This window comes from Falco rusticolus, chromosome 15, assembly GCF_015220075.1.
Source record: "Falco rusticolus isolate bFalRus1 chromosome 15, bFalRus1.pri, whole genome shotgun sequence".
Classification (NCBI taxonomy): Eukaryota; Metazoa; Chordata; class Aves; order Falconiformes; family Falconidae; genus Falco; species Falco rusticolus.
In genome coordinates this window covers 15,417,282-15,561,460 of record NC_051201.1, presented here as the reverse complement: position 1 = coordinate 15,561,460, position 144,179 = coordinate 15,417,282, and the positions used below count along the sequence as shown (strand labels likewise).

General features: G+C 41.2%; 2 protein-coding genes and 2 long non-coding RNA genes across 4 annotated transcripts; 2 read left to right on the top strand and 2 right to left on the bottom strand.

The window, feature by feature from the left end:
* Positions 1-66,446: 66,446 nt before the first annotated feature.
* On the bottom strand, positions 66,447-67,488 carry LOC119157887. The gene is made up of 2 exons (XR_005107693.1): positions 67,383-67,488; positions 66,447-66,836 (listed from the first exon to the last, which is right to left on the bottom strand). It is a non-coding gene; the product is annotated as an uncharacterized LOC119157887 (long non-coding RNA).
* Positions 67,489-67,565: 77 nt separating this feature from the next.
* CBLN1 (cerebellin 1 precursor) lies at positions 67,566-70,599 on the top strand. Its single transcript, XM_037409565.1, has 3 exons — positions 67,566-68,206; positions 68,415-68,534; positions 69,651-70,599. The coding sequence occupies exons 1-3, from the start codon at positions 67,940-67,942 to the stop codon at positions 69,846-69,848; spliced, it is 585 nt and encodes a 194-aa protein (XP_037265462.1). The 5' UTR covers positions 67,566-67,939; the 3' UTR covers positions 69,849-70,599.
* Positions 70,600-72,568: 1,969 nt separating this feature from the next.
* On the bottom strand, positions 72,569-73,456 carry LOC119157993 (nascent polypeptide-associated complex subunit alpha, muscle-specific form-like). Its single transcript, XM_037409446.1, has one exon. The coding sequence runs from the start codon at positions 73,454-73,456 to the stop codon at positions 72,569-72,571; it is 888 nt and encodes a 295-aa protein (XP_037265343.1).
* Positions 73,457-74,149: 693 nt separating this feature from the next.
* LOC119158059 lies at positions 74,150-105,033 on the top strand. The gene is made up of 3 exons (XR_005107745.1): positions 74,150-74,301; positions 97,028-97,126; positions 102,825-105,033. It is a non-coding gene; the product is annotated as an uncharacterized LOC119158059 (long non-coding RNA).
* The last annotated feature ends 39,146 nt before the right edge of the window (positions 105,034-144,179 follow it).

Here is a 144,179-nt window from a genome sequence, read left to right as displayed (position 1 = left end):
ACCCTGCTTCAGGGCAGAGATCACCTATCGTCCTTAATTCTGTGTGCCGGTTAGGAGGACATGGTACAGCTAGGGACAGTGCTGAAGCTGCTGCGCCTGCGATCCTAGGGTAGAGATGCAGGCTGCTTTCAGAGTGAAGAATTGGCATTCATAGTTCTAGCAGGAAATGAGAACAAATGCAGCATTTTCCCTGGCCCCTCTTCTAGATGCACTTCCTTGCAAAAGATTTAGAGTTGTCAAATCTTCAAGTGTGATGTTAGTATATACTACCTAAACCAGTAGGGAACTTAGTACATACTATAAGTCTTACAATGCAGCGTGTCAAAGTTATGATTTTCTCATTTTAAAAAACCATATCTAAAAGACAGACTGTTTACAATATATTTTTTATGTAATGAACTTTATCTATAATTGATGTACATTTTTGCTTACACTTTCTAAATTCTGAATCAAAGAGCCACCTTTTCACTAAGAATTCAATACAGATATTGAGTTTTGTACTTATGGTTAATGGCATGTTTAATTAGCAGGTATTACATTGTTGCACAGTGTATTTTGTTGGTAGATGTGTGGATGCATTTTTCTGATTTGCAGATATAGTTCATTTATCTTTCAACAAGATCAGCAATAGAAGAATTTGAAACTGCCTCCTTCTCCATATGCTGACACTGCTCTGTGGATGCCCCATCCCTGGAAGGTTCAAGGCCAGGCTGGATGGGGCTTTGAGCAACCTGGTCTAGTGGAAGGTGTCCCTGCCCATGGCAGGGGGGCTGGAACCAGTTGATCTTTTAAAGATCCCTTCCAACCCAAACCATTCTATGATTCTATGACTCCGGCTGCTGGCACTGTAAAAAACTTTGCTTAATATGATTTCACACTCTTTCCTATGAAATTCAAAGCTTTGCTTTACAGTTCTCAGGCCTGGAGGCTGCTGTCATTCAGGAAAATATGAGCATCTGTTGAATTTCTTGGAATCTGTCAACTTGGGTGATGGTATTTTTAAGAATTTGTACTCGCTCATATTTCAGCTTTGAGTGTTTCAAATCCTTTTATGCACAGCCTGATTCAAATGATTTAAAACTTGTACTGTATTGATTCAACAGAAGTTTTGTGACAGGATAAACAAAGAAAAGGATTGCATCTTTAATTGGCATGGTGAAGAATACTGTTTCCATGACCTGCACGTTGTGATGATGATTTGACTTTCTTGGAGCCTAGCTCTTCAGAATTTCTCGGAGTTTGAGTGATACAAGCAAAGTTTGCAACTTGACTGTTGTAAGGTTGAGCCTTGTCAAGTCCAGTGTGAAATGAACTGTAGCTGGCCTTGTGTTTCTGTTTTGATAAATGAAAAAGCGTTTGCCAACTTTTTCATTGCAACTGCATAAATTACTGAAGTAGTAATTAGGCTGAGGTTGGATTCCGTTCTGACTTGTAGCATTGCCTCACAGAGAAGGCAGCAAGGGAATTATTTACCTTTTAATTGTAGTTCTCTGAAGGTGGGAGTCTCTATGGATTGATGCTCAGGGGGTCTCAGCTGTTGTGACCTTGGGTACTGAATGACTAGATTAAATGGTAAAGTTTAGAACTGGTCATAATGAGTTAGTACAAAAAGATGCCTTGAGGGGTCTATATGGCATATCATAGCCCCTAACTCCCAAATCCTTTTCAGACTAATTATAATAATTAGAACTTAAATAGGAATAAAACCCCAGCTCTCAGGGGGAGGTGGGAGGATGAGTGTGGCTCTAATAGCGGACACCATGCTCAGAGAACTCAATTATAAGCAAGTAATTTCCTTCTCTCCAAAAGGTAATTGGCCTTTTCCACATCTCTCTTCTTGCAGATGATGGGGGAGAATTATGTGGAGAGGGTGCTCCACTGCCAATAGGAGCCGGGATTGCTGGATAATGTGTGGAAATGAAAACCAGCAACGGCCTTAATATTCTGCTGGTCTAAAAAGGAAATGTCCTGAGCACTACGAAATGTCTGGTAGGATACATATGGAAAAAAACATGGAAGTACAGTAGGTGGCTATATTGATAGCATGTAATCTTCATTTAATCATGTAATCATGGAGTTGGATGGCTTTCATACAGACTTGGAACAGAAGCAATTTTTAAAGCTTGCTGTTGCATGTCAGTATCCCATTGTTGAAACAAATAAGTGTTATAATTTGGCTTTAGCTATTCCTCTGAGACTGCCAGTAGTGGCCAGGTAGTTCAACTGTGGCGTCAAACTTGTTATAAACAATGTATCTTAGGCTTTGCATTTTTAACATGTACCTTTTAAATTCCACTTTTTTTTTTTTTTATTTTTTTTATTTACAGTTGTAGTTGAGGATCTTCACTGTAAGGTGTTGTCAGGGAAAGAAGCCCTAGAGGTAAATCTGTACATCCCTGTCCCCCTCTGGTTCTTCCTCCCCATGCCAGGCCACCCCAAACAGCTCTCCAGCCTGGCAGACAATACAACTCCTGGAGGATCTGAGTTGAGATTTGCTGCTGCAAAATGAAAAAACACTCTGCTGATATTCAGACAAGTTTAAGAGCGGGTTCTGACTGGATTGTGTTTATACCCCTTTTAATTCAGGAAATTTGATTTACTGGGAATGTTAACTGCAAGCCTCTGCTATATTGGCTGGGGACAAAATCAGCTGAACAAATCTGTGATTAAAGTTAGGAAATTCTCTCATGTCATGAAGAGGGCAGGTTACTGGCCAGGTTGCTATCTTTAATTTGACAACATTCTAAGGCCTCTTAGATTTGCTTGCAGTTAGTAAAATGCATAAAGTTCTGGGACAGAAACACATTGCTTTAAGTTTTAAAACATTTTGTAACTGACAGATTTCATCTCACAGTAGTCTCAGCACAGACAGCAATTGCTTACAAAACCAGATGCTTTTATCTCATATTCTATAATTCTTTGCAGTGAGGGCAAGGGAATCCACTCCTTTTCCAAAGACATGTCTTCATATAATACTGGACTATCTCCACAGTCTGTGTGGTCTCTGCTCTGAGGGTATTAAAACTCTAGATCCCCAAATCTCTACATTTTTAAGGACTCTTTTAGATGAGGCAGCAGTCCTTTTCTTCCAGCAGCCCCCAAATCATGAAGTTAGTGTTCAGGCTGATTTCTAGCTGCAGTGGCATTTAAGGACATATCTGAAAGTGCAATTATCCCAGGAACTCCTTGGCTGGAAGATAAAACTGATTGTTCTCAGCTTCCCAATAATGTGTAGAGAACTGCACAATGCTGGGCATCGGCAGCAGACTCCTTGTTGCTTCTTGCATCAAATGTTGGCAAACTTTTAACTAGCAAATCTCCAAATGGTGGTTTGAACCTCACTGGCATTCGGCATCTGTAAAAGCTGTGGTTGCCATAGTAGCAAGTTGTTGCCTGAGTGACAGAGTTCTTGTGATGTCATCAGCAAACAGACTGTTCCCAGGAATACCTTGAACTCCGTATATAAAAGCGCTGCCCTTGATGTAGTTCAGTATGGAAACAATTAGAAATGCATGTTTTTATATCGTTATGAAATACCTTTTTTCTATGTGCTGGCACATCTTGACATCTGCAGTGGAATTTTTAAAGAAAACAGGAGAATTACTTTGAACTTGTTGAAAAAAGGGTTATTATGTAAAATGTGTATCTGACAGTGAGTGTTTGTTACATTACCCGAATCATTACGTGCCTATCTGCTATAGAATGGCTGTTGTTTAACTGTAACATTTTATTCTTATGTTGCAAGGTTCATACAAGTTTCTTAGCTCCATTCCTTAAAGAACCACAAGTTTAAAGCTTAATGATGGTTTATTCTTCTCTGTTCTCAATACTTGACAAAGAGTGCCCTTTCCCTTGACATACATTTCTATATGGAAATAATGGGCACTTTGTGAATTCTGCCTTTTTACTAGCCTGGATTCATATGTGATAAGTAACGGCATGGAGGTGGGGGGTCTGAGATGGCACACGCTGGTGTGGGAGTGGCAGCGGCAGCAGGGAAATTACTCTACTGTGGTCCTTTATACTGTACAGTGGGTTTCTGCATGTCCTTGTCTTATACTATGAAGCTTTGAGTAGAAAGGGTCATGTGACCACTCTTCCAACTTTTCCAGTGCATTGCCATACCTCCAGGAACCTTTACAAGGCACACATATGCAGTGTGACCAAGTGTCTCATCTGGAACATGAGAGTGTTGGCTGACACTGTTGCTTTCTGGCTAGCTGTACCAGTGCTGGCCATGATAACGGGGCTTGCTGTACTGTTAACCCGGTAGGTCAGACTGTTCTAGTGGAGGCCAGAGCTCTCCAGGGGTCCAGCCCACTGTGCCTAGGCTGGGGGACAGAGCATGACCCAGCAGATTCTTAGTCTTTCTGAAAGTGCTGATACCATGCCACACAATCAGTGCCCCTCCTAATCTAGGTGTCTGCCCTTATTTCATTTCATGCCATCAAATGGACACAGTTACCCTCTCATCTCGTTTGCCTTGGTTTTGAACGAGATTCACAGCACTGGCAGAAGGTGGCCTGCCTACTACCAACCGTACTGTGCGTTCTCCTTGCTCTAATTTTGCTTTTTTCCTATCACCTTTTAAAACAGAATGTGCTACCTAAGTTATGTTACAATCTTATTACTTCCCCTGGTATATGCCCCAAAGATGTTGCAGCTTATTTTAAAATGCACTTAAAATGGAGAGTTTTGAAGCCAGCAGATATGGAGAAATGTAGTGTTTGTAAGGAAACGATTGCACTGTGTATCTTTTACTCACTTTAAGTCAAATGCAATATTTTGCAGAATCTTGTATTTATTCTCAGTCTCCCTGCCCCTTATAAAATACAAAGGATTATTTTCTACAATTAAAGATTAATGTTTTTCAAAAAAATTGTCTAGCTGATAAAATTGTGTGCTGATGCTGAAGGATAAAAATATTCTTCCAGCCTCTTCTTTCTTGCAGAAAAAAATGTTAATTGGCCTGATCTGCTTTTTAATAACAGCATTTATTACCTATTGAGGCAAATAAGTTTGTTTAATTCCCACTTACTTTTATTCCCTTGGAAGAATAAATCATTTATATTTCATTTCATGTAGGACACTCTGGACTTGAGCTGTCTAGCAGCAGAGAGAGCTGGAGAATGGAGCAACAACTGTATTATTGAAGAGCTCCATAGCCACAGACTGGGAAAAGCATGATCGGATGTGATTTTCAGAACAGATGCCCAAGCAGAGTTGGCAGTTAATTAAAAGCACTATGTACTTAATGATTAACTAATCACAGCATGATGGCATTCAACGGAGATGCAAGAAACTTCTCTGCTGGATTCAACAGAGAAACTCCTAATGTCTGCCTTCAGGGTACCGTACTTACAGCCGTTTGCTTTTGCATTACCAGCAGAGACAACATGAGCAGTTAGTCTAGCAAATTTCATTAAACATTGCTTAGTTAAAACTTTAAAAACAGAAAAGATGAGCTTAGTCAATACTGTATCAGCTATAAATATTGCAGTTTGTCTTTAGCAATAGTATTCCACGGCCAGATTACCAAAGAAATGATTGCAAAGCACTATGAACATTTAATCATGCTTCCTGAGGAAGCTATATTAAGTATTATTTCCATTCTACCAATGAGTAAATAAGGGACAGAGAGGTTACATGACATAAATGACATGTCTGTAAATAACAGTCTGGAAACTTCTGGATTTTTACCAACAGATGATAATTTCTTTGCAGTAGAATTACAGACTCATGCTTACAGAGCAACATCTATTAATTTCAAGGTTATTTTCTTGACCCTTTTTCCAGTATTTTTTTAAAAATTTTACCCTCAAGTATTCATTTCTTTTGCACAGGAACTGACTATCTTTTTGCCTAAATTTATGTCCAGCACCTAGCACCATAAGATCCTGTGGTGTGGCAACCCAATTAAATAATTAGAGTGTTGCATTTCTGCATTTCATGGATTGTGCTCATAGAAAACCCAGTTATGTGCAAAATGTGATGCGGAAGCTGAGGCATTTTCAACCCAATTAGAAAGCAAATTTCTGGCAAATCTCTAGGGTGATTGCTTTCTTGTCACAATTCTGCTTTGTGGTGTGGATGCAATCCAGATAATTAGAGCTAGAAAGGAGAATGGCAGTGGATTAAAAAAAAAGAAAGTACAGTTTGAATTCAGTGGTGATACTGAAGAGAACATTTAAAATTATTGTTAGAGATTGTCAAAGATAATTGCTCCAGTGTGAGCATGTTTGGCAAAATAAAATGGCTACTTTTTCTGGTAGTGAAGTACTGTGCCTGGCTGTAAGGATGGCTGAGTCCTGCTCCTCACTCATGTAGGCTGCGGGTGCAGGGTACTAAGCCTCAACCTTCTTGCTTCTCAAATTCATGGGTAGCAGTATCTAACATGGGAAGAGATGCTTGGAGTAATTAAATGCATTCACTATGCACAAGAGATTCTTGGCTAAAGAAGGCTATTGCACCTGACACCAAGGCAAACTGAGGCTTGTTCTCTTGGTACAGTTTGAATATGGTTTACTTGCTTGCAGTTAGGTCTGATTCAGGAAAAAAATAGCATTTATTACCTCCATTGTCCCTATTGCCATGGCCAGCTGGTCTGCACATACTGTGCTTCATTGTGAAATCAGTTTTTCCCAAAGCAGAGCTTTCAGAGGGATAAACAGTCAACTTTTTCAGGAAATAGATGGAACAACAAGACTGGCCAGTGTCTCTGCGGTGGCAGCAGCCATGCAGCATGTGTTCCTGTTGAGCCAGGTCTGTGCCCCCTGATCACCCTGATAATCCCCTCTGCTGTCTTTGCCCAGTCTTGCTGCACTGACTGCCCACTCTCCTGCAAAACAGATGAGCAGTGAGCTGCCAGTGAGGCGCAGAAGATAAAGGTGTCAAGCAGAGGTCCAGTCTCTGGTGTCTGCCTAAAGCCAGGATGTCCTCTGCATCCACATGGCACTGCTGCAGTTTTCTGATGCTGCCACAGGCAGGACAAATTTATTCTGCTCTGCGTGCCACCTCGTGGCTGTTGGCATGTAACTCTGCAGAGCTGAGACCTTGTCCCAGGGATTTTCATGTGCTGAGTGGAAGACATGGACAGGGCATCCCAAGGGTTGTTGATCACTGTCCAGATGCCTTAAAAGGTGAAGCGCTTGTAAAATCACGTGATTTTTTTTGGTTTCAGGGCCCTGGATGCACTATGGAGAAGCCAATGCAGAGTCCCTAAAATAATGATGTTTACAGGATAGTCGTTGCTACAGTGAAGTTATTTCCAGCCCCTTCTCAGAAGAGGAAAGGCCCTAGGACTGCAAAGGCCATGGCGCAGCTATGGGGCTTAGGAGTGGGAATGCTGCTGGACTTCTATTGCAGCGTGTGGTGAGTGCCTGAATCTCCAGATTGTGTCACCTCTTTTCAAAAGGGGTACCAGCCTGTTCCTGTTACTTTTTAGCTGCTTTCCCCCTCCAAGTAGTTATTTTTCTATGAGGAAAGACTTTAATGGAGGTGCACCGGTCAATAAGCTTGCCACGAGTGGTTGTCTGTCAATTAAGGAAGCAAAATAACAGTTTTAGTCAGTGACTGACAAAGTTAGAGGCAAGAAGGAAATTGAGTACTAGCACAAACTGATCTGACAGTAGATCTTCTTTGCTGCTCTGAACAGAAAAAAAGAGTAAACAAAAGTGATGCTGAAGCGAATGTGCTTGGTGCTTTCCACATATATAGAAGAATATAGTGTCCTTGTTTTCAAGGTAGAAAAACAAAGGTAAGAAGTGCAACGTGAGCAAAGCGGGAAGTGGCTCCTCTCCATGGTAACATGTTGCATGAGTAACATCTTTTTGGTGGTAAGGCATATAGGACGCTCTTGAGCCCCACAGGAAAAAAGCATCTTGACTAGCTCTCTGTGTGTATTCTGGGATAAACAACCAAGCACACTGCGGATGAGAGACACTTCAGATTGTATTTGGGTTGTGGGGTGTTAGCATCATAACGGAATTGTGCCACCATATCAGAACTTTCCATTGTTATCAGAGGTGCTTTTGACTTTCTTCCCTTTTTTTTTTTTTTTTTAACTGACTCACAAAACCAAGATTACTTTTAAAAAGTATCTGGGCAGCTCATTGAGAAGGCCATAGTTTTAATGGGAAATTACAGTGTTGAAGTCCCTGTTACAGTATCCTGAGTGTAGAGGAGGCTGACCTTTCTCACAGGATGGTAATATAAAGCTGAGAGCAGTGGGAAAAGCCAAGAAAGGAAAACATTTCTCTTGTTTCGGGTTTCTCTGTACACTTATACTAGGATTGTCCTCTAAAATTTCAGTCACTTCAGTACAAAACTCCAGCAAAACAGATGCCAAGAAACAGCAAGACCAGAAACCATCAGTTGTGGTGCCTGGAGCACTGAGTTGCTCTGTGGAAGCCAGCCCCAGTCACATGAGCTCAGCCCTGATGTCTGCTGGCATGGCAGTCATGGACCATCAGAGGGGGAGCAATGTACAACCAAGCAGTGATGGTGTTTTCTGACACGTTCCCTTGGTAGCTACTTGACGTTGCCCCTTCAAAGAAGAACATCCTAGCAGGAGGTGGGGATCAGAGTGAGTGAGTGAGTGGTGTTCCTGCTGATAGTTCAGTGTTTGTATGTGTGTCCATCTGAGGGTGAGCTCTCCTCTTTTCCTGTAACTTCATGAGACATGGCAGCTGGTTCATGCTCTGACAGGAGCATTAATGACAAATCAATGCTTGCCAAATGGAGAAAGAAAAAAATCCACCAAAACAACAAAAGAATGCTGAAGTTGAAATCTTCAAATAATGGAGAATAAGCAAACTTGCAAAAAGTATTTGAATATCTTTTTTGAGATGGCAGAGACTTAGAGGAAAAGATTGCTTGCAGTTAAAGCACTGACCTGGGATGCAGATAGCTGATTTCCACCATTGCTGAAGAAAGGCAGTTTTGGATAATTGTAAGAATGCGTAAAATCATTGAGATCTGAGCTTTAACCTACATCTTTTACTCGGTAAATTGTTTTTTCATGCTATGGACCATCAATGCCATTTATTGAGTGACAAAAATAATTTTTCATTATGTTTGTCTCATTTTTATGTACTCTGAGTTTATAAAAATGTCTGTTATTTCTTTTAACATAGCAAGAATTTCTAGGTAAAACTACATATCAGGACTGATGCATTTTCTGTAAAGGAAGATGATAACAATGTGTAAAGATACTGGATACCACATTTCATATTGAGCAGGTATTGTCCTTCTGTGAAAATTAGTGAAAGTACTAACTAAATAAATTTTCAAAGCCAAATCCTGTATTATTTCTGTTTGCTTCAAGGATTATCCACCCTTTGTTACTAGCCCATAACTTGCAAAGCACCATAGTGGAGTAAATCTTGTGTGAAGAGATACGTGTACTTTTTCCTTTGTCATGTGGGTGCATTGTAGTTTTTCTACCTTCCTTACAAAAGAAAAGAGATCATATTTTAGAATAGGTATGTGTTAACTAATGAAAAGTTTCAGAAAACATGTCTCAGAGCAATACAATAGCGCTTCCTGCTATTTTTATACGATAAAAAATGATTTAAAAAGAAAGTCATGCTACTTGAAAAACAAACCCTGAGATTGATGAGTTGGTTCTGCTTGTTGCCATGTAAACTTCTTGTTTAATTTGCAGCATACAGAAGCTTAGAGGATGAATCGACCTTGTACAAACTTAGCCAACCTCAGCAATCTCCTGCCAGATGTGTGCTTCATTATTTAGGTGATACCGCACTGTCAGACTCCTTCTGAAATGAAGTGGACATGCCAATGCAGCGTCTGGTCCTCAGATCCTTAGCTCTTGTAAGTAGGAAACATTATACAGACAGAGAGCTGATTCCATGTACTCCGGAGAGACTCATGTGGATTTGAAATGTTAATCAATGCAGTTCAGAGCTCTCTGAAAAAGTTCTGTCCTGAAGGCGGTAGAACTTCAAAACTTCTGCGTTACTTCATGTCTCCAGTCTAAATGCGTGTTTATAATAGGTTTCAAAGTTCAGGATTTCAAGTATTTTCTTAGATTTGATAACAGATAGCATTAATTATTTCCATTTATATACTACGCTTCAAATGGATTTGATTTTAGGCAAAAACGGGCTCTGCACATTTGTAATTAGAAAAAAATAGTTTGCTGTCATATTATAAATTAAACTTCTACCCCTTTCCTTCTGTGAGTTGTTTGGGTTGGGTTTTTTGTTGGTTTCTTTTTTTTTTTGGCAGGGTTGTGTGTGTGTTTTGGTTTTGTTTCAAAGAATTGGCATCACTGTAATGCTGAACACCTATAAGATGCAATCTCAGTGTGGAGAACTGAGCAAGCGAGTGCTCAGGACACTTAGCGCTTGCTCTTTTGATCAGCAGGCTGTAGGGAGGGAAGACATTGCAGAGCTGAGGTCCCCTCTGTAAATGTTCTGGTTAGGACGCAGCTGCTGCCCAGTTGCAGGGGAAGCATATAAAGAGGTCCACTGATAACTACTGAAAGGAACTGGATGGAGTGAACTGTAAAATTTGACACTTTCTATTTCCGGAGTGGGCAATGTAAATGATACAGCAGGCTCTGAGAGATCCCCAAAGCAGAAGTCAGCAGAGGCACCTTGGAGAACAGCCTGCTCAAGGAAGACGACAAACAGAAATAGCTCAGCTGAATTGGTGCAAGCCATGTAATGAGTGGATTTCAAAAGAACAGTAAAAAATGTCCAGTGACTTGCAGAGAGCAGAAGGGATTTGTAACAATATTATTTTCTGCCTAACGATGATTGTCGGTGAGTTTTCCTTTCTAAACAAACATGTGCTTTGAGGCAACAGGATGGCAGCCACTATCTGACCCCGATGTCTCCTTTTTTAGGAGACAGCTTAAAAATTTCACACCTCACTTAATGCCAAATTTAATTTACTAATTTTTTTAATAAAGATTACTTGCACACTGTGGAGGCATTTGGTTTTAGCAGGACCTGAAAGATGTTGAACGTTTAGAAGTATGCAGCAGAGCATGCCAAATTAAGCTGGTTTTCGAAGCACAGGCAGTTTCTTTGATTTTCATTAATTTATTGCATGCAAAATTATTTGAAGAATTACACATGGAGCTGAAAGAAAATTCTCTGAATTCAAGGGGAAAAAAATATTTAAGCTTAACAAGGATATATAGTACTGTGACAGCTGAATGAGAGCTCTTCTAATGATGAGGGATATTTTATTCCCTCTATGCATTACTTTTGGAGAGGGAGGAATTTACTCTGTTAACTCATGATATTTAAAGCTTTTGGCATTTCTTTAGGCATTCAGTAATCCATTCAGCCTTCACATCAAGCAGCTCCTATTGTAGCTTCCACTCCTGTACATTTTTGTATATCTGAAGTGGGTCTTCAGGTTCCAGATAAAAGGTTCACAGTGCAAGGTACTATGCTGGATAAAAAAATTCTTGCTTCATGGATCTGCAATCTAAATAGACAAATGAGGAAAGGAAGAAAGAAGTAGATAGTGAGACATTTGCTCAACACGACTTTGGAAATGAGAGCAGGGAAATGAATCAAAATTAATGACTCAGTACAGCCTTCCACCCAGTACCAATAGTATCTGCGCTCATGGTGCAAGGCCCTCTTGGTTTTGGAGGAACTTATCTCCAACCTGTCATCAAAATCTACCACTTTAAGCAAGTAATCTTATAAATAGACAATACTAAGATATTATTGTGCATATTTGTGAATCTATTTTCAAGGTTATGGACAAATTAAACTCGAGGTAAAAAATGGAGCTGGTGTAATATCTTACTACAATTGAGATCCTAAACGGAGAGAGAGGGTTTTGTAATTAGCTTTTTTCCTGTGTATCTTAGTCCCAAGTACCACATGCCACAGGCTGTAGTTGGTTTCAAAGTGAGTGATCGAATGGTGTGTGTGCACTAAAAGAGATGCAGGTGATTTGGGTTTTCCTTGGCCCTGGAGAAAGCAGTCGGGAGCCTCTCCTTGGAGGAGACTAGAGACGGTGGAAGGGCGGTGGCCTGAGCTTACTGCTTTCTTCTAGTTTCTTTTTCAGGCAAGAAACTCTATACAGGCTGACAGTAACAGAATGAAAGAGAAATTATCAGCAATGTTCAGTTTAGTCTCCACTGCTGTTACTGAAGAAATGCATGGTATTGCTTGTGATACTGAAGAGCAGTCTGGAAATACAGGAGAGCACGGAGGCACTGTGGTCAATTGAAGTGACTGGTTGAGAGCTTTCCCAAGGGTTTCCTGTGTCACCTGGGTCAGTCTTTGAATTTGACGTACTTTTCTTCCCAGTTGTAAAATGGGGAGTCCTTCCTTACCACTTTGTAAAGGCAAAATGCATTACTTGTATATAGGTATGTCTGAAAGGCCTCGAGCCAAATCTCACTAAAGTAAAATCTGCCTATGACTTTTCTAGGCCTGCAAAAAACATGTAGCCGTGGTCAACTTGCCTAGCTTAATACCCTGCTCTCCCAACTGGTTGTATTAGGACTGGTTTAAGATTACACTAACACAGCTGTGTTGCTTCTGTTTGTAGCAGACGGTGGACAGACCTGGTGTGTGTCAGCTGTGAAGGTCAAATAGATGTATCTGTGAGGATATGGCTGGAGGTACTTCAAGGAGAGAACAGCAAAACCAATTCTTTCTGTGTATAGATATATATCCAGAGGTGAGTCAGGCTACTGGCATGAGAAGGGAGTGGGAAACACTACTGACTTGCCTTAATAGCACTGTCAGGAACTTTTAGTTTTCTTTATTCAAAAGCATTTGAGAAGCAGAGGGGGACAGCTTAAGAGGAAAGTTGCTTTAATGGAGAGAGATGTGGAGGCAGGTCATCCCGAAACTGCATTTTAACTGTATCGCTATGGATTAGCCCCCATCTGACACACACTCTGAGCTCTTTAAAAATCCAAGCGCAAGATGTTTAGCTTAAAATTATTTAACAATATTTTTCTTGTGTTAAGATCCTTTATTTCTGCAGTGTTAGTAAGGCTGGTCCCCAGCCTGTGCTGCTGGTACACTGGTACTGGAATGCAGAGAGTAACTCTCTCTTTTTTTTTTTAGGAGAACCTGTTTGACACATGAGCTAAAAACTGGAAATTTAGAGAGTATGTTTTGTCCTAGAAAGCTTTTTTTGTGGTTAATTATGTTGCAGACCTGTTAAAAACCAGTTCTTTAATACTTATGAAAGCAAAACTCATGTTTTGAACTGGTCAGTGGAGAATGATTTCAGCAACAGATTTTCTCTAGCAGTAGGGACTGAAAGCATCCTCATGCTTGTTTACTAGTTTGGAGGAGAAGCCACCTGGCACAGAAAAGGAATTGTTTTGTGTTTGTTTGTTCGGGTTTTTTAAACTGTCTGAAACAGTGCCAAAGTTTTATCTCTAGAAATGCCATTTATTCCGTATTGCAAGTACCCAGTTTCCAGGGCTGATCAGCCTGGAGCAGCATCAACAAAGGGTGGAATTCATCCATTAAGAAATGTATCACTTAATACCTCAACAAAGTAGTGTTTAATAGTTCCTAGACCATGCATGGGCTATTCCCCAGAGCATTAAATTTCACCCTAAATGCATTGCAGTTGTAAGTATACTTTGAATAACAAGGTAATTGTGCATGAAACCTGTTAGTTATGTATGCAAATAGCTTGCTGCTCTCTGGATCAGAGTTGTCTGGGCTGCTTCTGTGAAGAAAAAAAAAAAAAAAAAAAAAGTCTCCCAGTGGTTAATTGTCCTTATTGCCTCTTTTAAAATTCCTTTAATAAAATATCCCCAAATTCCAACAGTTTTTCTTTGTAAATTATGTCCACTTATCAGGCTATTCTAAAGCTTTGGTTTCAGTCGAGGTGTTTTTAGAGCATTGTTTTATTTGCCTGGATTAAGCTGCCCACAGTTCTTAATCATCTTTGACAACTAATTGTCTCACACTGCATTCAGTCTTCTCAGCTTATGCGTGGCTTGTACACTGATGCAGCAGCTGTGCTGTTTTCATCAGCTGTGTTAGAAATAGATGTTACCTGCTAAACGCACAACACTGGTGAGGAAAAGATGCAAGTGAAAAGCAGAAAGGGGATTGAGAATAGCACAAGCAGCTCCACAGTAAATTTGTCTTATATTGTAAATATAGGATCTTTATTTGAAGAAAGTTTTAGTCCTAGTTAAAAGTGACATTTCTCTGAAATGTCTCATTTAAAGATGGAAGAAAATTAGTTCAGTGTGTGCCGAAGGGCTCTGCTCATCTCAGTAGTGCATAGTTGAGTGATTTCTGTTGGTGAAGAGAAACTTTGGGCCGGTGCTGAGAGTCTAGCCTGATCTCCGAGTGCCTCTCCTGCAGTGCAGAGACAAACCCCTTTACAGTCCTGGTGCAGAGAGCCCATTTGAAATGTTTTTCCTGAGAAGTCTGTGAACTCGAGATTTCTCACTTCCAGGAGCCCCCTGCTGCTGAGAGGGATGAAGAGCTCGTGTGTTACTGAGTCACGACAGGAATTTTGCAAGTTAAAACGACCTTTTCTTTCTTCCAGTGTAAAACGGGGACTTACAGAAGTCCCGCAATGTTATTTCGCACAAGACAACTCTAAAGCCAATATGCAGTTAGGAACGTTAGAAGTAGATGGTGACGGGATGTTGTTTTGTGAGTCTTCTTAAGTACATTACCTTTCTTGATGCTCTTAGATGCATGTGATAACAGTCATGGTTGCCACAACTGAATCCTCACATCTGCAAACTTAAAATCAGAGCTTCAAAATTTTGTTTGCCCTGAAATATATTAAGGAAGATAATTTAGCAGTCTTCTGTGGTCACTGAAAGTCAAGTAGCAAACTTTTTCTTCTAAGACTTTCTGCTATGACAATATTTGTCTGCTTTTTGAGGAGACTGGATTGATTTTGGAGTCATTAAAATGTGATCTCATCTTTCAGAAACCAGAGAGAAAGGATAATCTTATGTATAAGCTCTGCCCGTTGCTGCTCCCAGGTAATTCCATTGGTATAATTATGCCATGGAAATAGATGGTACAAGACTACAGAAAGCTGGAACAGAACTAAACAAGAAAGAAGAATGACTGAAGTGCATTATTGTCTGCAAAGCAGGGTTTCCAACCTGTGTGTCTTTATCTTGTGTGACAGTGGGAGGGATTGGTTGTCTGGGTAAAGGAAAATGTAAAAAGCCACTACAAGAAAAACTTAGATCATTGTATTTGCAGGACATCATCACCTCTGTGTATGTGTATATAAAAAGATTCCTTCTGTATTTGATGTTTTTACAGTTCTCATTAGAATAAGGGAGAAAAAAAAGCATTAATATAGGAAAAAAAGGAGAAGATAAAACCTGAAATTCAATTAAATGCATGCCACTGTTTATTTTAATGAATTGGTCTTTTCTGAGATATTTTATCAGGTGGTCTTTGGCTACTTCCTATTGCATCAGTAAGGTTTTAACAATCAAGGGAAAATATAATGTTGTGTTCTGCTCTGTATGTGCCCTTCCTCTGCAGTCCCCTTGTTCCTGGATTCCCTTGGGTGGCAGTACCTGCAGTGCTCAGAAGCATTAGCCACATAACCAGGTACAAGTCTAACACAAAGTAAACTTGAGCTGTGCTTGCCATTGGATGATCTCTGCTGTGATTTGAGAAGGGGTGATAGGCGCTTTGCTTTCCTGTGAGTGCAGGGTTCAACTTCATGTGAGAAATGTTTAAGTGCAAAAGCTACAGGTGCGTTTGATGAACATGAACTAACACATGACAGAATGATCTCTTGTTGCATCTTTCATAGTTTTGGGTGGTTTTTTTTCATTTTCTGGTGGGTTTAGCAGAAAAAAATGGATCAGGAGATTTACATTATTCCTATTACGGTTCCATAGCCTTTGAAATTATTTCTGCTTTAATTCAGTGTATATTTATTGTTTCTTCTCAAAAATATTTTACTGCTTTTAATGTATAGAAGTTGCAGCACACCATCCTGTGATTTTAATTTTTTAAAATGTATTTATTTCCCACCCCTACCACCTACCACCCCCCTGTAAAGATGCTGGAGCCACTTTTTTAGTACCAATAGTTTCATCAGATGAGCAGTTAACAGAAATTATCTTTCTAATATTTTGCCTATTCCATTTGTTATGATGGAGACGTAAAACACGAATACAGTTGCAAACAGGAAACAGTGTGATTTAAGTATTTTTTTATTATTTAGGTATTTAAACTATTTAAGTGGGTTTTAAGAGTTATTAAAGTGTAATTTGTAAAAAATGTCCAGTAGTCCTTTGTCCAGCATTTCATCCACCTGACAGATCACTGGAGTAGTTACTCTCTTCTTTTGAGTGATGACTCCATTGGCCTCATTCTGCTACACTGTCGATCACTGAGTAGTGCTTTCGTTGGCCTGTCATTCTGCAGATATCAAAAGCAGTGGAAATCAAGCCTTTTGTTAGCACACGAAAGCTTTACCACCCAGAAAAGCATGTCAGCTTTTTTGATGTATTTGTTCAGAATTTTTCACTTATTGCCTTCTGGGTCAAATGACAAGTATTTGCAGGCAGAGTGTAGCTTCAAAGTCCTCTTTTTTAAGGAACCTAATTATGTAGCTTGTCTTAGTAGAAAAATATTCCTGATCAAGAAAGTTTACTGCATCATGTTTCTCAAAGGGTGAACCTACTGAATCTCTAAGCTGTTTTTCTTCACTAGTCTGATTCATCTGGTGAAAATGGGGGGAAGGCAAGTACAGTTACCAGGGCCCAAAGGCAGAGGATGAAAGCAGAGAAATTGGCTTCTCCTGTTCCTGGCCCTCTCTTTGGGAAACTGCTTTTGCTTATCTCAAGGAAAAAAAAAAGTTATTTTTTTTATTAACTTCCAAGTAAGTATGTAACTCAACACACAGACTTATAGTCAGTGACATGTTTTCTTCCTAGCTTTGCTCTGACAATCCCTGTTAAGGCAAATATATATAATGTTTTCTTCTAGAAGTCATCTGCAGTAGCAGTTGGCCTGGGCTACTACTTTAAGAAAACACAGATATTTTAAATTTCTTGTGTTTTTCCTTAGAAATATTGTAATAGATGGAGAAATAGAGAAGTGGAAATTTTCCTTATATGAGCATATGCCAGACCTGCTTGCTTTTGAAGAGCTGTGATTGTCAGAGGTCCAAAATGGGCCAAGTCAAATTAGCACTAATTAGCACTCCAGCATCATTTGTGCTGTAAATACTGTATTCACCACAACTTACTACTGCCTCATTGTGGTAGCCTGTGAACAAATCCTCAAGTACCTAGCAGATGCTCAGATGTTTAGAGGACATAAACCATGCCGCTAACTAGATAGCATGATAGTCACGTTTATGAGAACCTGATGTGTTCAAAAAGATAGAAATTATACTTCTTCCTGTTAACAGGGTGAGAGATGGATGCATGAGACGGTGTCTTTGTATACTACAGGATTAGTTACCTTATTTTTGTAAAGCATTGTTCAATATTTCTCTAAATTCTATCCAGTAGTTGCATTATTAATCTAGTTTGTAAACTAAAATCTGGAAGATTTATTTATAAGAAAGGGCTTTTTTGCATAGGCATCTGCCTGCCTGCTTGCCTAATTCCCCTCTGCCATTTAGAAATCTGAGAGCGAAGGTGGCTGCCTCTGAAACAAATAATGCAGAGGGTTTCTTGACAAAGCAAGGGGCTGCACTTGCTCTTCTCTTGCAAAATTCAGTGGCACTGCTCCTTGGCTGTATGAACAGCTGTGGCAACAGCCTCATGCAGGCGGAAAAAGAGTGGGTACAGTGGCAGATGAGATGGAGCAGGAGAGAGAAGGCAGCATTTGGTTGAGCAGTTGGGTAGAGATGAATTTAAAGCAAGGGAGGGTTGGCAAGAGGGTTTTGAAAATGGTCAAAATATGGAACAGAGCTAGTAGTGTGTCCCATGATGCTGACAAGATCTCTCAGAGCCTGGCTGAAAAGAGTTGCATAAGGACTCTTAAATACATTTGATCTGAGCAGTGTTTCTAATGCTGATGAGACTGGACATGCTTTATAGGACTACTTGAAGCTTGGTTTTATATTTTAATCATACTAAAGTTTTTGACAGCAAGAAAACAAACAAACTGCCTCTGCTTCCCCCAAAAAACATGACTCGGAGAGAAACTTTGGTTTTCTCTGGTTTAGAAACCTGGTAATGCCTAAATGTGTTTAAAAACAACAACAACAACAAAACCCCTAAACCTTGTTTAATGCATCATCATGAAGAACTGCCTGAACCTTTTTTTTAACTGAGCGCCTTATCCAAGGGGATGAAACCTTTCAGTAGTAGGGAAGAAAATTGCCTTGGAACGGATGATTTCATCACTCATCCATCTATTGCTCTTCAACATAGTAAATGGTCTTTCTGACGTCTTTTCTCCCAAAGTATCAGTTCTCATTTTCAGAGTCTCTGTCTGGCAGTTGTGTACATTAGGGGATGCTGCTTAGAAGTAATAAAACATGCTATGAATGTGATGTAATAAAATTAATCTATAATGCCACAGAAGAAGCATATGTTGAATGCTTCTCCCAGGGCTAAGGGGGGTATTTAATCACCAAAGTTTTGGTCTTTGGCCTTTTAAAATGCTTGATTACATACATTCAGGAGTCTTGGCCCCCAGAGCATTACACAGAAGTTTGGAAAGGCTGGGGTTTGATCATGGAACACTGCTGGTATTGATTTCTTCTGTTATTCACTAAAACTTAGAAAAAAATTAAACAATACATTTCTGTTTTTATCTTATGATAAGCACAGAAAAAGGGCATTTCCTTCTGAATTTTAACTGTGAAAATGATATTATGAGAGATTATGACTCAGGATTATATTTTCACTTATCTGGACTGTTATGAGTAGTGACATATCTGCCATAGAGTTCGAATTTAAAAAGACATTGCTGTCTGGTTTATTATTATTATTGCTCCTAAATTCTCATGCAAGCCATTAAATCATTTTAGTATAAATTCCTTACATAAGTGCTATTTTTAAGTGCTATCAGGTTTGAACACCAGTCATTAAATCCTTCTGAGCGGTAGCAACTGGAAGAGTTTAATGTAGCCATCATCAAAGATGAACATGGAGGAAGATGGAGAGATGCTTCTGTGCATGCTGCCTGCAGCCCGGAGGGGAACAGCGCAAGGAGAACCTCTATACTTCACTGCGCTTCTCTGTTGTAGAGGAAAAAAGAATTAAAACACATAACCTAAACCAAAGCCCAGTAAAGCCTGTAGGAGGCTTTCTGTTAACTTCAATGTGCAGTAGATCTGGCTGATGGATTTTTAAAATATAAAGCATAACACATGGCGTGTTGAAGAGATTTTTCCATGCAATGGACACATATAATGAGATCTTTCATTCTCTTTCTTTCCTAGATGTGGCCTTGAAGAAACCCTAAAGCTGAATGTTGCTAAATTTTGGACAAAGTTAGATTCTGACCTGAACACTGAGGACAGAGTCGTTGTCTATTTTTGTTTGTTGCTACACGTAAGTTCTTTCTCATTTGCTGCTCTGTTCTTGGTTATCTGCAGGGTAAAGGGTTCTGAACCAGAAACAGATTAGCACATGGAGGTCTGGGCTATGGGGGCAATAGGTCTTCTCTCTACCCCATCAACAGGACTTGCTGCTTCCCTTCTGAAGCATGTCTTGAAGTCACAGGTGTGGGGAGGGTTACCTTTACAGATAGATGCTGGCAAGTGTCTGTTTTGCTCAGCAAGAATGCACAAGATAGAATACCTTGTAAAAAGTTATAATTTGCTTTTCAAGTAGTTAGATATGAGCACACCAGCATGCATGCCATTGTATCCTTCAAGTTGATTTGGTCACCTGTTACTTAGTTTCTTGAGTGGATCTTAGTACCAGCCACTCAAGTATTAGATTATTTTTTTTTTTTTGAAGCATTGGTTTCCTTTTCTCTGTGACTCTTGACAACATGATTTGTGTGAGCAATGAGGGATTTTTTTTCTGTACAAAATAATTCATCTAAGAGTGAAAGAAAAGTGTATTTCCCTCTTTCTATCTGGGAAAGAGATATTGCAGGAAAGTTATCCTTGTTTCTCACCTGGCACATGGACAATGGCTCCAAAAGTATTGCAGGTGCTTTTTGGACTGGACATCTGTTTTCCAGGATTTGGAGTGCTGCAGACTCCAAGGCCATCTCCTGTTTTTCTCTTTTGTGTACTACTGCATGTTTTCCCAGAAACACGATCATCTTTAGCTGGCTGTTAAAGTCACTAAGACTTGAGAATCGAGGAGATGAGGCACCAGCTGAGAAACAGTTCTTCATCTTTTCTGTTCCTTTTCATCAGAAGATTGGAATGGAGGTGCTGCGTGCTATTTCGGAAGGCTATGTGCTTCCTTTGAGAACAGGAGTGAGAGGACTCTCCCACGTGGGCAGCCTGGGACAGGAAACATCTTTGCTGGAGAGGCATCATTCACATTACTTTCTCAGCAGTGTTTGACCAAGGCATTCATTTTATTGTCCCCAGCCACACTTTCCATTCAGTACCTACAGATTGCTACTGTCCCCAGGGAGTCAACAGGAGAGCCAGAGCAAACCTCAGCTAGAGGGCCAGGACCTGCAGCAGGCTGCCTTCTGTGAAGTATCTCCAACTCTAGGGTTGGCTCCTTTAATTTTCTGACAGCTATTTTTCATTTTGCTTATTTTAGGACTTCACTGCCAATCTAGTCTCTGCCTTGGGTGTTTGTAGAGGAGCTGGCATGAAAGCCATGGGGCAAGCAAAGGAGGGTGACTTTGCTGGTATTTTAAGTTAACTTTATTATTTTCTATAAATTAGCCCAAGAGGTCCAGCAACAGAAATAGGGTGAAGGAAGGAAATTCCTGTGTTACCAAAGTGTGCATTTATGTAAGGTTTGTCTGAAGGTTTCCCTTGGCAATTGAAATAATGACCCAGCAAAGCTGCTGTTTCCAGTTGCTTGTTGCCTGTAACAGCTTCATGTTGCTGTGGTTTATCCTGAGATCACGTGGATGCCTCCTAGTCAGTACATGCCAGCACACAGGGCAAAGGAAGAGCACCTGCCCATGCTTGGTTTAATTCCATTGAGTGCTGCCATAGCTGACAAACTATAAGCAGTACAGTAGAGACTATAACTGTTTGCATTGTGGAGCCCTTTTTAATGTTCAATATCCCAAATTATTTTAGTGAGTAGGTGTCAGAAGAGTTGATAGAGCTTTATAGAACTGCAAACAGTGCATGAAGCTAATACCCTGGGACAGCTCATTTGCCTAACACAGAGCATATGAAATACTCAACTGGTATAACAGTACAAATATTTACTAAACCCAGGTTTTAGTGTTTACCTTTGAGTGAGAGAGCACATTTTGTACAATTAATGCTGTTGTGCCCAGCTATGCAATGCAGAACATGTTCAGCAGAATCCTGTTGTCAAGCCATGAATGCACGTATAGATGTTTTAGACTGTGAACTAGTTAAAGTGCATCCTGCTGTGTTGTGCTGAGCACAGGAGAAATAAAAGCTGTAACTAGGCCCAGGATTCTGTATCAGAAATGACATGTTTAAACACAATGATGACTCATATATTCAGCCATATTTAGCGAGAGTCAGCTCAGAAAGGCCCTTGAAGAGTTTGCTGTGGCACTTCCAGCATCTTGCCTAAAGAGCGAAGCTGATGTCTTTGGCAAGTGCTTATCAGCAGCTGGTAGCCATGAATATTTTTGTTGTACAGAAAAAGAGCAAGCTGTTCCCTCATGGTGCTCAAAACCGTGGGCTCCTGGGCAGTGCTGTCAGGGTCTCTCACAGGAAAAGTGTTTGTGCTTTTGTACCCCACACAAGGCTGTCGGTGCCATCACAGCTTTGGCAGTGCACTCTGCTGTCACCAAAGCAAATCCATATGTTCACAGAAACAAAGGACTACGTGATGTGATTCCTGTTAAGTGTGTTGCAGTGGTAAAGTGGTCACATTCTGCTTTTCACCTACTCATTTAAGTAGTTCTTCAGTTTCTTTATTTCTTGACAATTGAGAGAGATGAGTTTAGGAGGATGCAGATGAAAATGGTGCATGGAAAGTAATTTTCAGTGAGGTCACTTTGCAGTTTCATCAGATGAGGAGGAGCTTAAGGACAGCCATTCAGGCTTGTGGAGAATGCAGATCTCTAGTAAAAGGTAGAGATCCTCAGATATTCATCAGACAGTTTATACCAAGAATGTAATTTTTTCAAATGCATTATTTGCCAACTGTTCTTTTTTTTCTCTTTTCTCCCACATTTCAACAGATTATTTTTTTTTTAAAAAAAAAGTCTGTTTATAGGGAGAGTTTTCTTCTGCTTTTTGTGCAGGTATTTACACTGACACAGAGTGTAACAGTACTAACATGTCATCGTTCTGATCCTTTTCTGTTTTTCCCTGATGTGAATGACTATGCAATGTTTAGGACAGTAGAAACTGCCTCTATTTGTGTGTATGCGTGTGTTACATGCTTTTAAAAAGTCCTGTGTGTAGGCTCGCCTGCCCATATGGTGTATTACCAGAACAGAGCTTTGAAATTTGCAAAGTGCATTTAGAAGAATCCTGGGGCTGAGCCACTTTGCTGTCCAAGTTCTTACTCTGCTATTAATGATCAGTTTAAACACCTGAAATACTTTGTTTTGCCATGGATATGATTCATCTTTCAGAGGACATGGGATTGACTGATGCTTTTTGTTACTGTGCCGTTGAGTTCTGCCTTTCCACCTTAGCAAGAACTGCATTGCGGTGTCTGAGCAAGTTGAAGACCGCAGAGATGTTCAGCCTTCCCTGAGTGGCACTTTGGTTACCACTTAAAGTTGTCGTGGGTGCCTGAAGTCATTTGTTGTGGAATAACTGTGCACAAAATCTAAAGAAGGGTGTCCCAAAGAGGGAAGAGACCAGTGGGTTGAGGAGGCCATGCAAATGAAGTCAATGAGACTTCAAAGAATCAACAATTCACCTTGCTTCTCTGGGTCTCCTAACAAATGTCACCACCTGAGCTCTGGTCCTGTGTTGTGATATGTGCCTTGCATATATTCTTTTTTTTTTTTCAGAAGTCTGAGTGTATATGTGGATAATTTCTATCAAAATAATTTGACAATCCAGGTATATTTTAATTGTTCCTTCACCCATGGCTGTTCATCTTTACAAGGCTGAGAAGGCACCATGCTGGGGTGAGCACAGCTGCAGAGTGAAACCAAAAAACACAATGTGTTCGAGATGGATGGAAAGCACCATTCGTGAAAACTCTTCTGATTAAAATTAGAACTGGTAACAGCAAGGTCTTTAAAAAAGGAAAGGAAAAAGAAGATGAGGAAAAAAGGAGAGAGAGTTTAAAGCCTCCTGCAGAGTGGGCAGGAGAGGGAGACAGTTAGAGTGTTTCCAAAACTCTTTAATAACCAGGGACAGTGAAAGGAGGTGAGAGATGTGGAAAATCCTGCTCCACTAACAGGACCTACAACATCCCAGCAGCAGCCTGCAGGGGACTGGTAACACTACACAAAGGCATTTGCAAATTCCCTATAATACTTTTTGCTCCTGAAATACATAATCTAAGAATGAAGCTTTTCCTATATTTGACTGCCATGTAGCAGTACCGAGTTTTTTTGTTGTAGGTGTGAGTCATAAATTGAAGCCAGGTAAGCCTTAACAGTTAATGTATAGACTAATTGGACAGAGGATAGATCTGCAGTGTCACAAAGTTCTAATGGGGTCAGCACTGAAATACTACAAGAAATGCTTTTTTTTCTTCTTCTTCTATGCCTGGGAGCCATTATCTATTTTAATTCTTCTTTATTGAAATATTAATCATGTGAGTCCTACCTTTGATTTGTTCCTTTAACTCTGCTTCATTGACTTCATAGGTTATACAAAACACAGCAGGGGAGAGCCATGAGACTATGTATCACGCATTATAGTGCATTAGAGTAATCACTTTTCTCTCTAACACATCAGATGTTGTCATCAAGTTTTATGAGTATAGGTGTTATTTTTCTCAGAATCCCCTGAAACTATTCATCTTAATTAGTAGTAGTATAGCCTTCTTCATAAAGTTGGAATACATTTCATTATAAAGAAATTCTGTGGTAAATGCACCTGCTTAGTATTTCTAAACAAAGTGATGCAAAAAATTTTTTTATGGCTCAGAAAGCTTTCTTTATAAAATTAGTTTGAAATTGTTGCTGTAAGGTTAGAAGTTGCAGCATTTTCCCCTTAAGGGACCAGATAGTGAACTCTGGTTTGTGATTCACAGGTTAACTGCTCCGAGGGCTCCTGAGCTCCCTCTTAGCTCCAGGCAGACTCCAGTAACTGCTGGTGTGGTGGCAGCATCCCAGGTATGCAGGCAGTTGTTCCCTTAGTTCTCCTTCCTGTGATGTGATGTGTTTTCTTGTCACCCAGTGTGAATATGTAGGTATTTCTTGTCATTCGACCCTGAACCAAAAAAGCTTTTTAATCAGGGGGCAGCAAATGCAAAATGGATTGCATTATAAAATACCACAGTTCCAAAAGACAAAGAATCCAAAGAGATAATGCAGCTGTTGATGGACAACCCCGTGAACAGGTTTCTTAAATATGAGCTTGGCTGTTGCTCACCAAACTTTAAAGGTAAAAGAAAACATGGTCTAAATAGTCCCTGTTCCCTGAGCTGTGCATGGTGGTAAGCTGGCGTACCAGTTCACGAGCAGCAGCTCCCCAGTAAGCTGGCACTGGTGTTGGGAGCATTGGTCCACACCATTGGTCTCTAGTCCCAGTCTTTTTCTCCTGTTTTTTTTTAAAGGGTTGATGAATAGAAGACCCTGAATGAAGTGGTTTGGCATTTGTTTTCCGATGTGGCAAACAGCAAACATTGCACTCTCATAGCTGTGTTCAAGGCCTCCTTATTCATAAGCAGCCTTAAAGTAGCTGTGCCCTGTCATTATGAAACACTGTACATATTTTTTTCATCACTCCCAAAGTAGAATTTGACAAAAGAAGTGCTCAGAGAGCAACAAACAATAAGAGACATCTTGTACATATGTATAGGGCATTTATAGGTTATTTTTATTATCAGCTGCTTTGCCATGGGGTGGTTCACCCTTTAAAACTCTCAGCACTATTCCAAACAGCAATGTTATCCTTGCAAGGTTTGCCTTTGGGTGAGCATATCCCCTTCACCCTCAAATTCTTTAAGACCTCGTGCTGGGTACTGCATGGCTTCTTGTGTTTAAGAGTAAAGGCATCCTAGGATGCTGATTGTCTGAAGACCAGGAGCTGGGTTGACACTGTGAGGCCTAGAATATCATCTGCCCTGCTCTCAATCGGGCTGGGCAGGAGTTAGCTGAGCTTGGTCTCCCATTCAGTGATTGTGTCATGCTGGGGGTAGCTCACATGCAGTGTGACTCTTGACTGTGCAGGGCTGCTTCATGGTTGTTCTCTAAGCACCCAGCACTTCAATTTTCTGTTTAAGTGGGGATCCAGTTGAACTAGCATGTTTTTACATATGTATTGCAGTCTTACTGTACGAACAGATTATTTGAACTCTGAGGGCTGTGCACATTGAGTTATTTTTCCGCCACTGATGTTTTGTTTTCTAGTGTTGGGTTGAGTGTGTGAATTTGGGAGTCAAAACATTTATCTCAAGTTCTGTAAAGGTGAGAAAATGTGTCTGTGTATATGCAGTAAGCATTGCAGCTTTGTGCAGATTGTGATTACTCCATGTAAAGCCTGAGTAAGAGAGGTTATAGTGCTGGCATTTATGGAGAAGCAGTTTGTCCATTCACGTCACTCAGTGTAACAGCTACATCTTAAATTTGTTTCCCTTTGCTTATATACTGATCCTGGGATGTGAAATACTTTGAGTGCTTCACTGTTCAGGTGTCCAAAATTTGAAACAAAATCAATTATAACTGCTATAGGCAGGGAGGTTTATGGTCATAATGTTCCAATGACAGTGTCAGGGGAAAGCATCAGGAACTTTCAGCTAATGTTTATTTGCAGACATTTCTACACAGTCTTAAAATAACAGTAATTGGTGCAGAAAAAGCAAGTACAGCATGATCTCTGCCCCTACAGGAAAGTAACTATATAGATAGGTAATATAATGTTAGGAATAGAAAAAAAAAAAAGGTGTGATACAAAAATGCAAGTCATGTTTTAGATGGAAGATAGTTGGTTTCACTGCACTGGCTTCTAATGGCAATCTCTTTGCAGAGTACTTCAAAAGTGATGGATTGAGGCACACACATAATGACCTGTTCCAGTCAGAAACTGAGACAGCCTCAAAGGGAGTTGCTGACGAGATCTGTAGAATGAGACGTGTGAGTGTATACAAGAGCAGTGTTGGTACAATTTTGCATGTATATCTTCTTGCCAAAAAGTTTTTTTTAAAAAAAGTCAAACCCATACATTTTTGAGGATTAATAATCTGAGGTTTTTCTTCAATTTATCACCAACAGGAATAATGGTCACTTCGTTTCTGTTTTACAGGAACACCCACATAGCCTTTAAAAAATGTAATTAAAATGAAGTCCACACAGGATGTGGGTCTGTGCAGCAGCTGTTCACATGACACTATATTTTATCTGCATACATTTAATCATTTTTTCCTGAGCAACCATCTCAATCTGTCAAAATATTTGTAAGTGGATTTAGTTTCCAGTGAAATTTGCTTTCACTAGCACAACAGAGAGACAGGGAAGACTTATACTCAGAGGGAAGAAAAAAACCAAAATTGTTTTCTATTGCAGGTCGAACAGCTCAGTCCTAAGGCGTTTGCCTTGATGACTGTGTGAAGCCGTACTCTCACTTAGTAGCTACCTCATTTCTGGGAGAAGATGTTTCATTTCATCAGACAGATTTCTCCACGACTGAACAAGCACAAACAAAATGGTAGGTGACAGAGGATGGCTCTGCATTTCAGTAGAGGAGGAACTCACTTGGAGAGGAACTATATTTGGGAATTGTTCCTGTTTTTACCCCTGACTTGCTGTGTCCTTCTCTTGTTTTCTGTGTAATGGGTTAATGCTTCCTTCCTGTGTCGTGGAAATCTCCATAGTCTGAGGGTGCACAGGGGCTGTGTGACAATTTACTACAGTAATTAAACAGATGAGCTGGTAGCCACTTCCCATCAGTTTTCCAGCAAATTCAGTGTCTGTATTGGCCCCGCTGCCTTGTAGCTGACCTTCTGAGTGCACAGGTGTGGGAAAATCACTTCAGCCTCTGGGCTTTCCAAATCCACCACTGCCCTTTTTGTGAGATGACAGATCCCTGCCTTAGACTTATCTATCAGTCAGGGAGGAGTGATGCATCCTGAGAAAATGGTGATGAGAACAGGTATCATCATGATGCATAATGGCTTTCCAGAACTATCCTGGAGGAAGATAGTTAAGCACAGGCTGTGGGAAGCGAGAACACACAGATGTGACAGCATTGCCCACCAACATGGTCTCACAGGCTAGTCTATCAACTGCCTGAGGGCTACCGCAGCAGCTTCTGTACCTGCAGACATACCAAAGCTGTGCACTTGCAGCTGTAGAAATCCATGTGCTTTGATCGTACCCTGAAGGAAATAAGCCTTACAGCTCATATCAAGATACTGAACTTTAACTCTGTAGTATTAACCAGAAAATCCAGATGTCAAGTCTATTTTTAAGTCCTAATCTGTAGCAATGAAAGTGAGAGTTTGATGTTTGCTAAAGCAGAGGGATTTCTACGTGCACAGGACTACCTCAGACCTTACAGAAGGGTTTGCAGGGTGAAGGAGCTGGCTGGGTTAGTTGTGTAACTTCGTGGATGTTTCAGTCTGGGCAGGAGCTGTTTGTTGGGAAACTAGAGCAAAGAATGTCATTGCCTTACAGACAGGCAGCACCAGAAGCAATGACCACACTGTCTGCTTTGGCATAGTCTTAAGCCCATCCTTTATGCCTCTGAATTAGGTTACAGGTAACCCTTGTTACAAAGTAGAACAGTTGACAGCCACCCTGTCTTGGCTAAGACTGTTGTGTATGCTTCCCAGCTGGGACCACTCATGCTCTTGGTGTGTCCAGCTGTGGCTTAAAGCAGGCACTGGGGCTTGGTGCCAGCCAGCAGGCACTGCTCCTGCTGGCAGAGGGGCAGGGACTTTCATAGTGCCTCCGCACTGAGATCAGAGCTTCCAGTCAGATTAATTTAGCTTCGACCACTGATGGAAAGGAGAAGTGGGGAAGCGCTCTCAAAGGCAGGGACTTGTTTCAGCTGCAAGACAAGGCCCTACCATCTCCTAGCTGAGATAAAGGCATTTCTGCATTTCCCAGACTTATGCCCAACTGCATAAGCTGTATGACCTAGCCTAGAAAACATGCGGTTCTTCAGATGTGATTGTCATTCCATCAAGACTCTTTGTCACATTGTGACAGCTCCCAGGAATGTTAAAATCTCATGCATTTTACACCAAAATCATGCAGTCTGTTGATGTCGGAGCTGTGTGCAGGGTCTTCAGTACAAAAGAGAATTAGACCACTGATTATTTTGCTTATGGGTCCTTTGGCATTCTGGACTTCATACTCATTGGTTAAGTGGCCAGATGTCCTGAAGTTGTTGCATACAGCTGGACAATAAACTGCCTGCTACAGAGAAATAGCAAAGGCATTCCTGCTTTATTAGGGTAAAACTGACAGTTTTATTGACTGGCTTTTTGCCTTGATCATATTTAGTGTTACACTCGACCTATTTAAATCATTTCAGTAGCAAGCTGGGTACTCTCTGAAAGCAGTTCTGATTCCAGCCTGAAGAATAGGTAGCTGTTTAATGGATACAATGAACTGTCATATAGCCATATTTTAATATGAAAAATAATTATTCCTCTGTAACAGCTGACAGTTTGTTTTGCTGCAGGCAAAATAAAGCTTTGATAAAGTGCATTGCCAAAATGAACCCAACTAGTTTGAGAAACACACCACACTAGCAAATCAGTGCTTTTACTACCTGTGTACAAGACATGATTTAATGTTTTTATACATAAAAGAATCTACTACAGATGTTGTTATAAACACAAGTTAAATTAAAAAACAACAACAACAACAACAAAAACCAACAAAGAGCAAAGCCAAAAGCAAGTATCAGCCCACATCAAATGAGTCAAGTAGTTGATAAATGAAGGATCCCTGCAGCTCCATCTGCGGGGCTGTTTCTCAGGCTGTGGTCTTGTGGGTTACTGCTGCTATGTAAGACATCAGAAGGTCTTCTGTCAAACAGTGGTGAAGAGGAAAAAAACCCTTCTCTTAAAAAAGCCTATGTGCGGTCCCACAAACACAAGCAAGCAAAGTATGTGTGTACATGAAATTAACAGTGTACATATCTTAATTGATTATAAATTAAACTGTTGTGGCAGCTTGACACATGATCTGAGGAAGATGAGATATTCCTTTACTCTGAGGACATGATTTAGAAATGTTATTCTAGGAAATGCAGCTACATTCTTCTTAATATGCTGTCCTGATCTGCTGCCACATACATACCTCAACTCTACCAGCCCCTCGAGATGCTCCAGCAGAGGTGCTGGGTGTGTTGCTCGGGAGCAACTTGACAACCTCCCACTTTAGTGTTTACATTAATAGCTGCACTTAATCATAATCATATCGGAGTTTGTTCCTTTGTTGGTTTATTCCTTTTCACTAATGCAGAGAAAGTCAAGATTTTAGAACTGCTCTGCTGGAAAATGTCATGTAAATATTACGAACCTGTGAAACCAGCGGGAGCTTTGCAGAGCGCACTGCCGGATCAGTCTGTTTGACCAGACTGCGGGTACGGGCAACGCAAGGCTGGCAGGAAAGGTCTTGGGTGAAGTCCAAACACGAAGTTAGCGAAGAGCTTTGCGGCGCAGGGCTGCGGGGCCGGTGTGCTGGCGGCTGCTATGCCGGCGCGGGGCAGCAGATGGGGATGGTGCTGCAGGAACAGGTGCTGCCAGCCCGCGGGTTGTTTAGCACTTGGAAGGCTGCGTGTTGTATTGATTTGATGGGGCGGGGGGAGAAAAGGAGAGTATTTCCAGGGACTCATCTCTCTGGTTATAAATGCCGTTTAGGGAAAAAGGAAGTAGTAAATATTATGAACTTCCACTCAGAAATGTATTAAATCGCAGACTGTGTGCCTAACAATTTGATTAAGCGCACCATAATGCTATGGTCAAAATGCATTGCTCTTTGATTTCAAATGACTTATTTAACTAAGTAAAAAAACCCAACAAAACAAACAAACCCCAACAATAACAGCAAAAAACACAAAACAAGCCCCCAAATCTAAGAAGGTCTGCAATGAGCAAGCTGAAAGACCCAAGAATGTCTCCATCCACCCCTGACTGTGAGAGCACTGGAGCAATGTGTGTGCATACATGATGATGAGTACAGCCAAAGAAGGATATAAATGAAATAGTTTCAGAAAATAAGGTAAGTTTGGAAAAAAAAAATATTGTGACATATTTGAGTACTTAGACTATGCCAGCAAGCTAAAGGGAAGTGTGTAGGTATTGTACAGCAAAGTTTATTTCCAAGTCTCTCTCCTGTACTAAAAATATAACACGATCCAGTTATATCAGTCTGTTATCTCATCCTATCTATTAGGTTTGCACAGCCAAGTCCTTAACTATAATGCAAGTTGGATCTCAGCTGACTTCAGTAAGTAATGGCAATGTACACCAGCTGTCTCTACCTATGCATCCCCCTCTATCCCTGCCAACTCTGATCTTTTCTGGGAAGCCCTTCTTTGTTGGAGTAATTCCTCTGTCTTTCAATGCTGAATCTTAGGATGATTTAACATCCTTTTCAGTCTCATGAAGTTTGCGCTGTTCTTAGCTGTCATGGTTACTTCCTAACAGTCAGCATTCCAGTTTTTTCCTTATGATCTTTTACCTGCCTTTCATGTTTCTACTCAGGTACTTAAGCATCTCCCTCTAATTCTCTGTTTAGGTAGGTAAATTAAAATAACTTAAAATAGGTTATTTAAAAGGAATATGACTGTTTATAAATAAGCATTGTATGTAACTCCTTTGTTGCGTACAGCACATTCCTCAAAGGACTCCTGTGAAATCTAGAGAAAATTCCACATGATAATCTCTTTGATTTTTCTTTCTGGCTAGGATAAATACTTGCTTAGCTGCCACAAACTTCTTAGAACATATTGGAGCTTACAAATGGAGTATGATATATATATGTATCTACTTTTTTGTCATGTCGAAGGTGCTATATTTCTTGATGAGAATAAAAGAAGTATTGTGGTTTAGCTATTTAAGCATTGAAGTTAACCAGATTTTCAGAAGAGCTCTGTTGCCATTTGGGCACCTCAGTAAGAAAACTACTGGGCCCTGAAAATGTGGGTGAAAATAAGGGGGACCGCCATGTTCTTTGCTGATCTAAGGATGTCACAATGTTATTTACTATCTCAAAAGTCTGGATCCAAGTAGATTTGTAGTTTTTTCTAAGTAAAAGCCAGTAGCTGTTGCTGCTAAATAAAATAAAACACTGTAAACTAGTGTCTCTGGGGAACTGCACGGGATGAATGTGTTAACTGTCTAAGCTGCTATGTATTAGCATGAATCCATGGGTTAAATCATTGTAATTTGAAGTTTGCTGAAAACATTCTAAAGAGAGACCAGGAAGAAGCTGCACAATTATTTTTGTTTTGCCTAATGAGCCTGGCTAAGTAGAAGGTCACCTCAAAGTAGAATTTTTTGAGGATATGAACACTTCCTCATCCTATACTGTGTCTGATAAAATAGCTGGATCTCAAGATGTGTGCTTCACTAATTGAAGGTCATATTAGCATGAATGGGTCCAACCTTGGCTGATAACTACCATTTCAGTTTAACATTGATTTTCTTATAAAGCAGAGATATGTTTTTCCTGCAAGAGTTACTGTTCATAATGCAATCTCATAAAATCAAATGTAGAATGATATATTCACATCTATCAAAAATTTAAACTTCCCCCCATTTTAAACAATTAGAATTAATAAACAGAAATAAAATCCATGTGTGATAGCAAAGATGTAGTAATGCCATATGTGTGTATATATTTGAAACACCATATGACACTGTTTCTACAGCAAATTAAGGCTTTGTTGATCTTAAGTGATAAAAAATTTGATTGGATTATAACATATAGCTTCAGTGAAGGTTTCCAGGATCTTAGAAATGAATGCAGCATTCATGAATATGGAAAAGGTTTCCTTGTGGGATTCAGAAACGAGGTGACAGTGCAGCAGCTGGCCAACAAGTCCATATGACTATTGCTACAAGGGTATAAATATCCACTGCTGCAAGCACAAGTTAAAGACATGGCATATACAATCATTTGTTGTCTCCTGTGCAGAAGAACTGTTACTCAACCAGGAAACACAGTAAAGAAAACCTCCTAGTGTTTAGGTTTTATTGTGGGGTGGGAGCGTTCCTTTGAAGCTTCTGGCACCGGCTGCTGTCAGAAGCAGGATACTTGCCTCAATGATCTATTGCTCTTCATCAGGTCAGTTGTTTCTTGTGAACCTAAAACTAGCACTTAGTAGGTACTTATGTCTTATTTTAGCATTGAGAAGTGTTCTGAGAAAGGGGTATGACTGAGGTTCATAGCAGTTTTAGATTCAATTCAAGTAGCAAGAAGTTAGGTGCACGTTTAGAGTGTTTGGAGCTAATGGAAAACAAAGTATTTTGAAATGAATCTCAACTGATAAACCCATTATCCTAAATCAAAGTTCTCTCTAAATGTGCAAATGCTGTCCAGCACAATGGGCTAGACTTGTCATCTAGATGTTAAAGATATTAATCACCACAGATGAGTAGTTATCAGGTATGTAAATTAGTTTTCATATAAAATAGCTCTTGACAGGTCCCAAAATCAAAACTGCCGGGTTCCATGTGGCTGTATATACTCTTACTTCACCAGAGACCCCCATGTGAAAGTTGTTCCCTTACTGATTGGGGACGTAATAGAGAATGAGATTAATGATAGCTGGGATAGTAGCATAGTATAGGATCTTAGGAAGGAGAGAAATTATAGCCGCCTTTGAGCATCAGTAAATGTCTCTGGGAGAGTTTTGTGCACAAGCTGGGTTTCTTGTAAGGACTATAAAAACTTACCAGGTCAATTTGCATTAACAATGATTTTTTTTCTGCATTTGAATGAAATTATAATAGTATAGTTAGAATTTGTTTAGAGAGAAGAATTTGTGGCCATACTGGAGAGTGCTGAGCAAGGACACAACTCTGAAGGGATGATTCTTTGTTTCTGTGTAATTGGGCAGCAGGATCCCAATGCAATTTATTCATTATAGACTCTTCCTCACAAAACCCTTTGCTGAAATATGTGGATTCCTGAGATGTGTCACCCTGAAAAAAATCAGTGTAGGGTTTCCTGCAATTTAATTTTGTACACGTCAACACATTTCTCGATTACTCTTCAAGCTTTAAAAAAAGATGTCAGTGTTTTCCTGCAGTAAAATTAGGACTTAAATCTTCATCCAGTTGTTTTTACTCACAGTACTGATCTCTGTGGACAGAAGCAGACAATCTACACATACTTTGTTCTCTGCCCACAGCCCTGACGTATGTTCAGTGATACTGTATAGACCAAGACATTAGTGCAAGCTCTGGTTTCCCAAATGCTGTCAGATCAGAAAAATGGTTGACCAAGCTGAGGTGATTTATTTTTCATAGTTGTTGGGTTTTGTTTTGTTTTGTTTTTTATAATAGGTCAGAGGAAGAAAAGCCTCATTACAATCACAATATATGCCATGCATAAACTCTAATTTACAGCTGCAGGGGAACACTGTATTCTGGATTACCTGTCAATTGTAGACAGCGCCTATCACTTCAGAGTTACAACGAGGGAGAAATGGAAGGCTGCCTTTCTCTGCTCCCAGGTACTGTTCTGTTCTGCAGTGCCATGGTGAAATATTAATCACATTTATCAGAACAGGATTAAACGTGGAATGAATGATTAATTATTTGGCACTGGGATAGATTAAAGTTCTGTACAGGGTTTATGCATTCATTAATTACTTGTTAAATCAAAGCGACACTACTTTGGAGGAGGAGCAGTCTTTTCAGCTGCGTTGGTGCAGTGGTTTGTACAATGATTTGGCATTTGAAGGTGCTTTCTGTAACAAAATAATTATCATGATAACATATTCTACTTCTTAAGCAAGATGAAGAAACCCAAGCATGTATTGCGCCGTTTGCTTCCTTGAAGGTTTACCCTTTTATTTTCTGACTGGTATGATGCTTTGGAAGGTCATTGGCATAGGATTTAATGTAACACATCCTTGATAAATTTTTACTACGGCAGCAGAAGGGACAAGCTGGAGTGGATTTACTCATGCTCCTCAGCAGAGGACGCTGCTATTAAGAATGCATTTAAGTGTGACCCTTCCTAGGGATATGGTTACCTGCCCAGTGCTTCCACCAGTATGGTCATACCATGCCAGAAGCAATGTTAAACAGTTCATGTGTATTCTTTACCTGGATATATCAGCAAATGTTCATATTCATGATTGTGTCTAAAATATGTATCTTAGAGTTTTTCTGAGCTGATGAGATTTTTCAAGAATTTTTGGAAGACTCCACTTTTGTGCTGATGGTGTCGTGTATGTGGAGATCGTGCGTTGTGGCATTTTCATTTAATTTTTGTGGGGTTGATGTCAAGACTGACTAGTTACTGTAGTGATTGCTTGGATCTGGTCGCACATTAGGTATATAGTGGCACAGATTGAACAGGTTCAGTGGCTGCTGAAAAGTTTCAGCTTTGCCCTGTTCTGCCTCTCTTAACGCCTTCATTTTTTTACTGGTGGCCATGCTGTTCTTCATCATTGCTTGTATTAAATAGCTGCTGTGTTGCCCTGGATGTGAGAGTAGAGGGCCTTGCAGTCATACGTGCCATTTAACTCTTAGCTGATATTTTGTGAGTGATAAAAGCTGTCATGTACATGCATTTGTTTTCTTTGCATGAAGAATTCCTGTTTCTTCTCAAAAGACATATGCTCGTGATGTTTGGTATTTAACAGAGGGAATCAGGACATGGTTTGCCACTATGTGACTAAAGGTTTACTAACAGCCAAGTAAATATCACTCAGCTTTTTGCTTTCTCTGTTGGTATCATTATACTGCAACCTCTTGCTGGTCCTGACTATGAACTTTATTGATACAGGAACACTTTAATTTCTTTTGAAAGCAGTGCATAGTATTGAGAGTGCAGAATAACAAGCTGTAGGTTTTTAGTGTTTATAAGAAGTGCAGGGGTTGATTAAAAACAGATTCTGTCCAGGTCTACGTCAGTGTCACAGTGTGAAGAGAGAATAACAGAACTGGTCAGAAGTCCAGGTACTTCTAGAAATTAAAAATGGAGAAAAAGGGTCAAAGTGTGTGAACACGTCTGAAAAGATTAGCCTTGCCCAAACACCCACCTCCCACCCCCACCCCACCACCCCACCCCTGAGAGCTCAGCTGTTTTGGGCAGCAACTATGAGTCAGTCATCATTTTAGGAAAGCCCTGAAATTACAGGGCTTGAGAAACAATATTATGAATGTAGCACTGCTGAGAGATGCTAAAGAACTGTCACACTGAAGATGTGAAATACCACACTGAATCAATAAATAAGCCTCTGACTAACTGGAAACAGTGGTGCAGATTCTCATTTCTGCCTCATTTAAATAAATCTGTGAGTATCAGGGATCAAGTTGTGTGTCCCAGTGGTGCTGTGTCATGAAAGGATATTTGCTAACCTAAGTGTAGGGGACATTGTGGGGGAACGTGCTTTTTCTGCAAAGCATTTCCCAGGTTTTAGAGGCTGCTGGGTTTATGAGTTGTCACATTTATTAGTCAATTCCCACGGCTCGCCATCATTATTAAAAATGACAACACCAGGTTTTGTATCCGGGACTGACTGTGTTGTATTGGTCTGAGTAATAATATTCTTTATTTTTAAGTCAAGAGCATTTTGTTTATGTACTCTATCCACAAGGGAAAATATACTTCTGCTATTGCTGCAATGCACAAGGGACAGTTAAATCTAATAAGTTAATCTAGACTTCTAGAAACAAAATTAAATTTTCAAATAAAGGCACACTGACAGCTAAGGCATAAATCTTTTATTTAAAATAGAAAATAACCCCATTCAAATGCAATCAGAGAAGACAGATGTAGGTAAAAAACAAGTAGAGATAGGATATATGGTGCATAAATTTGCTATGTCTGTGTGATAGATCAAACAGGGTGACCTTAAAAATGTTCCTAAAACATCAGCTAAAATATGAAATTTGCATATATTTAAATACTGCTTGTTAATGTAAGATGGACCAGAAAGAATGTTAACACTGAAAGTAAAATACAGCACAGGTGTAAAATGTACAACAGAAAGGTCACATTAGCTATCAGAGTGGCTGAAATGTAAATATTTACTACCTTGGAGTTGGCAGGAAGTTCTATAAATGAGAAATATTATCTTCTACTGTTTAACATATCTTCTTAGGTGAAATACTTGCCTGGAAAAAAGACCTTGATTCAGCGAAGTTCCTAATTAACTAAATGTTTAACTTCAGATATCTTCTTGGATCCAAATTACCTTAATGGGATTACTCGCAGTTTTACTAGAGGCAAGGGCAGGTCCCTCTGATGAACCTGTTATCAAGACCACAGAGGATGCTGTGGAATTTTACCTGCCTTTGGAGCGGTAAAAAGAGCTGCTTATACTCAGATTTCTCAAGTATTTTTCATTCTCTTTTTCTGGGTTCAAATCTGTGGTAGATTGTTGGGTTTGCGTGTGCGATCAGATTGATACTTGGAAGGTGGCATTTATTTCCTATTCCATAGAGAAAATGTAACTTTTCAAGAGGACCTGATATTAAATCACAAGGAGCTCTTTTTTGTAAATACTCTTTTTGGACAAAAAGCTGCCTGGGGTTTCTTGATGCCTGCTCTGTTATTCTCTTCTGGACACCTTTTCCTCTGTCGCCCTGTCCTCACAGCAGTGTGGAAGTATCCTGCTCCCTGGGACAGGACGCATTTAGATTCAGTCCCCCCAAGTATCTGCAGCAAATCTCGGGCTTTTTCGTCATGTCCTCAGAATGGGAATTTCTCCAGCTACGTAGGCAATGACATAGGGACCTCTTACTCAGCACCACTGCCCTTAAAGAGTTTAAGACTTTCTTGTCCATCTGGTTGTCCCTAGAAGTACATTGTAATTATCTCCTGGTTCTTCATAAATCTGGGTTTTCTAGAGATTTCCACTGTAATTGGATCAGTCATTAATGTAGCCCAGATTTCTCACAGTATTCTGCTGAGATTACATCTGTTCCAATACAGTGACCCAGTTAGAGCCAAGATACCTGTGTGACTAGGAAAAAGGAAATCCATTTGTAAAATGTCGTAAATATTTTGATGTAAAATATCACAATGAAAGAAATGTAGTTCGTGCTGATAGCATCGTCCAGCCCCTAAGAACAGCAGGTGGATGTGCAAATGGCTTTCCAGCACTCCAGACATGGACGTAGCCACTGATAGGCATAAAGGGATTTATCTTCTCAATTTTCTTGATTGATGTTTTCTTCTGTTGTTTTGTTAGCTCATTAATGTTCTTTTATATGTGTTTTATGAATGATTTGCTTTTAAAGTGGTATAATTCTGAAAGGTCTTTTTTGTACTCATTTCTAGGAAGAGTGTAAGTTATTCAAGTCATTGATTAGTGACAAATGCCATCTTTTGAGAAGTTCTCTTAATCTTTGGGATGTCTGTTTTGAAGGTCACTTCCATTTATTAAAGGATTGCAACTGTACACCTGAATATTTCATGAATTGTCAGTTTTGTTTCTAGCTTTTGCAATACTCCTCCATAGGAAAAAAGTCAGGTAACAGAAAGATTTTTAAAATGTTACCAAGAAAGCTACATAGTGACCTAATACTATGTTGTCATAGGTCAAGTTGGATTGTTTCTGTCACATCTGTACTACAAAACACAGGACAAATCAAATTTCAAAGCCTCATATATGTGCATTATGGGAATAGAGTCTTCACACTGAGTGTCAGCCCTGTGTGGTTGTTCAAGTCGTATGTATAGACCTCTGGTAACAGCTGCAGCATATGCGGTGAAAACGCAAAACCAAAGAGCAATAGAAAATAGCCAGAGTGACTTACAGTAGAATTGTGTGGATTAATCACTGGATTCCCTTAAATGAGTGGCATGCTACAGATCTGGGGCCCCTTTCTTTGGCCTCAGTTGCTGAGGAGTGTCGTCCTCTGCGTAAGGCAGGATTTGGTGCGTCACAGAAAGCACAAGACTCTCACTGTTCTTGCTGAGGCCTCTCCCTGCATGTGGCAGGGGTATGTCGTTCAATAACAAAGGTCTTAGATTCAGTCTCTGCTGATGATCTGTGTTTAGGTGTGTTAGGTTTGCACTGTCGCGCCTCCTGGGAATGGACTCTTGAAGAGAAGGTCCTTCACACCGTGGGACCATTAAATCCAGGTCATCTATAAAAGATTTGGTCTGTGACAGAAACTTTTCTATATGTTATAATAAAACACGCCTTGGTAGGAGACATTTTTGAAATGCTGCTTGGGAGAATATATTAGACTAAAATTTAAAATTTGCCCTGTACTGCCAGCACTCTGAAAACTGAACTCTGCTTGCAGGAGTACATGAACTTCATTCCCATACTATTTTCTTTAAACACTGACCTGAAACATTTGGCTACTTTGTAGACTGATTGGGGTTATAGAATCATTAGACTTTGCTAATTTAGGGAAATTAGGTTCATTTATTTACAAGAGGCCTGTTAAAAAAATGACATGCTGTTCCAGTGTGGTCTTCCCTATAGATTAGCCACAGTAGAGTATGTGTATTGGGGCAGCCAAAATACAAGTAGACAATTAGCTTTTCTACCAGAGACTAGTTTTGTTAACATTCCCTTGATTTGACAGCTGGAATAGATGAATGTCATTACTGACCTTTTCAATTTTACAGCTTCTTCACTTTCATAATTCCGATTCCTGCAGCTGCAGCATGGAAATGAACTTTAATAATGTTCCCCAACTCTTGAAAATGCATTACTTAACAGTTACATTTTACAATACTCTAAACAATATGAATGTTTCATATCACTGCTTTTAAATGCAATTAGCATTAGCAATTATGTGGTGGACATTTCTTGACTGCTTTTGTGGAGCAGATCTGAATAATCAGACATTAGGTATCCACATTTCATTGTGATTTATGACAATGGCAAAAATTATTCTGCCCTGAGTTTTAATTATTGCTGGAAGATATTCTCTAGGTTCTGCTATTAATGCCTTTCATTTAATGTTATAGGGTCACATACTGTTCACTATATTGATGTGAATAAGTCTACTGAAGCTAATGTAAGTAAATGTAAAGAGCAGGAACCAGTTATACAATGTAAATTCCAGAGGTATGATTGTTTAAGCTGTGGTATTCCACTGAAGTCAAAGTAATGACATGATGTTCTAGTGGGGACACTGCTGCTGTTCTTAATTTAGTTAATCACAGTCTACATTTATGGTAATTAAATTCAAGGTAAAAAAAGAAAGGGTTAGAGAGTACACCATCGCTATGGAGAATGTGAGGTTAAGTAACTTGAATTTAAAACTATTATTTATGGTGGGGGTTTTGTCTTATATACAAAGTAGGACTAATCCAGGTCAGGTAAAGCAATAGGATTCAAAATTGGGGACCACGGTGAAATTGCACAGAATAGCAAAGCTAACCTTAGAAATAGGAGGAATCCAAACTGTTAGTGGTGTTACTCCATGAGCCCTAAGGCTGACTGGGGCCCTTTAGCTGCCACAGCTGCAGGGCTTGTGGAGAATCTCACCAGCAGTGACCTCTTGCTCCTCCTCCTGCCAGACAGCCTGGTAAAGTCCACAGTGTATTAACCACTCTTTAATATATTCTTATAGTCCTTTTGAAAGGCTCATTTCGAAGCTCTCATGTAGCTAATGGGTTGAGCCTCTTCTGAGAGTTCAAAAATCCTAATGAGATTAACTTATTAAATAACTGCCCATCACATAGTTGTTGATACTCTGATTCGTTTGTGGCACTAGAAGAGAGAGCTGCCTGTGAAAATGTTAGCTCTGCTTGGAGATGATTTCTCTTTGAATATTTTTAGATTATTACATTTTACACCCTAGATAAGTCAAGTATCATTTCCCCTGTCACACAAATGGATTGGACTGTGCAGTTACAGGCTTTCTCCCTTCAGGTTGGTCAGGCAGAGGTGACATGTTTTGCCACCATGACATTACCTCCTTCCTTAGGAGCGAGACTTAAGCTTCCCTGTGACTAATTAGTTATCTCTCGGGGGATGGATTTGTCGGTGCTCACGCAAGCAGAATGGCACAGGTGCCCTCCAGAGAGCCAAGGAAGGAAAAAGTAAAATAACTTCACCTCAAATTTTACAAATTAACCAAAAATCACAAATAAAATACACATATAAATATTTATGAAAGAGCAAAAACCATGGCAGAAAACACGGGGTAGTGCTAAACCTGCATACTGGAGTCAAGTGAGAGGAGATGTTACCTCCCTTTAACAGAGGTGGGCTGAGCGTCACTTCTGCTGCCTTATTTGTGTTCTGGTGGTCAGGGAAAGCTTAGGAGTCAGTGGCTCTTTGGGGAAAGGCCAGGAAGGAGTTTGTTTTTAGAAAACCTCGTGCAGGGAGCAGTTGAGCCTTGGCATGGAGGTGGGTGGCAGAGGTGCCAGGACAAAGTCCAGCCAGCGCAACCTGGTTTGACTGCTGAGTTATGCTGGTTGCTCCAGTTTCAAGAAACAAATGTTCTGTCCCTGGACAATGGATACAAGTAATGCCAAGCCTGGGAGATTCCTTTGAAGAGCTGGCTGCCCACTTGGGTTGCTGGCATGCTTTATCTTCCAGGGGCCTAGGAGTTTCCAAGCGAGCTTGCTCACAGAAGCACTCAAAAGAAACAAGTAGCTGTTTCTGTGACCTGGCATGCATACATGGGTAGTGGCTTACAGAAGCAACCTTTGGAAAAGAACAAGGAGCCCCATATGCAAAGATCTAATTTGAGAAGTCCCCACATACGCAACCAGCACATAGCCATGTCGCTTTAAGGCACAATTTGAACGGTCTGGACAAGTTGGGATCCTCCTGTTTGGTTAGTGAAGCCACACTTGAAAGTTAGACACACACTGTTACGATGACTGATTAAGACCATGCTGGTATTGTGATGATACTAGTGTATAATCAGCAACTTCATTTATAGCTCTTAAGGATATAAAACAGTATTAGATGTAGTGCTTAAGAGATATGAGATGTTATTTTTCTTATAGGCAATGCTTCTCAAGTGCTTGTCTACACACAGTTTTCTTCTAAAGAGAGCTCTGGTTTCTTTATAGTCAGCTGTCCAAGAAACTTGAAGTGTGCTCTTTAGCACTTCTAAGTGGCATGAGTCTGTCCTGCTTTTCAGTATTTTTTGGTGAGAAAAGCTTAATTTAAATTAAACAAAATTTAAAAATTTTGGTTTAGAAAATGTGCAAGTTTCGACTGTTGGTGGAGAAAAAAATATAAACAGTATCTCCATTACATTTTTTTTCCCTTGCTTTTAAACAATTCCAATATTGGTTAAACTATAACATTTGATTTTTGAATGTTGACTTAGGATAGAAGGTAAGAAAAAAGAGAAAGGCTTTGATTTTGTGTTTTTGGAGCCCTGGTCTCTGATTAACCATCAGCAATAGAGGGACGCAGAAAATTCCTTAATTATCTGCACAAGGACCCAGTACATGTTCATCTCTAAGGTGAGAAACATTCAAACCATTGAACCTACCAAAATAAATCCTTGTTAGGTTTGGGGGTTTGGTGGCTTTTTTGTTGTTGGGTTTGGGTTTTTTCAGTTAGTTGAATATCTAATTTGAAAACAAATAGAGCAATGCATTTTGGGCCTAGCCCTATGGTTTGCTTAGTCAAATTGCTAGGCACGCTGTCTGCTATTCAATGAATTACTGAACAGCCTAGACTGTGACCCTAAGCACCAAATGTTGGAGCCTAAATTACACATATTTTTACTTTTTTTTTGCATTGTAGGCTAATGTGTTGTACTCCAGAACTCTCCTCCACATTCTTAGAATGTAGTGATTGCAATGCAAAAATTGGAAATGTCTCAGTTTCCTAAGGGTGGACCCTGATTGGGCCCATTCAGATGAAACTGCAGTCAATGTGTGTCCAGATGCAGAAGCACTAGTAAATAAAACAAAATAGAGAGCAGCAATATTTCATTGCTCATTTTTGCTGTAGACTTGCTTCAAAGACAGCAGAAGGAAATGAGAAAGGAGGGAAACTGCCAAAGTCACATCTGTACCTAACTGTGTCTAACATTATCTTTTATGTCAAATCATTATCATACCCAGGAAAAACCACTGGTGTTTAGTGCCAGCTGTCTGCTTATTACAGCAAAGGCACTGGGAGAAAACACCAGGAACAATACAATCATTAAAGAGATATGGTACCTCTGTATTATTGACACTTTTTGGTATTAGTAGTGTTGCTCTGGGATAGTGGGTGGGAGGCAGCATGGTGGGGAGCTAGGAAGCACAATGTAACGACTTGGCCACGCAGCAGAATTGTGACAGCAGAACTTGCTGCCAGTCCACTTTTCGGGAAGGAAAGGGCGGCAGCAGGAGCGCTTTGGAAGAGCGTCCAGCACAGTTGCTCAGGACTGGCCCTGACAGTGGGCATCCCAGTACTGCCTTCTGTTTGCTTCAGTGATGAAATTTGTTGACTCAGAGGTTTGATCAATATTTAATGTGAGGGACAGCTTGTTGATGCTGATTTGAAAAAGAAGTGAATGTATGCTGTTATCTCTGTGCTTTGTAAAGGTACAAATGATGGCAGTACATTCAGAGTTACTCTGGGAAAGGATGAGTTCAGCCCAGGATGTGGCCCATGGTGTAAGGTGTGCTCTGGAAATGCAAAATAATAACAGCTTACATTAACAGCATAAACCATTGATTATATGTGCTTTGATATGGAGAACCACACTGCCGATTGAACTTGTAGCTGTAGTCTGGGACTGATTCACCACAAGATCATTTTTAGCCAAACAGCTTCTGAATCATGTGCGTATAATTGCTTCAGATTCCTGTTATTGATCTCTTATGTCAAAATAATTGAACTTTATGGCTGACTTCTGCTGCTTATTGAGAAATGATATTATTACTTCCAACCAGCTGTGAGTCAATAGAGGTTGAGTACATACCACTACTTAGAATGCTTGATATATAAATTTCCTTCCAAATAAACACAAGACCTAAAATATATTAATAAATCTAGGAATCTGGATGCCTGGTCCTAGGTTACATATATAATTACAACACCTCATATTTGTAATACCTGGAATATCTGTTATGCATTTATATATAAAATATACACGCTTCAATCCCAACCCTACAAGCTGTGGAGACTGCTGTGCCTGCAGAGAGCCACAGCAGGGTCTGCACTGATGCAGCAGTCTGACAGCTAGAAAAGGGATCAAGGTCTTGTTGGCCAAGCAAATGCTATGAAGTGCTGGGAGCCAGCATGTTTTATTGTGCTGAGGCTGACTGGGATGTGTCCTATAAAACACCAAAACCTGTTTCCATTTGAAGTTCGCACCAGTCTAGAAAATCCAGTCCTGTATATCACTTTCTTTTTTTAGCTTTGCCTTTATTCTTTTGTTTATACCAGTGAACTGTCTGGAGCCTTACTTACAAAACTCTATCCAGGACACAGACATCCTTGTTCTCCTTCAGAGAGGGTCTTCAGAGTAGACATACACATGTAGCCTCTTCCTAAAAAGCTCATACTTCTGTTGATTCCACAAAACCCTAACTTTTTTGTAGACTACAGGATGGTGACAAACGGTTGCAATCCTTTTGAACAAGCAGGTTAAGAAAGCTCCCTGATAAGCTGAAACTTTTTTCTAGAATGACTTGTCGAGAATTTTCATACCTCACTACTGATGGGGAGTAGACTATACAGCGTATATACAGAAACACACAGCTGGCAAGGTACTTAAGTGATAAAAAGATGTTTATGTGAAGGTAATGAAGACTTTGTGTTGCCTAGTTGAATAGCTTTAGCTATCAATTTCTAGATCAAATCCCATCTGAAAAAGCACATTAGCTTTACTGTGCCTTGTTTCCCCTGTAATCACTGTGCTGCTAGTACTGGCTTTATTCACTCCTGCATTTCTTTAAATATTGTTTTAGTAATTCTGTTTCCTTAAGGGGAAGGAAACATTAATCAGCCAAAGCATTTAGTACATTAATATCTAGACAATGCAATGATTTAGAATTCTTTACACCTTTTTGCAGGTTTTTCATTATTTTTCTTAGTGTCTTGAGGATGCCTTTCCTTGTGACACTTTACAATAAACCTTTGCAAAATGAATAGCTTTCATTATGAAATCGATGATATTCCCTCTAAACTTCAGGGGCAATGTCAAAGAAAAGCTACTATAATTGCTAATGCTGAGCGGTTTTTTATGACCAAACTCTACTTCCCAGATGTCACAGCGATACAGTCATCACCTTCCTCCGCACTTTTGCCCTCCCTTGTCACTGTGGTTCTCTTTCTCAAGAAAGTGATTGTCAGCCATGTCTTTTCCTGTTCTTATGCCTTTACTCTGTTTTCTGTTCAAATTCAACCTTAAAACTACCTGTTTCAGCAGAAATGGTCTAAAGTTTACACTTGTGACTCTGCATAGCAGGAACCCCTGACCACTGCCTCTCCTAAAGCATGATTGTAAGGATGAATTTTAATTCTGATGCACAAAAAGTAGCTATTAAGAACTTGATGTGTAGATTTTAATTCCAATTTTGGTGGGGTTTTTTCAGGAAGATCTACCATGCAGACACAGAATACTGCCTGTGACCAGCCCAGTCTACACTCTAGTCTTCTGAGTACTATCTTAGATATTTTAATTTGAAGTAGGCATTTTTAAGAAGCCAAATCCAGTGTGCTTACTAGGACTAGCCCCTGGGGTGCTTGCTTCTTGCGCTGATTGAGCCCAGATGTGAGTGTACTGCTCAGTTCGATCCTGGCTGACACTGGAGCCCAGAGAGTTACGTACCTCTGGGTTGCAGAGGAAATGGCCGGACAGAGGACTTCCCAGGACTGCTGCGTTGGCTGTGGACATGCAAGTTCCTCAGAGATTAATTAGAGATTAAATTAGGCCCATTCGTTGATTCTGAATGTGGATCTTCGTTCTCAAGTGTCTCAGCAACAGAAGTCAGTGTGGACTAATAGGCTCGGTAAAAGGCTTGTAAACTAACAGGTAGAAGTAGTCAGCAGCTGTTCATTAAATGCAGATAGTGTGGCTGTTCCTGTTTTCAAGGTCTTACCAAGGTGCAAAACTGCATCAGCCTGTCTCTGTCTCGTAGACAGTTTCTTCCACTTCCATTTTTCAAGGTAGTATTTACATTAAGCTCTGGTTCACAGGAAAATGCAAATGAAATCCTAAAAGTTTGTCAGCATCTTGATCTTCTCTTGCTTAAAACCAGTTTAACTTGTTCTTCCCTTTTTTAGTACAGAAATAAGCATCTAAGTCACTAATTTGTTTGCCCTCATTTGAGGTTGTTGAAATGTAAAAGAGATGTTAGCAGCCCCTGGCAGTGGGGGCTATAATGGAGATGCTGACAGACTTATTTATAGTGTGGTCATGCTACCAGGCATTACAATTACATTTCACTCAGGGAAGTTACTTTGACTTCTTTAAGTAATAGCTGTAGTTAAACAGCTCTTTAAAGCTCATCTTAACACCGTACATGTTTAGAGGATTGAATTTTTTTCATAACCAGGGCACCATACCAGTGGTGATCCTGATGCTCTGTTTTACTTCAAAGACATGCAATTGTTTTATCTCATTCCCTGCCTTGATTACTTCAAATGTACTGACAAGCACAACTGACCAATTAATAGTACTTTTTCTCATCTTATCTCATTTGTTATCCATGATGCTCTTCCATGTTGTAATTACTTTTCAATTTTTCATGACTCAGAATAGGAGATGTACATAATGAATACAAATAGCAAATTGATTAAATGTAACATGCATTGTAGCACCAGTGAGATTGTCATTTGTTATTAATGAGAGAGATTTGTCAGGTTCTTGTGAAAAGGCTCGTGACGCACAGCAGTCCAAACCTAATAGCTGTAAGACTGTAGCTGACCTTCAGCTGTTTAATTGTCATGCAACACAAATAGGAAGGTACACATGATTTTCAAGGTAATTTCATTTTCCTCTGCTTTGGTGCCATCTTAACATTTTGAGGCTTATCAGCAAAACATGCAAGTCAGGTTAACTGGCAGTATTCCAATAAATGGTGTGTCATTGTAAGGGACCAAATTTCAAAGCCAAAGTTGTTTTGTAGGAGCCAAAATACTGATTTTTATAAGATTGAAACTAAGCAAGGCCTTTGCCTGCGCCGGTGTGGCCAGCAGCTCAGTAGTGAGGGAGCTCATGCAAGAAATGCAGGAACCTGCTGTTCGGATTTCTCCACCAGATTTAACCTAACACACAAATATATACCTTTTACATCTTTACTAAGTTACCAGCCGTCAGGCAATGGACTACTCCAGAGCCTTGTTCAATTGCTTCTGATCAAACTGGTCCATTTCACATAAATAAAGTATCCATTGAAAGCTGGTGGTCTATGTACTGGAGGGAAGTATTTGCTATCACAGTTGGCGGGTTTGAGAGCTCTATTCTATGCCAATGTCTGACAAGAAGTTTATTTGATATACAAAAACATTTGTGGAATGAGGAAAATCTTATTCATTGTGTTGCAGAGAAACAGCCAGGGAAGGCTTAAAAATGAAAACGACGATGCAGGAAATTATTTCTCAACCTTGAGCCCTGAGCCTAAAAACCCAAACAGATGAATCCTTGTCTCCTACATGCAGCTCCCTCAATTGCAGTGTGGATCAACAAAGAGTTTTCTTCCAGAATCAGAGCCTTGATAATCCTTTAGTCCTTTGTTGATGCACATTGCTTTTGCTGCATTATCTTCAAAAATACTTTGCACCAGGTGAAGGTCTACCTCCTGGTCAGTTTGGTCTAGCCATGGACCATACTCAATTAAAAACTACAAAACTCAGTTTTCCTTTCAAATTACATGTTACAGTGTGAACATCTGTATTATGTACCTGAGTTTAACAAATTAACTGAAGATTAAACTTTGTTGTTTAAATCTTCCAGCTTCTGCCTTCATAAGTGAATGTAGGGATTTTATGGGCATTATTTAAAACAAAAATTTTGATCATGAAGTCTTTGAAGAACTACATAAAAATGTTATACCGTTGTTGCGCATCTCAAGGTGAGGAAAATCTTTGAAATTTACTCTGAAATTAGATACCTTAATCTGCATAATTTATACACTGAGTATTCATAAAAAGGACTACAATTGAAACTCACCTGTCATCAAAAGTAAAAGGATGGAAACAATGGCTAAGACTGAGGCAGGGAAATGGTGTTATGGATGTTATTTCCTAAATATTTTCTGAGGAACACTTTCTACCAGTTACTGAGGAAATTAAGGAAAATGGACAAAGCAACAATCATTTTCAAATAATAGTTCTTTTTTCTTTTCATTATCTGTGCTGTCTGCCCTCAGATCTCCTGCATTGTTCAGATTTCAAAACATTTCCTGCTGTAACAGACAAGCAAGAGACTTTCTGCCCGGGCAAGGAGAAGAGCTTGGCTCCTGCAGTGCAGCTCTCACCTGGAGCAGTGCTGGGTCTGCTGCTACAAGCTGGTACCGAACAGCCAGCTCAGACATGCTCATTAATGATGGGTAATTTTACTAGGCTCAGAACCTGATTTGAATTGGGCTATAATTTCAAATAATAAGCTGGACTTGCCCCATTCTGCTTATTTTCCTGCCTCCTAACCTTCCTGGAGGGTCAGAATAGCTATTTCTCACCTTTGGAAACACTTTTGGCTCATCAGGGTTTTCCCTCTTCGCCCTGCTACTGGCAGAGGTTGTCTCAGGAGTGCCTGTTTTATCTCCAGAAGGGATCTCATTGCCAAACAAGAATCCTGGGCAGCACTTACACCGTCCCTCTGGAAACACAGGAAGCTTGTGTCAGTTCCTGCTCATTCAGACTCATGTCAGCTTGTCAGGGACTGTCATTCATTAAAAATTTAACAGAGGAAACCTGACAGGATTGGTCTCTGGGTGCTACAGTAATATAAATATTTAATAATGACACAATGATACATTTCTATTAACACAGCTGGCATTCTGCACTTAAGCACAATGGGATAATCGTTCTCTTTATGACTATGCATCCAGTAAAATACTTATGTAATAGGTGGATGGACCAAAGCTAGAGTGAACAGTGTAGGAGAGGCAGCGTCTTAGATCAAAGTGGCAGAAATCCCTAGTGATTTTCCCATAAAATATGGCTATTTGTGGACTGAAAGAATTTCAGAATTTTGGAGTCTTGAGCCGGAATTTCTGTCTATATTTGCCCACATCCATTGTGCATGAAAAGGTGCACCACAGACTGGCTGGAACAGTGATGCTGTGTCCACAGACCTTGCAGAGATTTCAGGTGCTTGTTCCAGATGTATTACAAACAGATGAAAGACTGCTGTAGCTATGCTCTTTAATAAATTATCCTTTCATGAAGAATTTGGCCAAGTTTTGAAATGTTATGCTGTTAACACCTAAGTCCGTGAGTTGTTCTACTGACTACTGTGGGAGACTTTGTGGAGCACAGTATAGATTACTTATAATCAAGGAATCATCATCTACTCTAGAAATTACTGGAGAAAGCAAAATATAAAGCTTTATCGCTCTCTCTCTCTGCCATTTATTCACTTTTTCTCATTCGTAAAGTCATGTGGTTGGGGACAGTTTGACCTGAGGGAGGAACAACGCATTTTTTACCTTTTAAAAATGTACCTGTTTGATTTACCTATCAAATCTAGTTTTCTTCAGTCTTCCAAAGTATTTCTTGAGCATAAACATTTGAAACTGCACTTAGTTCATAACTGGAAAATTGTTTAAAGATACTTTTCTTCTCTCAGCCCTTTACTCTGTATTTTAATTCATGTAAATAATGAAAGCAAGCCAACAGTCTGATCAAAAGTACTGCTTCTTTCTTCAGTAACGGCTGACACCACACAGACCATCCAATTGGAGGTAGGTTAGAGCAGAATTACTTATTTGTCCAATTTAAAAACTCCACACCCATGACTAAAGAATCTGTCAATCAGCCCCTCAGTCAGGTGGGGTGACCACTGGGCAGTGTGCAGCAAGGACAGAACTGTTCTTAGTCATGCGCTCGGTGGCACTGGACTGGTTCAACGTGAAAAAGCAGCTGGTACAGTGTATAGGTAGGTTGATACACCTGATACAAGACCTGTTATATACTCCCTCTGAGCTGTTTTCAAATCTGGGGCCCACAGGCTGAGTCTTAATCTAGCAGTGCTTCTAATATATGTGGAAACATAAAAGGAATCTTTCCCTGCCTTTCTTCTCAACTTACAGAAATATTCTAATTATTTATTTCAGGTGGGAAAAGAAGGGGAAGAAATTTGGAGCAGGGGAAACGTGTGACTATTGACTTTGCAGTAGCTCTGTCAAAAAAATGTATTCTGCTTTTAATACACACCATTTGGAAAGCAAAGCCCCTTTTAAAATGCTTCAGAACTCATGTCCTTTTTAATTGCCTGGAATTCATGGTGGCTGTGTGAGAAAGCCATAAACATATACAATCATAAAAACACATTTAGACAACCCAAACAGAATCAGCGCCATATTATTTTAGTTTATTATTCCTAGTGGAGTACAGATTGGTCTTCCTACTTTGATATTTATTTATACCAAGGAACTACAAGAACATAAATGCCACTCTTGGGATAATTCAAATGCTGGGGCCGAACAGAATACACATTGCATCTGTCTCATTTGCAGTAAAATGAAGAAGAGTTTAGGTGTAATCCTGCTAATGAAGGACAAAGTTGAAGGTCAGATGCAGTCTTCAGAATGGACATGTCGCTGTGAAGCTGTGAGAACTGTAATTCTGCATTAAAAAGTTTTCTTAAAATATCAAATAACTAAGATGGGAAAAAGGAAAATGTAGCTCTTTGGTTTTATTACTCCTTTTTCTTTGAAGCCACTCAAGGATTCTGTTGAAGACTTTAGTGCTCATATGAAAAATTAATGATAGGGTTTTGCTAGACAGAAAGCCTTCTTATTTTGCACATGATTAACAAAGAAAACTCAGTGCAGAAGTGAGAAACTCAGCAGGGGATGGTTCTCTCAGAGGCCAGCTCACAGCTTCACACCAGAACATTTATTGACATGGGAAAATACCCACTTTTATCCAAAGACGGTTAAACAGATAGGATGTGTGCAGGGCTGTACGTACTGAATAACAAGGAACAGATTCTGGACAAAGGAAAATGTCAACCAAAATAAACAAACAGCCTAGCAGCAGGCTGACCCTGCACCGTGCCTGTGGCTGTTTGCAGTCTGCTGCATAGCCAAGTGCAATGTTAGTCTTTTGCTAGTTATTGTTGGGAAGTAGATTATCAGCTGAAAGGCTAGAGGGTGACTTCAGACAGTCTGCCTGTAGCAGAAGAAAAGCCAAGGACATGTAGGCAGTATATAATACATACAAGCCAGATCTGCACTCTGCTCACATGCTATTTTGATTTGATGGTCCTCACCTACAAAGATCTCGCTTTTGGGGGCCTGGGTACTTTTTCCCACAGGTAAAATCACAGAGTACGCTCACATGAGTTTGTCCAGCTGAAGGCGTCCTGGTTTAACCCTGTCGTTCCTGAGTACACCCCTCAATCCTGAGTACACCTTCTTGTTTTGTTCTGGTCAGCCAACTCCATGCATTTTCTGGGATTCAGAAGGGCCATCTGCTACTCATAGATGGAAGAGGAAAGCCAGCAAAAAAAGGTATAATTTTTACAAGTTACAATGGAAGTAGAATGAGTTTTACTTATTTTAAGATTAAGAAAAAACAAACATCTGTTTCTAGTGTATATTTCTGGTTTGTCCCCAGGTACAGGAGGCTTTTGTTAAATATCTCTTAAATACAGCACTGCCCTACAAAATGCTGAGGGGGGGTTATAAATCTTGGGTCAGTCTTGGGGTTTCATGTGTCAAATAAGAATGAAACATATCACCCTGGACAAACCGGACCAAAAGACTTTCTTGCCTTGCCTTGTTATACTGGTAAATGGAGAATGATTCCCCCCGCCCCCAACATTGCCATTATGAACTACAAGATCTATTTGCCTGTAGGTTCAAAAAGGAGTTATGTTAGTTTTGAAAGTATTATGCATAAGTATGCATGAAAGGTGCAGAATTAATCTAGTCTCAAATAAATCTTCCATGTAGAAACTTGATTTCCTTAAAACTTCATTCCCATAGACACCAAGGATGAAGGTTTCCCACGCATCTGGAGTGCCTCTTGCTTTTGAGATAAGGAAATCTGGGGAATGTTAAGGTTGATAACAATTGGTCTTTTGCAGGACGCAAGGTAGGGGTTATAAGTTATCATTTCTAAATTATAGGGAATCAGTTGTGCTAGATATAAAAAGACATGAAGCCCCAAACAGAGCACCTGATAAAAGCACTTACGAGCTTTTCTAAAAAGTTTCATATTTTGTCTGATTTGGTTATAGTTTGTTTGCTTGAGCAATTATTTTGAAGTTATCTGCAGTGGTGGCACTGAAATGCAGTGACTAACGTAAAATTATAGAACCAGGTTGGCAGAATGATTGAACTGGCTAACTGCCATTTTCACAGCAATTATTTTTTTTTCTTGTTGATTTTTAGATCAGATCCCTGCAGGAACAGATTGAGTGGAGTTTTTATATTGTTATTATGAATGTTTTGATATTGCAGTAATGATTTTTTGATATTTGATAATAAAGCCTTGAGATGATAGCAGTGGAAGCCTCAGAGTAGCCTTCATAATCTATTGATTTTGTGTTTTTTTCATGGTGAATTTTTTTCTTTGCTGCCATAGGTTGTTTGGCTTTTTAATTATTTTTGTGGGGATTTCTGTCACTGCTTTTGCCTACCACACAGTGCTGCTACATATGAAGTATATACAAAAAAATGTGTTTACATTATCCTGTCAAGTGCTGCTAACCAAATACAAAGGAGCACAGCCCAAGTTTTGTCCTGCATCACTAAACTTAGTGAGAGCTTTGCTTTGGCTACGTTAAAAAAAGGAGCAGGCCCTGTCTGAGAACAGCTGGATGGTTTTGATAGAGTAAGATATCCAGCCTGTAACTCAAAATTTAGACAGACAGTAGGGTTTAGGAATTTATATACCTAAATTGGAATCTCTCTAGAACAAGAATGGTATTGCCATGTGTAATCTGCAAAGCACCCTGACTGTTCTGGCAGGGAAGGCAGAATTTGATGACAGAATTGTAACTACAGCTGTGAAGCACCGAACTACAGACATGCCTGCGAGGGAGAGCTGCGTGTGCCTCTGGGAGCCTCCCACTCAAAGGGGCAGCTGGGTCTCACTGTTGCACCCTCACCAGCCAAGAAGCTGTTTCTACCTTGGCTTGTCCAAACTTAGCCTCGTGCTGATGAGTGGCCAGTCTTGGTGTGCCCATCAGCTGCTGCAAGCAGATGGCACTGGCTGTATTTTCCTCACCTTTGCTCAGTGTGAGCTCTAATTTGTGTTTCCTTCTGCTCCCCAACCAAAAGTGTCCATGAAGTCTTACAGGCATGTATTTACTCTTCGACTTAAACTGCTTTTTTATTTTGGCTGAAATTGATTGACAGGCTCAAAAGTTCCTGTAAGGCAATATGAGAAGAAAAATAAGGATGGACAGACAGATAGCAATGGCGTGACCCTCATTTCCTTAGGAAACTGAGCTAAAAATGAAAACGTAACCTCAGACCCTTTGCTGAGGGGCTTCTTTGAAAGCCAGGATAAGAACAGATATATCCCAGATCAGAAGAGACAAGTGGAGATTACTATGTTCTTGTGGCTATATTAAAGGAGTCATGAAAAGAAACTAATTGTGAATAGCTTGTAAGTCCTCTTAAATCACCATTATTATTATTATTACAATTATTAATAATGATTTTATTGTATTTACTTTCCAAAGGAAAAAACTGTCCCATGGTACAGTTAAAACCAGAGAGGGATACCTGGGGGACAGAATGCAGAGGTGCTGCCCTGCCCCTGCTTTCCACTCGAGGGGCAGACTGAGGAGTGGGCTGCTGTCATGGACTGCACTGGGCTGCAACAATCCAGGCAGGTAAAAATAACTGAGAAGGGAGGCTGGCATCAGCCTGCCTTCCCTAGGTAAGGTATACATACCCCAGAGAGAGCAGAGAGGGTTTTGATTTTTGTCTCATGTAACAGAAGGGAGGTGAGGTGTGTGGAGCAAGCTCACAAGAGGAAAGCCGCATGTCCTCCCCAGGCTGTGCTCACCTATGTGCTGTAGCTGCTCACAGGCAATTTGTAACCGTTTAGGTGGGCGCTCTGTATCTGTGTGACTTGACGTTAAAGCTTTATTGAAGCTCTTCAGTCAATTCACTAGTGACCTTGAGAGATCCTATCACGTGTGCTGGCAGTTGTGTAGTTGATGCATTTTCATACGAGGCACTAAAACCTTACATATTGGAAAAGTAATTTGGTCTGTTAGAATTTGCATGGAAAAATACAAATATTTCATAAGGACAAGTGGGCAGATTGTTCTCAGGATATTGATCCCACATTTTGGTCTGCTGAAAACCCGCTGCTAAATAGACCTCCCTACTGGAGAGACGAAGCAAAATGGCCATTACAGGGAGAGGCTCTGGGGATTTATTGTTTGGACATGAGAACACTAATCATGAAATAGCAAATGTTGAGCATGTTGTTGCAACTACTATTTGCATAAAAAGGTAACAGTGTTGGGAAGCCAGGGGTTTTTTTTTCAGAACATTCACAGGAGCTGTCCCAGATCAAGTCATATCCCTTGCCACATCCACCAGGGAAGCCAGTTCCTTGGGCTTCTCATTTTCCAGCGTCTAGAGAACTGGGACAACAAACAGAATGTGTCTGCAACAAGTAAGTTAGCAAATACATTTACTACACTAGATAGCAGTTTCATTTTCAGTATCTATCTCCAGCAAGCCTACAGAATAACGTTTTCTTCAAAACAGCATCAGTTTGGGATTTTAAAATGGCTAGTTGATCTTCTATTTGATTCTGCTAATCAAGAAGTTAATTCAATTAATTTCAATCAAGTCTTGTCATTAAATTCCTGTAAGCTTTCCTTCTTCCTGACATGCTAGTTTTGTCGACTTCAAGTATTAATTACTCAGAAATGAGGAGGCCCTTAAAATTTTGAGCAAGACTAAACTGTTATGCAGTTTACTCTTTCACAACAGTGTTTGGTTCTTCCCCCCTTTACCTTTCTGGTTTGTGGTTTTTTGTGTTTTTTTAATGTTACTCATCAAAGATAAAGACTAGAAATGTGAGTAGAAACTTCGTATACTTTTTCTAAACGAAAGCTAAATGTTGTACAAATTTATATAGCTCCAAGCTTTTGACTGTAAGAAAATGCATATGAAATTACAACATTAATTATCAGACTAGAAAAAACTTAAGAAGCTGTAAATATTTGCCATAGAATTTATCTTGATGAGATACTTTGCAATTTCCACATAACATCCTTTTCTAGCTTTGCCACTACGCAGGTAGAGTTACTCATGAAAAACACCCACAGGTGCATTCGTTGAGGGTTTCACCTGAAGAACAATGTATACAGCCAGAAACCAAAACATGGTAACAGAGAATCTATGAGCCCCAAACAAAAGCTCACCATATATACAGTATTTAGGTAACCAGCTTCCAGCACCTCTGCACAGCATTCTCTGGCCCTTCGAGTGCTGCCTGGGACTTGCAGTCCAGACTGCCAGTTGTCCTCTTCCCTCACCTTTCCTCAGTCCTGTTTCTTTTGGCTGAGGACAGGGAACTGGTTCAGGGGGGTGGGCCTGGCCTGCAAGCCCCCCAAAATCTGGGGACAATAGTTACTGGGCTCTGAATTGGTCAAAAGCATATAAGGTGTTTGTCAGAGGCAGGGGAAAGTTGGTCAGAGAAAGAAACAGATGGAAGACGATAGTTCCAAATCACGTGTGGTCAGTCTTGGAGAGACTGTGTGTGTCTCCTTAGGCACCTGCTGCTTTGTCAGCATCTCCCGGGCATCTCCACTGGCAACCCTAACCGGAAGGTTGAAGGTGTCTGTAGAGGGCAGGCAGTTACACAGCTCTGAATGGGCTTGGAGGACTGAGGGCCATGCATTTAATCTTCACTGGGGCCTTTCTCCCTCGTTTTGCCACTCTTTGGCCACACCAGCCACCTTATGAATATGGGAGTCTGAGATTTAGAAAATGGGTACCCAGCTTGAAGCCTAGACCCCACAACAAAACATTTTCTACCTTTTCAGAAGCATATAGAAGGCTGAGACAAATAATAATTTAGTTTGTTTGTGCTAAGGGCTAGGCCAAATGAAAGATCTAACCCATGCTTCCACACCTTAAGTGGGTGCAAACTGCACCAATTCAATGCAGAACACAGGATTGCTGGAGTTTCCTGTGCTCCTGTACACTTACCCATATCAGAAGTGACTAGTTCTGCGTGAACGTACGAAGAGACTGCACATTACGTAGCTCCTGAAGTGCAGTATGATTTTGTTTATTAAGGTAGAATTCAGAATGGCCCAGACTGAGCTCTTCTGCCTTAGGTGCAACTCCCTCTGATTACGGGCTGGTGGTAGAGTGTACCTAGTGCCTGCAGTTCTCAGTTCCTCACAAGTGCGATTCAACGAGGTATCTGAAGCACCACTAGCTCCATGAAGTACTTTACCAAATAGGGTCCTGAAAGACATCAGTTCCTTAAATGCCAGTTTGGCCTGCTGAGGGAGCAGTGGTTTCAATCCGCATCTGATGAGAGGATTCAAATTGTCGGTTCAGTGGGAGATTCTTTCTGTTGTAGGGATGCAGAGCTCGGAGGACCTCACTCATGCTCAGTGGTCTTGTAATTCAATGTTACACACTTGATAAGCACTGCTTTGCAAGCCTCAAGGCTAATTTACATGTTACCACCAAGATATCTGATTTTTATTTTGCTCGTAAAAATACTGTACAGGCATCATTGCATGTCATTGCAAATGGTTTGTATCAGTGATGCTTGGGTGACTCTCAACATTACTAAAAGCTGTACATAATTACTGCTAAAAAGCCCCATACAGAACCAATAATACTTCCTCTACAATAGCTATTTTATGACTAAGATGGCTTTCCTGATGTGACTGACAATGCTAGGATCACAAATGAGCAGCCTGCCAGCAAATAAAGAATAGCTTTTTGGGGAAACAAAGTAGTTTGATTCAATTATGGCATTACATGTGTAATTAAAGTGTATGTCACTTTTCCAAGAGCTGCCCGTAATTCAAAAGTGTAAGACAGGGTGGGAGGAAGGAGAGAATAATGAAAGTAGATAGGAGCTCGTTCTAAGAATGGTGATAGGTATGATGCCAATATAAGGTATTTACTTGTGCATTTAAATGCTTTATGTTGTAAAAGTTGCTTTTATTGATTTGGGCCACATAACTCATGTTAGTTTTCATATGATGCATGAGTGAAAAGAGAAGAAACTTCTCAAGGGTCTGGGATCCATTTAGCACATAGACCATTATCAGTTTCTCGTTCTAAGGAGGTCATTCCACAGGTAACATTTCAGTGCAGGCATATCAGATGGACTGAACTGCCTTTTCTTACAATTCACTGTTTCTTTAATACCTATTTGACTGACTTCAAAGCAATGCTAAAGCACTGCACCATTTATTGGAATATATTAATAATAATACATTAGAGTTTCATTCACTAGATTCCAGCTCTTAGAAGAATAAACAACCTTGTGCAGATGCAGAAAAAAGAAATATTAGATGACTTACCCACAGTCTGCAGCAGGTGAGTGGAAGAATTAGAAATAGAACCTCTGGCCTCTGGCCTTTCCTCCAAATCATCTCTTCTGTGTTTGTGCCACAGTAAAATGATTTTGCATATGTCCTGTCTCAGAAATATGAAAAATATATGCAATATGCAAAGCAGCCAATTGGGCTGCCTTTTGGAATATATCATCATTTATGAAAGGTGCATCCTTAAGTCTAAACAGATTGTGTGCAATTAATTGCAAACTGTCAAAGAGACTACAGCACTTTACTGCCAATTTGTAAGTAAAACCTAGTATGCAAAAGGGCTTAGGCAAGTGAGGTGAGTTTCTGTGGATAAAGGAAAGGCAATGCGCAAATGCAGTGCAACATAATTTTTACACTCCAGCCTTTAAGAATTTTGCTGACCCTATAAGAAAGCAGTGTGGTGCAGAGTCATTGAATGCAGCCAGGCTCTTCCATAGGTAATATTTTACATAGCCCAAATGAAGAAATCCCAGCTTACTTGAAAAGCTAAAAGAATAAAGAGAGTCATCAAGTGCAAAAAGAAAAACATATTTTTAATTGAAATCTTGCTAAAACACATTAGCACTTTTGTACCCTAAAGATGTGCCGAATGATGGTGGTAACGTGTGGATTGTTCCAAATACAGGGGACTGCAAACAAAGCAGATTCCCTCTAAGTCCTGATTCTGACCCTCAAATGATCTTTGTTATAAATATGCTCATCCTGGTGGCTGGCCAATACCTGACTCGATTCCTTATCCAGTGCTGTCTAGCTCCCTTTGTATCACTGCTGTTACCAACCTATATCTCATTGTTCCCCTCCATAATATTCAATAAATACAATATGTTTGGTGCCACGGCTGATCTGCTGAAGCACTCAGTGACCGGCCCAGTGACTCAGGCTTAGTCTCAGCTTCAAAAGAAAAATGATGATGCCTGTCTTTCTAGGTTTGAACCCCTCTGGTGAAGAGCATTCTCAAATGTAATACAGACCTTCAGTAATTACTGAAACAGCAGTTTGTCACAAGCTGCTGGCGGCACTGACAGACAATCTGCTTGTGGGTATAGTTAGAGAAAGGAATATGTAAGAAAATATTTGTGACAGGCTTAACTTGGAAAATTTTGTGTGTGTATGTGGAGGCAGCGTAGATGGAGAATTAGGTACCCATATTCATCAACAGTTCGTTCCACCTCTCTGATATTTAATATATATGCAAAAATTACTCCAGTATAAATGGGAATTTGGCCCAAGTAGTAGTCACAACTACATGAAGTGCAATTTGTATCTCCGCTGAAGTTCACGCACAGCAGTTCCCAGAACAAGTAGATTTGGCCCTTGGGAAAGAGTAGAACTGCCTATACATCGCAGTCACCCTCTACACTGGTGCCACTGAGGGGGTCCTTGCGATGCTCAGTAAATAAAAAAATCCCTTCTCCATTCCCCTGAGCCTTGTAGCAGGCACAGAGCTTACTGCAACATACAGGCGCTTCCCTGTGCTCCGTGAACCTGAAAAAAATGGAAATCTGTAAGTCCACTCTTCGTGTGAAGCAGCTCTCTTTATTCTTTTTCTCCCCTTATCTTGTAGTGCAAATGCAAGTCCCAGAAATGGCATAAAACATCTGAATCCCGGGATGGTGAGGGAAATTCAAGGTTGAGAGAAGATGAAAGAAAAAAATGGACTCTCTGCCTGATAGGCTTTGGATGGAGCTTTGCAGGGAATCGGGACTCCAAAGGATGCTGTGGCAGGGGGGGACCTGCCCACACAGGGGGAATGCAGACCCAGCTTGCTGCAAAACCAGAGATCTGGCAGTGAGAGGAGGGAATGTGCTGCTTGACCCAAGCCAAAATAATAATGATGACACTTTGTTTCACAGCTTAGTACTGAAACAATTTTGCTCCAATTAGTAAACTGAAGACATTTTGTTTTCTCTGAGATACATTGTCTTCTCCCCAAACTAAATTATTATACTTCCTTTCAGGATTGTTGTTGAACTAGATTGCACTTGGCTCTAGGTACAGAAGGTTTCCTTCGGAAATCATTACCGAGTTTATGGCACAAACAGCTATGTCCTTCCAGCCTTTATAAATCCATGTGTCCACAGCCCCTCGTTTGTTATTTTGTTTGTTGCAGTGCTGGAGCCTGCTCACATTTCACCAGCAAAGGCTCTCGTCTCCAGCTATCATCCTTTCCCTCTCGTGTCACTCAAGCCCCGTGCCTTGCAGCCTGCCTGCCGCCGAGGTCAGAGCAGAGCCGCTGGCGCTGGCTCCTGCCAGGGGCCCGACACACCAGGCACCCGCTCGGCCCCCCAGGACCTACTGGTGCCAGCACAAACTGGGCTCCCCAGCGCTGCCGGCAGCCAAAGGGGATTTTGCCTGGATGAGTACTGGAGGATGGGGCTCTCATTGAGCCACAAACAACTCTAGATACCGGTAGCATTCAGAAGATGGAAATTAGCTATATTACAATTTCAGTAAGCAGCAGATGAACACCATATGTAGGGACCCCCCCTTTCTGAACAGCTAACCCATACATGGTGAGAATGTGGTGAGCCTCGGAACAGTCCAGCTTTAGCCCTTGATCATGTTCATTAGTTATTTTGATGTGATGAATGCAAGAGATGACTATATATAAAAAGTAGAGTTCAATAAGCTGTATGGAACAGTGCTTGTATGTTGGCTTACAGGTTTATCCTACAGTTACTAGGCTCATCGTTTCTAGCTGTAAGTCATGAGAATTTGGTTGGTACTCAGGGTTTTGCCCTCCCTTTCCCCTCTCTCTGCCACTGAAGTCATCATTTTCAGCTGAAAATTTTTAAGCATTATCTTTACCTGTAGTTGCCAGTGTCTGTAAGAGCTCGACTCCATTCCTCTTACCGCTGCCTCTGCAGGTGCTCCTGGAAGGCGAGGAGGAGACCTCCACCGCCTGTGCCTCTTGCCATGTGACGCTGCAATTCCCTGGCTCTGGTGAGGTACCAGCGTGCCGAGCTGAGCAGCACTGACACTATCCTGTGATACTAACATGTACGTCATGTAATGCTTGTTTGTCACAAATGTTTTGGAGGGCAGAATAGGGAGTGAGAACGGGGAGAGCCTATTGTCTTCTTTGGAGACAGCCTTCCTCCTCTGTCGTCCCTTGACATCTACCCCTCACAACAGGCTTGTGCGCTTCTCTCCCCTGCAAAGGCCCTACTCCTTTTAGAAAAGGCTTCCAGAAGGATACCAACAGCACTGAAATCCCACTCGGTCTGCTTGGTTTTTACCAGCCCTCCTCTATTGCCCTGCAAGAACAGAGAAGAATATTTTCCCTGCTCTCTGGAGTGAAGTCCTCCATTACCTTGTCATGAAAGAAGACAGGCTGTTTGGTAGCTAAGGAAAAATGCTGACTTTAAACCTGAGATAAGGCTCTATCATTTACACTAATGAGCTCACTGGTGGGGAATTTGTAAAATTTTATGATAAAAAGTAGCTGTAGTCAGTGTTTGATGGAATTTAGTATTTTACTTTTTTGCTGAAAATACACATAACTACTAATAATTTTCCCATCTAAACCTAGAGAGAAATAAATACAGCGAGAATTGTCCCAGTAGAAGTTCAAAGATCTTGTAAGTAATCCATTATTTTAAAGATTTATTCTTTAACCACAGGTTGGTCTAAATTCTGCTATAGACACATTTAACTGGTTGAATAACAAATTAGTTACTCAGAAGGAAGAGCCCTTAATGAAATATTAATATCAGGATTTTAATTGCTGGCAACTTATGGTTAAAAGTTAACCCCCTAGATCCGATATTCATCACTGCCCTGTCAGATTTTGATTTCCGATGGAAGCACGCTCTGGGATGCACGCTGGGGTGCCCTGTAATAGTTTCTGTGCCAGGTACCACATATGTCCAATATGTGGAATGAAAAAGGGGAGGTATCTGATAGCCTTTGTTATCATACAGTGTCAGAGCAGTAAATGACAAGTGTTAAGAAAATCTCCCAGGTACTGTAGATTACAAGGACCTAGACCGTTCTCTTCAGAACCAGAATAAATGAGTGTGGCTGGAAAGGGTAACCCTGCTACTATAAAACTAGAAAAAATGGAAAAAAGCAAAGGGGTGAGAGTAAGCAGAGAGGAATAGAGATGTCTCCATCTGAAAAGCTGGAAAACACTCAAGTTTGGCATCCATGCGAGACATGAATGAAATTCCAACTTGTTTTCTCTCCCACTCTGTTATTTTTGCAGCCTACCCACTCCATTTGAGGTGTTTAAACTCCACAGAGTCCCTAGTCCAATGCCTGGAAAAGCTGGCCAGAGATGCAATACAATGCATGGACTTCATTGTGTGTGACCACTCACTGCTGTGTGCAGACAAGAAATAAGCCCTTCCGAGATATTCCATGTGCTGGTCGCACGCCTGCAGCCTTGTTTTCTACCCAGGGGCAGGTGTGTTTCTGCAGGTGCCTCAGCCACCTCATCCTCCTAACAGTCATGGTTTTGACTCATCACTTTGATAGCAATTTGGGAAGGGGTGCTGGGCTGTATGGTAGGCGCAAATCCCAGAGCAGGAATAGCAGAACAGTAAGCAATGAACATGGAGACTGGGATGTGGGTTTACTGCTGCTGAAAAGAAAAGGACAGACAAAAGTAAGAAAGTCTGTAGCAGGTAGGAGAAAAATGTATGGAAGGGATACAAGAGGGACAGCTGGTTTATGGGCTGTTACTGATGTAGTTTCTAACTGCAGGCACTGGGAATACGGGAAAAAAAGACAGACCAACAAAGAGGATCAGTGTGGAAGACTGCAGAGTGGCTGGGAAACTGGTCTTGCATGCGAGTGATCACAATTACTATCATCTTTCAAGAACAAATTATATTTTTCACAAAAAATATTGTCAAATCCATAGCTCTTCTATCTTTGTCTTGATATGGCTCATCACAAGAGCTAATTTTCCTGGTACCTAAAAGTTTGTGTCTGCTCGTCTCCTTCCTGGCTAGCATCCCTCCATTCTATACCCATCGTTTCGTACCTAATACAGAAGTGCTGAAGTGTTGCTACTTCTTTTTGAGAAGAGCAGCCGCTAGAGGGAAGGATGAACACGGAGAAGTTCCCCACAGCACCTCTGGTGCTTCCTCCGTAAGTAAAAAAATTTCAGAATTTTACCTAGCATTTGTAAGGGGCCTGGTTTATCCTTTCAGAGAAAATATATTGAATGACATTATTTTTAGTATTGCAGTTTCACCGTATCTCCTGAAACACAGCCAAAATTACGGGCCAGGAAAAAAAAAATCATTGGCTAAATTACTCAGAGAAGATTGGATTACCTGTTCAAACAGAGCTCTTAATTCTGCACATAAATAGAATCCACAAATACATGAGTACTGCAGTAGAAGATAAAGCCAGCCAACAGCCCCTAATAAGCCCTAATTATTAGGAGTTTCAGTTAACATTTGGACAGCTTTGGTCTTAATTCTTTTAAGTCTGAAGAGGCAGTGTGACCGAGGTGGCCACATTTACAATTACAGCGAGCACACACGCTGTTCCAACCCATGCTGGCTTTAGCTGAGTTCTCTGGCAGCTTGGGTTGGGATTTTGCCCTGTTAAAATATAATTACCTATCTGAATGGTGACTAATTTCCAATTTGAGTTATTTATTTGTAAGAAAGCACTTGTTTTGATAAAAGTCTATAACAAGAAAACCAAATGAGGCTCCTGACCTTGGCATCATCACTCACTTAGAAATTTTTTGTATCTGAAAGAAAACCTGCTAATATCCCATCCAAGTAATGAACTAACTTGCATGTTACCAGTAAATACAACAACAGAGATCTATCTGTAAAGCAGACAGCTTTTAAGATGAGACTGAAATTCAATGTTACTTCAAAAAAAAATGAAAAAGAAAAAGAAAAAAGAAAAGCTTGACAGCACTATACTACATATGGACAATTATGGTTCTGTACACCAGAATGTTTAGTAGTTGTCTTAAGGATGGTTTTCAAATATCCTTAGCAGTGAGCTAATATTCTTTCCCAGTGTAAAAGTTACCTTATTTTATATATATATATATATATGGGAGATTAGAAGTCAAATACTGTATTGCAGGCACTCAATAAAAAGCAGCAGTCGTCATCCACATTATCTTAATAAAATGTGTTGTTCTTCAAAATACACAAACCCCAATTTCTGTGCAGCCCAATGAACCTTCAAGGTAGACAATTTTATATTCATGTACTGCTGCAATCCCCACTTTGGTTAAGATTGTGTAACAGTTTCCCCTTTGATCTTCTGTTTGCAGCTACCCATATCCATCAAAAATGCCCACTTCTAAGACTGAGATTTGCCACGACTGCAAACTGGAAAAGGTGAGGTTTTATTTCAACATTTTATCACAATCTTCTTTTTGAACAATTCAAAACACATGAAGGTACAGAGAAAACCCTAAGCTTATTTTGTTTGATATTCTCTGGCTAGAAGTGAGATTGAAAGTAAAAATCAGAACTATTTTTCTGTAGGAAGGAGTGTGTGATTAATTTTGGGAAGCAATCTGGTTTCGTTTGATCAAATAAAATTACAGAACATTTGGACGTGAACATACACAAATAATCACCTGGCAGTTATTCTCAGGTGCCCACCTTGGAGTGCATATGCACTCTTTGGGTGCCCATGCTCCTGATGAGTTTTACCCTCAGTGATGCCATCTTTCTCCTGCAAGCACAAGTGATCACAAGATCTCTTTGGATCCCTGGTGGTGTCCTCCCCTGGCACCTGAACCAGCCTGCCTGTACCATTCTCTGTCCTTTCTCTGCTGTGTATGACCTGCGCTGACAAGACTGTGGCACGAAAGTCTCTGCGGCCTTTCTTATTCTACAGGGTGTGGAACGTTACAGATAATTTCGGCTGGATGGCACCTTAACAGTTCATCTGCTCCTGCTGTGCACACTCTCACTGAACTCAGTCTGCTCTTTGAGATACCTTAATTGCTTGCTGTGGAAGCTGAAGGTGACACCATAAGCAAATCACCATAAATACATGCAAACCTCTCTTACAACAGCAAATCAGATGGTTGTAGATAGTGCACAGTGTGAATCAGCAAGAGCAGTTTTGCTCTAAATCTCATTCTCGCACATCTTCAGACTTTGTACAGAATCCCAGCAGATGCTTGGGAAGACAAGTATCTTAAGTTTATATGGGCATATATAAATCCCTGAATTGCTTTTTGCTGTTTATACTTTATAAACTAATACAGCAGTGAACAAACTGCATTTTCAGAACTGTGAACAAACTGCATTTCATATAAGTTATCCAGTTAAGGGCCAGACCTTGCATTTCTTACTCAAGAAGGATTAAATCAAAAGGCAAGTAGTCTGTGAAAAGGTGGTTTTATACACAGCTAGCTAACCTCTTGATAAATTATTCTCTCAAAGGAAAAATAAAGGTTTCCAGTAGATTTCTCAGTACTTGTTTTCAGAGCAACTTACACTGGCCCCTCTTAGAGGCTTTCTTCCTAAGTGAAGCTAAAGTTAAATGTCTAGTGAGACTGAGTTTCTAAGGATAATTTTCCTAAAATAGGATTAAGGCTCACCAACAGTGTAATGCAGGGCAGGTAATGTTGCTGCTGCTCGTGATTTAAACTGCTCTGTGGCTAAACTGTATTTTGGTTTCTACAGATAACAGTTCAATACCTCCGAGCTTCAAACTTGCTTCTGTAAGAGGTAAAAACCAGGTTATTTTGGTCTCTCCATATTTTTTTTTCTGGAACAAAATAAACAACCCTCTCATCATCTGAGCAGAATAGTAACCAGTCCTGAAGCAGTTCTTCAGAGACTTGTGAGGATCATTCCATTACATTTTTTCCCTCCAGATTATTTCCAGGTTGTTTGTTATGGTTGGGTTTTGGTTTTTTTTTTTTTTTTTTTGCTTTAAGCATGGGTGAAACATTAGGGGAGTCCTAGAAACTAATAGTCTGTGTGGTTGATCTGTCAACATCAACATCATGGCTAGTTACTGTGCAATGGACATTTTCTCCATATCCACAAAAGTATTTCTTAAAAGCAAATGTCAAACAAATGAAGAGCTCTGCTTGACAAATAACATTAATTTCAGTCTAGTATCTATGACATCTATTGCAGTTTGTTAATACCTTGAAAGCGTTCCCCTTGTATCTGAATAACAATTGCCCTGCTGTATCTCAATGACATTGATTAACAAGGCAGTTTGTAATTAGACCGGGTAATGTAATTCCTGGCCCTCTGTAAACATCTGGATTTGCAAATCTGCACTCCTAGCTTGGGAGCTTTCTGCCACACATCACTAATTATGCTGCGTTCTTATATATCAGTGCCTACATCCTCCTGCTGAGCATCTCTTCTTTGTTCCCAGTACGAGTCAGAGGCTGTTGTCAATACAGAGAAAATCAACATAACTGCCTAACGCTGCATGTGATATTTAATGAAAATGAAGTAATGTCTAATTTGCATGGCTGGTGTTAGTTCATTAAAGCCAGAACTGCTGAAGCTGAGTGCTACAGTGCTAGTCAAGTGCGCAAGACTGATTGTCCATGGCAACGATAGTGTCTGGCACAGAAAACTTTGCATCCCTCCCTGCCTGCCTGCCCGCCTCCTGTGTGAGGAAGAGGGCTTCTGGTAAAAGTGGGAGACTTGTTCGTTTTTTCAGGCCCATCTGTTCTTGTTCTTTCTGTGAGCTCTGTCCATCAGAGCCTGCGAAGCGGTCAAGGCAGCTGGGGGAGGAAGGCCCACCCTGCCTCCTCGCAGGGGGGCCACCACACAGCATCCAGGACAACTTCCAGCTCGGAAAGGAAACCCCTCCTGGATTCAAAGCTACAAATAACAAGCTCCGTAGCACAAGAGGATTGACTCCTTGTCATGCACAAGAAGTGTCTTAAAAGAGAAATATATGAGTAGTTTTTACATAAACAAGAGCCCTGTATGTTGAAGGACTACACAGTCAAGCACAGAACATACAAGGGCAGAGCTGTGCTCCTTCAGCTCCCATCTCCCCATGTCACTTCACCAATGCTGACGAGGATGCAAAATGCTCATTTTTGCCGATTTTTATTTGTTTAGCCTTACGAGCACCCCTTAGAAATACTTAGGAATATTTATTCTATTTTTTAAATAGTTTCTGATTCTGACCTTGGACCCAGTTAAGAAGGCCAGCAGTGATAATACATAATACATCATAAGCGTAAGTCTTAAAAGTAAAACCTAACACGCCTTCTAGTTGTGGCTCCACCCACTCAGTTTATCTTATTTTCTACTTCTCAGAAGTGCTGTTTTTTCTATTTTATTATCACTCCAGCTCCTTTCTGACCACTTTCCTTCCCCTTTACCCAATTTGCCACTGCACTGTTTTCCAGTCTGCTTCACTGCTGAATGTCTAAAATAAAGTGTGTGGGGGGGTGGGTGGTCCTTGCCATGTCCTGTCCCCTCACAACCAGCCAGAGCCAAGCCACTGGCAACCGCCGATCCTTCACCTGCTGCTGCCCCAGCAACTTAACAGACACGCATTTAACTTAGCGGGGCAGTAACAGGAATAAAGTTTTATTTGTAGAAGAGAGCAGTTTGCCAGGTAAAGTCTTACGAATCACACAATCAGAACAGCACAGTAACATAAAGCCTTTACCAAAATTCATAATTATTTGCACCGGAGCCCAGTTTTGGATGGTAGTCAATTTTCCAGAGAAGATGCTACAAACTCCGTATAAGTTTTTCTCTCTGAATATAAGTTTAGTTTTGCAAACAAGAGCTGCCAGTTAGAGAAGTATTTTGCTCCAGTGCTTTGTTTCTAACGGTTTATCGGTAAAGCTCTTCTCTTGCAATCCCGGGTTATGATTTTTTGATAGCACATCCAGAAGGAACACGGGTCCGATGTCCACCAAGAGAAAGCCATCAGCACCCTGGGAAGTGCCAGCGGCCTTAGAATTCTAAGCGCGCTGCGGGCCGCAGCCACCGGGGCAGGGCGCGGAGCACCGGCCGGGCAGACGCCGGGGGCGTGACCGGCCGCACCGGCCGCGGGCCCCGGGGAAGGCTCGCTGCGCTTTGAAAGTTTCCTGCCCCGTGAGCCCGGCCGGAGCCGCAGCGCTCGGTTCCTCCCCCGGGGCGCGAGCGAGGCGGCGGAGGAGACTCGGCCACGCCGGCAAGGGAGCGACCTGCGGCGGGGAGGGCCGGGGCCGGGCCCGCCCCTGCTCGGAGCGCACCCGGTGGCGCCCCTCCCGCCCGCGGCCGGCGGCCGGTCCCCGTCGCGCCGCGCGGCCGCCCGCGCCCTTCCAGCCTTCCCCGCCCAGGCGCGAAGCGGGGCCGCAGCGGCGGGCCGCCCCCCGGGCCCCCGGCCGGGTTTCGCCGCTCCCGGCCGCCCGGCCTGCCGCGGGCCTCGCCGCTCCGCTCCCCGTCCCCGCCGCGCCGTCCCGGCCCCGCGCGGTGCCGCCGCGCCCCGGCGCTCCTACCTGCGCGGTGCGGTGCGGTGCGGTGCGGGCGGCTGTTCGGCACCTGCTCCCGCGCCCGCGCCCGCGCCGCCTAACAAAAGCGGCGGCGTCAGGTGGCGGCGGGCGGACTGCGCGGCCATTGGCGGCGGCGGCGCGCGGCGGGCGCCGGTTGGGCCGGGCGCGGCGGAGGCGGGCGCGGGGCGCTGACGCCAGCGCGGGGCCGGTGGGGAGGCGGGGCCGCGCCCCGCGCCGTCTTTGTGCTCGCCGGCAGCCCCGGCAGCGCCGCCGCCTCCCGCCGCCTTCGTCAGCCCCGCGCGGCGCGGCGGGCGGCTCCGCACCGCACCGCACCGCACCGCTCCACAGCGCTCCGCTCGGCCCCGCACCGCCCTGCCCCGCCCCGCCGCGCTCCGCGCCGCGCTATGAGTGCCGGCGCTCCCGTGCCTCCTCGCCGCCGCTTCCCACCCGGCGGGGCGCTCTCGGCCCCGCTCTGAAAGCGCGGCCGGGCAGGGAGCGAGCGGAGCGGAGCCCAGACGTGCCGCCCGGCGCGGAGCGGCGCGGAGCGAAGGGAGCGCGGCGCCATGCGGGGCCCGGGGCTGGGGCTGGGGCTGGGGCTGCTGCTGGGCGCGGCGTGGCTGGCGTGCGGGCAGAACGAGACGGAGCCCATCGTGCTGGAGGGGAAGTGCCTCGTGGTGTGCGACTCCAACCCCACCTCCGACCCCACCGGCACGGCGCTCGGCATCTCCGTGCGCTCCGGCAGCGCCAAGGTCGCCTTCTCCGCCATCCGCAGCACCAACCACGAGCCCTCCGAGATGAGCAACCGCACCATGATCATCTACTTCGACCAGGTGGGGCGGGCGCAGCGGGGCTCCGGGCGCGCCGCCGCGGGAGAAGTTGCCGGGGACAGTGGCGGGGCCGGGCCGGGGACGCGCCGCCCCGCGGGGCCCGGCACGGGGGACGGGGGTGGGCGCTGGGGACCGGGGGCGGCCGCGGGGCAGCGGGGCTGGGCGGCGGCGGGGGCCCCGCCGAGGTGCTGACGGTGCCCTTCCCTTCCAGGTACTAGTGAATATCGGCAGCAACTTCGACTCGGAGCGGAGCACTTTCATCTCGCCCAGGAAAGGCATTTACAGTTTCAATTTTCACGTGGTGAAAGTGTACAACAGGCAAACCATCCAGGTCAGCCGCCAGCGCCGCGCTCCGCGGGCACGGCGGGAGGGAGCGGCCCGGGTCCGCGGCCCGGCGGGGGCGGGCGGCGGGGCGGGCACCTGCCCCCCGGCCGCCGCCGGGAGCACCGACCTCCCGGCGCTTCCCCGCCCGAGGGGACGGAGCCCAGAGGGCCGCGCAGCCCCCTGGGCCTCCGCCCGGCCCCGGCCCGCCTAAGCCGTCCCGGGACGGGAGGGCAGGGCCCGCGGGCTGCCCCGAGCCGAGCGGCGCGTCCCTGCGCGGAGCCCTGGGTGCCGCGGCCCCCGTGGGCTGGACGCCCACGCCCGGGTGGCAGAAGCCTTCCGATGGATCTGGGGGACAGGGAGGCGGCCACGGCACGGATACTGTAATGAATATAGCTCCGTGGGTATGCGGCTGCCCTATACGCGCCATTTGTCTGTGGTTCAGTGCATACGCGCCTCCAGGTAGGGACGATAAATTACCGGCCCGAAGCCAGGTAGCACGACCTAGATGGGAAATGTGTCTGCGCAGCGATGCACGTTGCAAAGGTGAATGCACAGCTGTATAGCACCCTTCTGGTGTAAGCGGCTTCACACACCTGGGTTGGGCAGGTAGTGCATTATTAATGTGGGGTATGCAGTCCCGGGATCATTAATGTGAGCCAAGCGGAGCTTATTGACTGTACCGTGGCATATTGTCTTTGCCGCCTAACAAAGGAAAACTACCTCTTGAATACACTTCAAACGCTCTGACTCTGGCGGCTGTGGCTCTGCTCCTCGCTGTCTCTGAGGTTTCGCATAAAGCCATCTTTCAATAAGTACGAGCAGACCTCTTTTCATAGCCTGAAAACACAGGCACCCTATTGAAATCTTCAAAATAGGATCAATGTCCTGTTTTATATGCACCGGGTGTTTTGATGTGTTTGTCTAAAACAGCAGTGAAAGGCTTCTTCCTTTGGAGTACATACCTTAGCTGGGTTCAGATTGATACTTCATTTTTATGGGGCTGGAGTTTCAGCTGTCAAAAGAGGCCTTTTCTTAACTAAGCGTTTCGCCTGCCAGGCGAGCCCCAGCGGTGTCGTTTTCTGACTCTAATTGACGGAGAGCTTTGTTTTATCTTGCTCTTTAGGTGAGTTTGATGCTAAATGGGTGGCCAGTGATTTCTGCCTTTGCAGGGGACCAAGATGTGACCCGAGAAGCTGCTAGCAATGGAGTCCTGATTCAGATGGAAAAAGGAGACAGAGCTTATCTAAAACTGGAGAGAGGAAACTTGATGGGTGGCTGGAAGTATTCAACATTCTCTGGATTTCTAGTGTTCCCGCTTTAAATCACTTCTCGTCCAAGGAAAGGGAGAGATCTCGTACAAATTCCTGAGTCCTAGCTGGGTTTAAAGAGTCGTGGACAGCAGACTTTTTACATTCAAATATTAAAGAAGCTAAATCCTGCTTAGGTTTGTGTACACCTGCTTTGAAGAATTACTACTTATTTTTCTTGTGTTGCAGCCAACAGGCGGGAGACACTATAATTGATCAAATCCCCATTTATATTCTTCTCTCTCCTCCCACAAAATTAGTTCCCATCTCCGTGTCACTGGTGTAATCTGCCATTGTTCCCCCATGGTTTCTGCCACAGACGAGTAGACTTTAGATATTTCCATTGTCCTTTACAGCATATTTTGTAGTTTTGTTTTTAAAACATGTTAATCTTGACTCTTTCTCTGAGTTTAACTTTTAAAAACAACAAAAAACAAAAAGCAAAGTATTTTTGAATACATGGATGCCATGATGGAAGGGAAAATGCAATTCTTGCTGTGTACTGGCTGGCAAAAGGAAAAATTTCTACATGAAGAACTATTCACAGCCAAGGCTGACCAGAGTATTTCAATATTTCTATGTAATTCTGAGTGATTGTGAAATTTAAGGCTGCTAAATGTTTTGATGCTTGTTTTGCTCTTGTACAATGTGGCCCAACTAAACGCCAGGAAGTATATTGAACTTTTACTATTACTCTGTAATATATGTGTGAATATCGAAAATTAATTTTTGCTTTAATTCAATAAAGTTTAAATGGGACTTTTATTTTTCTTAACCGGAAATAAGGTTTCTCAATAGAGGGAGGCAGGGGGAGAAGGCTCGGCGTGGCCCCGGGGCTGCGGCAGTGGGGAAGGACCGTGGCGGGGGGTCCCGGGGGCGGCCGCAGGGCCCCGCGCAGCCCCCGCCTGCCCTGCGCGGGGCCCCGCCGGTCAGCGCGGGCGCGCAACCCCCGCGGGCGGTGCCGGCAGCCCGAGCGGATCGTCGCTAGGAGGTTTCCCGCCGCCTCTTCTATCCGCTTCTTTATAGCATTTATCTGTATTATATTCTATAAACCAGATCGCATTTTATACGGCCGTCTAAAAATACCTGACAATGTATACTTTGATGCTAGTATTATTTATTTGCTAGTATTATTTTGTTTACGGTCTTTTAAAGATGTAAATGCTATAATTTTGCAGTACTCAAAAGAGATTACTACTTTTATTAAAAGGTGCGTACGAGGATTTCGATTGTATCTAAACTTTAATGTCAAACAAACCGGTGAAACGACCCCCCGGGCTGCGCGCGGCCGCCCCGCGCCCTGGCTGCGGCACCGGCCGAGTCGCACGAGCCCCCGGCTCCGGGAGGGATTTAATGAGCTCCGAGGGGGGAGGGGAGGGTTAACACGAGCACAATAAGCAGCGCTCCTCGCTTTATTCACAGGTTGTGCCCTGGGAAGGGGCCGGCAGGGCCGCCTCACGGGCCCGGCCCTCCGCGCCGCGTTGCGCGGGGGCGGCCGGCGGGGAGCGGAGCGGGGCCGGCCCGGGCTCTGCCTACGCCGGGGGCGGCCGCGGCACCGCCGGTCCAGGCGAGAGGCACCAGCCGCGCGTCAGCACCTGCCCCTCAGTCGCCTGCGGGGCCAGAACGCCCTGTCCCCCCCGCGGCTGCCGACTGGCGCACGTCGCGATTCGTGGCCGCGCAGCAGCGGGGAAGGCGCGGGCCGGCCCCGCCAGCCGCCCGCCGGGAGCCCGGCACCTGCGGCCGCGGGCCAGGAGCCGGGCGGGGAAACGGCTGAGATTCACGAAGAAGGGTTTAATAACGGGCTGCCTTCACCTGGAGTTATAACCTGCTCGAGACAGCCCGCACCTCGGGTCCTCCGGGCTGCAGGCTCCCCTCTCAGTACCAGGCACTTTAATGCGACTTTCCCCTGCAGCCTGCCCGGGCTGCCGCCCCCCGCCCGGCCCCGCCGCCCCGGCAGCGCTCCCCACGGGCCGCGGGCATGGGGAAGCCGCTCCCGCCCCCCGTGACCACGGCGAGGGGGCAAAGTGAGCCAAAAAAACCCCAAAAAACAAAACCCACCAACAAACAAACAAACAAACGCAAGGGGAAACAAAAACTACCGGGCTGCAGGAGAAACGACGGCTGCCCTGTGCCCTCAGCCGCCCCGAGCGCCGGGCTGCGGCCCCGGCCGGCCCACCGCGGGGATGCCCCGGCAAGCGCCGCAGGTGCAGGGCTGAGGGTGCTGATGCATGTCCTTGTTTGTTTTTTTCCCCCCTCCCTTAACGCGAAGCAAATAAACCCCCCACCTTTCGCTTAAAGTTTTCCCCTGGTTGTGAGTGTCTCATTAATATTGTGCAGCTGGAAATGGTATTATCCTCAGTCGCAGCAAATCGCTGCTCTGCGGCTGTTAAAAAACGCCGCCGCGGCTGCCCGAAGAAACGCCGTCTGTTCCGCGCCCGCGCAGCCAGCCCCTTCAGCCCTGCGCACCGCGCTGCTCTCGGGCGGAGCCGGGCCGCGGCCAGGGGATACCGGCCCCGCGGCCGCCTCGGGGAGGTAAAGCCGCCACAGCGCGCTCGGCCGGGCCCGGGAGTCCCCGCCCCGGCCCCGCAGCTCGCTCCCGCCCCGGCTGCCCGGGGGGGAGGGCGCGTCCCGCTGCCTGCCCGCACCGCCCGGAGCTGGCGTGGCGGCGGGGAGCGCGTCCGGGCTGCCGCCGGGTGACGGGCTTCAGCGACGGGCTGTGACTGACCCAACTCCCTCAGCCCCGTCCCTGCGCCCCGCGGCCAGAGGCGTGGGGCCGGCCCTGGGAGCGGAGGGCCGCGACGCACCCTGGCGTCCGGCGGCGGGGAGCCGTTACCGCGGCGCCTCCCGGGGGTCGGGGGAGCAGCACCGGGCCGTGCCCCCGGGCACAGAGGGAGCGCTGCCCGTGCTCGTAGCCATCTCCACGCGTGGCCGGTGCTTTCGCCCCGTGTTTAAGGTGGGAAACCGTGACACGAGCGTTTCGTTTTGGCGGGCTCGGCGATCGCCGAGGGACGGGGCCGCCCGGCGGGCGGGGCTCACGTGCTGCCGCCAGGCGAGGCGCCGCCATTTTGCTCGGCGGCTGCCGCCGGGCCTCGGGAGCCGTGGGCACCTCGGGGGTTTTGCAGGAGGAGAATGGCCTCCGAGGGGACGGGCACGCCGAAGGAAACGGGACCCGGGTGCAAGCAGCCGCCGGCGTGGTGTGGGTAAGCGTGCCAGGCCGGTTCTGCCAGCCCGCCCGTGGATGCACTCGCTTGGCTGCTGAGGCGGCCCCGCAGGCCGGGCCGCCATTTTGAGTAGGCAAAGCCAGCCACGGCCTCTGGGCCCGCAGCGGCTCTGGGCACTGCCAGCTGGGTGCTGTGGGGGCAGGAGAAGGTGAGGGACCGGCAGGGCCACGGCTGCCCTTGGCTTTGCTTGGCAGTCTCACCGTGACTGGTGAGCTGTGGGCAGTAGCCACTACAGGCGGTGGCGTGGGCCCGGTGGCCTGTCCCGCCTGCAGCACAGCGGCTCCTGCCAGGCTCCCTGCCACCGAGGGGTCCCTCGTGGGGGGACCATGTGCCCTCAGGGCTCTGGCGGCCCCGTACCCAGCCCCCGCAGCTGCGGTACTGCTGAGCCCGCTCCTGGGCATGCGCCCGAGCTTCCCCCAGATGTGAGCAGCTACTGCTCTGTATGCAGCTTTAATGTGTTTTTCAGTTGATGTAGGTAATGTCTGATTGAATTTATTGCTGATTAGCGTTGAGCATCGGTTTACACAACAAGAAATTATGTTTCGTTCAGTTCATTAGCATGACTAGTGTTTGGTTTATGAGCATATCACTAATGGTAATGACCAGAGTTGATTGATTTCTAATGTGACTATAATTACACAATGTAGGGGAATTAGAGGAAAAAAATCCACATTTTTAATTGTTGGGTTTTTAGGGAGTGCGTGTGGGGGTGATGGGGTAGGAAGGGAGAGAAGCAAGCCAACTAACTCGCTTCTGCACAAGCAATGTGAATGTAAAGATTAATAACTCCAGCAGGAGACAGCGAGTTTGGCCCTAAAGAAGGGAAAGTCAAATGCACTTAATTCTGGGAATAGCTAATGCACACTCTGCAGAACATAATTTCCCCTCTTCTAGCCCCCCGGTACGGCTCGAAGCCCAGTAAGTTCGCTTGGAAGAGCCGCTCCCGAGGAGCCAGCAGAGGCAGGGCTTCGTGCATGGCCGGGCAGCCGGCTCCCTCCAGCCCCCGGCTGCGCGGCGGGCTCGGCGCGGCGGCAGAGCCGCTGCCGGGCGGAGGGGAGGGCTGCGCGGCTGCCGGGGTCACAGCGAGCCGCTCGCTCTGCTGCGGGATCTTGGGCGGCAGCGGCTGTGCCGCCCCTGGCGGGGAGCGCCTCGCCTGACCCGCTGCCGCGATCCGTTTTGGGAGGGGGAGATGGACGCCGCAAATGCTGGCCGAGCCTGGCTGGAGCAGGGTGAAGGGCTGCGACAGGTAAGGGGGGCGAAGGGCGCGGCGTGGGCCGGCCACCTGGTGGGGTTTTAGGGGCTGGGAGAGGGGACGGTACTGTGGGGGCTGGAGGAGAGCAAGTCGGAAGCAGTTTGTGTGCATCATCTGTGTTCTGTATCCCTGAGGGCGACCTCTGGAACTGTCCTTTCTGCTTAAATGAAAAGGTGGCCTGAAGGGGAACGATCAGCGTTTTGCTGGAGGCACCTTCAGTGGCTTGTGCAGGGGGAGAGGGGGAAGGCTGAGGTTCTGTGGGAACCCCTGTAGTGCAGAAATCCCAGCAGTGGGGCTGAGCTCACAGAACTGGTTTTCTTGCCTCCCCTTGGGCAGGGTCAGTGGGGTAAGCACAGAGTGTACTCTGGCAGCTAAGGGTTGCCAAAAGGCCTCTCTTGTTGCTTGCCCGGAATAAAAAGAGGCCTTGCATTTTTTGTGGAGAGGGAAATAAGCTGTGTGCCTTGCTGTGGGAGAAGAGGGCTCAGTAAGGCTAGCAATAATCAGTCTCTGTGTCTTAGGGCATTGCTTCTCTCTGTGCTCTCAACACTCTTGCTGGAAACCCAGCATGGACTTGAGGCTGTGTTGCCTGCACCCGGGGTTATCTGAATCAGGTGCGTTTCCCCTGCCTTCCACTATCACCTCCAAGCTTCCTAGGATACAAGGCAACGGGGTCCCTCTGGTCCAGTGGTCCTGGGTCAGTGGCAATGTTCATCCCTGTGTAAACAGCTGTGCGCATCTGGGTGCAGAGCTTGCTCCATCTCCCCCATTGCAACTTTGAGCCTTCAGCTGGACAAGTGAGGAAGATGATGCCGTTTGCCCTTCTGCAGCTTTATACCTGTGTTGGTGGGAAGATGTAGTATGTTTCTCCAGTTGCATTTCGTTTCTTACAGTATGGGATTCCTAAAATGAATCTTGCTGTTCTGAGCTTAGGGCACGTCTGGGATGCTGGGAAGTCCTGTTTGGGGAATTCTCCTTTAGGAGAGAGCTGTGGAGCTATTGGAGAATGGTTCTAGCATTGTATGGGCACCTAGGCTTGTAAAAAAGTTTCCAAGGGTCTCCTGCCTCTTGTGCCTAGATTCACTAACGAAAGTGGGTTCAGTGTCATGAGTTTTCCTTGCAGAATGTTACTTGTAGCACTGTTGTTATTAGTGACCTCTTAATTTTCATTCTGATGTAGTGTAGCAAGTCATACATATTTGTATCTTATCCTCATCCTTCTCTTGTGCCTCCTTGCTGTATTTTGGAGAGTAGTTCTAGTTGGGCGAGACTGTGAAATTCTGCAAAGCTGTCAGAAGAAAGAAGACCTTGAGGAAGAGATGTTGGCGGAGTCTGAGGAAAATGAAGACAGTTGTGAATAATTGTCATTCATATTAGTAATTTGTTGTGTACAGTATGCTAGGAGAAATACCAGTGCATCAATTTCAGTTATATTTCTAATCGGAAGTGTTGAAGATTTCTTGCCAGATATCCAGCAGCAGTGCCGTTTTAATATTTTTTTTCCTTGTCTGTACAACACTTATTCAAGGACTAGAGGATCACAGGAGGGCTCCTGCTTTGTTTGCAATTAATAGTCATTCAGCTTGTAGTGGCAATTCTCATTTCATTGTTGCACTTCATGCTAATAAATTTTAATGTTCTTTCAATGTTGTGGGCTTCAGGGTCATTCAAGTCAGGGCCATCTTCTATGAGCTGCTTCTGTACTGACAGTGTTTCCCAATTTTGTCAGTACTAAACAACCCTTTTTAAAAGATAAATATTGTAGTGGAAAATAAACATAATTGCAACTTTTTCTGTTACAAAAAACCCCAAGCCACTAATTGCATGATAGTTGTTCTTGTTGGTGCTGTCACAAAAATGCTGAATCTTTAAAAAAAATAAAAATCTGAACATGTTATATTGCTCACCCTAACACATGTAAAACACTGCAGGATATGGGTCACACTGCCTTATCTGCTACCCTGGTAAATACTCTTTCCACTGAAAGAATGGAGAAGCATTTTATTTTTTCCCATGCGTGTGGTATTGTTCCTGATTTCATAATTGTTAAAATCTGGTCTACAGGACTTGAATTGTCAAGGGTCAGTTCTCCTTCCTAGTTTGATTCTCCTCAGATTCTTGGACATACATTGAGTCATCTTTTAAAATTATTGATCGGCATGGATCCATAACTCCATTCTAAATGTTTTTATAATTTCTTTACCTGGTTTTGTATTTCCCAGCTGTCAACACAGCTGAATTTCCCTATGATTCTGTCTGTTGAGGTGTGGGGAAAGAGAAGCTTCTGATGTCTTTTTTTTTTTTTTTTTTTTTTTAAATCTGGTTTTATTTTTCTTTCCCTGTGTCCTTTGAGTGATTAATCTCATTATTTTGGTCTTCGAAGAGCCTTTCCAAAGGCTTGATTGTGCTTACAACCCAGAGGATTGCAGCCTCTAGTTTTGAAATGGCAGGACTGGTTCTATCCAGAATAGTGAGATGAAGCTCAGCAGTTATTGCATACATAACAGAAATACTAATACAGGTAGCCACGCAGTTTATCATGTGGTCAACCTCTTGCAGTGATATGCTGAGCAGAGAGATATTCACTGGGTTTCCTGTAATATTCCCTGGTCCCTAATGTGGCTTGATTAACCTAATTGAGAGCCCTGCTAGGAATTCAGCACCATTAATATACATAAACTTACTAGCTTTGCATTTAGCTTATTGCATACATGAAAAATTGCACAGCTCTGACCAAACTCAGAATTAAATTGTTTTCCCAGACTGAGCTGGGACAGCACTGAGTCTTGAAGCACTGGTTTAACATAACATTTTGACCTGTGAAAGTCATATTTATTTTCCTAATGTACATAGTGGAAAGACTTCATTGGCTAGAAAGGGCTTTAGAACAGATACATTGATAGAAAAATCAGCTTCTCTCTATAATGGGAAGAGGAGGATCTTTCATTATTAAAGTAGAGGTGCCAGGGCTCAGTTTTCAAGATAGGGTTTTAAATTCCAGTGGGTAGTTAAATGAGATTTTTCTGCTGACATAAATTTGCATAGCTGTGTTGCAGTGCAGATTCCTGCAACTTATTTTTCCTGTGGGATCTTACGGCAGAAACCAGGGAACAGTGTTGTTACAGAAATACGTCCCAGTCTTTTACCTCAGTTGTTCCAGGCAGCAGGTAGACTTGCTCGAGACAAGGTTTCTTTGGACAACTAGAACTTTGCAAGCAGTGTATCCATATTTTTTCTCCCATTTTATTTTCATTTGCCCTGTGGCCTTACGTAACACAACCAAATTCTTCTGGCTGTGTTTTCAAGATCATGTAAAACTTCTGGATAACTGTGGAGGCATTTAATAGTTTCAGTGGCAAACACATGGTAGAAAGATGCCATTGTCCCAAAGTTAGGATGACTAGGATAGCTTTTTGAAAATAACTGGAATGTCACAGGGCCATAGATGTCCAGTGTTATCTGGTGATGGCCATGCTAACTTCCATCAGTCTAAGGCTTTGGGTGCATAACCTGTTTTAGTCCTGTGACAAACTTTGCATACTTAAAATATTTATATTTTATTAAAGATGCAGAAGAAGAAGAAAAACAATTGAAAGCATTGGAACTTAAGATACCAAGTAAGGTATTAGCGTGAATAACATCTGTTACTATTTTCTCTTGAAATGTTAGATGGTTTTATAAAGAAGCCATGTCCCCTCTGTCTACCAGGGGTCTTCTAGATGGTACTGTTGATTTGAATACTTGTCTTGTGTGGGAAAGGAAACAGTTGAAATGTTCTGGAGCTGTTTTTAAGACAAAACAAGTGGAGTGCATACAAAACCATGGAGAACACGGTATCAAGGACAGAAGTACAGTTTTTGTTTCAGACACGTTTGTGTCTTGATGGCTGAGATGGTCATAGTATAAAGTTGTGCTGGCTCCTCTCTGAAACCAGGCAAACTGATGCTCGGGTTTGCTAGGCCAACTAGTCAGTACCTGCAGGTTTGGTCATGACTGCTTTATGCTAATAAAGGTGGTAATGCAGCCATGTCCCTTTGGTTACACTTCAGCAGCTGGGAGGATGAATGAGTCCTGTATGACCACAGATCAACTGCAGAATGATGATTTTAGTGTAATGTTTAAGCATGTTTTTAATGGTTGCCCGTTTTGTAATGTGTTTTGGGCAAAGCTGGAAGATGTTGCAAATCCAGTGTTGGGGTGTTGTTTCCAAATTGATGCAATTAGGAGCTGGTCTCATTAATGTTGTTAATGTCAGCATGTTCCAAAGAAGGGAGGGGTGTTTATTCAGGTTGGTTTCACATATATTCACTTAATTTGAAGTTGTGTGAGTGTATTTTATATTTTCTGAATATATCTGTCACATCTTACCTTGATGGTGACAGCATATCATACCGCACTGCGTTTCTCTTAGTGTATCTACAGTAGTGTCTAATGAACACTCCTGCACAAAGGCTGTTGTACATAGTGCAGCTGAGTGAGTTCCTGTCTGACTCTGTTGCTTTTCACTCAGCCCTTTACCTTTGCAGTTTGTGGAAATTTCCCTCCTGTTACACTGTGGCCAGGTTACAGCTAACCCTATGTCTATTCTTGGGACCAGAGGAGGAATGCAAGACACTTCTTTCTGCGTCAGTACAGCAGGAAAGCATTTTTGCAAGCTTGAAGCAAAGAGACTGTTACATGGTGGGAAGCACTAAGCACTTCAGAGCAAGCAAGGTAAGGTCTGGCCGCACATGACCATTTGCAGGAGAGTTTTAAACCCTTTGCCACAGCAATTTACATTTTTGCCTGTGACATTGGTAATGTGCTGTAGAAGTACAGTCCTTTATATCTTGAGATATTTTTTGTACATTCCTTCTGATGCAGTTGCTCATCTGCTGAGTTTCCTCTGTAAGTTGTGCAGCTTTTCAGTTCTAATTGGTTTAGCCATCTTTCTTCTCATAAATCCCAATACTTCGGCCTTGCCAACCAGGAGGCGACCCTCTTGGCTGTGTTAACTCGGTTTGTGCCTGCCTCTTTGTTTATCTACTTCCTGTCGTCTCTGAGATTAACTTAAAATAATTCTTTCCTTTAGTAGCCCTTTCCAGTTTTCTGCACTACCTTTATAGGTTGTTCATGCTGTGCTTTTCCTTTTCTAACTTAATTTTTTTTCTTGTTTAGAAGAACCCTGTTGGTATACGGTATTAGGATCTCTGCTGGAAACCAGTAATATGTTAATTCTGGCTGAAGTATTGGCTCCCTACATCTCTTATTGGTTTCTCAGGAAATGATGGCGATAGATACCCATATATATAGTTACTCTGTTGAGAAACCTACATTTTTGCAAAACACTTAAGAATGTGCTTGATGTGAAAAATATGTTCACCCAGTTGAAAGCAACAAGGTGCTTCATGTTCTTAAAGTTAAAGCACTTAAGCATAAGCTTACCAGCCGTGCGTGCCTTCAGGCTAGATAATAGAAGTATGAGGGTTGTTTTGTATTTAAATCAGCAGATAAAAGTGGCCTTTTAAACATCATTTTAGAAGGAATCACAGGCAAGAGTCGGCTACTTTTAAGGTGGATCTTGACAAGATGGCAAATGTGTGTTTGTGAAGACAAGACAAATGTGGGGCTTGTTCTGTGTTTACATTTAAGCCCAAGTTAGTAAGTTTGTTTCTTTGACTAATAAGTTATTTTATTAAACATTACTTTATCGACCCTGGTTGACATACTGCTATGTTGTGAAGGGCAGTAACAAAACTGATGAAGAGAAGTTTGATCTACGTTGGAAACTTAGGCAAATAGGCGAGGTTTGGTTTCTGTGTCTGTTTTACCAAGGAGGTAAATTGTACCTGTCTTTGGCTGGCATGGTTTACTTTGTTATCTGTACAGGATAGGACAGTAACTCTCCCCATTTATGCATGGCGTAACAGCTCAAAAGAATTACCCAATTGGTAGCTCCTTAAATAAGCATCCATCCAGGTTCATGACTGACCATGAAGTTTCTCATGGTTCAGAGTTTAATGTTACAAGGGAATAAAATACCTTTCACTAAATGATAGTGAAAGCACAGTAGGAGGTATTTTGTTCAGGGAATACAAGCTATTGTCCTACCCTCGTCCAGAAGGCAACATACATCACGCAGAAGATGTCTTCCTTACATTCTAGCTAAATCAATGTTATTTCTTCCAGAATACTGCTGCTTCCGTTCCTAGAGATAAAAAAAACATAGCTCACTGTCAGTAGATAATTCTTCCTCTTGGGCTTTCTGTCCTTGACCAGTAGAAGTGTTTATGTTTCTTAGACAAGGAAGACTTTCTTTATCCCTGGAAGATTAAATTGCCTTGCTGGCAAATCTGGCTCACTAAAGAAACAGAGGAGGAAGAGCAGATAGGGAAGAAATAGAAAAGAAAATAATTTCAGTCTATCTTTACAGTGTGCTATTGTTAGGATATCAATTACTATCATATATCACTTATATCGCAAACTTGTCATAGCTTGGGATATTTCTTTTTTTTTTTTTTTTTTTTCCTCTTCAAGTAGTAGAAAATATATCAATTATCCATAGGAAGGCTTTTTATTGCTGGACTCATCATTAAGGTATAGCCATGATGCACAAAGGGATTTACTTTTTAACATCCAATTCAGAAGGATAAGTATTAAAAGATCATATTTTTTTTTTTAATCCATTTGTGCATTCCATGGGAATAATTGCAGAAAATAGTGCCCTTTTCAACTTTCTCAGTTGGCACTGCTCTGTTTTAAGTGCTGTGACCTTGCACTACAGAATGGCTAAGAGTGGTAGGTTAAGCAGTGTATTTTATAACTGTGGGCTCTGATTTAACACTGTAACACTCCTTCTGATGAGTGCAGAGTGCATTCAGTTACTGTAAACATGAGTTTTCCAGAATGGTGTGTAGAAGTAGAAAGAAGGTTAATGAACTGGGAAAAAAAATACTGCTTCTCTAATTGACAGAAAGGTCTGCAGGGAGTCAGCCGGGCTGCACACAGGTGAGGCAAGCAGGCTGTGGTCTGTGATCCTGGGTGGTGGTTAGTTATTGATGGCTGATTACCAAGAGACAGCTGCAGTGTGTTTAGCTCTTAGCAGTGTTTTTTTTGCTTCCACTGCAATCAGACATCAACTTGCAAACTTTAGATATGGATCTTCCCTTTTCTCAGTGATGCGGGAACAAGAGCTGACTTAACTTATGTTCCTTGGAGCCCAGGTATTCATCCCACCCTTAGAAGGACAATGCAGGTCCATCACTACAGTGCTTGCAGGACCTTCTGAGAGCAGCTCCTGTCCCAGAGGCTTTGCTTTCAAGCTTCAGCATTGACTGTGGCCAAAGCAAGTTTGTCAGAAGGGCTCCCAGCTCTCACTGGGAGCAGAAGACAGAGGGTGGATAATGAATAGAGCTAAAAGGTGAGAGGTGTCTTTTACTTCAGCTCTCCTTTGGTCAAGTTCTCCCTCCTTGATCTACCTAGTTCTTAACCTAGAGTCACTTCCCTATTTCCTTTCAATTAGAGCTCAGTCCTACTTTTCTGTCCCTTCCAGTTTGTGGAGTTTAATCCTCTCAATTCTTTTTCACTTGTATTTCTTCTTTTCTTTCATGACTCAGGATTTTTTTTCCCCCCTTTTCCTTCATGCTATGTCATTTCTTCTGGCTGGAACAGTGTCCTCCTTTTCTGAAAGGAAAAAATCAGTCCAGCAGGAGGATTAAAGGAGATTTTAAAATAAATTCATAGGGAGTCTCAACCCCGTGCAAAAACCGGAAGAAAATGGCAGTGAGTTTCAAATAAAGTGAGCTTTATTTTTGTACAGTGTAATCTAATTCATAATGTTATCAATATGTATAAAAGCGTAAAGAAAAGACGGCAGTAGGGGTTACAAAAAACATAATAAAATCAAAAGCCTTATAAAAGGTATAAAATTAAACTTCAAAATACTGTGGAAAAGGAGAAAGGGCCAGGGCCAGAACCATACATTGCAGGCTATTCCTGAAGAAAAAAACAGCTTTGGAAGGATCTAAAAGTGAAGCCAAAAGATGGAGGCTTGTCAAACTGGCAAAAGAGAAGCCCGTCTAAGCCAGTTCTAGCTGAATAGTTTAGGAACTGAGGAGGAAAGGAATGTTAAGCAATTTTTGTTTATGTTGTATGCGGAAAGAAAATAATCACAAACTTTCTTCTAGGTGAAGGGGATCAGAGAAGTGCTGTCAATTTGACTTTAGTGTTGAGACTTTAAAAAATAAAAAAACCCAACCTCTCGGCTTTCTCTTCAAACTTCCTCTCTGTCTTTAAATAACACCACCCCCACCACCTGCCAAATTAAAGATTTCAATAACGATCAGTCAAAAGGACAGATTCTTCTTTAAGCTTACTGTGTTAGAGGTTAGACCACAGGTTCTCTTCCCCCGTGATGAACATGATTAAAAGCATTGGGATTCCTTTTCATACCAGAGTGGAAAGCAAATAATGCAATGGAGAACCACATCAGTAATGCTCTACTCTTAACACTGCATTTCATACCAGCTGCAGCTGCTATTAGCAGGGTAAAGATCTGGATAACCTCTATCCATTTTCCCCAAAGTGGAACTGGTTCTGCCACCCGTTCAGGCCTACAACTTGTGGCATGGGCACAATGCCTTGAAGGCTTACGACCTTTTGCTTGAAATAAAAGCAGAACTGAATGAGATTTTGATGAGAGAACATCAATAAGATAATGACAAGTTGCATCAAGAGATACACCGTTTATTTTCTCTGTCATAGGCATGGTTACCATTATTTTGCCCTGAAGACTGTTTTCAGGTTATTGGACTCTACGTAAGTTGCTTTGCGAGTGTATTTTATAAAGGCAGATGATGATTTGCATCGGTTCTTGTGTAGGAATCTGCTTCGTTACATAATACAGCTGTTACCTGAACTGTTCTGCCTAGGGCCTGTGCAGCAGTATGGATCATTACATTTGAAATGAGGAATGCTTTTTTCAGTTACACGACTAAGCAAGTGGTGGAGTGGGTGAATCTTTCCTTATGACTTGTAAGGGAAAGGTTGCTGTTCCCAGTTAGCTAAACTGTTCTGACTCCAGAATGGACTCAGTTTGGGAAGTGACGAAGAAACCTTAGACAAAACCAATGGATTTATAATTTTATTAATACCTTGGGTTGTTCCCGAGTCAGAGCTGTTACTTCTACTTGGGCCTAACAATGCTTACTTTTTTCTGATGCTAGAAAAATGTTAGGCACCTAAGACTAACGCATGTTACTAGTATTAGGCTATTCAAGACTTGTCAAATAAGCAAATTCCTAGTTTGGCTTTTCATAACTCAGATGTTTAATTTTACTGTTGTGTTTTCAGAATACCATCTTAGTAAGCTGGTTCGTTTGTGTTTGAGTTACTTCTAAATCTTCTTCTGCTGAAACAAGGGAATGGAGATATCTATCCCAGGCTAGGGAAGTAAAGAACAGAATCTGTGACCATTCCCTGGCAGGCCCTGGTCAGGCCTGTGTGTCAGGCGTGGTTTTCAACCCCCCCAGACCCCCTGATGTAATTTTCAGCTCTTGTGTGATACCACCTGCTAATAGGAACTGCTCTTGCAGAGTTCTTCTAGCCATAATAACATGCACATTGTGTAAGAATAAAAACAGCTCAGCTTTATTACGTGGCTTGCATGCCTGGTAATGAATAGAAGGAAGGTGCACTCCTTCACGAACAGCAAAATTTAATATAGTCTCTTCCTGGAGTTGCACCAGTGGGACTGAAAGTTTATCTCAGCATTCCAAGGGCAATAAAAATCTAAATTTAAACTGAAACCTCTTACTGGGGCAGGAGTACCCAGAGGCTATGTACTGTTCAAACTTTGTTTAGGTCATAACTGCTTATGTAAAGTTAGTTTATACCAGCTAGTTAGGTTTTATGGTTTTGAGCAGTACCTCTGTTACTCGGAGAGACACAGCAAGTGGAGAGGATGCATCTGAAAGTTCAGCTCTGCTTTACTATTGCATTTAATTTAGCGTCTTACTGTTTATGCACAGCTATGTGAAGAAATCCATAGCTCTTAACATTCATTCTGCAGACATCTTTAAATGTACTCTAATTCATTCCCATACTTAAACATCTCAGATAGTTGGGATTTAAGGTCAGTATGAAAGGAGGAGGTGCAGAAGATACCAGGTGAAGGCTGGCTATGGCAGGTAAACTCTTTGTTAGCTATGAACACAGATTGGAAAGACTGAGTATGAAAAGTAACCAGATGCTGGCCAGTGGGCTCTCGGTTCAGAGTTTTTCTGGTCCGCTGGTGGCTTGTTCTCTTTGCATGTAGTTTTAAAGCTGGGGATAGGAAGAGGAGAAACTCAAATTCTATTTCTGTAACATGAATATGAGTAAGACAGGGTAAGGGAATCTGTTGGAGGTTTTCCTGAGGTCACATGAACAATCTGGTGGCAGGGACATCTGTGAAACACCATATGAGATTATAAATTGCCACAGCCAGTATTCCCAAACCCTTACTAGCTCTCTTCCTTCTGGAAAGGGTGTGACTCTTGGATTTAGCCACTGTGAAGGAGAAGTGGGTGTTGGAGTGCCATAGGAGGGGGGGTAGTTTTGGCGAGAAAGCTTGAGGGGAAGCATTATTCTTGCTTAGTGGCATTTTCTAGCCATTTCCCAGCCATTTTCCATCTCTGCATCTCACTTACATACATAGGAATGCAACCATGCTTCTGCAGAGCATGCAGGGAGGAAGGGATGGAGAGCAGGTTTCAGCACAGTTGAGCTTTAGGACACAAATGCTTTCTCCATTGTGGCTTGCAAAATCTGTCAGCCTGACTTAGCAGAATTGAACATTTCAACTTTTCTTGGAGCGGATATTGATGTGAGCAGCCATGGGATGTGAAAAGTGCTGGAGCTCTGACTTCTGCGAGAGAAACTGCAAATTTCCAAGCGTTTAAAATGCAGTTTCTGGGTGACTTGGCTAATGATTAAAGTTAGCAGCACATGTTTATTTACTCTCAGTTTGTTCATTCTTTGAAATAGTTGTGCTATGGGAAGCATGCCCAGTATCTTTAAGGTATTTGATATGATAATGAAGATTAGGAATTACAGTGAATCAGACTAAATTACATAAAAATACCTATTGTTATTCAAGAAAGGTGAAAAAAAAATGTTTCAGCATGTTGGAAGACTAATATGCATGTGATATAATCTCCAAAACTGACAGTCTCTAAACTTATGGATAAGTACACAAAGAAAATAGTTGAAGAGAAGTCCTTGCCTTTTATAAATGTCAAGATATATTTACAAATCACCTTATGTAGTCTCCTGATAAATGTGCCAACTTCTTTTTGTTTCTTCTGCATCTTAACTGCCAGTCCCTCTTTTCCATCAGCTCCTGTTTTATGTACCATTTGTCAGTTTTACCTGCCTTCCCAGATCTACTTAGATTTCCTTTCATCTTTTGATAATCTGCTTCACCATGACTACTGCATCCTTCTGATTTCCTACACTTTTTGCATTCACTGGCTTCCAGCCATTAGCATTGCAAATTTCTTTTCAGTCCCATAAAAGTGTTTTAATACAGTTATAGGGTCTAGTCCTTTGTTGTTTGTGCACTGAAATTCCCACTAGTCAGGTTTCTTTTGGTGGGCAGGCATGCAGGGTTTCCCCTGATGGTCTGTTGTTGTCCAGGCTAACAGAGCCACAGCTGACTCAGCTTTCCTGAAAACTGAGAATTGCAACATACTTTCTTCTTTTCCTTGTCTATCCCACCTTACACATACTACATTCAAAGTTTTCTTGTTAGTTTTATTACAGCATTTTTATAAGATCGTTTGTCCTCACCGAGGCAGCTTTCCAGGCATGAGCAAATGTTAAGCTATTCCTAAGATGCATGCATGCATGTTTCGGCAGTACTTACCACCGTGATCTTAAAAGATAAATATTGTTACTTTTAACCATGGACATGCTAGAGCCTTTTGAACGAAATGTTGCTGGATTGGATTGTGTTAAGATCGGACAAACACCTAGATGTTTCTAATCTTCCCCAAATTTATGGGGGTATTTATAAGAAAAAAGGTTTTTGCTTCTGTTAAGTATCTTCTACATGAGTAACTTTTGCTCTGACCCTAACTTTCTGGGAGCTGTAGAAAATACAAATTTTCAAAGCAAATGAAACGCAAGTTACAGCCTTATAAGCTTCTCTGGGACATGGCTGTTTCTCTTAACTCACTGGAGACATTGCTTCGGGGAAAAAAAATGTATTTGTTCTCTGTGGCACTTGTTTTTTTTGGCTTCCTTGAAACAGCCGGTTAAGGAGCTAGTTGGTTCTGATGGCAATAGCAGTTGCATTTTTGTACTTTGTTGCAACGAAGTATCTGACTGTGGTTTTAAAAAATGTGAGAGAGAAATCACAGCATGGGTAACATTTCTGTTGTATGTTAAACAACTTCTTCACTCCTTTGCTTCACAAAGGCACCTAAACAATTCCATACTGATAATTTAAAGCTGTTGGTATCATAATCAAGTACTCTTCTGTTCTTACTTGCATGGCTTGCAATAACTTTTTGGATTTCTTCATAATTATTCCATAGTCTTCATATTGCATGTTCTTCTCCATAGTCTCATGGACTGATTTTTACTCACAGGACCAACAGTTTCAGCTCCTTATCTTTTTGAAAGATTTATTACGCAAGAGAAAACACAAAGAAGAGAATTTACAAATGGGACTGTGCGCACAGGAATACATAGTGAGATTTGCAAAGGCCTAGTTAAATGTTCTAGTAGCCACATGAACATGTTACAAAGATTTTGTAATGCCTGTTGATTTTATGTGATCATGGTGCAATGTGTGCTACAAATATATTCCTCAGGGAACATGTAGAGAAGGTGCAGTTAGTTACTACTTGCTGTTAAAAATCACAGAGCTACTAGAAAAAGAAAAATAATCAGCTTTAGTATCTTTTATGTTCTCTTAAATGATATTATAGTAATTATATTTTAATACACAAGTTCTTGGTAGGTCATTAGTGGTATAACTGTGCATATATGTGCCTGCTTCAGAAAACAATTCAGTCTATAATCTCATAATGTTGAATTCTACCTAGCAGTTTTGTTTGAACTTAATTTCTTTTTCTTCTAATGCTGTTACCCTGAGAGTTATGAGACAGGCATCAGCTGACAGCACCAGAGGAAGGATAGGTATTGGCAATGGCATAAAAGCAGAAGGGGAGGAAAAAGAATAGCTATTGTAGCATTTATCAGTATTCTATTAATAGTCTGCTCAGACACAACTCTGGAATAAAATAGACATTCATACTGCAATTTCTTTCAAAGGTTGAAGCTATTCATCTGCTTGGTTACAAGACAAAAGCCTAAACCTTCCAGATATTATAGCGGTTTTATTGTATCATTATATTAAGCAGATACACCTTAAAAAAACATTGCCTTAGGTGCATATATTCGACCCCATTCCCTCTGGAGGGAATGCAGATATGGACACCCATCCCTTCTAGAGTGCTTTTTAAAATAGTGTCTTTACATGTGAAAACAAAATGGTCTATAGCCAGATATTCCAAGCAGGTAACAGGGGCAAGAAGCTTTTAGTTTAGGGCTTGTTTGACCACCCGTTGAAGTGTACAGAAGGACTGTTGTTTTTTCCAAGGAGTTTTTATTGTTTTGGTGAAGGAACGTGGTTTTGCTGTGTGTAACCATGTAGGGATATGCTCCACAAGAGCTTACTCTTTTTACTGTACAAGAGACTTGAGCAACAGGGTGGGAAAGGTGTCCAGAGACAGCAGTGAAGCCTGTGAGTTCAGAAACCCACTGGACGTACTGCTGTGTGAATGTACGTAAAATATCCATGGAGGCCTTTGTGATCCTGATTCTGGGTGGCAGCTGTGCTGTTATCCGTGCTCTCTTTCAGTGCCCTTAGTGAACATACACTTTTTAGGCTGAAATAGAAATCCTTATTCACAAAAGTGATGCACTCGGGGTTTCTAGGGGAGGATAGTCTAGATCCTGGTCTGGATTCAGACCATCTGACTTGGGTATCTAAGACATCTGGATTAGGAGCTTGGGAGCACTCTCATGTGGAGACCATCTGACTTGGCCTCTGCAGATGTCTCACTGTTTCACCTTGACATTACATTTCTAGGGCTGCTGCTTTCCTAAATTAGGGACCTCACCAACGTGCTGTCTGTTAGGGGAATGACATTGGGCTTTGTTGTGTAGTGGGTTATACTGGCAAGCTTGTCAACCCCAGGTCAGGGGGGATAAGAGAGGGGAAAAAAACCCCAACCCCCCAAAATGGGTCAGGTACTTGTTGGCTTTGCATTAGCAGACCTGTGACCTATTGCTAGTTTTCTATTGGAAGCATTGCACTTACAAACTTAAAAGTCAACATTTTCTTTGAGGTTGATGGGCTTCGGATTTTGTCCAAGGTCTTACTTAAAATAGCTCATTTCCTCCTTTGGTACAATGTGATTGTTAAGTGGGGAGAAAGGATTTTGGTGAACGATATAGGTTGTCAGAGATGGCGTTTCAGAGTATCCAAAAATGCTCCTCAAAATGTGTTACAGTTACCCAACATTTTCCTCAGGAAAAGCAGGGGATTCATTAAAAACTTAAATGCTTTTCATGTACTCTAATATTTCACTTTTCTGTTAGTGAAGTCAGTCAGTCTGGTTTGTTTCAAGTTTTAAGATGTGTAGGGAAGTTTAAAAATTAAAAAACCCCAACATTTTGGATTGCAAAAACAAGCTATTATTTTAAATTATGGTTGAGAAAATAAGCTAGAATATTTAACTCATTTAGAAAAGCTGTATTTTCTTACAAATATTTAAACTAATAAATTTGCTCTTTTGAGAAATTGTGTATTCTGAAACGAAACTGCCATTTAATTTTCAGTTGGAATAGTTTATTGTTACAGTTGTTGACCAGAGACAGTTAACTGGGATCCTTGATAAAACCTATTTAGTCAAAATATTAGAACACTGAAGTGGGTTCAGATTACATTAGAAAGCACTTGTCATGTTCAAGATTATTGACAGAGAAAGAAAGATGAAAAAATAAGTAATACCATATCAGTATTCCCATTTGTGTAGTCTGCAGTCAGTCATGTGTGTTTAGATTTATGCAAGCTAAGTGAGAACATTTAAAGAAAACACTGCTTTCAGGTGGAGTGATTTTCAACGCTTAAATTTAAGGGTGATAATTGCATTGTTTTTTTTTTAAGGACAAGCAGTATTTAGTGACTGTAATAATTACAGTAAGGTCTTCTAGTTTTTTGCTGTTCTCACTAGCCAGGCCTTGAAGGGAAATATTTTGTGTGCACGTTTCTGTTGTCTGCCTTGTGTCAGAAAATGCATGTAAAATGCTACCGAGTCTGACACCTACTTTGTCTCCAGTGTTTTCCGTGTGTAAATGACTACCCAGCTGCATGGAAATAGAAGAAATGTCTCCCGTTTCAAACAAAACTTCCAGCCTTCTGGGGGTTACTCTCCATTGAAGTTAATGGAAGGGAATGTAACTGGGCTTGTTTTGTATGAGATAAACTGGCATGAGAAAATCTGAGAGATGAACTTGGCTCTCCTTTTTTGGTGTAAGTTTCTTGCAAGTGAAATGCATAGATGCAATTAAATTAACCCCACTGCCAACCGATTCATGTATGAGGGGTTTTGCCATACAATTTTTTGGATCCAGTTTTATGGACAGCATTGAGCTTTGTACTGTCTCAAAGTCCTGAGAGCAAGCTTTTTGTCTTAGATAGCTGAAGTAAAGAGAGACACAGTTCTAACTATGAATGAAGATTTTAAGATTTAACATTAAAAAGGTAAAACAGAAACCCAGTTCCAAGAGAGTAAGCTTTGCTGGATGCACTTTTGTATTGCAATATTGTAGAAAAATCGCTCACTAGAATTTTTTTAACACAGAAGCATAAGAAGATAATTTCCTTTTTTGACATGCTTTACCTTTGGAAAGTTACTGGGCTGTTGACAGGTACAACAAGACATGTGCTATGCTTACATGCTATTAGTGCTTTAGGCTTTGAAAAATGTCTAATGCATTGGCATATCTGACAATTTAGGGTATTAGTTAACAGTAAGACTCTGTAAATAGAGTGAATTTTAGCTACAACTGCTGACTTGAGCATTCAGTCAACATTTGCAATACAGAACTGAACTATATACAACAAATAATGCCATTTTATGCTATAGAGATGGAAGTTGGCGTTACAGTATGTATGGTTCAGTCTGAGAGCAATGGTAATTGCAATATATTGAAGTTTTGCATTGTAATAAAAATAGAGACCATTAGTGGATACCATTTATGTCATTAGTATTTAGTGGCTGTGTGTTGCAGCTTTTTTAGTGCTCATAAAACTGTCTCTGCTTGCAGATATGTGACAGCAGTGGTATAAATTTAAATGTTTAGAAATCCATAAGACATAAAATATAGATAGTAAATAGGGGCATAACATTATAGACAGAACCTTAATAATTTGGCACACAAATGTTTATATATTTGCATGTCTAGTGTGGAGATTAGCATAATGGTGATCATGTTTATACTACGGAAGAACTTGATTACACAGAGAATAACAAATAAGGTAAAAGCAGCAGAGAATTCTTCCAGGTCCCCAGGAGGGAATTGGTGATATTGGAAGGTACATCCTCTACAGACATCTGGTGGGATATTGATTTTTCTCTTTATAGACTTTTTACTAGTTACAACACCTGTTCCACTAACTAGTATTACAGTTGTTCTTAAGAAGTGATTATGTTAATTAACCAATAAAGAAAAGAAAATAAGGTTGTTAGGGAACCCTAAGATAGAGATTCGCCTGCGCTTCTTTAACAGTAACGGAGCCAGCCAGCGTAGGGAAGGTCATGGAAATGTCTAGACCGAAAGAGCTACCTCTTGTCAGGAATGTGGAGGCTGTTGTGAGGTCAGTGAAGGAGCTGGCTGAGGGAAGATGTCTTTGGAGGATGGGGTGGGAAGGAGTCCAGGAATATAGCACAGGAGGATTTCCTGTGTTCCACGTGAGCCAAGCGTGCAAGCCACATTGGGCTTCCCAGTGTAAGATTGTTCAAGAAATTCAAGAAATTGGGAAGCCTATTTGATTTCTGTGTAGAAGATCTCTGGGTAAGCCGTCGTCTTCCTTTGATCTGAGGAATGTCACTTGGATTCTGCTGGCAGTTACTCTAGGATCTTCGAGGTTCCCACCAGGGCTGATTTGTCCTTAGGAAGTTCCCACCAGGGTTGATCTTCCATTAAGAGACTACCCATTGTGCTTTACTGTCCCTGGTTTCTGTGTCAGTGACAGACTTGAAGCAAGAGATTCTGAGACTTGTCTTCTGCACACCCCATCCCCATCTTCTTCAGCTCTGACCTTTACATCCTGGAAACACCCCGGAGGTTTGTCACAGAGCTCTCGGGGGATTTGGAAATCAAATTACACAACACTAAGGGAGAACACAGAAAACTATAAAAACACTTCAGTCATTATGAGTTAAGTGACGGGAAGCAGTGCTAGAGACTGAATGTTTCCAATTAATTTTCCTTTCAGAGCCCCTTTTCTCAACATTTTTAAGTCTCAGTGTGTACAAATGCTTTGGCAACGTTAGTTGTGTCTTTCAGAAGAAAAGAAAACCTTTGATAAACCTTCTGAATCTCTTGACTAAATAATGATAGTGCCCTGACTTTTTTGGATCTTTGTGGTTGGGTGGGAAAGATGATTGTGGGAATGTACATTTGCAGAAAGCTTATGGCTTACATGGGTAGTTTTTCAGGAGCTCAAGTAATAAGCAGAAGTGAAACATAAGCTTTCTGTACAGTGAATATAAATAATTCTTTCTGTGCCTCCTAGTATTTCTTACAATCTTAACGTTGAGAAGTGTTAAACTGGAAATGTTACTGTTCTTTACAAAACATATTTTTGTCTGTTTATCCATTCAAAACAGACTAAAATGTAAATCTGTAAAATGCTTTCCATCTTCAAAGCAGCTATTTATATTCATCTAAATTCTGAAATCTTTTTGAAACTTTCATTTTTATTTCTGATTGTGGGATTCAGTGTCACTTCTTAGCACTCTGAATACTGATGGCTTTGAACATTATGGTATGGCACAAAGCGATAACTTGGCAGTGCGTGCCACCCTGCTGAGAGACAATTCTGAAGAAAAGTGATTTTTATGCTGGGGTTTGGGCTGATTTTAGAATTAGGGGAAATATTAAAAGAGCATTGAAAAAACCTTTTAATTCCTCTGTATGCTAATAAATTGCTTTTGCTACCTCAGTTATCCAAGTAACAGCTACGTGAGAGCAGAAGCTGCTTTCTGAGGCCATTGTCTACATAGAACTGTACTAAAGCCACTAAGGGGTTGAAATCATAATACAGGTGAACAGATGAGTTTTGTGGTAGAGTGTTATGTTTGACTGGGTCTGTGCACACTTATCAAAAGCATATGTAAAGGAAGAAGAGTATTAGAAAGAGAAGTGGGCTTTCTGAAACCTATTGTGTCGTAAGGTAGAGGGCAGAAGACTGGGTCTCTGGCAAAACCTGGGTGAATCTGAAAAAATGCCATACTTCATGGTAGTTGTATTGGAATAATTGTAGTAACTGTAGTTACCGTAAAGCCTGATACTAAATCTGAGTGTAGCATATTCCTTTAAGGAGGACAAGCAGATGTAATGTTTTGAGTTGGAAATGAATATTGAAATTGTGGTACTTTAAAGTACCTGTAAAGCAGATTTTCTTATTCTTGATGATGTGTTTTCTCTTCCTGTATTTTCTTACCTGTGTTTTTTAAGTTCACTTTTTTTTCTGACTGCTAGGTGATACTTGCTATCTAGTCGCGCTCTTGGACTTCCTTATATCTTGCAGGTCAACAGTATATTATCCCAGATTCTTACAGGGCATTCAGCCTTATTAGGTTACCCAAATTACTACAGGTCACAGCTGAGATGCATTAGTGGAATTTAATAGGAAAGCTTGCCCAGTAGAGGCTCTGCTGTTCTTACTGCTTGTTATTGCTTTCATAAGAAGCACAGGAGATTATTGAAAGATATGTTTATAAAATATACAGTGCGGTACAGCTACACACCAGGTTTATGCCAAATTAGGTCTTGAACCTGAATGGATTTGGGTGTTTGCTGCAGTGTAGATTACAGTTCATGGTGTGACCTCACACATGTAGGTTGGCCTCCTCCTGGTTTATTTAATCCGTCTGCAAAATTGAGAAAAACAAGTAAAACAAGTAACTCCATGAAAAAAACAGGTATGCATCTGGGCTCAACTGTCCTGGGTAAATAAATGACAGAGAAGGCAGTTCCTCAACTGAAAGGATAATAAAGAGGAAACATAAGTCCTTCTGTCTCCTACACACATTTATCATTAACTTAGTGGGTACTGTGTTTACATTTATTGGGTATGTTTAGTCTCACTGGACTTCCAGCAGAACAGATGTGGGATCATTGTCTTTTCCTGCAGTTCGGTACATGAGAAGCACTATGTGGTTAGTCTTATTGGAACGAACATAGGCAGCAGGCTTTAGTGACTTGTGAATGAATCAATAAAGCATGTTCCTGTAGGTTTCCGAATTGTCTCTTTCATTAAGAATGGAATTGGACAGCAAAAGATCAATTTTTGTGGCGAATCAGAGGGTTCATTTAGACTGTTGATCTTTGGAGTCATAAGGCTTCATGAAAAATATTATACAGGATTTAAACTGCAACAAGAATCATAAATAGTTTAAATGTCCTTTTTCAGAGCACTTTTGTGAACTCCGAATCATGAGACCTGATCTTTAGCAATCCCTACCGTTGACTAAATCAGTGGAAAGCTGTTAAGCTCCCACAGCTGAGGAACATGGCTCATGGAGTGGCTGACGTGTCTGGTAAGAGACAGTTGGGAAAGGAAGTGTTCACAACATGTTACTGTTGTCTGAGGATGTGACTGAGACTCAGGTCTTTGTATATTGTAATTGCTTACAACAGCTCTTGACGTTTGAGATGTATGATGTAATTAAACTCTGCTTGAAATGCAGTCATGCTTTCGAATCACCTAAAGTAGTGATTACAGGTATGGAACAGGCTTAAGTTTTGGCAGAGAGATGTTTTAAATCTACATATTTTTGCGTTGTCACCATGTGGCTCTGAAGTTCTGAAGAAACTTACCTTCACAGATGTTGTTCATCTGAAAATTCTTTCCCTGCGTGGCATATACAGACTTAATTGAGTGTGGTAGTACACCTTGACAGTATGCTTTTAGGATGGTATAACTTGCTTACGGATAATGCAATGTTCATCTTGGAACCTCTGCTTTTGGGACACACATGTGCCTTTCTAGTGTTTTGAACCAAAGTTAGTCTCATGGGCAGACTCGGGGCAGACAAGGGCAGTGCTGCATTTGCAGTTCTTGTTCAGTAGGAATTTGTATTTCTAAATTCTGAGGGAGCTGGGGAAACATGGATGAGCTGCAGTGCTGAGCCTAGGTAAAAGTCAGCTGAATCAAAATCAAGAGCAGCATCAACAGTAATACTTAGAAGCACAGAGTTTTATTAGGAGTTGGTAAATTGCCAGGCATTACTTTCCACAGTGTTGTAAGACGTTGGCCATTAATAAGTTGCTACATATTCCAAAGCAAGGCTAAACCAAATACATTATCATAATACAGATCACCACCTGTTATGTATACATAGCTTTAGCTTGCATCTGTGTACCTGCAGAAAGTAACAGTGTTCTCCAGGAATTCTCTTGAGAGGCAGTTACATTAATTTTCTAGTAATTACAATGTAAGAATTGATTCATATTGCCTGTGTACAAAGAGTTTATGAATCATTCATTGCTTGGTGGAAACCTGAATCTTGATTCTGCCCTGTTGTTCCCTCCTTGGGGCACCTGTATTGGCACCCTTCTTGGCTGCAGAAGCATGTAGCGTTAGGTTAATCCTTGGAGGATGCTCATAAGTGCAAGACATACAAAATTAAAATGTTACAGCGCTGCTTGTGGTGCAGTAGTAGTTGCTGGTGGTGCAGTGCCTTAGTGGGTGGGTTTCTCGTTCAGTTTTCTGTTAAACAGTCATGATTTGTAATACTTTATTGTTGCATCGCAAGCCTCAGTGGTCAGGAACTTATTAAGGATGGGTGAACTTTGCAGGATCTAGAGGTGTGGCTAAGGTAGCAGAAAGCTGAATAGTTTTTTAGAGTGTAATGAGAGGTGTACTTCTCTCTCTTGTGTTTTCAGGGGTAAATATTTCACTTTTCAGTTTTTGCAGGATACCTTATCATCCAGGAGTTAGGAGGCAGTGAGCCGAAGCTATGTGCTTTCTGCCTAGAACAGAGCATTCCTTAGCTGGGACGAACATCAGCAGATGTTTCTGAGGAGCTTTCCTAAGCAGGGCTTTAATACTGTCTTTGATGTCCAGAGGAGAATGCAGCTTCAGCAGTGTAGAAATCTCTGAAGCAATTAATAATCTAATGGCCATGATTAAGGGTCTGTCACACAGGAGAGTAAGGGAGGAGTAAGAGACTGATCATTATTCATTGTCATATTTACAGAAGAAGTTATACAGCTCTCACTGGAGACAAACTGATAGCTGTCACTCTGGAGGACAATTTTTGCACTTGGCCAAGGTGAATTGGTGTACATTATTTGTTTTGGTTTTCACAGGTTCCATTGCAAAGGCGGCCCAGAAACTGAAGACTTTATTCTTTCTCACTCAAGAAAAATACCTATTCAAGTCAGCAAGTAGTTTCATTGAATGAGGGCAGTGAAGCTAGCCCGTAGTGGAATGTTTTTTTAAAAGAGAGGCGAGTGGTATTTTGATTTCAGAACTTGAGTGTGGTTAAATGAAGGGAAATGGAAAATGTGGTAAGTGGGTTGCCCTAAAATGAAAACCACCCCTCAGAGGTGTGGGCAAGTGCAGTCTGTGCTAAACTAGTCATCATCTCCCTGTGAGAGTGCCCCAGAAAGGACTCTGTTTGCATCTGTTCAGGACGAACATCGGGGATGGCTTTGATTCTGGACTTTGATGAGTCCTTCAGGGTAAAAAGACATGCCAAGGATGGGAGTGAACACATGCAATTGCCCGCGTGTTTCTGAATGGTGGAATTGCTCATCCCTCCGAGTTCAGCTCACCCAGGTTGTGGTGTGCCAGCACCTCCCTGGGACCAAAGCAGGGACTGCCAGAGCACCGTGCCGCAGGGCAGGCAGCTTGGGGAGTGACAGCCTGACAAGCTCAACTGAGAAGGCATTGCTTTTAAGTGTGGGGTAATAAATGCTAGTGTAAACTGATGAGAGGGGATGATGGATTTTCCATTTACAGATTAAGTCTCGAATTATTTGAGGAAGATGTGTTTTAGTCAGATAGGAGTTGTGGGGATTGATGCAGAAGTAACTGAGTAAAAACTGAATAGGAGGTCAGACCAGAATGGCTGATGGCCCCTTTAGGTGTTAACATTTTTTAAACTGTTAAACTGAAACCTCTCTACATTAGGGTTTGGATAGCACATCTCAGTGGACTTGTAAACATCCCAGGTGGCATTACAGTTTCAAATGGGATTGTACTGTTTGCGTGAAGCCATGTTGCATGCCTGAGGACAGTTGGCCTTATAGTCCTTGCTTGTGTAAACACAGATATTCAAACTGGACACGAGCAGTTAAAAAGACAGATGTGTTGTGGATGAATAGAAAAAGTCAGTGAATATTAAAAAATACCAGACTCTCATAGAAGGATAATAATGTTTTTTGGCTTCAGTTCCACAGATGGGCATTTAAAGCTCTGATGTAAATCCTACTGAAGCGAGGGGCTGAGGCAGTTCTGCTGACTTCAGGGGGATCATTTTGAAGAATGGGGGTAAGTGATTCTTAGTGGACTGTGACAGAGAATTGTGCTACTGACAACACAGTCATCTTTTCTATCTAAGGCTCTTTTTCAAGCCCTGGTAAAAAATGAACCATAAATGAAAGTACATGGTAAGAACTTGGTGAAATGAAAAAATCCAGAATGAATGTTTTGACTCTTCTGGTTCCCCTTCCTCCATTAAATCTTGTGCGAGCTTTGTACGAGCCTAGGAAATACACATGGAAGCGGTTCGCCCTTAGTGATGAGCAGTGCTGTGGAGCTGTAGGGTGATTAGGGCCTTGACTGAAATTCGCCAGAGTGAAATGATGCCACTGTCTGGATACAAATGTTTTCTAAAGCTTGTCCTTTGGGTTGATACTTTGGTAAAACAGAACACCCTGCCAGCAATGTTGAACTATGCTGTTTCAATGTTCTTAGGCTGAAGTTCGTCAGTTAGAGAGGCGTATTTTAACTTTATGTATAGAAAAATAAAGTGTTTCAATTTAAGAGATCATGTTAAAGTAAAAAAAAAAACAAAAACCATCAACCAAAAAAACCCCCCAAAGCATTTACCCAAACTAAAATTCTTTTGCCACTTCATTTCATGGAACCATGGAGCCCCTCAGGCGTTTACAGTGTTTTGAGGTGGCCTTCTTACTTAAACAGAACACTTGGTGACTTCCCAGCTCTGCCTTACAGGTTCATGGGCTGGTGTGCTTCACAGTTACCACAAGAATTAGTTGGAGACCATGGCAATTAAATATGATTATGGATTATTATCATATTCTAAATACTAAATGATTCTGACAAATATTCTCAGAGAGATTTGAAAACTGACCTGCACACTGTGCACTGCATTTGCTTACATATTTAGGCTACTGGTATTTCTGGGAAGCTATAGTTTATTAATTCATTATTATTTTATTGATGTTCAATTGATGTCTTATTAAATGTAAATTAGATATTTGGGAATAATAATTTAGTGGGATGAGGCAGGTGAGATTCCCCCAGGATAGGTTGTAATGAAGCTTCAGATTGTTAATAATCCTACACTCATAAATAAATTATTAAGGGTGAAACGAATGCAAGAATACTGAAATAAGCTATGAAAATGTTAAGTGGTGGTGAACAGACACATAATTTGCTGGGAGATCTGTGTGATAATGTACATTTGGCACTAAGTCACGTAAGTCAGTCATGTCAGTGCTCCCCACTCCTTCCAACCATTTAATATTTTGCCATGTCTCTACTCGTCCTACCCCATTATTATGCCATGCCATTCTGTTCACAGGCATTTTGCTTTGCATGGGAACAGTGTTAATTTAATACACTCAGCTGACCTCGGTGGCACTGAAGTGACACAGCAGCAGCAGTCCAGAGTGCTGCAGTATATCCTGCTGTTAGCAGAACTCTTGGGGAGACCATGTACTTTTCTGGACAGTTGTCTGCGAACTCTTTTGGGAAAAGCTGGGGGGAGCTGGCTCTTCGACCACACTGTAAGTGTCAAGAAGGACACATCCTCTCACTTAGCTCTCATCTTTTCCTTGGAAGACATATTTTTCTTGAAGAGTTAAGAAAAGACAGAATAGAGAACCTACTGTTACATAAGAAAAGAAGGGATGTATAGAAGGAGAGGATTCTGTTAGTGTAAGTATTGGTTGGTGCTTTGGTTTTTTGGATGCCTAGCATCCTGCAAAAGTCTTAAGAAATCCAAAACCCCCATTTCTTCAGTAAAAACGTCACCGCTATCCCAGCCTTCAAAGACAGAGCTAAATCGCAAGGGAATACTCTGTGTCTGTCTTTTGCACTCGCTGCAGCGGGAACTGCAAAAACTCAGCACTTTGTAAAATGCTGCTGGTAATTTGAAGAGTTAAGTGATGTCGCAGGTTAGTGAATGTAAAGAAGCTTAGTGCCTAAAAATAATTTCCTGGTATTTCTGTCAGTGGAAGTAAGAGATACACAGAATTCTGAAAATCTGGCCCTATGGCTCTAGTGTTACATGTAAGTAGCGGTGACGGAGGAATTCAGATAGGGATTCGGTTGTACCCAATACGGAATTTTGTCCCAAATTCATTTTGGGTAGCTTGATGTCGCTTCTGTAACGTTAAAGCTGAGGGCACTCTTGCTACTCATGGTGGTTTTGATAAAAAGCTCAATTAAATTTTTTTAGAAAATTAACAAAGGGGTGGCTTAGTCACCGGCTTAGACTTTCACCTAAAATTCTGTTCCAGGAATTTGATGGTTATTGAATGGCCTGAAGGGTTGCAAACTAGAATTTTGGCATAATACAAGGTACAGAAAAAAGACAAATATGCTGCTTTTCTGATGAAAGACCTTGGTTGCTAGGAAGAGAGTATTCAAGTGTTTGCTTATGTTTTGCTGGGGTTTTAACAGTCTGGAATAAATAGGTAACACTGTGCCTTTTAAATAATGTTTTCTTGAATAGTCAAGCTATAACCTAATGAAATTAAGTAATCACATTTCCTTAAAAATTGAGAATTACAGTATCTCTGTAATTAAAGTGCTGTATATGTCAAACAGAAATCTGCTGGCTAATACATTTTTATATGCTTTTGTAATTGGAGGTTTTTAAATCATCTTGCATGATTTATTATCTTTTTTATATATATATAAAATCGTTATAACATATATATAACAAATATATGTTAATATAATTAATCATTATATTAACAGCTTGAATGTTGAAAACCAGAAAATTCTGATGCCTCGCCCTAGCAGGGTAAGGACAGAGAGGTTATTTGTGTGATTTTGCAGCATCCATAGCAGAATAATGTTCTTTTTGTGAACGGTTGTTCCTGTGCATCTGCCAGGAGACCCATGGATATGGAAAACAAATCCAGCTTGAATCATTTGCCACTTTTTCCCTGATGTGCCAGTGTGATCTGGTGGCACTGTTGGCAAGTTCCTGTACCTACAGTCACTGTCGCTTTTCTGGGGAGCCGCGTTAAGCAATTGCTTTGGTCACCAGGTGCTTGTCCCTCCTCCACTTGCCTGCACAGGCTGGTCTTGGAAGAAGGTCCTGCCCTGCTCTTGATGTTGTTTGCACAGTCCCCACATTTCTTGTGGCTCGATGTCAGCACGACAAAAAACCCTTCCCAGGCTCTGCTTGCCGCCACGGATGTAGGAGCGCTGTGAGAGATGAATAAATGGTTTGTAAGATCCCTTCCACTTTCTCATTTAGGAATTAGAGAAGTCTTGAGGCTAGTTCCACGCTTGGGGCTGTTTTCTTGTCCTGCAAGAAAATAAGAAATAAATTACTTCAAACACAGCACCACGTTCTGCAGCTTTTATGCAGACAGAGGTGCTGTTGTAATTGCAGTTTATCTGCCTGTGTAAGAACTGCAAGATTAAATAGGCATTAAGTAGGCATTTAAGCTGTTTGGGGCCCGACATCCATCCCTCTGGTGTGTGTACATAAAGCTCGGCTGATGGAACGCGGCAAACATCCTGCAGCCTCCAGACACACCTAAAAATCGGTGCTTCTGCATTTGCCCTTGTCTCCCTTTAAACTGCTACTGCTGTTGCTGCACATCTTTATTCAGAGTTACATCTAGCGAGGTGGGAGTAGAGGGTAACATTTGTAGTAATTGGTAATCAAAATGAAAGAGGAAACAACGAAAAGGCCTATAATGCAAGATGATCATGAAGTGCCAAATAAAATTTGCGAAAGGTGTTCCTTCTAAATTAGACGGAGGCAGCATTTTGTCAGATTGATATCGCCTCAGTGACTCCAGTACAGCCTTGGTAGCTTTTGGCTAACAAATGAGAAGGGTTGTGGTATGCCCTGTGATTAAAACAATAAGACCAAAGAACACAGGGAATTATTAACCCTTGACTGTGGTCAGGAATCCCTGTAAAACTAGGATTGGCAATGTCCAAGAGTTGGAGCTGATACAAATCACATATATGGCCTGATGAGCTATGAAGCCAGCCTCATAGATCAGTCACAGCCAGAAGTGCACAGCTTAACAGCAAACTGAGCTCAGCAGTAAATATTACAGCTCAAGGAGTACATGCCCTGGTGCTCGGGGATGGTAATGGAAAAGCATCTATTGACTTCATTTGGAGTTCGAGCTGCCTGTTAGAGGAAGTGCACTAAGTGTCTAACCCAGCTGTTGCCCATCTTTATCTGCACATTTTACCCAGTCAGATTCATTTAATTACCAATATAATAATGTGTTCTCACTGCAACTTAACACTACAATATATTTTAACTCGATGTTACTGCGGTGCAGCTGTAAGTCAAATACTGTGTTTTATTTTAAAATACAAGGTGGGAATAGAGAAAGCAGGTGTCATACAACAGAGGGGCAACCTCGTAATAGCAAATGGCATTTCAGTTAAATTTTCAGAGGGGGAATGATATTCTAGGTGTTTTCTGTATTAAAATATTGTAGTAGCTTGTTGACAGAAGCAAACAGCTCATGGCTTCTTACCTGCTTTTTGTTAGACTTCACTGTGCAATAGCAGTCCTTGACTCCGGCAGAACGCTTCTTCGTCTGCGGAGATGAAGGCCTCGTAGAGTAAGCAAACCTTAAAAACATACCCCAAGCCCAAAGAAACAGTCTTTGGACTGGGATCCAGGTATCCTGGTTCATAGCCAGAACAACTTACACTCAAGACCAGACTAGATGTGCCTGTAGTAGCTCCTAGAAGGGAAGAGTCATACATATGCATGCGTATGAACCTGTGAGCTGGTAACCTCACACCTTGCTGAAGACAGCTCTGCAGAAGGAAGGTGCATCACGGCTGCATTTTTCATCAGGAGACTATGTTATTTTTTGCTGCAACAACTGTATATAACCCGACAATTTTTCTCTCCAGTCTCTTGGGTTAACTTTTATCCATGGTTGAGTTTAGAATCCCCAAATGATTATGTAATAGGTACAAAACACCTGATAATATAACAGGCCTCTTCTAATTTTTTTTAAAGCTGCATTAATGTAGCTCCTTAGGTGTCATTGTGTCTTTTTCAGCATCACTCCATTGTGAATCATGCACAGACAGCAGCGAGAGAACAGAACCTACCGCAGCCTGTGAGCAGCAAGGAATTTCAGCTGGATGACTGCATAAGGGTTTTGCAAGGCCGCCAGTAATTTTTTATATTCAGAGTTAAATAGAGCAATAAGATGGAATTTAAGCTTTAGTGCAATGGATTGCGGCTCTTCAGTCAATCAAATTATAGTTCAATCAGTTCATTTTAATCACTTCTCTGGAGAGAAGTAAACCCCTATGTTGAAGAATATGCAGCAATTTTATTGATGGAAAGTTTAATTGTTTCATTTTTCCTTACCGTCTGTAACACACTAGACTTTTAATCAGTGGGAACTGAAGTTATAATGAAGTAAAGTCCACTTTCCACAGTTCACAACTAGCTGAAAATAATTGGGTTGAGACTCCCATCCAGACAGTGTAATGCCTCTGGCATTTTCCTGAAAACTACACTTAATTGCTTTGCTGATGTTGTTAAGTGGTCCTGAGGGGGATGAAGTAGTAAAGCTGCCCACATATGCAGGGAAACAATACACAAAAAATGTCTTACAAGGTCCTTAAAGGAGGACCAACTAGTGACTAAAAGACAATATATGGCTTTTTTTCTTTCCTTTTCTATACTAGAGAGAGCACACAGGAGAGACTGATAAAATAAACTGTGGAAATTCTATGAACACTAACAGTATTTTTATTTAAGGACAGAAGGCTTGGGACTAGAAGTACAGAAGACATCAAGGAAGACCTCTTGCAATCAAACCTGCAACTTAAGGCTAGCCCAGCTCAATTGGCATCTTTATGCTGAACGCCGGTTCGCACTGCCTGCTTGCAGCACTTTGGGCTGAGGAACAGATGTACTCTTGTCCCCGGGGAGGGCGGACAGCTTGCGCTCTGCGCTCTGCAGTGGCAGGATGCGAGCCAGCTAGGAGCTGAAAGCCTTGTCCGGGCATCAGTGGGACCAGCGATCGCACCCCGTTAGGCTCTAAATGTAAGCAGAGAAGGAACAACATTTTGGAATTTCTCTTTAGTGCATTTGTGGGAAACCCTCCTCAGCTGAATGGTGTTGGTTTAAAATTATGAATTAACTGCTAGACTTAAGGATATTCTGATGCAGAAATGTGTTAGTTATTTAATATAGAAAAATATTTATTCAGGACACATGAATTAGGTAGTGACCATGAACTTGAATTCAGGGTTGGAGCTGTTTTGAGGAAGGCAAGGACAATAGGGCTAATTTAGCTTAAAGCGATTGTTGGGGTTTTTTCTCCTTGTTTACTTACATATGCAGATGCAGTAAAGTGTCTCTCAGCAGCCTGACCTTCCTTAGCTGGTATCTGTGTAAACTTCCGTATGGCCTTTGCTTATTTTATTCTTGCTTTCCCAGGCTCTGAGCTGAACAACTTTTTAGAAAGGGATGTGGGCAAAATTTAGGCATTGAATTCTAAAGCTGAAATCTTAACCCCGTGTCTGTCCCTGGGAGCACCTCAAGAGCCTCCAAGTTGGTACCTTAAATTTTGGCCGACAGAGCTCTCCCACCACCTGAAATGATGCTTTTTCTGCCGAAACATGCTTAAGTCTAGACAGGACTTGAGTGCCTTGGCATGTAGCCCCATGTTAGCCTGACCAATCCCCATAATATTAATGAGCTTTAATGCCTGTTCTCCTGTGGCAGAATAGTCGCCTCCCATGTGCTGGAACTGCCAACCATATGCCAAGGAGATCAAGCCGTCAGTTTTGAGACTAGCGCTGGGAGTAGCCTGCTGTGTCTCATTTACTCTGCTGGCCTGGTGCTGGGAGAGTGGCTCTGCAGCAGCAGTAGCTGTGCTCTACTGTTCCTGGGGTCCCTTTCTGAGAGGTGTAACAGAGTATGGAATGGTTCTAGCAAATGCAGCAACTTAAGAACTGCACTGTGACAACTGGTGGGAGACTGCTTGGGCTTTGTACACTTACTGATGCTGAAGGACTGCAGGAACCAGGGCAGATCTTCACTGCAGAGGGGAAAAAAACCAACCTGATGTGGCCGGCTGAAATTTGCCACTACGCGTGGTCTGGCTGTTTTAGAGGGTATTTTTTCCTGACCCTTCTTTTTGGTCAGGGTCGCTATCCCAGAAGGAGGATAGAAGGTGCTCCCTGGAACTGGATGCCATTTCTCAGCAGAGCTACTTGCTGGGTCTCACATGCCTTTAAAGTCTACTGTGGGCCTGAATGGAAACAAGAGCGAGCGGATGATTTGACACACATTCTCCTGATTGGACATACTGTATGCTTACAACACGGTATGTCCCCCAGAAGTCCAAAATACATGTTCCTGAACAGGCACAAATCTGACTGTTCCCCTGATAAATTGTACGTGTGGAAAGATATAATTTGTGTGGTTGTCATCAAACCCAACGTATGTATTCATTTGTGGAAGCATGTCAGACACCATATGTCAGTAATAGCCTTTGATATGTTGGTGTCTGAATCATTTTTTTAACAGCTGAATGGCTGTAAATGTAAACATCTGTCCTATGTTTGTACTGTCTGTATTTATATTTTTCTCTTGACTAAGACTTTGAATCAAACCGAGGAAAAGTGTGGGATTCATCCTATTTTTAAAGAAATCCAGTATTTGTAGTATTTCAGCATGTGACCAATTTTTTTTTTTTTATATCTAGATGAGAAGGGGATTCAAAAGAAGTTTTTTTCCCTTTTGGTAACTGGAACAAACTCATTTTTCAGGTAAAATAAAAATTTGGTGTTACTAGAAGTTTGTTAAATGAGAAGATTATTGTTTTAGTGTTGGGTAGGTTCTGTAATGTATGGATTTACTGAAAAGCAATCCAGTAAGAGTGGTGCATTAAACCACGATAACAGTAAGTTGGTTTTATCCAGAAACTTTTCTGGTGCAGTCAAAGAACTTGCAGCGTAATAAATTACTTAATAAAGGAATGGAATAATACCCTATGTTTGTTAGGCTATTTATTTTACATGGGTGAAACTGAAAATCAGTGTCACAACAAAGGGATTCAAAAAGCAGTTACTGCAGCTCATCCATCAGGTGAGCCGCTGGAACACCAGTCGGGATGCCGCAGCCAGCCTGGAAGGTGCAGTTTGGTCAAAAGTAAGGAACAATATCTAATTATTATAGCAAAATGACAAGAGACAGTGTGAACCAACTGGGAGTGCCTGGAGAGTTTAGAGATGAGTGGCTAATGCTAAAGTGCAGGAGGCGCTTAGGAAAGTGCAAAGTGAGCAGCCGTGTTGGACTCACCAGCGTGGTGGCTGGAAGGCTCCAGAAGGAAGCGGCTCCAGAAGGAAGCAACCCCAGCGATGAGCTGCACGCCAACAGCGGTGAGTACTGCTGCTGTAAATGCTTCAGCAGAGCAGGCACTTGCTGTCACGAGCCCCACAGCTGCTGGTTTCTACCTTTCGTTAAGGGCTCACCCAACTTAGTGGCGAGTAACAAATGTCAGCTCTTGGTGGTCTCACTGCAGTCTGGTCTTCGTATGCTGTTTGCTTAGCTTGGGCCTTAAAAAAAAAACCAAGACAGCTGTCACATCTAACACAAGAAAATTAAACCTGTCTAAATCCCAGAGCTCCACATCACTGTCACAGCGCCGTAGCATGCCGTAGCCACAGCCGCCAGCCCAGCCCAGCCCAGGCCTGGGAGGCCGAGTGCTGCTGGAGCCGCCAGCCGGGCAGGGCAGGGGGATGCGCCACCGGCGCCCCCCGCGCAGCTGCGGCAGTGGCCGAGCCGGGGCCGGGCCCTGGCAGTCAGTGCCACCTGGTGGCACTTCACGAGATTCAAACGCCCCGAGCTACAGCGGCTGCCGGCGTCCTCAGGGTCGGCCACGGGTCGAAAAAATTGCACGTGGTCAAACGGTACAAAGCGCGGCGAGGGTACGTACGTCTGGCCAGAGCTCGGGCCGTTGTGCGTGGAGCTGCTCGTGGCACCTGAGCAGCTGGCGAGGCGAACGCCCGCTGAGGGCGGCTCCCTGGCGGTGCACGCGGCCTGCATGTAATTATAAAGCCTGAGAACAGATGGAAAATTTTGCAGTGTCGAAAGCCTGCTCCTTACGCGCCGCATCCTGCCCTGTGCGAGAGACGCAGCCAGGTGCTGCGGCTGCCTTGCTCCCTCGCGGTGAGCTGCTGCAGCTGGGGTGGCCGCAGCGCATCCCTGTGGGCCTGTAGGCGCGTGTTAAGGGGGTGCGGGAGCTGACACCCCCTTCCCCATGCCCAGGAGCCGCGGGCAGGTGCTGGCTGCTTTTACGAGAGCAGCGCACCTGGATTTGCTGCGCTGCTAGCTGCAGGCACGGCAGTCAAGGCAGGGTTGTGCTTGAAACGATGACACCCCAAAAGCACCAAGCCACAATGAAGCTCTGAGAGCGGCGTGAGCTTGCTTTTCCGACTGGCTGCTTCTGCGGCACTGGCACAGCGGCACCGAAACTTCCCCTCAGACACTGTCACTCCTTCCTGGCACCAGCCTTAGCCTGGGCCCACGCAGGCAGCTGCTGCTACCGACGCAGTTTTTAAAAAAAAGAACTTCCCTCCACATCCGCCTAAACGGGTGGAAAAACCTGTAACACCTAAGCCTTCATGTTATCATTGGATTTATGTGCAAACCATATAAAATAAAAATAAGTAAATAAGTATATTTATCTACTATATAAAACTATATGTCATACAAACATAGAAAGTAAGTCCTATATAAACTATTAATACAAGTAACATACAAGTACAAGGTAAGTAACGTAAAATATGCATATAAATATATATAAATATATAGCATATATTATATAAATGCATAAGTTACAATTATTTTTTATAAGTATACATATAATGCATGTCTGTGTGTATATATATATAAATATAAAAGCTGCTTTTTCCTCTTATTGACGGCTGCATTATTGGAAAAAGACATATATTGTTCCTAGCATTGCAACATTTGTTGCATTAGAAGGAAGGAAATAATAGCAACTTGGACAAGATTTAAATGAGACCTTTGAGGCCTGTTCACAGTCAGATGGTAGCTGGCTGTACACCGGGGAGGTGTTACTCCTTCACTGCATCAAAGGATGCTGGAGGAAGGTAGCCAGACTCTTGCCTGCTTGTAGGTAACACAACAGCTCACTAACACCTTTAATTCTTCCTTGTTTTTACCTACTTTGAGGCTGTTCAAGCAACCCAGACATTTCCCACAAAGGCGTTTTGAGAGTGCTTACAGCGTGGTAACAAAGTTGGTCTTATTTCTACCTTCTGCTGTCTCCACTTCTGTCAAGTATTCAGAGATCTGGTTTTTTTGTTTCTGTGACTCTTAAATTCCTGTATTTTTAATTCTTGAGTTAAAACCAAATGTATATATATTTTTAAGAGAATGCAGTGTTATTTTTAGCAAACTTCTGAAAACAAAATCACTTTCGCGCTACACACATTCCACTCAAAGACTTGAGCCTTTATGTTCATCCAGTATAATTTTAGTACTTAAACAGTGGGCCTTTCTCAGAGACTACTGCTTTGCTGGAAAGTAAAGTTAGATACAATTACCAAGTACAGTTGTGGATTTGCTTTAGGTTTATAGCAGGGCACTGCAATAACTGTTACAACCTCTTTTTTGAGGACAGAAGAAATGCTATTCTGTCAGACAGCCAACAGTTCTAGTACATACAAGAAGTCAATTAGCAGTAAATTAGAAACTGATTTTTCCATTTTAATGTGAACACACACACACACAAAAATTGTATAAGATTATAATTGCACCTTCCTGAACTATCACTGTGGTTTATTACATGTACGACTGTTAGATTTGCTCCAGTTTGAACAAGGCAATTCCTGAGTTTCATTTTCCAAACTAGGCAAGCCGTGCTTTTATCTTATATTAGGGTAAGCTGCGTTATTAAATGCAAATAACCTTACAAATAGCTTGTAGTGATTATTCAAATTACAAAATAATTGATTGCAATTGCTTCTTTTCCTAAGAAGGATGAAAGCAAATAATACTTCTTGCAAGTGTTTCTAATTTTCAGTACTTTGTATAGACTTCTGTCTGTCTACTGAACTCTCACTGTAAGTCTGTCTTAGCTATTTCCCCTCTTCATGTTGTAAATGAGATTTGGGTTTTTTTTACTAAGATTTATTTTTTTCTCACTCATTTCCTGTCCCAGTAGCAAGGGACAGGACATGTTTGAGGTTTTTTTCCTAAAGGGCTTGATTTTGTTCTATTTTCACATACAAAAACCCCCGCTAAGCCATCTCAGAGGGGATGGTACCTGCCTGGATTCCCACTACCTTTCTCTGGTGGAGGTATGTTTAAGCATTATTTTGTTGCTCATTAGGGAACCATTAGATGTAGCTGCAGTGTGACTGGGAAGGGACCACCTTCTTATGGAGCCATAAGATACCTACAGCCTCTTTCATCACGTAACTGGGGGATTACGTACCCTGCAACAGTCGTGGAAGGAGCAGAAGCAGAAAATACTGCACTGCCGAGGGGTGAAATACAAATCAAGTTTGAGGTTTGAATACCAGATGCACCCAAACACTGGTGTTCTCAGCACGGCCTCGCCATTTTCAGAAATACAATATAGATGAGCAGTCACATTTCATGGGTTCACGTGTTTCTCATTTTAGAGTGTGGTCTCTGGCTTTGGAGAGGCCCTGGTTTTGTAACATCCCAAATCATAAGGCAGTCAAAAATGACACTCCGGCTTCACTCTCCGAATGCAACATTTCCTCCCATTCCTTCACCTTACAAAGCCGGTCACAAAAAGTCCTGTTTTGCCTATAGGATTCATTACTGCGTTATAGCTCCTTATATTAGACTAGGTTTTCAAGTTAGCCCTTAGAGAGATTGCACTTCTACTTTGTAATGATTTTACCATTGGAAAAGTTCATCTGGAAAGATGCCTGGAAAACAATGAAGCCACTAGGGGAATTCTTTTCTTCTTGAAGTATCTATCACTCCATGGTAGAAGAATCAGAGGGATGCGTGAAGCTTGCTACATCCTCTGTCAATCTTTTGTTTGATTATTACATTATCAAGTTGCTTGCACTGTGAGAGATTAAAACAGTTAGGTAAGTGCAAAGCACAGTTACCGAGCACTTTGAATAGAAGAAGTCAGACATCAAACTAGTTTTTGAAGTGCAGAACTACTGAGCTTTCACTTTGTCACACAAGCAGATGTTGCTGGAGGCAAGGAGGAAAGGAGTGATGCATTTTTTTTTACTTGGCTGCTGAACCTTGCACTACCCAAAGAACCAGACACTGCGTGCAGCTGCTGGTTAGATGCCTTTCAAACCTCTCTTCTGCCTAAGGGCTATCAGATGTGCGGCTTGGGCGAAGGGATGGATTTTCCCATTGTGCATCTCTCTAACTTGAGGACATGCTGCTCACTGCAGTGAGTGAGTGGTTGGGCTGCTTTAGATCAGGGGAGAGCTTTGTTAATTTAGGAGACTGACAATATTATTCTTCCCTTTTGCTCTACTTTAAGGAGAGTTCTGCCCAGTGTGGGAACAAGCTACTAATGAGCAGAGATGAAATATCTCATCTAGGGAGGAAGACTTCACCCTGGATACAATTATTCAAAATCACGGTGCAGGTTAATTTAGCTTGGAAGATCCAACCAAAACTGTTTGCCGTACATGTTACTTTTTGATAACTGAGGCCTGCCATATGTACAGGCCACCTTTTAGTTCAGTGGGGATTTGTCCACAGGGAGATCCTTAATTCTGGTGCCTTTCCTATCCCATTACCTGGATGTCTATTTATGCTGCAGAATCCAAGAAACATCTAGTAAGTAACTCTCCAGGCCCAATGAACTGGCCAGGGACCCTGGGTCTCTAGGTAATTACACTTATGCCTCTCACTGTCGAAGTAAAAAAGGTGCTTCGCTCTCTTATTTGTACTGATCTTTAAGTAAAGCTACAAGGAAATATTATGCCATTTTTAACAGATGTGAAATTAATGTACAGGCTTTGTGATACAGGATGCCAGAGGTTTTGACAAGCATCAGTAGAACTGCACCCATCTCCCTCAAACACAATAAGCTGTATGTCATTTCCTACAGATTTTCTTCTGTCCATATATACTTCCACTGCTATGATGTATATCTCCTTGTAATAGTGTCCAAAATACCATGCCGGAAATTTTTTTCTTGTGTACCTTCCAGACCTATGAAGGTTTGAGCTGGTGGCATGCTGGGGGCAGCAATACTCACCCACGTAGCTGCCACAGCCCTGTATTAGCACAGACCCGGTGTGCCACGGGGGGAGCAGGCAGCAAGGCTGGAACTTGCGAAGGAACGCGGGTGTTGGAGGGTGAACTAGTGCGAATGCCATAGTTACAGAAGTGAGAGTTCGTTTAGGAAAGTTCATTTGAGAACAAATCCTGTACAAGACTGTAACGGTACAAAGAGGTGCACCTCAGAGCAGAAACCCTTCTCTGAAGAAATATGGACCATAATATTTTCTACTTAATCCATAGTCTCTTTTCAAGTAGAGAAAGGCTATAGAGTAGGCTATGCCTACTTCCAAAACAATTATACTATATTGTTAAGATTTTTTGTTTACAAATAAATAAATATTAGACATCGGAATTTTATATAAAATTATTTTTTTCCCCCAGATATGTTTACGGCCATGCCTTTTCCTATTACATATTATTATTAGCGTCCTCATGATCGATTATTAACAAAACCTTACTGAAAGCCCTGTTAGATAGGGAGAAACATGAAAATCTCAAGAAACAAGGTACCTGACTTCCAAACAGAATGCCTGCATAAAACCAAACCTCATTAGGGAGAAGTCCTCCAGGCAAATACCCTCTCATTATTTATTGTTATGGTTTACTGAAGCTTCCTCAGTGTAATTCACAATGGTATTTTAAATAAATCTCTATATGGCAAATGTGATATTCCTGCATCTAAGCAGCAGGGTTAGCTGAAAGCTGAACAAGACCAAAATTTCACATTTTCGGGACTCATAAACAGCTTAGAGCCTGACAGTAACACAACAAGAAGCAAATATATGACTGACAACATACGGCTGAGAAGTAAGGTACCACTGACTGTACAACGTAATAATGAAACAGCAAGAGTGCAGATCAAAAGCAAGTAGCAAACACGGGTTGGTAGTGAAGAATTATTTACAGTGAGGAACTTCTCTATAGGAGAAGGATGGTGCTGTTTGGTTAACATTTAAGGCATGAAGGCCTTGGATTTAAGGCTTTGCTTCCCATCCTTTGTCCTGGCTTCTAGAGGGTCAGCTGGGCCTAGGGTCTCAAATGTTTTGAGGCACTCTGATGTCCTCAAGGATCTGGTCTAAGTCTCCTAGAGCTCAGCTGCTTATCTGGAAATTACAGATACTAGAGCTTCTCTTTCTTGTAGGGTTGCTGGTGAAGGAGAGGGTGCTGAAGACTGGGCAGGGTTTATCAAATGGTTTTGCTATGGAGCTTTTCAAGGGGATGAAAGTCTGAGGGATTTTCCTTACCAATCTTATCACATCAAAGGGTTAGCTAATGCTTATGCCTAGGGTGAAACGTGCACGGCCATGATTTCCATTTTGTATTGCACTAAGCTGCTGAGACCTGTTAAAGAAGCCCAAAATACCTCAGAAATTTCCTTCTCTGATTAGAAGAGGGTGAAGTTCTCTTGAAGAGGAAAACCCTCCGGTGCAATCTGTTTTTTCTCCTGCAGTTAAGTATTGGGCTGATTCAGCATCTGGGCCGATGTGCTGGTCCCTGGAAGCACTTGCTGTCGTGGCTTTTGAGGAGGCTGGAGGGGCAGGCAGCACAACAGAAAGTTTCTGTCCTCACCAGAGGGCACGCACGCAGGCCAGTGCTTGCCAGGGCAATGTCTCCTGGATCCCTTGCTTGGCTCAATGCACTGCATTTACTACTACCCATGAAAGAGTAATTCTCTTAAATTTTATATTTATCACTTCTGCATAACAAGGTTTCTTTATTAAGGTAATACTGTAGTCAAACAAATGTAAAACTGGATGAGGATAAAAAGTAAAATGACTGAAAAGGGCTTTTTTTTACTTAGTGTGTGATAGAAGGGGACATTAATACAAACAGATTGCTTTTTTTAGTGTACCTATTATAGAGTCATGCCCACTCTTTGCTGAATGCATACCTATGAGACTCTGTGTGTGTGCAATAAAACCCTTAGTTTATTAAGCATTTTTTTTCTATTCTGCTATGTCAGTCTAAATTCACTTTGAAGGCAGGAATGATGGAATTGTTCAATATATTGTGTGCAGAAGGTTACAACCTCTGCAATCGGCCCCTGAAACACCACTCTCGCTCTCCACTTCTGGGCAGCCAAAATGAATTATAAGGTAGCCTCATAAACCCACAACATTTTACTAACACCGAGGCCTCTGAATATGCAGTACTTGAGCATTTTGGTATTCTTTCTCACTTCCAAAGAATTTACAGTCTGTATAAGATTTCAAAGATGAAAATTGAACATATTTACGTTTACTGAAGCTATTTTTTAGTGAATCTTGTTTCTAAACCAGGTCTCAATCCTACAACAGTTCAAATGGGTGAATGGCCTTGTACTTCTTAAAAAAAGAAGTGCCGCTGATTTTGTATCCATTTACGTACATGTTTTGCAGGGGACACCTTACAGTTGCCATTACATCATCTAGCAGGAAGACACAGGTACATCTGCCCAAGTGCTGGACCGTGCTGTGGAGGACACACCACTACACTGGGGCACGCTCCTAACCTGAGGGGGTGAAATGATTTTGGTTCGAAAGAGGGACAGAAGGAATACCCTCAACAAAAATCTGGTACAAAAGTAACACTCAAATACCTTCCTCTGCACATGAAGATCCTCTGTTTAGAGGACTGACCCAGCCAAATTGAAACACCTAGTGTAAAGCCATCATCACTCCTCTGCATTTCCACACTAATTAAACCTAGTTTCCTCATTCTCCTAGAACATATGCAACAAATTATATCAACCACCACAAGAATGATCATCTCTTTTTGTCAGCTCTCTCTGGCAGCAGCTCTGCCTCCTGCCTGTGCTGTTAATAGCAGGGTAACTTCAAATAATCAATTATTTCTCTTCTACACACAATAGAGGCCTACACAACATCAGGAGGGCCCAAAAAGCGGTAATGAACAAGCAGAAAGTTAAGTTGCTGGAGTTTATCGCTGCTGGCCCTTGTTCTGTGGCATTTAAACACCAGAAGTTTAATAACGCTGCTGTGAATATGCAGTGCCCATGGGAGAACACGGTTTGCCAGACCCCTCTGTTAACATCACAAATCTAACTTGCTTATGGAACTTGAGAACATTCCCAGCAGGATCCTCTGAACAGATGTAACTTATATAATGTTTTAAAAAATAAAGCCTTATTTATTCATGCCTTGAAGGTACAGGGCCTTGAGGAAAATACGTTAACACGGCAAAAGGCCTAAAAGCCCAAGCTTTGCCTCTCTGTGCTCGGAGAGCACCGTCACCGAGCTGGGAAAAGCCAGGCTGTCCCACTCGCCAAACCTTGTCTCTGTTCTCTACGTGGACCAGTTTGTGCCTGCTGATAATCTGCTTCTTCCCAAGGGTTTCAGGTGTAGGGTTCCCTTTGATGCTAGACTCACTGCTGGGAGCAGCAAACCACTCCAGCTGTGGAGGAGCTACAATTACTCCCTGTAGTCAGCTACTCCATTTTGAACTCTAAAACTCTTTCCTTACATCACCATTTCATTTTGGGTAGTTTTCCCCCTTCATCCTTTCTGATTTAAACCATGCCAGTCACGAAAGTTACAAATCAGATAGCCTGAGAGACATGCAATATTCCAATAGAAAATATACATGAATTCCTCATTCTTTGTAACATTTGCAACTAGAATGATACCAACGACCACACAACGATCTTTTCCTTCCGTCACCTCTCTCTGGCAGCTCTCTGCTTCCCACCTGGGCTGTTACTAGCAGGTAGCAGCCTCCGCCAGAGCCATGAGAGCACAGAAACCACCTGGCCCAGGGCTGAGGGGTGTCCTGGTCCGAGTGCATGTTGGTGCCAACGCTTCTGAAGATTTCAGCCTGTCTGGAGCATTTAAGCGTTACACCAGGCAGCTCAGTCTAGTAATGGTAACCTAAGCTACAAGCAGCAGGGAGGTATTTGTGCTGTGCTTTGCTTAGAGAAGCGTTCAGAGCCTGTGACACTGTCTGACACTGACTGATTAAGATACAGGTACTGTGGTGCTGTCAGGAAAGAAGAAAGAGAACTCGCAGTGCTATTGTTGCTCATGGATCTCCAGCAGAGCAGCAACCAGACACCAGTGTATAGCAGCATCGTGCTCTCCCACCTTTTCTGAGAATTACTGCCTAGCCAACCCTATAGCGATTAGGAACACACCATTTTTTTAAGACAGCCTGTCCCTCCACACAGACTCCAAAGACTGTATATCATAGGTGATTGAATCCTTATGACTGGGGAGGGGACTGTGACAGGAAGAGTTGAGGGAGGTGTGAGAAGGACAAAAACATGAACTCTGTAATGACTCTTATCAGGAAACCGTTAGGAAGGCTGCTGCTGCAAGCAGGACCAGGACTTAACAGGGAAAGAAACAGAGCTGCCTAGCTATGGTACAGACAGAGACTAATCTTTGTTTTTCTCTGTGGCTTCTACTTGGCATCTTTAAAAAGTGCACATTCACATTTCTCCCCAAACCCCATTTTCTGGGTACCCACAAAGTTCATACCAGACTGTCAGTGTGAGTGGTGAAAAGGACTGCGTCGATAGGCAGAGACAACTACCAGGCAGCCTAGGACCTGGAGCTAGAATTTTAGTTTAATTCCTAGGGCTTTTCCCAGTATAAGATGCAGGGTTTCCCCAGGTACTTTTTCATCCCATCTTTGCAAGGGATGAAATAATCATTTCCCTTTTCTTTGAGGGTGATGTTGAAGCCCTCAGGAAGAATAACGTATGCCTACCTAGGGTGTTAGATTTAGGGAAGCTCTTCAGCTCAGACTTACATTTTTGGCCTTCTGGAGACATCTCTTCTTACAGCCTATGCAGGCAGGAAGACAAGCAGTGGGAAGAGTTTCGGTTGTCCTCAGGAATGTGAGATCTCTGCAGACCTGTGGTTCTCTTACTCATTTGTGTGCCAAACCAGGTGTGCTTCTGTTGTCTGTGTGGTGCCAGAAATGTCCTTCTCCTCCATGAAGCAGAGGCCAGATGAAACCAGATTCTGCTCTTCGTTCCACCAGGGAGAAGGCACTTGGGCTTCCAGGAGCCTCTGTTCTCTGTCACAACTGGGCTATTTTCATCTCAGCTTTCTTAAAAAAATATTCAGTGGGGCAATTCACATTTTCCCTCCTGCTCTATCTAACAGAGCTGATTACTGCTAGGGTCAGGTGGTTACATGAGCTAATTAATATTCACAGGCAGCAGTAGGAAATAAGCACAAACCCCATCTCCTCAGCTTTAATTACAATATCAGTGCTATCAAATGCCATGAGGATACACCTCCCACATCAGCTCCAAACAATTTCAGATGTGTATACTAACAGGATCCACAACATCTTTAACTCATGATCTTCTGTCATTACAATATAATTACTCTAATGCATCTTTACTGTGCAAAGCCCGCCAAAGCTAACAACTGTTGAGTATACCATGTAATTATAGAATAGAGATGTTAATGTAAGCTTTCAGCTTACAGTGACTTGCAGCTTTTCTTTCAGTCCCATTATTCAACATTTGTAGGCAACCTGACTCCTACCTGCTCCCCTTCCTTCTCTATATTTACTTTATGAAACATTCATGTTATTCTAGCACTGAGAAGCCCCAGGTGACACTGACATCTCAGTGCGAATACAGCATAAGAGTCACTAAAGTAACAATAAATTGTCTCACCTTGGTTAGCTCTGTGGATATAGAAGAGAAATAGAGGAAGGTGAGTCAGGGAAGAGCAACTGTAGTTTGCACCTTGCTGAGCTGTAGGTGAGGGTGTGGGCCTTGTGTAGTAGAAGTGGTAAAAGAGGTTAGGCAGAAAATGCTAGCTAATTAAGCTAGTGAATATCCCTTGATTAGGCACTGATGGAGGTCAGATGCAAAAGTCAGCTAGTTAGAGAGGGTGGGGTAAGCTTCAAAGGGTCTTTGTGGTGGAGAGAGATGTTTGTATTTTACAAGAGGTAAAGGATGAGCCAGAGGAATAACTTGTCAAACAATAAGCCATGAAGATGATTTTAGCCTCTCATTTCCACCACTGTAGAAAGTGAGGAGCAAAGTACACTACAAGAGGATTTTCAAGTGAGAACTAGCTGCAGACATAACTCACATCGCGCTATGCAATATATTCCAGTGTCTTTGCAGAGATTTACAAAACCCTCTCAGTACATCAATTTCATCAGTCCTTTACTTTTCTTAAATGGCAATCATTTTAAACTGTATAATAGCATTTATATTTGATATATTTGGCTTTCCATGTGATAACCCAGCAGTCACTATGATTAAAGGCATATATTATCTAGACTTGAAAAAGAGTTAAACAGGAATGGCATTACATTGTCACCTCTCCAAGTTGTAATTGGTGTTTAACTGTAGCTCTGCAAGCAAACACAGAAAGACAAACAACAAAGAAACCTCTGGTTTGACTGAAAGCATCTAAGAGAGGAAAAACCAAGACAGATAATATATGAAGTTTCAGGGAAGAAGCATTCCTTTCCTGAAATGCTAAGGCCCTTCTTGAATGTGTGAGAGGTAAATCATGGCAAAAGTGAAGCTATTTCTTGGAGCAGTACTTCATCTCTGGGAAGTCATCTTTTGAATGGAAATGGAAATTAAGAGCTGCCAGGCTGATTTTTATCTCTGTAAATCACCTGTCAAATTCATACTGTATATGTTTGCTGGTGTTTTGTAATAGCCCAGTTAACTGTTGTTTGCATATCAACTGTTTTGTGTCCCAGTTGTTCGTAAAAGAATCATAAATATTTTGTGAAAGATATAAACATCACTTTCAACAGTAGAAACTATTGTTTTCCCAAACATCTCCCTCTATTCTTGGAGAAGATAAAAAAAAAAAATCCCTACAGAAAGATTTTTTTTTCAGCATCAGCTGACTGGAACATGGAGGAAGAGTTCCTGAGCCCAAGTACTTCCATGATAGTCGCTTTGTGTCTAAACCCAGGTAGTTTACCGTTAGGGGTGGCTCCAAGGCTGATCCCAGCCATGGAGAGATGGGGATAATGCAGTTTCAAGTTGCCTAGAAGCTGTGTTTGAATCCAGGATTTGGCTTTTTACTAGGGGTACAAGGGCAATGCGTATAGTACAGTTTACACATGCAGTGTGTATAGTTCACACATGGAACTAGACAGAGTTTCTTAGAATGGACAGGGTTTTTAGTTTCACAGGGTGTCATCCCTAATTATAAGGAAGGCTCCCTGGGTCTGGAATGTTCAGGACGTTCCAGAATGGGAAAAGAAAATATTGTTCTACTTTAACATCATACTAGCACTGTCAGATGATTCATAGGCTCTGGAGAACACAGACATTACCAGCTCAGCACATCTATATACCAGTCACCATTTGTCATATATGAGTACTTCCCACAGTCCTAAGAAGGGATTTGTTTTGTGTATTATTTGCAGGAAATATAACAAACTTCATACTGAACAGCAAAATAAAAACAGCACTTGATTGTTTTATTGAATATTTGCCTATTTACTTGGGAAAACTTTACTTTAAGATTTTTTTTATACTGTCTAATAAAAGGACCCCCACAGCTGTCGTCTTTGTGGAGAAAAGCTGTCAACATCCAGTATAATTTTCTGCATATTGAGTGAAGTACTTGAAAGTCCCAGTTCCATTTTAATGTAAGATGCTCTCCCATTTGTATGCGGCTGGTGAGAGTAGTTTTATCCTCATTTTAAAAAGCCATATGATGGATTTCTTTCTTTAAACAAATACCGTCTCAAACTTTTCTTTTTTCTCTCTCTTTCCCCCAGCATACACCTTTCCTCTCTTGTTAGGCACCAGTGTGCTCAAATCACTGCACAGTGTTGACATCTTACATGTTTTACATAAAACAATGCCAGCACCACTTCCTTTTTGATGTCCCTGTGCCTGACCTGCTGGAATAATTCCCAGATTAACTGTTTATTAATGTAATTTTTTCAAAACAGTTGGTGGAGAAATTTCATTGTACTGCCTTGAATAAGGCCTTCACTATCCTTTTCTGAATTTTCTGATTCTGGGACTTGACAGCTTCTAACCCTAGGCAAAGCTTTCTCCAGTCCTGATCCTCCAAACACTTTACCATGCAGGAGTAGTCCTACTACAGCCAGAAGGCTAATGTTGGGTATTCAATACTCAGTACTCTTTCCTGTGTGAGTGGCAAGTTCATTTGCATCCTCAGGTGCTGCAGAGCAAGGTGTGCCCTGGTACAAGGATCCCAGGCACATTTTCCTACAAATGACCTGAAATGTAGCTTCTGCATGGCAAGAGCACAGGATTGCCATTGCACCTAGTCTGCATGGAGGGACACAAAGAGGGACAAGGTACCAACCTGCAGCATTGGCCACCCTCGCTTTTATGTATACACATACACTATATATTCCCTTGATTTCTAATGAAATTTGCTCATAACTGATTCCTGGATATTTATTGTGTGTTCTGAGAGCTGTAATTATTCTTATTTACCCACCAAGTACAAGCTGCGTCCTAGTTATATGCATATCAGAGGCTGTTAATCTAAAGTGCTGTTAGGTTTCTTCCACGTTGGCACAGGATGGAAGACCATTCAGTGCAAGCATAGTGACATTTCATAGCACCAGTCAGTTGTGCTCAGTCCTTCCACAACTGTGATGCAATGAAATGTTGTTGTTATGGGTAGCAGGGAGCATCTTTAACATCCACAGTTATTTTTAATGTCTCTGTCAATAGGAAAGAGTATAGCTGTTAAGGCACAGGAAGATTTTATGTAAGAGTCACAAAGTTTTGAACTCTCCACACACCATGACTGAACGCACTGTACATACACTTCAACACATCCTGACACTATAAAAGTCATGGTTAAAAAACAGGATATGTGAAGGTGATAGAACATTTAATGACTGTACTGTAAAGAATATACTACCAAGAATTAAATGCCAAACATTATCAGTCTCCCCCTCTGTATATACCACATCTCGCAGGCTGAGAATGACTAACCCAAACAACCTCAGATGGCAAACCACCAAGCAGACAGGTTTGGACTGATGTTAGAAATTCAGCGTGAAGCACTTGGTCCAAGGAGTGAGCACTGAGTAATTCCCCAGACAGTGCTTGGAGATGCTTTCAATCAAATTCAAGATCTCTGCTCCACATTTCTGTTTTGAATGAGAATAATAAAAAAGGATTCTCAAAATTTCCAATGGAATTAAAATTCTGAAAATTTTACATTGGAAAAATTAGGTATTTTTTTGTGACGATTATTTTGTCTGAAACAAATGGGGCCAACTGTACAAATCTTGGATGAACCTGGGAAACAACCCATTCTGAAAGCAGCAGACTTGGGAGCCTCAGGGCTCCTAGAGTTGTTTGTTCCTCACCTACGAGGAACCAGCTGACTGCTGGGGGTCCAAAAGAATGAGCCACTACTGGGCAAGCTTTCTAGGGATTCCAGGCTTCCACCTCCACAGGACAGGAGCTGGGGCAGTAGTTAAAGTATCCAAATTCTTTGAGGTGAATAGGGGAGTCAAAGCTGAAAAAGCCCTCACTTGGGTCAGAGACCTCAGAAATTCAGGGCTTCCAGCTCTACCAGAGAATCTGGAGGATATGTGAGTGCTGGGTTCAGCCTCTAGTTGAGCTGCAGGAAGCCTGCTAGGTGCCCTGGAGTCAGAGAAAGGCCACACAGAAGGTCTGCTGTGGAGCAATGAATAATAGAGACCTGACTATGTTTTGGCAGGGGGGAAAAAAAGAGAAGACTCCCCTCCCCCCCCCAGACAATAAAAAACTCCCAAAGACCCACAGAATTTCCTGAGAAATATTTTTGTTTTCAGTAACTCAGCATTTTCTAATGAAGCATTGCTTACTGGAAAGGTTCTGCCTATTTCCAGCTGGTAGGGCATTATTCAGATGGACACAACACATTTTGGATGACATGAGGGAATGTTAAGTTTGGACATCTTGCCAAATTGCATCCTGGCAGTTAATTTCCTACTTATTTAAATCCACCTCACAACGTTAACAGAGTACATTTTTTTAGCTCCTATTCTATCTTTCAGCTCTTGTGCTGTTTAATATTTTCTGCATTTCATCTCCTGTGTAGTTGCATTTCCCTGAGTTCAGCGCTACATTAGAGAGTATGCTATCGGTATATATGTGAAAGAGAGCTTTGGGGTCTGTAAAATCATTTGGGTTACTGCAAGATCGTCAGTGCTACATAAAGAATTATTTTTAGTACCTGAGAAGTTTGTGCATAGCAAGGTGTAAACCTACACATAACGTGACTAGTCTGTATGTCAAATTATTTTGTGTCATTATGGTGCATTACTGCATTACAGAGTAGCTGTTGTATTTTTCTGTCTCCCCAGGAACATTTCTTACTACAATGAGGGTACTGCATCAACTCCAACTAAGACCCAGGCCCCTATTGTGCCAGGCACTATAGCAACAGACAGTAAAAGGCAGTCCTTGTTCCTCAAGATGTTTCTGTCTAAACAGACGAGACATTGCCAGATATGTATCTTTTATTTTTCAGTTTATAACAGTTTCAAAATAACTTGGATAAAGAATAGGAATTGCAATGAATAGGTGGTAATAATACCAGCTGTGGGATAAACCCATGTGTAGGTGGGAAACCCCAAGCCAGTAAAAAAATCATGGGTGTAATCCTGAACGAACTGAAGTGACATGAAAACTCCTACTCACTTGAAAGGGAGCAAGGATTTCCCCTTTCTGTTCCCATTTAATCAGGTACATGTCTGCATAGCACAATGCAGTGTTATACAGTGATATTTCCAGATTTGCTTGGTATTAAAAGTAGAATTGCAGTATTGACAAATTGCTCCTATCAGAGTAATAAACCCAAACAGAGCACTGTGCTATTGCTGCTAGATGGCTTCTGGTACTCACTTAGCTCTTGCTTGCTGGTATTTCTGTGTGGTATTGCAAGGTGCCACGGCTCTGTTGTAGTTGGGTTTTTTCTATAGAACTCTCTAGGAACAAGTTACAGGCAGTGGGTTCACAAACCGCCTGGATTCACCAGTCTGTCACAAAAATGCCCACCTACCACTAATGGTAAGTTGAAGGATTAATTATGGTCTACAATACTTCACAGCCTCCAGTGCAGGGGCTATTTAGATGACAGTGAATTCCCTTAACATGGTGTATTTCTTGCCACAAATCCTTTCTCTGAGGGATAGAGACTAAAAATACTCCTCAGGTAGATCTTATAAACAGATGTATCCCCTGTTCTGATCTTGCTGATCTTGCTATGTTCTATGTTATTATTTACTTAAATTGCATAGCTCCCCAGCTCTAACAGGAGGCTCAGGTAACATTTTTTTATATATTTCTTTTGTAACCCATGCAATGCACATTAAAGCAGAGATAATCATGACTTCAGAGGCGCAGGTCTGTTTTTTGAACATTCTGACTATGAATTTAATATCATAGTTGTTTGACTGACGCTCATTTTGCACCCCTGAGTTTATCATAAGATTAACAGTCTTTATTATTTTGCAGAACAAGCAGTAGCACCTCACCAAGGGTATAATCACCTCAGTCAAAAAACAAATAAGCTTTTACTTAATGCGCTAAAAATATAGTTGAGAAACCTTCGATCTCAAGCCGTGTGATAAAATAGACCATGTTGACTGAGCAGATCAGCAGCTGCTGCTGTTCAGGCTCCTTCACCCTAACAATGCTTGTCTTTCTCTCTCCCCACCAAATTTAGAGATGATGTCAGTGTAGCCAACCCCAGGAGTTCAAAAATCAGAAGGCAAACCAAAATAGAATCACAGGATTGATATCAAAGGCATGGAAGTTATTGAAACTGAAGCGTATGATTTGGGGGGTCAGCTTTTAGATTTTTTAATTCATAGGAGACAGCCTTCTCCCTTCCAGTTGTCTGCTCAGTTCTCCTGGCTGTCTGATATGCCCTATTTCAGAGTGAGAGGCAACACAGGACAATGGGAAGCACAAAGGATTTGGAACCTATTTAAAGTTTATATAAAGCTCAATTCTCTGCCATATGTAAAGCCTTAATCCTGCAAATACCTTATCTGAATGCTCAACTTGATTCATACAAGCAGTCCCATGGAAACCAGTGGGGGTCCTCTTGTACCTGAAGTTTGTCGCTTGTATGAGTTACTATTGCACGTCAGAAATGTTAGCCTGTGTCACAATATTAAGAATTAGCTAAGAATGAAGGAGTCTGTCTCTCAGTTTTCTCTGTGATCTTGAGCAAGTCCTGGATCATTCTATATCCCAGCTTCCTGCTCTTTAAAAAAGGGAGTAAAATTTGTCTCTACAAGGTACTTGGAAGCCTCCAGACAAAAGATAATAAAATTCAGATAATTAATATAATTTCTTCTGATGTAAATTGAATTCTAGCTAACACAACTGGAAAGAATGCATAAAAATCAGTGAAAAGTATTTAATAATTAGATTTCCTAGTAAAACCATACCCATAGAACTGGGCTTAATCCACTATGGATCAAGTTTGGTGCAGCAGCCAAGAAAAAGAGAGGACTTATTTTTCTCAGTGCTGAGATCATACTTCTCCTTTCACAAACTGCATGTTTTGCACTTCAGCAGGATAAGCAGGACCCTCTTCTGAAAACAAGTTCCTGGGAGTTAGAATCTGTCATATAGTTTATCAAGATCTAAACTTTTTTTATCTTTTTCCTACCCAAAATGCTCAATTTCCTCCAAATTTAAATTTAAATTTAATTAATCCTAATTTAATCTATTTTGAATGTTAAGTCCAGTTTTTTGAGGCAACAGGAGTATGTTAAGATGAAATGGTTTGTTAGAAAAGTACTCATTTAAAATAATGGAAGACTTTCATCTTTTATTAAACATTTGAAATTACTAAAAGATACTACCTCAGAGCAGCTTAGTTTAAAGAGGCAAACTGATACATTCTGTTAATTAGACAATTAAAAAACTCATTTAGGTGTAAATAAGTCTAGGTCATTAAATCTTAATGAACAGCACCAAAATGAAACATCAGTCTACACTCTTTCTAGTAATGTTAATTCATGACCCCCAAAATTAATTAAAAATAGAATTAACATCAAAGACCCAAATTCCCCCTCCTGTTTTTAAAGAAAAAATATGTGTTGTTTAGGAATAAGAAGTGTTATTTCTGCTTAGTCGTCCTTTTACACATTCTGTCTACAAGACTTTGTTCAAAGTTGGATGTACATCACCTATATTTTGATAATCAGTGATTTATTTGAATATTTTTAAAGCACAGCAAAAGCTAGCAGTGATGACCAGTGATGTTATCACTAATTCTCATGGTAACAAGAACAGACTATTTAAGTTAAATCACATATTGTGAATTAATGGCATAATAACAAGTCAAAAATGCTATTGGGCACAGCTGAAAACTCAAGGCCAAAAGGTTGTCTCCTGTTTAGGTTTTTAATGATTACCATCCTAAAAGTCATCTTCTCAATTGCTCACAGCTTTACAAGACAGGAAGTATTTAGACTGAAAGTTTCTAGGAAATTTCCAGGATTCTCAGGCTGGTTTTAGAAAGTTTCAGGAAAAAAAAATCTAGACAAATTTCAGAGAAGTTCAGCTATTTCCATGGATGGGGAACAAGCTATCCGATTTGTTTACAGAGGGATAAAAAGTTGTCTAGGAACATAAACTGGGAGAAGTCAATGCAAGGAGACTGAACACAGAATTGAGAGAAACTGGAAGTAGGCGCTAGAGTACAGCGCAGGCAGGGGCTGATGGGTCTTGAAGATGGATGCTGCAAGAGAAGCCTACAGATCCCGGACAGCTGCAAAGAATGAGACTGGACTGAGGGCAGAGAAGGGCAGGGGGTGAGCAGTGGGACAGAATCAACATCGAAAAGACTGTAGAGATCTTGAGAGAGGGACCTAAGTCCCAGGCATGGGCAAAACAGCCTGTGCTCACTCCAGCCTTAAGAACAAATCCCAAGGACACCAGAATCCCAACACTAGTGTAAAAGCAAGCAATAATTACCATGTATTTCCATATATATAGGTCACAGACCAAAAATAAAATTGTCTGCAGTATAGTAATTGGTGAAGATTCTTGCTTTTCCTTTGTATACCCTTTTAAAAAAAATTAAAAGTCCTTCCTTTTCCAGGTGTTTAAAATCAAGAGGATGTAGAAATGTCAGTTCTGTGCAGTACTAACCAGGCTGGCAATGCTGACACAACAGATGGGAAGGAAAGAAAGAACAGTGAAAATCGTTTGAAGGCTTTAAGGAAAAGGGATGATTTTAGGGTGGTAGCAGTGATAGGAGGTGAGCTGTGATGAGTGACTCTGGCAGAATGAAGGAAGGTTTATACTAACTCCCATCAGCAGGGATGCTGTCCAGCATCTGCAGGGACCTTCTTTGAGTCCAAAACAAGATTACATTTGCTTCCTGACTGAGCAACTGGTTGACATATGAACACATAAGAAGAAGGGGTTTGAAAATACAAAAATACTTTAATTGTTCTCACAGTTCCTAATTCATTTAAGTACGCTACACTAAAAAACAAAGGACTCCTACCTTTTCCTTATATTCAGCCTGAATGCCTGCTACAGAGATACCAATCTTCCCACAGCAGTGAGAAGAATCTTTTTGCTGAAGGACTGTATTAAACATGGATGTTCCTGCACAGATAAAATGTATGTAAATTGCTCATTATTATATATGAAGATGTATTACAGTTATATAGGAGAAGTGATTGCTCCGACTGTACACATTTTTCAGAATAGTGTGACACATGCACAATCAAGCATGACATAAGAAAATTCATCAAAGAATATTTAAATATACCTTAGGGAGCCACTTAGTTTTCTGATGTTTTTACAGAAGGAAACCTAATTGCATCTACACTATGCAACTGTTTCAGAAGGGTTTATTTCCATTGGAGCTTTTATTTTTTTTAGGTAAACATTTTAAACAGTCTACTTAAAGAAACTGATAATAAAAATCAGAAAAGATTGAATGGTTTAAATATACTCAAGTTTATTCCATTTTAGCTATGCTTACTTGTTCCTACTGCTTTTTTGCTATATCAACAATGCATAGAAATTCTCATCCTGTCAGGGTGGTATCAGAGTGGATAGTAAAGGGCAATTTTTCTCACAAAGAGCTTACACCCTTTTCTAAGACTTAAAATTGAGATCTGACTAGTTATATAAAGTAACAGATTGAAATAGCTAACAACTCTTCTAGCAAACACAGTCAAGTTTGTTATACTAAACTTGGTTTTAACTAAGGCTATGAGGTTTTCATGTGAAATGGTATAGACACCATTTGAATTTAACATCCTAATTAACACCAGAAAACTCTGTAAACTTTCTAGACTGTTGTTGTCTTAGAAATTCTTTTACTTAGTTTTCAGAAATGTGCTGAAAGAACCAAATAAACACTTCTTTCTGTCGTGACTTACCCAACTCTGTGGTGGGGCTATGTGACAGACTGCAGTCCACAGTCTGATATGGTCAAATTTGACATCACTTGATGTTTTCTTATGTGGCTTTTTGAAGATTGTACCAACTGTACAGAAGTCCACGTGGACTCTGCTGGATTATATGATCATATAATTTATCCAAAAGAATATTTTGCGAAGATGATTTACTTCCTTGTTAAATCTGAAACAAGCGGTGATACCACTGATGTGTTTACACACTAAGTTCAAGTTTCTTCTTCTTTAGAACACTGTGGAGCACTTAAATTGGAATTCTTTGTTCCCCTTGGACAGGTGAAGATTGATTCCAGTGGTCTTCCAATCAGACTATAAATCAGGATAGTTGAGATTGACAACATTTCATTGGTATGAGCAAGAGTCAGATTATTCTTTGCCAAGCTATATGACAATGGAGCACCATTCTAATATTTCTAACTCTCTTACCACTTCACTATGGGTATTGTGACAGGATTTGTAATACCATTAAGCTGCGATGCCAAGAGCAATTCTTTTAAAGAGTGTGACACTGAATATAGGCTCTGGCAAATGATGCCTTCAGTTAGAAAGTATTAATGTGACAGAAATCTTCCAGAACCTTTTACAGAGAATATGTCTTGACCAAAAAGTGACAAAAGAGAAAATAGTGCTTGAACCTGTGCAACATATAGCATTGAGACAGAAAAATCTCAACTGAAAATGTCTTTTTGTGCAGTGTGAGAATTGATCTCACCGTCATTTATAGTAATGTAAATCACAAGGAACAACTGAAATTAGTGGAAACTACAGCTGTATAAATCAGGTGTCATATGAATAAAAAAGTTATAAGTTATTATTGGGTCACTTAGCTCTGCTCCATAGTTTTATTTTAGTCCTAACATTTATCAGCTTTGCTTGTCCAAACTAACTCTTAAAATAGAAATATCTTCCGCAGTTTGGCCACAATGGGCATCTGGATTGGGTATGCACAGAGCAAGTAATACAGTATTTGTCATAATGGGTCCATCTACTGTTCTACAGTTCCTCTCATACTTTATGTCTGTACTTTATATAGCCATAAACCATCTAACTGACTATGAAATGACAGTAAGAAAAAGAAAGAAGTGTTCCCTTTTCATCATATTTCTCTGACACATGAGATTTGATCATCTGTATTATCATAGCTACAAACAGTATTAGCAAACATAAATTACACACACACACACACACCCATTACATACAGACGCATTATCTGTCTTTTTGCCATTGAAAAATCCATGGGGTAACTGTTTTCTTCATAAAATATTTTCTTTAATTTGCTCTAAATGCACTGGTCCTTAATTTCATGATGCATTTATTTCACTGAGCTGTGCAATGCAGAAAATGCCCCCATCACCATTCTGAATATTGCGTTGTGTTCCCACTGCTTCCTACTCTTCCCAAACAAAACCACACTAGGATGAGAATCTCAGTGGTACAAACTGGTAAATGATCCAAAGGAGAGTCAATTTATACCTTCTGAATCTTTATAGTCTTGGAAGTGCTTTATATGTAAATCTTACTGTACATCTCACTAGTTTTGTTGCCTTTTTCTGAGCTTTCACAGACAGCCCATATTTCAGTTGTCTCAGTGAAAATTTGGAAGAATTCATAGAAGACAGAAACAGCTTTTGGAAAGGCTTGCTGTCATACCGTCATGATGTCATGAAAGAACTAAACTAAATTAGAACTTCGAGACTTCTAGTTCTTACACTGATTTCACTCAAGAAACTCACCTTCTTTTCTGTTGTTTTGTTTTGTTTTTTTTTACTGTTGTTTTGGGTGAGTTGGATTCTGGGGGGGCTTTTTTTGTTAAAGAATACCTCACAAAGACACAGTGTGATTTTCATGGGGTTTCGTTCCTCTGGAAATAATTTTATCTGGTAATAATTTATGGTCTCTAAAAATACATCTCCAGTTGTGATCCAGTTTCTATTGTCATGCTGCAAATTGATGAAATTAACATTAATACTGATGAAACTGATAATTTTTTATGTGATTGTTGCTTCACTAATCACTATGTATTCCACTGCTATCTGTATGTGAGATCACTAATATTGTATGTGTATAAACATTAAGCTTAATGGAGTTAAGTGATGATATGGAAAGGCGGGATGGCTAATAAATGATCAGACAAACAATTAGTACTCTTTCTTACCAATTCACAAGCTGTTCTATGAACTGCAACCTTGCAGAGCAAAATTCAGTGCATCTCTTAATTATAAATAAGCTAGGGACTTGTAAAAGCACAGACTACCTTTTAACCTCCTGTTACTACAGACTATTTTTAAGCTTCTCAGCAAGATTTTTCCTGGTCAAAAGAAAAGGTAATTTAGAGAAAAAGGTTTTCTACTGCCTTTATTGGTCACCTCTAAGTGAATATTTGACTGATGGGACCTAGTCAAGTTTTACATTTAAGAGACACTTAATGAAAAAGTACATCAGTCTTAAATGGTCATTAATTGGTTCGTGTGATACGTCTGTGTTGGTACTTAGCACAGGATTGAATTTCACACTAAAGGCTTATTTCTACTAACCCTTAACTCATGCTGAGTATCCCTCTCTCCCTCGTGCATAGTCTCATTGATTTTGCCCAGAGTAATTGTCTTTCTCTGTTCTACAATTCTAAATCTTTTCCTCTGTAGTTTTTATAAAAGAACAAAACCATTTTTTCTAGATCATTTAAATCTTTGGATTGAGTAAATGAATTCTAACCTTACTTCACTATATGACAAGCTATAAAAAGCTTCTGTATGAATTAAAAACATTATATTCGCTATTTTCATTTTACATAGAGACTTTAAAATAACACCTTGTGCCCTCTCAAATGCTCCCAATATTGAAATCAGCACATGATTTTCGTAAGTCCTTTAATTAATTAGCGTCACTGTCTGTGGATCAAATACCAAACTATTTTATTTGCCTTGAAGTTCTCTTATGACACGAAAGTAATGTTTCTTGATTTTTTAAACATGAGTTCTCTAGATTTTTCCAGTTACTACTGCCTTTATTTGACTACCTACAGCTGTAGTATTATTGGATACAAATTTTTTCAATGGGAGCATTGTCCTACAAAACCTAAAGTCAAGGCATACTTTTTAAGGTATTTCAACAAATATTCACTTGGGTCTTTTCAGACTGCCTAATCTGGTCTTTGATATCTTCTTGCAGGTTAGCAGAGCTCCTCTTTGAATGTAACAACTGGCTTTTGTACATTTTTTTTGGGTTTGTAGTGATAAAGAACAGGATTTCAGTTGATAAATTATAACTTGTATTCCCAAGATCAAGAACATTTTGTAGAGTTTCTGTACTTCCAAGACATAGACTGGGTCTTTACAGGCAAAGATAAACAAGACATAGTATGCAGAAAACTCGTGTTTAGAGTAATTTCAAGAATACTTAATTGAAGGTCTTGTAGACACCTATGTGATATTGGACACCTGATCTGAAGGAAGACGTTATAATGCTATAATTGCTACAATGATCCCACAGGACAGGCATTTTCCATTTGTTTGACAGTATCAAAAGAAGCCTGGACACTGCTTCTTACAGCTTGACCTAATGTGCCATAGTGGATATTTGGCATTAGCAAACAGATGGCCACATAACAGGCATGGCAAAATGAAGCAAAGTCACCCCATCCTGACCAGAAGTCAGGGAGGTGGCAGTGCAGAGCCCGTGTGTCAGTGAAGGACACTTCAAGAGGGGGAAAGAAAATACAATGAGAACAAGGAAAAAAAAGCTCAATACAAGGCAAAAAATTAGAAACCTATACTGGGACATTGAGGAGGAATCTGCTGTTACAAACATACTTAACATATATTCTCTCTAATCTTACTGACATACAGGAGAAATTTATATTTTAAACCCTGTGTGGTTGTGAAATTGGAATGTTTGAAATGGTTCAGTCCTGTTACATCAAGGAAGACTAGTCAGGAGGCACAGAATTGAAAACAGTCACTGCTGCAAAATGATGAATGCATTGAAAGATAATTCCATGGCAAAAGTTACTTTGCAAGGTCTCATTAACTACCACCCCTCTCCTTTTAACACAAGACAATATTGATTATAACAAAAATATTCTTTGAGTGGTCCATCCATTCAACAATTGTCTTGCAAATTGCCTTTAGTAATCAGTACCAAGAACCGAACAAATTAAATTTAAAATATTTGTATAGTTTTGGAGTTTCACATATAACTAACATTTAAATATCCTAATGATCCATCATTCAGTGCTTTTCATTAACTGAAAACGGCTCAATACTTTTTTTTACCTGGAAAAGTTTAATACTATTTTTAGACCTTTCAAAGACAGTGGTGGCTCTTTAAGTAGATATATCAAAAGATGGAAGACTCATATTTCTAATGGCCTATGAGAAACTTACACATCTTCATAATCTATTTGATTTCATTAATGGGGGTGATACTAAAGTAATCCAGACAAGTCATCTCTCTCTAATCCTGGAATACTTTGATGGTATTTCTCTGGGCTGCAGGCATTCCAGTTCTCCACTCAGGAATTTCAGCAGGTTTGGCCAAATAATGATTTCCATGATTAAAAGCAAAACATTTTGATTACAGTATTCAAAATAATTCCATGAAGGTATATTAGGCATATACACAGAACATCTGGAAAGAGCTTGCTTTTCCAGTGCCCCTTGAGCATGAATCCACTGGCATCCAAAATACCAGCGATTTAAAAAATCTTGTTCATAATTTTTAATAATTTATGGATTATTATTGACGCTTTCAAACTGCCTCTCATATATTAAGAGGCACAAATATATTCATGTATGTTTCAAAAAATTTCATGTATACTTTCCAGGGACTCCCTCTGCAGGTGTCCTTGCTGAAGAAGGGTAATCTGGCAAACTAAAAATAGCAACAATTAAATTTTGTTCCACAGTATGTCTCTAAAAGAAAATAATACAAATGTAATGAAGCAAAACCAAATATGAGAAATAGGATCTGGAACTGTCATCATGTTGGAGAACCTGACTGCATCTGTAAATATATAAATAAAGTATGAATGATTGGAGTAAAAACAAGAATTATGTTATGTGCTATTGATTTTCAAGTCAGTAATGATAACAGTGATAACTATGATTTGAAATGCTTTTCATTATTTGAGTAAAGTTTAAACAACTATTCTATGGTCATTCTTTTACTAATACACCAACTGATTTGAACAAACGCCATTCGAATATGAAGCTTGTCACTTGATATATGCCATAAAGAGGAAGAAGACAAAGAGTTGAGGAAATATAAATGCCTCATTTTGGAGAATTATAACTACCTCTTCCAGTGGAACATGTCATGATTAAATAGTAATGATCACTTTGAACCATTACTCTATGTGCTCATCTGCCAGCAGAGATTTAAGCTACTTTCATGTCATGCAATGGTAAATAATTCTGGCAATTCTATTAGTGCTTTATTTTCCACATAACTCTACTATATTCTAGGAAAAATAGTTCTTCTTAAGATGAATTACAATGTTAAATAATCTTGTATGGGTTACTTGATAGAATATGATAGTCTATTATGTCAAAAACCATTGAGGATTTTTAATCGGTTAATCATTAACCCAACAGACTTAAATGCCTTAGAGCTGTTAGGATCTACTAGGTCAATGCAGATGCTCTGCATGTGCTATTATTCCATAAACTAAAAGCCTCTTCAAATCTGCTCAAAACCTGTTATGAAAGCTGGCTGAAGTTCCCTTCTTGGGGAATTCTGAGTTGATATTTTACCTTTAATTTATTTCACTGTGCAAAAAAGGACATCTGAATACTCCCATAAGGGACTTAAATAAAGTGATATGACAGGAGATAGCTGATGGAGTGAGTAACTGACTGTGGAATTTTTCACCTAGTTTAAGCTCATTCTGTGTTGAAATTGGTTGAAGTGTTGATGATATGAAAATAATTGATTGTGAGACGTGAGAGTATGAAAAGCATAGTCACAACCTGCATGTGCATTAGCAGTCTTGATAGGGACGCAACTATCAAACCTCCCAAGCCACAGGTCATGGTGATTACTCATTTTTATGTCATCTATTGAGATTGACTCCGTTATCTTTGCAATTCCTCTTCAAGTAGCTGTAGGCTGCTATTAGCATCTTTGCCAGATTAAGTGCATCTCCCTCAACCTCAGGGTTATTGCTCTAGGTCCCTAATGATCCTGACAACCCTCTGATGGATCCACTGCAGTTTGCCAGCTTCCCTCCTGACCTGGAGAGCCTGAAACTAGAAGCAGTGTTTGAGGTGCAACCTCACCAGAAATGAGCAGACATATATAATGTAGCCCAGTTTGTGATTTGTCTTATTCATGATAAGAGGTGCTGGCAGCTCACATTCAGTCTTGCATCCCCTGGAACTCCAAGCCCTTTCCAGCAGGGCTGTTTCTTAGCCAGTGGGTTCTTGATCTGTATCAAGGCACAGGGCTTTTCCATTCCAGTACAAAACTTTGTGCTTCACTTTGTTCATCTTTACCAGGTTTATGTTGGCCAAATGTGGAAGTTTTCCCAGGTCCCTCTGTACTGAAGCTCTATATTTTGTCAAGCCCCACTCCAATTTAGCATCATCTGCAATTTATCCAACATGTACTCACTTGCATCACCCAGACCACTGATTAAGACACTTGATATAAACAGCCTCAGTATGTACCCCTGGATACTATGATATCAAAACACTGGTTGGCCCTTTGAGCCTGGCAGTCAGCCAGTTTTCAGCCTCTTTAACACTCCAGTCATCCAGTTCAAATTTCCTTAGTTTCCAAATGAGAATGATGTGGAAGACAGTGCAAAAAACCTTTCTTGAATCAAGGTATATTGCAGTCAGTGCTCTTACCTTCTCCACTATTGCCTATTTTGATGAGTAGTTTCAGAGTGATACAGTGTGATTTATCCTTGTTAAGTCCATGTTAACTGTTCTCAATTATCTTCTTGTAATTCATAGTTTTTGAGAAAGAAAACATCACCTAAAAATAGCTACTTCCTCTTTGTTCAGACACATCCTTATGGTTTTCAGGGCCAGAATCTAATCATTGCTCCAAATGCTCTTGGGTAAATGCCCTAATTATCAGACCACTGACTGTTCTGATCTCTTCGCTTGACTTGGCAAAAATTTTATCCTTTTTGGAAAAGTTCCCTGATGTAACTTTCATGATTTCTTAGACACTTCCATTTGACTAGTCTTTTTTCCTGATGAAAAAACATTTCTGAAAAAAGGATTCTCTTATTGATCAACGTGATATTGTTATCATATTCTATCATACTCATTCAATATTAATAGCATTTGGAAATGCCAGTGAACAAAGGTAACAACATCTCTTGTATGTAAATGTATACCTCCCAATATGCATATACAAATTCTCCTATTCACCATACATCATATTCACATATACACATATAGAATTTCTGGATCCCAAGTTTTCCTAGAGTTATAGTCTATACCACCCAGATCCATCAAGAGTGGGGCAATTCTAGGCATGACAAGATGTGCAGAAGAGGATCCAGGTGAATAATAATGGGGGGGGGGGGGGGGGGAAGTGTAGATGCCTCCTGGGTTCGGCAGCAGGCAAGCAGGCATTTTCAGCATTATAATTTTTGGAGATAGGTACCTGAGATCCACCTGCTTCCTGAAGCTTGCCAGACCACTGCAGTTATTTTGCACAATTCTGTCACTTCAGCAAGCCAGCATGCAAATCCTCCCTGTTGTACCTTATGTGGACACACCTGCCTGGTTCAATGTCAAGCACAAAAGCGAACGATGGGAATTTCCTGCAGTTAAAAATAAAAAAGGACTTAAGCTCGATTTGTTTGCCTTTAGAATACCTCCCAAGATCTCTCCCGTGGCCATTTCAAATTCTAATGAAGTTTTTTTTCTTAAGAAAATGATTTTATAAAACATACAGCAGGAAACCAGAAAGGATCTACATTTCTCCTTTACTTAATCCATTTTAGTTACCAGTAAGCATTCATTAATACTAAAATGTCTATTTTGTATTCTTTTCCAATTTTCCATCATTAGCAAAAAATCCCACATATGTTACATGCTGAGAAATGTCAAGTTTCCTCAAAATGAAAGTTTTAGTAGCCAGAGCAAACAGATCTTTCCCACAGCTACACAAACACAACTGTTAAATTAAAACAAATCTTATTTAATACAAAATTGTATTACAAGCATTAAATACAAATTAAAGGAGCATTTAAAGGCTTTTTTTCTATAAGTGGCAGATGTTATGAATAATAATCCCTAAATTCCTCTGAATTCTGAAAAAGTGTATTCCATAACACTTTCATTTATATTTTTAATAGAGCTCAAACACACTGAATGGTGATAACAGTAAAGTATTACTAGTAGCAAACCATTAGAATTAACTGAAATAAGATTTGATATTTGAAAGATTATTTTAAAGGGTAACACTTCTCCCCTCGGATCTCCTTACAGCACTTTATGTAAGCTAAGCAAATGTAGCTACCTACTGAGTTACTGCAATTTCTGCTCCACAAACTGAAGTGTATGTAAATTTCTCAGAAAAAAAATATGCAATATCTGCCCTTTAATGGGCAAGAGAATTTAATGTGTTCATCTTAAGAAAAAGAGACTCAGTAACAATGACCTTATCCTTTTTAGCACTAGAGTATCTTGGGGGGGGGGGGGGGGGGGCGGGGAGGGAATGAAACAACACAAATAAAAAATAGGTTAGTGGAAAACTAAACATCTTTAAAAATGTTGTCCCAATAGATCTTAGTCTACAGTGGATCAGTAGTGCTTAAGGATGAAGACAAGAGCAAGCTATAAACTGCTTCAATAAAAGTCAATTAACCCCCTCATGCTTGCTGCTGTAGCTCCCTCTGCCAACTGCGTAACGTGTATCAGAACAGTGCAACTTCAAGTATTAAGCGGTTAAATGAATATTGCAAGAATTTCATTTCCCGCAGAGACAATGACAATCAGTAATGCATATGCAAAACCAAATCTTGTGCTATTTTGTGGCTTTAAAAAACCTGCTGCATAATACAACAGAACCTGTTTTCCAGTCACCTCCCCCTAATACCCCCAGGTCAGGACACCTCTGGAAATAGCTATAAATCAGGTCTTTTTTAGGTTAGGATATTGCATATGAATGATGGATACTTCTTCCTGTAAAGCAATACAACTCGGTGAAAAAACCAAACTTCTGGAGTAAGAGATTACTAGAAAATATTTTCCTTGTTAGTATTTTAATGTGAAGATATCACTTCTCTTCATTAAAGTTATTGAACATGAATGCACTGCAAGAAAGCTAATGGTTTCAGCAAGTGTTTTTGAAATGCTAACTTTTGTTTAAAGATCAGCTAAGTAGGATAAAAATGCTTTGCTGCACAGCAATTAATTTTAGGTGTGTATCACTTTCCAGGGTAATTCTACACTCTGCATTTGCAAAAAGTGCTTTCAGAAAGTCACGGCTCTGCCAAACCTGATGCTGATATAGATTTTACTTCATGAAACTCCCACAAAAATCAGCCATGATGGTACTATATTCTTTCAGTCACAAATAAATTATCCCCTATTCTAGACACAATACCGCAGTGACTTAATTTTTACAGCAGCACTGTACAATAAAAAGTGGAAAAAATCAGTCTACAGGATGAATGAGTTCAGACAGAATTGTATTACATCTACTCGAGGTTTAAGTGCTGATTACTGCAATGGGTTGTCTACACAGAGCACTTAGTTTGGAATATGTTAAAAACTCAAGGAATTCCCTACCTACTGCAACTTTCAGCACCTTAAATTTGCATTTCATCAAATATTCACCACTTTCAGTCATAAAGTACTCTCTTATTTCATCTGGGTATTGATAGAGTGCCGCCTGCCGAGTCACTCATTTTCCCATTCATCAGACTCCTAGATTTTCATCTGTGCCCTCTCCATTGTCTTCTCTGATCATTTCTGGATTTGGTAATATGCTTAAATTATATATTGTCTTGTAAGTTATCTGTAGTCTGAATCTAACCTCTTATCAGTGCCTGGAAGAGTCTATACAGAAACAATAGCTACGAAGCAATTTAAGTATTTGCTTTAATGTTTCGAAGCAGTCAAATTCTTCTTTAAGCATTACTAAAGGCTGATGAAAATTCATCATTGATGCCTGAAAATGAACTGCACAGTCATTTATTTGTGATCATACTGGGAACACCACAGCACCCAGAGACTTTCAACTAAATATGTACAGTAGAGCAAACAGACAGGGAGACTGCAATTAAGGGAGGTTAATATTATATTGGCTCTTGCTAATTTATTGCTCACTACAGCAACAAATAAAAGACTCACCTCTGCTCCCTGCTGTTGAAACAGACAAGTCTCAAGTCTCAGCACATACAGGAATAGTTTGTGACTCACTTAGAAAATGTGAATGAACTAATCTAGTGGGTGTTTTGCTCCTATAGAACCAAGATACCATATTCTTCCCTTGGATGCTTCAACCTGACCCCCATTTAGATCAATGGCACTTTATGTGGTTCCTACTTAAATCGATGACACCACATAAACATAACTGAAGGAATCAGTTCTTGGCATTTCTGCACATATTTTACAGAGTTAATGAAATACAACATGAAAGCAAACTACATTCTGAAACAAAGAGGTAACAATCTGGAGCACTTTCACTAAAAATTACAGATTTATCCTTGCCCATACAACACAAAGCAGAGTCTTTTTCTTCTTTTGACTCCTGGTCCATGGAATCCTTTCTTTGCAGGCTATACTTGATTTATTCATTAGTCATTGTTAATGGATAATTACTGTGCCCATCAGTATTTACAACCACTGCTTTTTTTCTGTTTGCAGTTACATCTCTCTGTAATTTCATGTTATACCACAGAATTTGTCACCTGTCACAGAATTAGAAAGCAGTCTGAGAATTCATTATGCTTGGCTTCACACAGGATTAATATGACCTGAAGAATTCTAAAGTACTGGTGAAGATTGTGAAGGTGTTAATAAATCCAGTACAGTAAACCTCTGACATAGAAGATTAGCTTTTGTCTCAGTCTAAACGTAGTGGCTAAAATGTTGCTCTGGGTAGTACTTGCAGAGGCCTCAGTGGGGAATAAGGTTGTAATTAAAAGCAGCACATGACCCCTACAAGAAATAACAGTGAAAGCAACAACATCTGCAGGTTTTCTGTGAATAGCAAGATTCTGATAGGGACACAAAATAAGTGAAAAACATTTTTTAAAAAATCCTGTGAATTCCTTTTTCTACAGAATTGGAGAATTTAATCCTTTTATTCTATTTTGAGAAGAAACAAGGCAGGATATATACCTGAAGGACTGAGTGCTTTGGCCACGCACTTTGTCTTGGGTAGAGGCTTCTGGTGAAAAAATTAAAGATGTTTTCACACAAGTTTTTGCAGCTTGTCAGACCATTAGGAATATAAGGACTGGTATTTCCTCCTTTAAGTTAGCTGCAAATTGTTATATATCTATTTGGCTTTGGGAAATAATATCATTAGGTATCAGGTCAGTAATTAGGTATTAGGTCACTGAGGATTAGCTCAGTAAAGGTATCACTGAAGCAACTTCTAAGTTTTCCGGAGTGATGTGCAGCGTATCTTTATTTTCTGTAGGCTTTTCCCATAAGCCCAGGATTCAAAGCAAACCAATAAAACCTTGCAATGTTCTGGCTCACGCTTGCTACTACCTGACTTGCATACAAGCCATGGCACCCCATGTCACTGCCAAGGCTCTGACTGTTATGCTTCCTCCTGGGGCCATTCTGCACAGTCAGGAGAGGCAACTTTCCGGACTAGTGGGAAGCTACAGCCCCACCGCAGACAGGGCAGGAGTCTGGCTCGAAAAGGCAACCGCCACAAGCTAGAGGAGTGAAGGTAGTTCTGTACAGGTCTGAGCAGAGACAAAACAGTAGGTCAGGCAAAGAAAGCAAGAAAGTTACCTAATGAAAACACTGCGTAAAGAATGCATCACACATTATGGAAATTATAATGACATGGGATTGAAAACTAACAGTCTGATGAAACATATGCACTAAATAAATTTACAGTCTTTGTGTTCTGTTTCTTGCTCTAGTTATCTCTTTACTTGGAAATTTAACGTTCTAGCTAATGCTGACTGTAGAAAGTGCTGCATACTGTCAGCTGTTCTGTTAAGTTTCAATCAGAAGTCAATAAATTAGAAAAGGTGAGGAAGCAGGGTAAAGAAACAAAATCTTCCCCTTGTTTTTTGTACCAGCCCTTAGGCTAGAAAGTCCTGACTTTCCTACGTGTGCTATATTTGGGGACAGCACTCATAATATAAATAACTGAAGAATGAAAACAGGTTTTGGAGGAAAAATAATTTGCTGGAGTATGGAATAAGACTAGACGATTCTTGAAAGACTGAATTATTTTTATAACTGCCAAATGTGTTTATGGACTCAAACTAGATTTCCACTGGAAATTTTTTATGGACTTTAAAGATGGGTGGATGAGGTCTGTGCTTACTGTTCAGGATACCTAAAATCAGGGCAATCAGAAAGTAAGCAAAAGAGTTCAGCTATTGGAATCAGGGCTATCAACCAGCACCATGACATATTCACCCCCAAAGGTATATGAAAAGTAAAAACAAAAAAGATATATTCTCTATAGTACAGCAGGATGACCAAGCAAAATTAACAAAGGGCTTAACTCCATGTAAGGCTTAATAAATCTTATCAGCAAACATATTCTTCTGGTAAGTGTGCCCAAAAGATGCTGCTAGATGCAATTTTCTAAATTCTTTTCCTTAGCTGCCGGTTCTGGAAATAATATGATCTTTAACATTGGGGTTCTACTGTTGAGGTAGTGGTGGTTAGAGAGGAGCAATAGGAGTGCCAAAAGTTTGGTCTCTTGAAGAACAAAAGTCAACAACAAAGCCATTACTGTTATGTGCACGCACTGAGCTGACCAGAGTACACAGCATTAAACGCTTACATAGTTATGATGAAACAATTAAAAAACCCGCTACCTCTACGCTGGTGCTGTAAATGCAGTGCCCTCTTTCAGCAGCAGCCGATTATAGGCGTTCAGAAGAAGCTGCTAGCAAATGAGTGGGCAAAAGTAAAATGAAGACTTTTTAAGTTTACCTCTATCTGTACTGGCACTACAGTCATTAAGGTTACAATGTCTGCTGAAACTTTACTGAAAGCTTGTACACCGATAAGAACACAATTCGGTGGGCATACAGATAGGCCTGTGGAAATCGTAGGAAATCATCTAGATCAGGTTAAACCCAAGGTAGTCAGCTGAATTAAACAATGGTTTCCCATATGAATAGCCCAAGCATGTCCCATACAACGTAAAGATTAAGTCAGTTTGTTATAATCAAAGAAATCAGAATGCAATAATAAGCTCATACAGGCACCAGTCCATAGGTTTCCAAGTGCATTGGAAAAGTGGTAGCAGTAAGGAACGCACTTTCCAGATATCTGGAATACAGATTAATGGTGTCAATTAACTTGCACATATCAATGGCAAATAGAAAACTGTTTCCAGCAGCTAGTAAAGTTAAGAAAATTGATGACAAGGTGGTGGAGGACAAAGTGAACTTGAATCACCCCCAACAGCAGATACGGACATGTTCCACTGAGAGACCCTCATAAGTCTTTTCTGCATCTTTCTCCTTGAGATATGCTATAAGTTAATTGTAGCACATGCTACCATTTGTCAATGGACAGCTATATTTTTGGAGCATAGGAAAATGCTTTTTCTTCCTTTCACCAGTTGTTTTCTCCTATTGATTTTGTCTTTATTCAAGGAGAATGTATTCACAGGATCAAAGCAAATGATTAGTTTTGTAAAATCTCTTGGATTGCTGAATTAAAATCCAATTGGGAGGAGGACTGAGAACAATTGTGTGTCAGCAAATAATTCCGATTCCAATTCTACAAATATTTTCTCTGAATAATGTTTTATCTACCTCATTTTTTTTCCAAGAAAAATGCTCCTTCAAAATTATGAATTTGGGAATCCTTTAAGACAGTCAGGGTAGGTCAAAGCATGTCTACTAGGAATGTCTAGCATGTCTCCTTTTTCAATTTCTACATAATTCAATCCACATGCAGTCTGAGAAAAAAAATAAGGTTAGGTCAAACTTTTTCTGTAGGTTTAACTGTTGCTAGGGTTCTGCCACAGTACACCTGCCATTTTTAGGTTTTTTCTTCCCAAAAGAGCACATTATACCAACCATTTGGTTTTAACTGTACGAGTTTTAGAACTACAAAACCAACAGACCTTACTGGATTCTTTGCAGCAGGAACACTTCCCAGCACGATGGAGAGCTAGAGACAAAACCAGCCAACCTGTTCCTATTTCATAGCTAGTAGAGTGATGAAAGCAGCACTTCTAGAGCACAAAACTTTCTAAACAGATTACTTGCTATCTCCCAATATTAAACTACATCTGATTAATTCTAATAAACATGAGAAAGACGCAGGATCAAATCTTAATGTTTAGATAAAACCAGAACATATCAGAGTGGGAATACAAGAAGAAGAAATTGTTTCCCTGATTGATCAGAAAGGAGATAAGCAACAAAATCATTAGCTTAATTATGGAGCAAAGATGTTTAATGTATTAACTAGCAAATATCAAATTCAATACTGATGCCTATAAACACTCCTGAAAACAGTAGTGAAAACAGATTCAGAAAGATTTTTCAAAACTATCAAAATGCATAGAAGTAGGAGAGGGAGCCATCATTCTGAGGAGATTTCAGAGTCTCATTACTACATCAGCAATACAGTCTTGGACAAACATCTAATTCTGTACCCTGAGACAAATGTCACTTCCTAGACATGCCTGTATGGAATTACATATGAAAAGGAAATACTAACACCATTTTATTGAACTCATTTGGGGATAAACTCTAAAAGGCCAAAGATAGACTGATAGGTTTGTAAGACAACTTTTCCCTCCGTATATTTTTGTGAACTATGGGACCCATCCATTGTATAAGTGGAGATTAGATTGTGTTCCTCAGTAATGAGAATTCCGTTCAGTGGAAAAACCAATGAATCTTTTTGTGAGGAAGCCCTGTGTGAGCCTGATCTTATGTCTTCCGAGTTCAATAGAAATGATGAAGATACCACACCATGGATCAGCCAGGATCAGGTAGCACAGAAGTATGGTTCTGTGGCATGAGGGAAAGGGAGATCTTTTTACTGAATAACAGTTTTGAAAAAAAATCTGCGAGAATCTATGGCCTCACTGAGTTCTATTTCCTGCCTGTCTTGTCTCTCCTTTCATCATTTATATGCCCCTTTAAAGCAAGACTTACAGGCTCTGTATGAGTAATGCTTATTATGGCCTGATGAAGTTGCTTTGTAAAGTGAGATAAAAAGGAAAGAATAGCAGAGGTTACTGAAATGGCTAGATAGGCAATTATTTTTGTTCATATGACTGATCTTGCACTTGAAGTTATCTTCAAAAAACGCCATTTACCTGAATTATCTGAACCAATTAGCAAAATAAATATTTACCTAAGTTAATACCGACCCTGGAAAAAAAAAAAAAAAAGATATTCTGCATATATTGGCCTAAGACATACCCAGTCTTAATGTTTTGTAGCCATTCTCCAGGCAAAATCACATCTTTACTAGCCACCTCAATGAAACTAGCAGTTTTTAACTGTTATCTTTCCCTTAGATCTGTCCCTGGATCCGCATTGGATGCTGCAGCTTCAAAAGCTAAAGAGCAGACAGAATCATCTTTAGCATTATCATCCGCTAGGTCTGTATTCATTAAGAAGTTATATAACTTGCAAATCTGTTTTCACCGATCTGGGATAGTTAGAGGCAGAGAAATAATCTGATAAACTGTAATTTTATTTTCTACTAGTACATAAAATTTTATGGGTAGCCTATAATAACACACCTAATAAAATCTACCATAATAAATGACAAGATCATGCAACATTATCACTGACCAAAGGCAAGAACCAATAACTTGCTTTTCAGTTATTGGATAAGGCTATTTATCAGTGTGGTCATGCTGAGCACTTCAAGAATGCTTTATTCAGACACGCACTAAGAAATTTCTAGTGTTTTTTCCACAAAGATATTATGACCCATTAATTTCACATAGCTATTTATTTCACTGTCTAGGGCAAGTCATGAAGAAAGTTGTTTATCTGATCCCAATGAAATTTTGCACGCATCTTTTACTTGCTATTCTATACTACCACCTACAAGAATATAGAAGATCAAGGAGGTAATCCAACACAAAGACATATTTTTGGAAATGTACTTTATAGGCCTAAGAAAGGTGGACAGATAGAGAAGATGACAGCAGCTTCTTGTGTTCTACCACTTTGTGTGGAGTCTCACTGCCTCTCAGGACTGTCTGGGACAACTTTAACAGCCCCATGGCCTCTTCGTTCTTGGGCACAAGACGTGAAAACCCAAACCCTGCCTCTCTAGCTTTTTAGTTTTCTGAAGCATTTTGTCTGTGAAAATTTCCATTCTAATGCTGATCCCTTGACAAGTAGCCAAAACTAGATTATTTTTTTTTTTCCCAGGAGTAAAGTTTATTCAGCTCGGCACTGCAGATTTTGTTATTAATATTACAAAACCCAGTATGATCCTCGAAATATTGAGTTCTATACTGAGGGTAAGTTACAGTGATGTAATTTCCTGTCTTGGAATTAATTTACTCTTATTTCTAACGTTAGGATTTGTATTTATACATGTTTTCATTTTGTAGAATTTTTGCAGGAAAAGTACAGAAGCTCTTTTTTAAGTCAAGATCTATATTAAGATCTTTTAATACATCTTTTTTGGTCCTTTCAATATAAGGATATTTGAGATGCTTACTCATGGTCTGATTTCCCATCCCATACTTAAATGGAATCACAATTGCTGCATTAACCCAGAATCGTGTAAGCAGGCTCATAAAAACGGATGGCATGATCATGGCTGGAATTTACACAGGACCCTATTCAATAAAGCATATTCTACCCTTACTGTAATATCATCCTCCAGAGCTTTAAAGTCTTTCAAGTGGAATAAAGATGTTGCTATAATGACAGTGAATGTAATGAGATTAAATGTAGTTGGAAGTCAAGGTAAATGGCCTTACATCAGAAAGAATGTAGTAACACAGATTCTTATAATGAAGACAAAGGATATTACCAGCACATTTTTGCTACATTTCTTTGGCAAAGTAAGGCCACAGCAGGACATGCCATGTAATACAGATTCTGTGTTCCTTTCAGTATTTTACATCTAATAAAACCTGCATGCTTTTAGACATAAAAAGAAATACCTTCAATAAGCATCGAGATCTGTATTAGCAATGCATAACTCCCCTAAAAAACTGACAATCTATTTTTTCAGGAATTAGAAGAATTGAATTTAAGGAATTACATTAGAATTGGGACCGTTTTTTTTTAAGGAATCAAAACAATCAGTGGAGAATTCAAGGCCCAACCTAAGGTCTGCCCAACAAAGGATATGCATACAGGTTTTCCCTAAGCTTGCACATTATTATGCAGACCTTTATTGCAATAGTAAACCCCAACTGGTTCTAAAATTTACTTTGATTCTGTTACTTTTAACATTTCTGAAGGAATTTATTAATAATTTTGCCCTATTTAACTTTAGATTCTGCCTTTCAATACATGAAGTTAAAAGACATGCTCAGGAGTGTCGTTTATCACAGAGGTCAGCAAGGCCACCGACTGCTATCATGTAACCAGGGTTCTTTGAAATAAGATTATCCCAGTCATTATATTAGCTTTAATGTTATTAATGTCGATCTTAAAGTGCTAACCAACACTGGAAAATAAGCAGTAAAATACATTTATTTGGCTAATACAGAGTTCTGATAGACTATTTCTAGCTACAGCAAATCAAAAAGTAGTGATTTGTCACAGCAATACTGTCCTATTTCTATAGAAAACTTGTTAGTAGATAAAACTTCCGTAAAAAATATTGAGTAGTTGTTTTGCTCTGATTATTTATTTTGGCTATTAAAATCAATAGTTGCTGAAAATGAGCTTTTCCAAAAGATGTAAATTGATATGAATGTGAGTTTGGCATCAAAATCCCCCAATTATGTTTAAAAACATAAACCCTGAAATCTGAAATTATTTCTTAAAGGCCCACATTTCTTAAAGCTTCGGATGCAATACATACCCCTAGAAATGCACCAATGGTTGTACATGAAAAATAGTTTTCTCTGCATGTGAATAGGTAGTTAGCTCTGCAGGTTTCTCTATGTGCAATGGCCAGGAAATTCACACAGTAAAATCACTAGGGATTGTAGGTGGATCAGTGCATACCTTAATCAGTTTTGCAATTTATGCGCCTAAATATCCTTGGCCATCTACCTGATTAGAAAGCAAGTTTTTGGGTAGCCTTCCCTTACTCAGCTGAAATAAAAATGGAAACAGCAGTATCAACATAAGCAAAGTGAACAGTGGAA

Excerpts from the sequence above, each read along its gene's own strand:
- CBLN1 (XM_037409565.1), top strand. The coding sequence starts at position 67,940 with ATGCGGGGCCCGGGGCTGGGGCTGGGGCTGGGGCTGCTGCTGGGCGCG. Across the intron at positions 68,207-68,414 it reads TGATCATCTACTTCGACCAG|GTACTAGTGAATATCGGCAG; the intron begins GTGGGGCGGGCG and ends CTTCCCTTCCAG. Across the intron at positions 68,535-69,650 it reads ACAACAGGCAAACCATCCAG|GTGAGTTTGATGCTAAATGG; the intron begins GTCAGCCGCCAG and ends CTTGCTCTTTAG.
- LOC119157993 (XM_037409446.1), bottom strand. The coding sequence starts at position 73,456 with ATGCCCAGGAGCGGGCTCAGCAGTACCGCAGCTGCGGGGGCTGGGTAC.